Source organism: Heterodontus francisci, chromosome 10, assembly GCF_036365525.1.
Source record: "Heterodontus francisci isolate sHetFra1 chromosome 10, sHetFra1.hap1, whole genome shotgun sequence".
Taxonomy (NCBI): domain Eukaryota; kingdom Metazoa; phylum Chordata; class Chondrichthyes; order Heterodontiformes; family Heterodontidae; genus Heterodontus; species Heterodontus francisci.
In genome coordinates, this window is record NC_090380.1 from 70932132 (window position 1) to 71076310 (window position 144179).

The following is a 144179-nucleotide window of genomic DNA, read 5'->3' on the forward strand; positions in this document are numbered from 1 at the left end:
TGATACAGTCGTGACGGAGTTACAATCTTGACCGTTGTGGTATTACTTTACGGGGCGTATCTAAAATGGCTGTCCATGACCAGACAGGATGTGATGTACAGACCCATGTGATCTCTAGGTAGTTGTTGGAAGCAACTCCAAAGATAAGACGTTTTACCCTACCTTCCTAGTCTTGCTGTATATAAGCTAGCATCTTCAATAAAAGAACCCACCTCTTAGATTCACCAATCTTGATTGTGTGGTTGGTGTGTTTGTGTCAGCAAAGAGAAACACAACATTGACAATCATCATATTCAGTCTTTTCATACTTCGGTCATTCATGAAATAAAAATTGTGTTTGTCGAAGATATTTGTAGCTCAGTTACCAGCTATTTACAAGCACACTGTCTCCCCATCTCTGACTGAGAGGGAGGCATATATGCCACTTATCTTCATGGCATCCTCCACTGCATCTGCAAGCTGCACAGCTTGTGGTGGGCCAGCTCCAGTCCTCTCCCTTGCAGTTGCACATTCTTCTCTTAAAAGGGCTACAAACAGACCCGTGAGCAGGTGTAGGTCATGTATTCACCTGATGGATGCAGTGCATTTGGTGAGGGTGACTATCAGACAGATGACTAACATTCCACAAGGATTTAGGTCGATTCAGTGGATGGATACATGGGGAGGTGAGGAAGTGGATAGAAAATGAAGGATGGATGATGCTCAAACTTAAGTTGGTGTGACGAGTGATGTAATGTAGTACGCTTGGCAAGACAGGATGGGATGGGGGGGGGGGGGTGCTTCACGGTGGTTGTACTCCATATGAATCAGCAAATGTACTCACTTTTCCTGATCTAGTTAGGTGATTAAACCACTTCCTGCACAGCATCCAAGACCCGGGCACAATGCTGCCTTTGCTCATCTCTCAGCTACCTCCAACTACCGGTGACAGCAGCAAGTTTCCTGATCCCATTGCTGGGGAAAAGTAAGACCCTCCTACTCCTGACTGTATCCAGCAGTAATTCAAGGGAAGCATCATTAAATTTAGGTGCTGGCCTTTCTCTTTTTGAATCTATCCTAAAAACCTCCTTGCTTCTCTAAATTCCATTTCTGCATTGGCCCTTTAAATCGAGGACTTCCTATCCTGTCATGCGGGTGTGCATCAGGCCCGCAGCACAGCTTGGTGAGGCAAAACACAGTAAGAAAAATTTAATGATTCTATGAAGTTGAAATTGGAGAATTTGACCCTGTAACTGGTTTTCACACATATGATTTCACCCTTACCCCTACACTCCCACCCCCTGCTCAGAACCTGCCTTTGCATTAATAGCGAGTGTCTGGAGTTTGAAGTGTGGAAGGAGCCTTGAACAAAGGCTAGCATCAAAAACTTACATTTATATAGTGCCTTTAACATGATAAAACATCCCATGGTGCTTCACAGCTGTGAGGTGAGAATGCTGCGAGTGTCTGATGTGAAGGAATAAGGAAGTTGTGGATGTGCCCTTCTGCTGGGGGGAGTGAAGGATATAATGGAGGGAAAGAAATTGTTGAGTGTGCTGGGGGAGGGCAGTTAAGGAATATTGCATGTATTACTGAGAAAAATTGAGAAACGAAGAGCTGTACTCACCCTTGCTACTCTTGAGAGGTCATTGAATTGCATCCTGCACTACAGCCAGGTTCCAGGGGTGATGCTTGTGGAGCTGACAATCTTGGTAATGTCCATCTAAGCCTGGTGGACTTTGTGTTTTGGGATCATCCTCCTATGAGTTGAAAAGACAACTTCCCTCCCTGCCCTGTTCCCTTCCAGCAGCACCTCCAAGAAGGTTTCAGAGGAACTGGGAACTTGCCTGTGGCTTGCCTTATCTTGAAGTTCGTTCTTCTGCAGCACACCACAGCAAAATCCGGCAAAAGGCAAGGTAATCAGGCTTTAAGATGTGTATTCCCAATTTAAATAAACATCTGGCTGACTCTGGAACTTATACTCTGGACATGAGTGGATGTTTCAGTGTGTCAGCAAATCAGGTGGGAAATCTGCCTAACAGCTAAAATAGCCCAGTACTGTTTTCTGGGACAGTGAGCGAGTTTCAAACTCAGCCGTCTACCCAAACATCCTGAACCAGTCCAGAGTTAAATGTTACAACCAGGCGAGAAAGGTGTCTAGGGGTCCCTTCTCAGCCTTCACCTGGGCTTACTGTAACAGGGTTTGATTTTAAACACACCATGTTTTGAGCTCCCCCTTGGTGAATCCTTGTTCACCACTTTCCAATTATAAATCAAAGAAACCAGCACAAACAGGCTTTCTTAGGTTTAAAGAAGAAAAGTGAAATTTATTAAACTTAAACTAAAAACTCTAATTCGGTTAATGCCTACAGATACATGCCGCGCCCCACTCTAACATGCATACGCGATACACACATGCCAATAGAGACAGAAAAAAGCAGAAGAAAAATAACGTGGAACAGTTTGAGGCAATATCTGAAGAGTTTTTTTGTTACTGGTCTTCGAGCTCACTGTCAAGCCCTTGTTTGTAGGTAGATCTTGCTTCTCGTTGGGGCCCTGTATTCTTCTTAAACCTTGTTCACTGGAGGAGACTTTTCTCTCTTGGGGTTCATGTGTCTTCAATGGGCCTTGGAGTTCCATGAGAAAGAGATGGGAGCAGCCACGAGGTATTTTCAGTCCAGGAGCAAACAGCTGTCTGAGTTCAAATTCTCTGTGGCGAGTTTAAAAAAACCTGCAACAGCCAGTTAGTCATGTGATTAGCTGGCCTAATAAGTCCTGGCCCTTGTGGATTGTCTTGTCCTAGCAAACCTTGGAATGTCTACTCTACACACAATTCCTAGTGATCAAAGGTCCGTTGTGGGTTAAGTTGAAGCAGGGAACAGCCCCTTTGTCCTTTCAAGTACAGTCTGTCAATATGTAAAAATGTCTTTCCAGCCAGTCCGGCAGCCCTTGTAACAGGCCTTCTCTTCTTCCCAGCAACAATTTGAAATTTAATGTCCATGTGGAGAAATTAATATGCCTCATTCTCAGCAGGTTGGGGCCTGCATGACATAAAATAGAACTCACTGAAGTGAAAGGAGTTAAATATGTAAGAGCCGTTGGCCTAGAATTTTCAAAAATATCCTATATTTTGGCAGCAAATTAAGGAGCAAATGAGTTTGAAAAGGCACTGGACCACACACTGCAAATGAACTGATGGAAAATCACATGGAAAAATTATACAAGACTGGTTAATGCAGCCCTATGCACCCCAAGCATTAATAAATTCATTGTGGTTCATTGCTGTCCTCCACTTCAGTGTGTGTGGCTCCACAGAGCGGCATAATCTGAAATGGGCAGATAGTCAACTGAAAACAGATGTGATCACAAAGCAACATTTGGAATAATTGACCTCGTGTCAAACAAAAACAAGATCAGCACTGAACACAAATGGCATGAGAAAAATAAAATCATATTAAACAATGAAATGGCCACAGGAGAATCTATGACATTATATAACATATATAGAAACACAAATAACAGTGGTTCCACCCAAACCATACCACTTGACAATAAACAAAAATTGCGAGGAGATTTCCTCAGCGCACTTAGGGCACATTCTAAACAGTTAATTCTTTTCTTGTCTTTTTAGTACAGTCGCAAAAAGGCATTAATTTTACTCTATGTGCTTTCTGAGAGTTCAGATGCATTAAATTAACCACAACTGAGGAATATCAGAATTCACCTGCATTAATACTGCTGAATCACAAGTTAAATATCCAGATAGGCATGTACCTGTTATAATGTATGGTGGTCATTGTAGCTGCAGAGTTGTGACAATTTGGGAGTTTCAAAAGTAATTGTGGAGATTGTGACAAGCCTACTTCATTGACGAGACACAACAGATAATTGTAAATGGCATGAGGAAGGGATGAAATGCCCTCTTCAGGGTGGGAGGATGCAGCAGTCATGAGTTTCAATCAAGTGGAGGTGAAGGCAGTGTCTTCCCTGCTGCACTTAGAAGGAAGTGCACAAGAAAGGGTCTAATTTGAAACAAAAAACTGCTAAGATAAGCAAAGAGGATTTTTTTAATGTGCACTTGGGATACATGGCTCCATTTATTACTCATCCCTACTTGCAATGAGGTGGTGATGATGGGCTTTCTCTTTGAACTGCTTCAGTCCTTGTCGTGACAGTGTTACCATGATGATGAAGAAAATGCAAGGCGGGCTGCCAATTCGCTATCACTCATTGTACACTATCACACAAAGTCAAAATCTATTCCAATGAGTTTAAAATGGTGATTGACTTCTAATGCGTGTTCTAGTCCAACCTGGAGTCTACACTTGCAGGTCGATTTTAACCCTACCCACCTGGTGGACATGTTAAAAATATACAGATTACCTACCCACCCGGAATTTGACCCTTTCCCACCAACTCCAATATTAAAATAGCAAGGTTCTGCAGGTAGATGAGGTGCTTGCCTAAAGCAGGAAGAGGCCTCATTACTTTATGTAAATCAAGATCCTATTACATCAATAGGACCGAATGACATTTTAATCAGAGCGGAGAAGCCACGCTGAAGCAGAATGGCAGTGAATGGGAAGGACCAAAAGGGCTCGCAGCTAAATCAAAATATTTCCATTGTGGGCCGGAAGGAGCAGGAGTGCTCTTCCAGGCCCCACAAGGATAGTGGCAGCCTTTTGTGCCCAGGATTCCTTCCCCTTCCCTTGTATGACTATCCCTAATGGCCACTTACCAGGAAGCAGGTGGAAGGCAAAGAGCCACATGATCTTCCCCCACTGATAGCAGCTCTATGCCCTCTTCCCACTCGGAATGGGTGCAGCTGTTAAAATAACTTCAGTTAATGGTAAGTGGGAAATAACTCATTGGAGCAGTTTCCCATCGTATACCTGCCTCGAATTACAATCCACCTCTTCCTGGGCTGAATTTAGTGTAGCCGTTTGGAGTGGGAATGGTGGTGTGGGGGGTGCGGGGGAGGTGGAGAATTGCCTTGGAAGCGTCCGCCCAGAAATCCGGTGTTGTGACATCGGTTCTGCATTTAGTCAGGGGCGGGAAAGCACCAAGGCGGCATCGCCACCGCAATGTGGCGGGAATGTAATTTAAATTGTAGAGCACCTACTTTTAATACATTTGCATATAATTCAGCTGTATTCAATGGGGCGCCTGGGATTAAGTGGACGGCGGGCAGCCCTCACATGCCTTCAGATTCCTGACCGTTAAAAGCTGGCGGCACTGAGGCAAGGCCTCAATGCTGTGATAGCTAGGCAGTCATGTCCAGCACTGCATAGGGGAAGAGTGGGGTGGGGAGGCCATTATCGGCCTCCAGTGCTCTGCGCTCTGCAAGGTGTGTCAGGGTCTTGGGTGCTCTGCAAGGGAGGGTTGGTGTCTCGGGTGCTCTGTAAGGGGATTTGGAGTCTCAGGTGGGATTGATGGCTGAGCTGGTCTCAGGTGGTCTGCAAGTGGGGGGGGTGCGGTCTTGAACTTGGGTTATCGGGTGACCAAACTGTTAGGTGAGATGTTTGGTTGCCCAATACTGCTGGACGAGGGGGTCGGCTATCAGCAAGGGTGGGCACTGAGGGCCATCTTTGGAGTCTGCTGGGAGAAGTCGTAACCTGTCATTTTGGATCCCCATGGTGTGTTGCAGCACCTCCGATGGAGGGAGGGACAAGAGGCAGCTGTGCCTGCCTGTGAGAGCAGCAGCAGCCGGCCATGCCAAGAAGGGCCCACTCACGCCAGAGATTGTACCGGGCTCGAATCAGCTACCTCCATATGTCTGAGTGACATTGTCAGTGAAGTCTACGGCTCTCCAGGGAGGCTGTCACCAACTTATATGCCCTGCTGCAGGACAAGTTGACCTATAGGATTTGGAGGTCACCCTATGCCAGTGGCTCTGAAAATCACAGCGACACTAAACTTTTACGCGTCCAGATCATTCCAAGGATCCACCGGTGACATGTGTGGGGTCTCCTAGGTAGCAGCCCACCGCTGCATCAAGGTAATCAATGTCCTGTTCAAGAGAACCATTGACTATGTGCACTACTGGACCGACCCTGACAATCAGCCCGAGAGGGCCATTGCTGGATTCCCCTAGGTGCAAGGTGTGATAGATCACACATATGTGGTCACCAATGCTCCAAAAGACAAGCCAGCCTCCTTCATCAACAGGAAGGGCTTCCATTCAGTCAAGGTTCAACTAGTCTACAACCACCGAAAGCGTTTCCTACAGATGCGTGCCCACTTCCCGGGAATCAGCCACACCAATGTACTTCGACAGTCCCAGGTGCCACAGCTTTTCAGGTCCCCCAATCGACTTCAGGGATGGATTCTCAGGGACAAGGGCTACCCATTGAAGATTTGACTACTCACGCCTATGAGACAACCTTGCACTGCAGCAGAGTAGAGGTACAGCACTTGCTACGGCTCCACCCAAGCGACCATCGAGCAGCCCATTGGGCTGCTGAAGATGAGATCCTGCTGCCTGGATCGATCCGGTGGAGCCCTGCAGTAGACCCCAGCGAGGGTTACGTGCATCGTTGTGGTCTGCTGTACTAACACTGCAGAGGGGAGAGGCCTTGCATGACGATGACATGACTGAGCGACACTCCTCCACTGATGAGGAGGATGCAGAGGGGAGGAGGGAGATGAGCAGGCAGCACTGGATGTTGTACCCCTTGCACCGGAGGCAAGGCAGATTGAGTGACGGGCCAAGGAGGCAAGAGACAATCTTGTATTTACTCACTTCCATCCACCATGATGAGCACTCAGAGAAAAAAAACACTCACTTCAATGCATGCAGTCTGTCGCCTTCTTTCTATTTGTGTTCCGTGCCTAGAACCCAGCTAGTGCTTATGGGAGATCATATACAAATGAGGGCTGTGCCTACATTGGCATTCCACTAAGGAGAAAGGGGGAAGTCAGCAGCTCATAGTTAATGCCTGATAGAATAATCACTTTTACACAATGAAGGTATTTGCTTGAACAAAAGAACTTTATCTGATGCAGCACATGTCAAATTCCAAACACCCGTGAACCCCCAAGTGTCTCTAGGTGCTTTTCTTTATACATTTACGAGTGCTTCTATGAGGTGTAACTTCTGCTTTAGCAGCTGAACTGGAGGCTGGCTGCTGATCAGGCTTCCCCTTGGCTTGGGATGACTTTGGCTGCCATCCTCTGGCTGCCTGAGGCCTGGAGAGCCCCGGCTGCCTGAGGGTTTCCTGCACTGGTGCAGGACTTTCCTAAGGCATCATGGCTGCTGGAGCTGGGCTTACTGGTGGAGGATCTGAGAAGGAGCTGTCCACACTCAGAGTGCCCTGAGGGGAGCCTCCCCGCTGTGGAGGTCAGCCTCTCTTCTTCCCTTTCAAGGCTCACTTGAACTTCCCTGCTCACTGGAGAAGGACGAGGAGCAGGAGAAGACTGTAACCTCTCAATGGGCAGAGACTTCAGTCTCTCTATCTGATATGGAGCGGCCACCCTGGGTCCCTGACAATCCTAATGCCTCTTCCTCTGCTGTGGAGAGAGACTGAAGATCTGGGATGTCTCCACCAGTCTGGCCTGTCTCCCTCCCTCTTGTCCTGCAAGTGAAAGAAGGAGACAGTCATATTTCGCAGAGAGATCAGCATGACAGTTCTGTTAGTGGTAGCCCCTTGTCCCCTATTGGGGTATCCTATATAGCTCATGCTCCGGTCCACTCATAGGGGAGTTAATAAGGGAGTTGTGAAAGAAGGTGGCTGAGATACAGCCATTCATCTGTCAGGATGAGGTGATGCCTAATCCCCGCTGCTAACACCATTGTCATGCCCACCTCTCCATGACCAACTTCCTCCTGCGTAGGCACTTGCCATCCCTAAAATGGAGAGAGGTACGGAGCATTCACCTTGGCTGAATGAAGGAGGTCATTGACCCTCTGTGGCAGTATACCCATGTCCAGAGGGAGGGTGACCCCATGGCTGCTGACCTCCTCTGCGATCTCCATCCAGGTTTCCTTGGTCAGGTGGGAGGACCTCTTCTTGCCATTGCTGGGGAAGAGGATCTCATGCCTTTCCCTTGCAGCCTGGAGGAGTAGATGGTGGGAGGCATCAATAAACCATGGGGCCACCCTGTGTCTCGCCCCTGCCATCCTGCAAGGTCTGGCTTGGGGGGGAAGGGGTGTGGGGTCCAGAGTCACTGCAACATGGGTCTCGGTTGTGAAGAGTTAGCAGCAAATGAGTGCAAGGAAGCAAAGCAAGCAGAGCTGGAAGGCCTTTAAATATGGTACCAACACCTGCTCTGGAGTCATTTGATGCTGTATTCGACGTCACGCACCTCGCCCCCGCCACATGACTGGCCAGACCCTGGATCCTCATTAAACAAGTGGCTGCCTGCCACATAAACACGTTGGGTCGGCCACTCAAGTGACTAGTGGAAATGGTGTGCATTTCCCCAGGTTCGCCACTGGGACCCGCAACGGGCTCACTAAAATTACCCTCCTGTGTGCACTACCATGGACGATCTGATAGCAATAACAAATGACAAAGCGAGAGTACATCAGGGTTTTCTTATGGGAGAAATTGTTTTCGGATTTGGCTAAATACCTCCCCCATGGTAAATCTCCAACTTATGTGCATCTTTTCCATTATTGGTATAATTAAGATACAATTATTTAGTTATTTGTTGCTTGATCAATTAGGAGTGAATGATGAATAACAGCGAAATAGTTAGTTGTCAGTGATATCCACAGTCAGTCAGGGTGAGATATATCTCTGCTTATCCCTGGCAGATTCAAAGATGTCTGGTCCCTCGGATGTGGTTATGACACAAATAGCAGCTTTTAAGGCTATAGAGGGCAGGAGAGTAACACTGATAACAAGCAATTTCCTAAAACCTACCCTGGCTGCAGTTCACTTGTTCTTCCATCGGCTGTCAATCACTTCTATATATGTGACACAGACAGAGCTCTAATTAAATGGAAAGTACTGTACAAAAGAATTGCATCAATCCAATATTTATTGTTATATTACAAATGGTTTAACCGGGGAAATCAACTTGTGATTTACATCCGATAGCCAGCGATACTTTGAAGATGATTGACTGGGATTGCTGAAAAAACAAAACCTGATATGGTATGACCAGAATGGATATTTTGTGCAATAGAACTAAAAAAATTCTAATTGAAGTAGACTGCAGCATTTTCTCATAGCAACCTTAACACTATACAACTAAATACCATTGAAATTTGCCACCATATAACACAAATATTCTTGTTTTGTTATTTTTGAGTGACACAACATTCAATCTACAATTTTAAATGTTCTTTCAATTATATGGATGTGTCACAGTCCCATACTTCATAAAATAAAGTTTATCATGAATGAAAAGGTTCGTAGGAGTGATACATATATATTCAGACGACTACTCAAAATCTTAACCCAGTAATGTTAACATTAGCATTAAATGTCATCATATATGATAGAAATATAATTAAGTTATACTTACACAAAGTTAAAACAAAAGACTGGATTAAATAGAAAAAACCACATCTGAATATATCATTAAATTAATGATACAACAACAGTGTATGCACTGCCTGTCTTTAGTCTCAATATAATGCTCTTAGTGATAAATATTTATCTGACATAAAACCAATCATCAGTTACATTAATATGCACTTAAAATCAGTTAGCCAACACGCTGATCATTTAAAGTGTCAGTAAGGGTCACTGCAATAGTTTCCCTTGTTCTTGTTGATTTATTATTTCCACTGGTGCCTCCAACTTCTCTCAATGGCATTGCCCTCTTTCTATCCTTACCTCCACACTGACACTGAAATTGAAAATTTTAAGAAGACAATACAAATAATACAAAACAATGACAATAAAGCTGGTGCTCTCTGTTAAAACCACTGTTGCTGTTTTAAGAAATCAACATGGAAATTAATTTACCTCTTACCCTGAAAATATTTTGCATATACTTACTATCAGTCATTAGAATACAAAAACATAGTAGTGTAGAAACATTTATCTAATGAGACTATCGTTTTTCATTGTATGATATAGCACACAATTAATCTAATGATTAATTCACTGCAAATCACCTACATAACACAAAAATTCCATTAACTTTCCTGCTAGTAGCAATATGTTTAATGCATATTGTTGGTCCTGTATTAAGCAACTTTCCTAACAGTTTACTTAAATGCAACATCACAAAATGAAACTGTGCACCACAGTTTAACATACTTTAATTTCACCTCTGGGACAAAGGGCATTTCCAATTCAGACTGATGGAATGAAAATTTCCTCTCTGGCCTTGAAATTATACAATGCAAAGAGTAATGCGCAAATGCTTAATGCATCCATATACAATTCTTCTGTCCTCTATTTTAACAGAGGCTTTCCCACATTAATCTCCATACAGCATAATTTAAAGGCCTTTTCTATCTGTGAGCATCCTATATGAAATAAATTTGGGCACCTGCAAACCAACTCCCTAGTGGGTATTGACTCACAGAACTAAAATGACATTAATTGACAATCTCATCCAATGAAGATGCAAGAATGGCCAGTGTGGAAATTGGAATAAAAGGTGTTGCATTAAGAGTGTTCTTCTGAAACTTGAACCAAAGTATAATGAGAGAACTTCCCAGTCTATAAACAGAGAGGCATTTGGAGAGATTATTAATTAAGCTTGAGAAGCAGTCCATCAAGCATTCTCTACCATGCCATCAAGCACTATAGAGTGATTCCACAGTGGTGCACGTGGGGAGTGGTGCCTCATTAACAGCAAACATAGGGCTGGTCTTTATTCAGCCAGCAGGTCAGGGATTGGAAGCCTGGGGGTCTTAAAATTTGGAGGAGATACACTCGCCCAGAAACCTAACATTGGGATGCCGGTTCTGGATTTTGTCAGCAGCGTGAAAGGTCCAAGACGGCATTGCTGCTATGATGCAGCAGGACTGCAATTTGAATTGCTGAGCAAGTACTTAATATGCATTGGCATGGACCTCACTCCAATTTTATGAAAGATTTTTGAATTTAATTCATGGCACACGGAGACCACATGTCTTCTGATCCCTGCTCGGTTAGAGGTATGGTACTGAGGCAAGACCTCAGTGCCACCCATGGAAAGTAGATATGGGGAGCATTGGATGAATGCAGGAGGGAGGGGGTGGAGGGGGGGGTGGTCGGTGCCCATTGCTTGACAGTGGTGCAGCCCTCAAAGCAAGGGTGGGCGCAGAGGGGTTGCAGCCCTCAGGGCAAGGGTGGGCACAGAGGGCTTGCAGCCTTCATGATGAGGATGACTTAATCTCTGGTGGTGGGCTCTCTGAAAGGGTGGGTGCTGAGGGGCATTTGCCCATGTTCAGAGGGGAGTGGCAAGGGGAAGATTCCAAAGGCAAGGTCCTCTTTACAGGGATAATGCACAGGAGGGGGAGAGATCAGCTGGAATGGGTCTCATAGTATAAATAAGAGTAAATAATATAATGATAGAAATTATATAAATATGATATAAATATAAATAATATAAGTGATAGTATAAATACAGAGGTCTGGGTGTAGCTTGTAAATGGGGGTGCAGATTGTCAGCAGAGTGTGCAGATACGAGTTTAGTGAGTGGGGAGTTCAATAAAGGTGGGGAGGAGGTGCTCCTTTTTTTCTACTTTTTCACTTCCAGTATTTGGTTCTTACTTTGGTGCAATGGAAGGAGCTGGTTGGTTGGGAAGATCGATAAATAAAAAGAGCAAAAACTTTAAAATAAATTCATAAAACACATACTTGTGTAATTAAGAAACTTATAACTCTGAGTTATAGATAGTACTAGCATTTAATAGGCACAGTAAATTGTAGTATACGAAGGAATTATTCTAAGTTAATTAACTAAGTAATGTAAGTAACAATGGCAGGACAGGTGTTATGTTGCAGTTGTGGAAAGTGGGATCTCCTGGATGCCAATGTGATCCAGGACAAACGCATCTGCAGAAGGTGTAAGCAGCTAGAGGAATTCTGGATCAGGGTTATTGATCAGAATATTTCGTGCAGGGGCTCAATTAAATGAAAGGAGTGGAGCGGCCAGTCCCAATGACAAACAGGGCGGCCGCACCATCCCCAGCAACAACGTCCGGCACCATCGCGCAGGCGCCACCGCCATTTTTAAAAGGCTTCAAGCCCTTAGCAAAAATTTACGTTTTTAAAGGTATATGAACTTTCATCTGCTTATAAAAATATTTTTTTTAATTGCTCTATATTCAGATAACATACTTTATTCCCAACCCGAACTTTCCCCTCCAACCTTCTCACATTTGCCCTTCATCCCCTCCCCACCATCCCCACAGCCAACAAAAAGTGTTTTACCTGCTCTCCTCCCCCTCCCGCCCTGATAATTTTACTCCTCCCCCCTCCCCACTAGTGTCTCATCTCGGAACTCGGACGGCCACTGGGACCAGGTAAGTTAATTTGCATTTTGTTTTAATTAATTTAAATATGTCCGCACCGAGGCTTCACCACTGCAGGTAAAATGCGGCGGGGCCTTCTCGGTGTTGGGGGTCGTGGCGGGCCGCTCCCGCAAGTATTTTATGGACCCCCCCTGCCTCGACCCCCAACGTCGAGGGGCTGGTAAAATTCAGCCATTGGTGTTTGAAGTATGCAGGCTGTAAAATTTGTATCCAAGCAACAGAAAGATTTACGACTGTCTTGCGACTTGGTCACTGTTGAAAGATTTTAGTTGCAGTTTTGGCAGAGTGAAACAGATCAAGGAGCTGTGAGCAGCTAAAAGCCAGTTGTTGTTGGAGACCTGGGTTTGCAGACCAGTAAAAGAACTCTCTCCGAAAGGAATGCTAGTCTCTTTTATAAAAAAAGGAATCTTACTTTTGAGTTGGGGCTGTGCTCTGCCTGGAGAGAAGAAAAAGACTCCTGGAGAGGAAAAGACCCAGAGAAAGAGAAGTTGCTGCTCTCTGAGGAGAAAGGTTCCTTTGCTGAGATGAAGCCTGCATTGTTAAAGGTAGCAAAATTCCTATTGTGTCCAGTCTCTCGAAAATCTCTGCCTCATGAGTGAGCCCTGTTGCCTTTTGTTTTTGAGAGATCCTGAAATCTCAAGAAAGTTTCTACTGTTAAGACTGCTACTTTAAAATTTAAGTAGACCTGTTGCTACAATCTTTTGCTGAAAGATCTGTGTGATGCCTGCTGCAGATGAATTGCCTTGAAGGCCTACCCATCACAGACTGTTTATCAAACTTGCCTGCAGAGACATTGAGTGACATCTGACTATTTGACTCTGGGACACCTCACTGTTCTGGAAAGTCCTACCAGAAGTTACCCAGTTATTTTATTACTCCTCAGAAACAGTTCTAATTTCAAACATCATTTTAAAACCAGTTAACCATTTTTTTTTTGAATGTATGTGTGTGCATGAGGGTTAGGAAGAATAAGGAGTTGTAAAAATCTTTTCATCCACTTAGATTTATCTCATTATCATTTAAAACTTGGCTTATTAGTAAATAATTAATTTTGTTGTTGTTTAAAGAAACCTGGTTTGGCGTGCTTAATTCTGGGGATAAATAAAGTGTTTAATTTGGCTAATTTCTGGTTGGTGGGAAACTTTATGAATATGCTGTGACCTGTGGAGTAGTGGGACTGAATTAACAGTGCATTACTCCCGCCTTGGTCGTAATACTAGTGATGTCCTGGATCTTTGATGATTGGTCTCAAACAATCACAACCATCTTTCCGTGTGTCACGTATGTCTTCAGCCACTGGAAAGCAGATCCTCATTGTTCTCAGTTTTGCTAGGGGTCCTTGATGTCATGCTCAGTTGAATGCTGCCATAATTCTGAGGGCAGTTACTCTATTCTCTCCTATTATTCAACTTTTGGGTTCAGCTGTGGATCAAGGCTGTGACAAGTTTCAAGCTGGTAGGACCCAAATTGAACATCAGCAAGAAAGTTGTTGGCAAGTACATGTTCCTTAATGGCACTATTGATGACTTCTTCCATCACTTTTCTGATAATTGGGCAGTAATTGTCTGGATTAGGTTTGTCCTGCATTGGAGTTTACTTGGGCAATTTTCAACATGGTGAGTAGGTGCTAATGTCACAGTTACACTGAAATAGCTTGGATAAGAGAATGGTTAGCTCTGGTGCACAGGTCCTCAGTGCTACAGTCTATAGAGATGCTTAGGCTTTCCTTCTGGACATCTCTTCCCATTTGAGATGCAAAAAGGAAAAGAAGAAGGGTCAGAGGAGGCATGGAAGGTGGATGCATATATAACTTAGGCATCTAGTGCACCCTATTAATACTACTGTTGTATACATACCAAGACAATCACTGCTGGTGATATCCCAAGAAACCTACATGTGGAGACAAGTACTCCCGAAGGAATTTGTGACAGAACCTGCAGCCAGACCTAAAAAACACTCCCCAGACAAGAACTGTTCTGCCAGTTGTTGTCATGGTAACCTCTACCTTGCATTCTTCTGCTCCTGAATCTTTCCAAGTAACAGCAGTTGTATCAAGATGATTTGTATGCCCAGGCCAGTGAATTCATCAATTCCACCATAGAAAATAGACAGCAACACAAAAGAACCCAGTCCTGTCTGTCTGGATTTCCCAAAGTGCAGGCATTATTGATAGTATGCATGCGGCCATATGAGCCCCTACTCCTTTAGGAACAGAAAGAGGATACTCTTTATGAATTTGCAGCTGGTCTGTGACCATGGGTACCAAATCATGCACATTAATACCTGATCTCTGAGAAAATATACTACAGCTCACAGCCTTACCTCAAGACCCATGAGTAATTCAACATGGTGGCTCCTCATCAGACCCCTTTCCTATTCTGAGTGGCGTGAAACAGGGCTGTGTTCTCGCACCCACACTTTTTGGGATTTTCTTCTCCCTACTGCTCTCACATGCGTTCAAGTCCTCGGAAGAAGGAATTTTCCTCCACACAAGATCAGGGGGCAGGTTGTTCAACCTTGCCCGTCTCAGAGCGAAGTCCAAAGTACGGAAAATCCTCATCAGGGAACTCCTCTTTGCTGGCGATGCTGCTTTAACGTCTCACACTGAAGAGTGCCTGCAGAGTCTCATCGACAGGTTTGCGGCTGCCTGCAATGAATTTGGCCTAACCATCAGCCTCAAGAAAACGAACATCATGGGGCAGGACGTCAGAAATGCTCCATCCATCAATATTGGCGACCACGCTCTGGAAGTGGTTCAAGAGTTCACCTACCTAGGCTCAACTATCACCACTAACCTGTCTCTCGATGCAGATATCAACAAGCGCATGGGAAAGGCTTCCACTGCTATGTCCAGACTGGCCAAGAGAGTGTGGGAAAATGGCGCACTGACACGGAACACAAAAGTCCGAGCTCGCCACTGGTATCAGACCCACTGGCCGTCCATGTCTCCGCTTTAAAGACATCTGCAAACGCGACATGAAATCCTGTGACATTGATCACAAGTCATGGGAGTCAGTTGCCAGCATTCGCCAGAGCTGGCGGGCAGCCATAAAGGCGGTGCTAAAGTGTGGCGAGTCGAAGAGACTTAGCAGCTGGCAGGAAAAAAGACAGAGGCGCAATGGGAGAGCCAACTGTGTAACAGCCCCGACAAACAAATTTTTCTGCAGCACCTGTGGAAGAGCCTGTCACTCTAGAATTGGCCTTTATAGCCACTCCAGGCACTGCTCCACATACCACTGACCACCTCCAGGCGCTTACCCATTGTCTCTCGAGATAAGGAGGCCAAAGAGAAAGAGAATATCTGATCTCTGAGAAAATAAACCACAGCTCACAGCCTTACCTCAAGACCCATGAGTACAATGGCATTTTTCCACACTTATCTTGCTCTGTCCTGTTTCACATGAAGTACCATGACACACTTGAGTACCAGTTAAATCAAATTTTATTTACCCTGTGTGTGGTGCAGATTTTCAGTGTGTTTTAGCCCAATAGTTTCCCTCTGTGACAGTGTGATGTCTACTGCTTAATTGTGTTTTCATTCTAATGGTTTCCCCATTGGGAGGAGAAAGCGAGATGGATGGCTTCTGGGTTTCATTGAATGCCTTCATGGATTTGCTAGATCAGTATTTGGATACACAATGACAGATGCCATTGGCATTCATGTGATGGTTGCTTAAGCCTGCATTCTAGCTGACAGATGTGATGTCATTTGAATGGGATAGCTGGATGTTACAGATGTGATGATACCCCAATAAACATCTTGCTCATCCATACCAGCTTCTGCCATTCCCCTGCAGCGAGGCATTCCTTCAGCATGGCCAAGGATCTGCATAGGAGCAAACTGCTGGGCCACAATAAGGTTTTTGCTGCTTCAATTCCACCTGCCCCTGGTCTTCCTCATTTATACCTTATGCTTCACCAAATGCTCCCCATGTAAGTCAGTAACTGACCCCCATGGGCTGAAGAAAAGTATTGTGTAGCTTTTAACATACAAATTAGGAGCAGGAGTAGGCCACTCGGCCCCTCGAGCCTGCTCCACCATTCAATACGATCATGGCTGATCTGATTGTAACCTCAACTCCACATTCCTGCCTACACCCGATAACCTTTCATCCCTTTGCTTATCAAGAATCTATCAACCTTAAAAATATTCAAAGACTTTGCCTCCACTACCTTTTGAGGAAGAGAGTTCCAAAGATTCATGACCCTCTGAGAGAAAACATTTCATAGAGTGATACAGCACTGAAACAGGCCCTTTGACCCACTGAGTCTGTGCTGACCATCAACCACCCATTTATACTAATCCTACATTAATCCCATATTCCCTACCACATCCCTACCTTCCCTCAATTCTCCTGCCACCTACCTACACTAGGGGCAATTTACCATGGTCAATTTACCTATCAACCTGCAAGTCTTTGGCTGTAGGAGGAAACCGGAGCACCCGGCAGAAACCCACACAGTCACAGGGAGAACTTGCAAACACCACACAGGCAGTACCCAGAACTAAACCCGGATCACTGGAGCTGTGAGGCTGCAGTGCTAACCACTGTACCACTGTGCCATCCCAGATGAGGATTTCTCCTCATCTCTGTCTGAAATGGGTGACCCCTTATTTTTAAACAGAAACCCCTAATTCTAGATTCCCCCACAAGAGGAAACATCCTTTCCACATCCACCCTGTCAAGACCCCTCAGAATCTTATATGTTTCAATCAAGTCACCTCTTACTGTTTGAAACTCCAGCAGTTACAAGCCTAGCCTGTCCAACCTTTCCAAATAAGATAATCTGCCCTTTCCAGGTACTAGTCCAGTAATCCTTCTCTGAACTGCTTCCATTGCATTTACATCCTTCCTTAAATATGGAGACCAATACTGTACACGGCACTCCAGATGTGGTCTCACCAATGCCCTGTATAACTGAAGCAAAACCTCCCTACTTTTGCATTCATTTCCCCTCGCAATAAATTATAACATTCTATTAACTTTCCTAATTTCGTGCTGTACCTCCATACTAACCTTTTGTGATTCATGCACTAGGACACCCAGATCCCTCTGCATCACAGAGCTCTGCTATCTCTCACCATTTAGATAATATGCTTCTTTTTTATTCTTCCTGCCAAAATGGACAATTTCACATTTTCCCACATTATACTCCATTTGCTAGATCTTTGCCCACTCAATTAACCGATCTATATCTTTTTGTAGCCTCCTTATGTCCTCTTCACAACTTAATTCCCTACCTATCTTTGTGCCATCAAGTCATTTATATAAATTGTAAAAAGTTGAGGCCCCAGCACTGATCCTTGTGGCACACCACTCATTGCATCTTGCCAACCAGAAAATGACCCATTTACGCCTACTCTCCATTTCCTGTTAGCTAGCCAATCTTCTATCCATGCCAAAATGTTATCCCCCACACCATGAGCTTTTATTTTCTGCAATAACCTTTGATGTGGCACCCTTTCAAATGCCTTCTGGAAATCTAAGAACAATACATCTACCAGTTCCCCTTTATCCACAGCACATGATACCTCTTCAAAGAACTCCAATAAATCGGTTAAACATGATTTCCCTTTCACAAAATCATTTTTACTCTGCCCGATTACCTAGAATTTTTCTAAGTGCCCTGCTATAATGTCTTTAATAATAGCATCTAACATTGTCCCTATGACAGATGTTAAGCTAACTCGCCTGTAGTGTCCTGCTTTCTGTCTCCCTCCCTTTTTGAATAAAGGAGGCCCCAAATCTTGGGAATTTTGGAAAATTAAAACCGACGCATCAACTATCTCACTAGCCACTTGTTTTAAGACCCAAGGATGAAGTCCATCAGGACCCAGGACATGTCAGCCCTCAGCTCCAACTATTTGCTCAGTACCACTTCCTTATTGATTGCAATTTTCTTGAGTTCCTCCCTCCCTTCCATTTCCTGATTTACAGCTATTTCTGAGATGTTACTTCTATCCTCTATGGTGAAGATCGATGCAAAATACCTGTTCAATCCAACTGCCATCTCCTTATTTCCCTTCATTAATTCCCAAGACTCACTTTCTATCGGACCAACTCCCACATTTGTTAACTCTTTTCTTTATTAATTATCGATAGAAACTTTTACTACCTGTTTTTACATTTCTCGCCAGTTTTCTCTCGTACTCTAATTTTTCCCTCCTTATTAATCTTCTGGTCGTTCTTTGCTACTTTTTATATTCTACATAGAACATAAAACAGTACAGCACAGTACAGGCCCTTTGGCCCACGATGTTGTGCTGAAACTTTAACCTACTCAAGATCTAAGTAACTACCTACCCTTCATTATACTATCATCCATGTACCTATCCAAGAGTCGCTTAAATGCCCCTAATGTATCTGCTTCTACTACCACCGCTGGCAGCGCATTCCACGCACCCACCACTCTCTGTGTAAAGAACCTACCTCTGACATCTCCCCTAAACCTTCCTCCAATCACCTTAAAATTATGCCCCCTGGTGATAGCCCTTCCCAACCTGGGAAAAAGTCTCTGACTATCCACTCTATCTATGCCTTTCATCATCTTGTACCCCTCTATCAAGTCACCTCTCATCCTTCTTCACTCCAATGAGACAAGCCTTAGCTCCCTCAACCTTTCTTCATAAGACATGCCCTCCAGTCCAGGCAGCATCCTGGTAAATCTCCTCTGCACCCTCTCTAAAGCTTCCACATCCTTCCTATAATGAGGCGACCAGAACTGAACACAATATTCCAAGTGTGGTCGAACCAGAGCCTTATAGAGCTGCAGCATAACCTCGCGGCTCTTAAACTCAATCCCCCTGATAATGAAAGCCAACACACCATACGCCTTCTTAACAACCCTATCAACTTGGGTGGCAACTTTGAGCGATCTATGGACATGGACCCCAAGATCCCTCTGTTCCTCCACACTACCAAGAATCCTGTCTTTAAGCCGGTATTCCGCATTCAAATTCGACCTTCCAAAATGAATCACTTCACACTTTTCCAGGTTGAACTCCATCTGCCACTTCTAAGCCCAGCTCTGCATCCTGTCAATGTCCCGTTGCAACCAACAACAGTCTTCCACACTATCCACAACTCCAGTAACCTTCGTGTCATCGGCAAACTTGCTAACCCAGCCTTCCACTTCCTCATCCAAGTCATTTATAAAAATCACAAAGAGCAGAGGTCCCAGAACAGATCCTTGTGGAACACCTCTGGTCACCGAGCTCCATGCTGAATACTTTCCATCTACTACCACCCTCTGACTTCTATGGGCCAGCCAATTTTGTATCCAGACAGCCAACTTTCCCTGTATCCCATGCCTCCTTACTTTCTGAATGAGCCTACCATGGGGAACCTTATCAAACGCCTTGCTAAAATCCATATACACCACATCCACTGCTCTTCCTTCATCAATGTGTTTTGTCACATCTTCAAAGAATTCAGTAAGGCTTGTGAGGCATGACCTGCCCCTCACAAAGCCATGCTGACTGTCTCTAATCAAACCATGCTTTTCCAAGTAATCATAAATCATGTCTCTCCGAATCCTCTCCAATAATTTGCCCACTACCGACGTCAGACTGACTGGTCTATAATTCCCAGGGTTATCCCTATTCCCTTTCTTGAACAAGTGAACAACATTTGCCACCCTCCAATCATCTGGTACTACTCCAGTGGACAGTGAAGATGCAAAGATCATCGCCAAAGGCATGGCAATCTCTTCCCTCGCTTCCCGTAATATCCTTGGGTATATCCTGTCTGGCCCCGGGGACTTATCTGTCCTCATATCATTCAAAATTTCCAGCACATCCTCCCTCTTAACCTCAACCTGTTCAAGCATATCAGCCTGTTCCACGCTGTCCTCACAAACGACCAGGTTCCTCTCACTAGTGAATACTGAAGCAAAGTATTCATTTAGGACCTCCCCTACCTCCTCCGACTCCAGGCACAAGTTCCCTCCACTATCCCTGATCGGCCCTACCCTCACTCTGGCCATCCTCTTGTTCCTCACATAAGTGTAGAACGCCTTGGGATTTTCCTTAATCCTACCCGCCAAGACTTTTTCATGTCCCCTTCTAGCTCTCCTAAGTCCATTCTTCAGTTCCTTCCTGGCTACCTTGTAACCCTCTAGAGCCCTGTCTGATCCTTGCTTCCTCAACCTTAAGTAAGCTTCCTTCTTCCTCTTGACGAGCTGTTCCACATCTCTTGTCATCCAAGGTTCCTTCACCCTACCATCCCTTCCTTGCCTCATCGGGACAAACCTATTGAGCAGTCGCAGCAAGTGCTCCCTAAACAACCTCCACATTTCTGTCGTGCATTTCCCTGAGAACATTTGTTCCCAATTTATGCTCCCCAGTTCCTGCCTAATAGCATTGTAATTCCCCCTCCCCCAGTTAAATATTTTCCCATCCCGTCTGCTCCTGTCCCTCTCCATGACTATGGTAAAGGTCAGGGAGTTGTGATCACTATCACCGAAATGCTCTCCCACCGAGAGATCTGCCAACTGGTCTGGTTCGTTGCCAAGCACCAAGTCCAACATAGTCTCCCCCCTAATCGGCCTATCTACATATTGAGTCAGAAAACCTTCCTGGACACACCTGACAAAAACTGCTCCATCCAAACTATTTGCACTAAGGAGGTTCCAATCAATAGTAGGGAAGTTGAAGTCACCCATGACAACAACCCTGTTACTTCTGCACCTTTCCAAAATCTGCCTCCCAATCTGTTCCTCCGTATCTCTGCTGCTATTGGGGGGTCTATAGAAAACTCCCAACAAAGTGACTGCTCCTTTCCTGTTTCTGACTTCCACCCATAATGACTCAGTGGACAAACCCTCTTCGACGACCTCCCTTTCTGCAGCTGTGATACTATCCCTGATTAGCAATGCCACTCCCCCACCTCTTTTACCTCCCTCCCTATTCCTTTTGAAACATCTAAACCCCGGAACATCCAACATCCATTCCTGCCCTTGTGATAGCCACGTCTCCGTAATGGCCACAACATCGTAGCTCCAAGTACTGATCCATGCTCTAAGTTCATCACCCTTATTCCTGACACTTCTTGCGTTAAAATAGACACACTTCAACCCATCATACTGGCTGCAACTTTGCCCTGTCAACTGTCTAACCTTCCTCACAGACTCTCTGCACTCTGTATCTGCCTGTTCAACAGCTACTCCATCCACTGATCCGTGGCTCCGGTTCCCATCCCCCTGCCAAACAAGCTTAAACCCTCCCGAAGAGCTCTAGCAAACCTCCCGCCCAGGATATTGGTGCCCCTCCAGTTCAGATGCAACCCGTCCTTCTTGTACAGGTCCCACCTTCCCCAGAAGGTTTCCCAATGATCCACATATCTGAATCCCTCCCTCCTACACCAGTTCTGTAGCCACGTGTTCAGCTGCACTCGCTCCCTGTTTCTAGCCTCACTAGCACGTGGCACCGGTAACAATCCTGAGATTACTACTCTGCTCGTCCTGCCTGTCAGTTTCCAACCTAACTTCCTATATTCGCTTTTCAGGTCCTCATGCCTTTTCCTAGCTATGTCATTGGTACCGATATGTACCACGACCTCTGGCTGCTCTCCCTCCCCCTTTAGAATCCTTTAGACTCGATCCGAGACATCCCTGACCCTGGCACCCGGGAGGCAACATACCATCCGGGAGTCTCGTTCGCGACCACAGAATCTCCTGTCTGTTCCTCTAACCATTGAATCTCCTATCACTATCACTCTCCTATTCTCCCCCCTTCCCTTCTGAGCCACTGAGCCAGGCTAAGTGCCAGAGACCTGGCCACTGTGGCTTTCCTCTGGTAGGTCGTCCCCCACAACCGTATCCAAAACGGTATACGTATTATTGAGGGGAACGGCCACAGGAGATCACTGCACTGTGCGCCTATTCCCTTTCCCTCCCCTGACGGTCACCCAGCTACCTTTATCCTGTAACTTAGGTGTCACTACTTCCCTATAGCTGCTCTCTATCACCCCCTCAGCCTCCTGAATGATCCGAAGTTCATCCAGCTCCAGTTCCCTAACGCGGTCTGCGAGGAGCTGGAGTTAGGTGCACTTCTCACAGGTGAAGTCAGCAGGGACACAAGTGGTGACCCTCACCTCCCACATCCTGCAAGAGGAGCATGCAACTGCCTTAGCTTCCATCCCCTCCACACTAAATGGACAACAGAGATTTTTTTTAAAAAAGGAAAACCTTACCAAACCCTCCACACAAGAGTCCTTTTTTTTTTCGTTAGAGGAGGAGGATGGGTGGGAGACACTACACTTGTAGTGTTTCGGGTTTAGCCACTGCCCAAATATATAGGTTTACTTACCCAGCAGTCCCCTGGTCCGCCGACACAAAAGGAAATTTACTTTAAGCTGAAACTCACCTTCCCAGCTGATACCTCGCTCGCACTATCGCTGCTTCAGAAAAAGCTGCTGTCCAATCTTCTGACCTGCCACCCATTTTGCGCAATTATATGCTTCTTCTTTAAGTTTGATACTATCTTTAACTTTTTTAGTTAACCACGGATGTGGGTCCTCCCCTTGGAATTTTTCTTTCTCATTGGAATGTACCTATTCTGTGTATTCTGAAATATCCCCTTAAATGTCTATCACTGCATCTCTATTGACCTATCCCTTAATCTAATTTGCTTGTTCACTTTAGCTAGCTCTGCTTTCATGCCTTCATAATTGTAAAATTCAATCATATTATGATCACTGCTGCCTAGGGGCACCTTCACTATGAGGTCATTAATTAATCCTATCTCGTTGCACAATACCAGGTCTAGTATAGCCTACTCTCTCGTTGGCTCTAGAACGTGCTGTTCTAAGAAACTGTCCCAAAAACATTCTATGAACTCCTCATCTAGGCTATCTTTGCCCATTTGATTTTTCCAGTCTATATGTAGATTAAAATCCCCCATGATTATTGCCATACCTTTCTGATGAGTACCCATTATTTCTTCCTTTACACCCCGTCCTACCGTGCTGTTACTGTTAGGGTGCCTGTACACCACTCCCACACGTGACTTCTTACCTTTATCATTTTCTCATCTCGACCCAAACTACTTCTACATCCTGGTTTCCTGAACTTAGGTCATCCCTCTCTGTTGTGCTAATACCATCGTTAATTAACAGAGCCACCCCGCCACCTTTTCCTAGCTTCCTGTCCTTCCTAAATGTCACGTACCCTTCAATATTCAGGTCCCAATCTATGTCATCTTGCAGCCATGTCTCTGTAATGGCTATCAGATTGTATTTATTTATTTCTATTTGCGCTATCAGTTCATCTGTTTTGTTTCGAATGCTACGTGCATTCAGATACAGAACCTTTAGTTTTTTTTATTTTTGTAACCTCTAGCCTTATCTGCTGATTAACTCTTAAACTTGTACTCACTATCCCCTCCTGTCACGGTCTGTTTATCTTTTTCCATATTAATACCTTTCTCTGTTGCCTTGTCTCTACTCATTTATTTACCACATCTTCCCAAATTTGATCCCTTGCCCCCACTATTTAGTTTAAAACCCTCTCTACTTCCCTAGTTATGCAGCTCGCTAGAACACTGGTCCCAACACAGCTCAGGTGTAGACCGTCCCAACGGTACAGCCCCCACTTTCTCCAGTACTGGTGCCAGTGCCCCACAAACCGGAACCCACTTCTACCACACCAGTCTTTGAGCCACGCATTCATTTCTCTAATCTTATTTGCCCTACTCCAATTTGCACATGGCTCAGGTAATAATCCTGAGATTACTACCTTTGAGGTTCTGCTTCTTAATTTGGTGCCTAGCTCATCATACTGACTATGCAGAACCTCTTTCCTTGTCCTGCCTATGTTGTTGGTACCTACATGGACCACAACGACTGGATCCTCCCTTTCCCACTGTAAGTTCCTCTCCAGCCCTGAGGAGATGTCCCGAACCCTGGCACCGTCAGGCAGCACAGCCTTCTGGACTCTTGCTCTTTGCTGCAGAGAACAGTGTCAATCCCCCTCATTATACTGTCCCCTACTACCACTACTTTCCTTTTTGCTCCCCCCGCTTGAACGGCTTCCTGTACCATGGTGCCATGGTCAGTCTGCTCATCCACACTACAGGCCTCGCTCTTGTACATACAAACTGTAGGAGTTTTTTAGGAGTGGGCGGTCAATGGTGCTGTGAGGTACAAGGTTGAATTATCACATTGGCCTCTGTCACCTTCTTCTCTTGGGTACATAGAGGAGCAGAAAAAGAAAGTTTTAAAATACTGGCACGAATATGATCCTCGACAGAGAGTTTATAGGCCAAGATAATTCACTGTGCTATTCTGCAATACTACCACATGTACTTGTGTATGATGTGTTGAATGAGTGAACAAGTAAGGAATAAAGAATGAGAAATAAAAGATGATACTAGCTATGAACTTTGGGAAGACCTCCAAACTCCCCCATCTCTACACTCTTTCTTCTCTGCACATTGTTCTGTTTCTGTGTTGTACACAAGTATAGGGAGAGAATCCATGCAAATGTCATCAGTAATGACAAATCTCCAACTGACTTGTGCTCAGATAATTTTTCATTTGCTCGTAAATTGAGAGAATTAGTATGTCGAATGAAGAATGCAGCACAGTTCAATTTACAATACTATGTCAGCAGCTGTTCACATCAGAACACAAGAATGTCAGCCTTTCCAGCCTATAAATGTTGATTAGTATTTTGGAAAGTATTGATAACATGTGACATCCCATTACCAGCTCCTCCACTCACAAATTCTCTTTGGGAATCCAAAGACTCCTAGTAAATAATCTTTCACATCTGTATTTCACCAACTCATAGACAGTTTTGCCATCATACAGAGATGCCAGAGAACGTTAGCAATGTTATGAAAAATTGTAAAACTCAATTTCTTCACTTTCCTCAAGTTCAGCAGCAATATCAAAACTCACTCATTGTAATTTGCTCATCAGCCCTTATTCTACACATATGTTCCTTTCTTCATCTGCTATTATTTCTGTTGTGATCAACATCAATCTGTTCAAAGCTCTTTACATGCGGATGGTTCAAACATTTGAAATTTCTGGTCATTAGCAGCTTTCCAGTTTTTAGATAGAGATGACATGGTGGGACAGGATTTTCTGGTTCTGTGTTTGGGTGTATTGGATTCCTTGGATCCAAGTGGGGTGGAGTACATGCCTACAAAGAAAGCACCCAACTTTCCTCTACTGTTGTGCCCAGGTGACCCAATGCACACAAGATCAGGAAAAGCTATTTTGGATTCTGGACATCATTAACAATATAAAAGAATACCAAAACATTATTTTATCAAAAATGACTATCTGTTTTCTCACCTTACATGCATTTCTTCAGTTTAAAAAACATTTTTCAACTTCCTTTGATTTAAAACATACAAAGGCTGAAATTGTCAGCCATTCTAGTGGAGTCCTGCAGTAACTCTGGTGGGAATCCAATGGAATCACTGAAAATGTTGCCAGTACCCAGATTCACTGGGTCTCAGCCTTGGACTCGAAGTCTTATGGGACCTAGTAACAGATGGAACCTTTGTAAGCCCTTTACTTGGGCATCTGTGCAGTAAAGAGGTAAGATCTGTGTGTGGGTTTTCCTGCATTCCCAGCCTAAAGAGACTGATATGCCAAGGGATAAGAGGTGTACTGGCTTTCTTTCCAACACAACTGTGCCTCATAATGAGTACTTTGTATCAGAATTTACTATGGAAGAGGATGCTGACAAAATATCAGTAGAAGCAGAGATGGTAAAATGGGATGAAAATTGATAGGCAGGATGTATTGGAAAGGCTGGCTATGCTTAGAGTGGATATGTTGCCTGGTCCAGATGGCTTTCATCCCAGATTGTTAAAAGGAAGTAGGAGTGGAACAGCTGAAGGGCTTGCCATAATCTTCCAATCATCCCTAGATATGGGGGAGGTGCCAGAGGATTGGAGAGTGGCAAATGTGACACACTTATTCAAGGAAGGGTGTAAGGACATTCCTAGCAACAACAGGCCCGTCAGTTTAACATCAGCTGTGGGTAAGGTTTTAGAAACAATAATCAGGGAAAATATCAACAGGCACTTGGAGGGGTTTGAGTTAGTTAAAGATAGCCATCATGAATTCGTGAAAGGCAGATCATGCTTGACTAATCTAATTGAGTTTTTTTGATGAAGTAACAGAGAAGATTGATGAAGGAAGAGCAGTGGATGTGGTGTATATGGATTTTAGCAAGGTGTTTAATAAGGTTCCCCATGGTAGGCTCATTCAGAAAGTAAGGAGGCATGGGATACAGGGAAATTTGGCTGTCTGGATACAGAATTGGCTGGCCCATAGAAGACAGAGGGTGGTAGTAGATGGAAAGTATTCAGCCTGGAGCTCGATGACCAGTGGTGTTCCGCAGGGATCCGTTCTGGGACCTCTGCTCTTTGTGATTTTTATAAACGACTTGGATGAGGAAGTGGAAGGCTGGGTTAGTAAGTTTGCCGATGACACAAAGGTTGCTGGAGTTGTGGATAGTGTGGAGGGCTGTTATAGATTGCAATGGGACATTGACAGGATACAGAGCTGGGCTGAGAAGTGGTATTAGAATTAGAATTAGAACATTACAGCGCAGTACAGGCCCTTCGGCCCTCGATGTTGCGCCGACCTGTGAAACCATCTGACCTACACTATTCCATTTTCATCCATATGTCTATCCAATGACCACTTAAATGCCCTTAAAGATGGCGAGTCTACTACTGTTGCAGGCAGGGCGTTCCATGCTCCTACTACTCTCTGAGTAAAGAAACTACCTCTAACATCTGTCCTATATCTATCTCCCCTCAACTTAAAGCTATGTCCCCTCGTGTTTGCCATCACCATCCGAGGAAAAAGACTCTCACTATCCACCCTATCTAACCCTCTGATTATCTTATATGTCTCTATTAAGTCACCTCTCCTCCTCCTTTTCTCCAACGAAAACAACCTCAAGTCCCTCAGCCTTTTCTCGTAAGACCTTCCCTCCATACCAGGCAACATCCTAGTAAATCTCCTCTGCACCCTTTCCAAAGCTTCCACATCCTTCCTATAATGCGGTGACCAGAACTGCACGCAATACTCCAGGTGCGGTCTCACCAGAGTTTTGTACAGCTGCAGCATGGCCTCGTGGCTCCGAAACTCGATCCCCCTACTAATAAAAGCTAACACACCATATGCCTTCTTAACAGCCCTATTAACCTGGGTAGCAACTTTCAGGGATTTATGTACCTGGACACCAAGATCTCTCTGTTCATCAACACTACCAAGAATCTTCCCATTAGCCCAGTACTCTGCATTCCTGTTACTCCTTCCAAAGTGAATCACCTCACATTTTTCCGCATTAAACTCCATTTGCCATCTCTCAGCCCAGCTCTGCAACCTATCTATGTCCCTCTGTACCCTACAACATCCTTCGGCACTATCCACAACTCCACCGACCTTCGTGTCATCCGCAAATTTACTAACCCACCCTTCTACACCCTCTTCCAGGCCATTTATAAAAATGACAAACAGCAGTGGCCCCAAAACAGATCCTTGCAGTACACCATTAGTAACTAAACTCCAGGATGAACATTTGCCATCAACAACCACCCTCTGTCTTCTTTCAGCTAGCCAATTTCTGATCCAAAGCTCTAAATCACCTTCAACCCCATACTTCCGTATTTTCTGCAATAGCCTACCATGGGGAACCTTATCAAACGCCTTACTGAAATCCATATACACCACATCCACTGCTTTACCCTCATCCACCTGTTTGATCACCTTCTCAAAAAACTCAATAAGGTTTGTGAGGCACGACCTACCCTTCACAAAACCGTGCTGACTATCGCTAATGAACTTATTCTTTTCAAGATGATTATAAATCCTGTCTCTTATAACCTTTTCCAACATTTTACCCACAACCGAAGTAAGGCTCACAGGTCTATAATTACCAGGGCTGTCTCTACTCCCCTTCTTGAACAAGGGGACAACATTTGCTATCCTCCAGTCTTCCGGCACTATTCCTGTCGACAATGACGACATAAAGATCAAGGACAAAGGCTCTGCAATCTCCTCCCTGGCTTCCCAGAGAATCCTAGGATAAATCCCATCTGGCCCAGGGGACTTATCTATTTTCACACTTTCCAAAATTGATAACACCTCCTCCTTGTGAACCTCAATCCCATCTAGCCTAGTAGTCTGAATCTCAGTATTCTCCTCGACAACATTTTCTTTCTCTACTGTAAATACTGATGAAAAATATTCATTTAACGCTTCCCCTATCTCCTCTGATTCCACACACAACTTCCCACTACTATCCTTGATTGGCCCTAATCTAACTCTAGTCATTCTTTTATTCCTGATATACCTATAGAAAGCCTTAGGGTTTTCCTTGATCCTATCCGCCAATGACTTCTCGTGTTCTCTCCTTGCTCTTCTTAGCTCTCCCTTTAGATCCTTCCTGGCTAGCTTGTAACTCTCAAGCGCCCTAACTGAGCCTTCACATCTCATCCTAACATAAGCCTTCTTCTTCCTTTTGACAAGCGCTTCAACTTCTTTAGTAAACCACGGCTCCCTCGCTCGACAACTTCCTCCCTGCCTGACAGATGGAGTTCAACCTGGAAAAGTGTGAAGTGATTCATTTTGGAAGGTCGAATTTGAATGCGGAATACCGGCTTAAAGACAGGATTCTTGGTAGTGTGGAGGAACAGAGGGATCTTGGGGTCCATGTCCATAGATCGCTCAAAGTTGCCACCCAAGTTGATAGGGTTGTTAAGAAGGCGTATGGTGTGTTGGCTTTCATTAACTGGGGGATTGAGTTTAAGAGCCGCGAGGTCATGCTGCAGCTCTATAAAGCCCTGGTTATACCACACTTGGAATATTGTGTTCAGTTCCGATCGCCTCATTATAGGAAGGATGTGGAAGCTTTAGAGAGGGTGCAGAGGAGATTTACCAGGATGCTGCCTGGACTGGAGGGCATGTCTTATGAAGAACGGTTGAGGGAGCTAGGGCTTTTCTCATTGGAGCGAAGAAGGATGAGAGGTGACTTGATAGAGGTGTACAAGATGATGAGAGGCATAGATAGAGTGAATAGCCAGAGACTTTTTCACAGGGCAGAAAGGGCTATCACCAGGGGGCATAATTTTAAGGTGATTGGAGGAAGGTTTAGGGGAGATGTCAGAGGTAGGTTCTTTACACAGAGAGTGGTGGGTGCGTGGAATGCACTGCCAGCGGTGGTAGTAGAAGCAGATACATTAGGGGCATTTAAGCGACTCTTGGATAGGTACATGGATGATAGTAGAATGAAGGGTATGTAGGTAGTTTGATCTTAGAGTAGGTTAAAGGGTCGGCACGACATCGTGGGCCGAAGGGCCTGTACTGTGCTGTATTGTTCTATGTTCTATGTTCTAAAGTACAGGTTAACAAAATTGAGGCTCATGGAATAGGAGTGTCAGTGTCATCTTGGATTTTTAAAAATTGGCTTAAGGACAGAAAACTGTGAGTCATATTAAATGATAGTTTTTCAGACTGGGGGATTGGAGACAGTCATGTTCCCCAAGGGTAAGTGCTAGGACCACTGCTTTTTTGATATCTATAAGTAACTTGGATACTGGAATACAGAGTAAAATTACAAAATTTGCCACTGATACCAAATTTAGAGGTGTGGCAGACAGTGAGGATGACACCAATTAACTGCAACAGGACATAGATATGCTAGCAGAATGGGCAGACAAATGGCAGATGGAATTTAATACAGAGAAGTGTGAGGTGATGCATTTTGGCAGTAGGGATAGGGAGAGACAGTATAGACTTAATGGCGCAGTTCTAAAGAGTATGCAGAACAGAGGGACCTGCAGTGCATGTGCATAGATCTTTGAAAATGGCAAGACATATTGAGAGAATAATTAGCAAAGCATATGGGATCTTGGGCATCATAAATAGAGGCATTGAGTACAAAAGTAGGGAAGTTATGCTGACCCTTTATAAAGGTCTGATCAGGCCACAATTAGAGTATTGTGTCCAGTTCTGGTCACCATACTTTAGGAAGGATATGAGGGCCCTTGAGAGGATGCAGAAGAGATTTACCAGAATGACTCCAGGGATGACAGATCTGAGCTAAAAGGCTAGGTTGGAGAAGCTGGGGCTGTTCTCCTTGGAGCAAAGGAGATTGAGGGGACATTTGAGAGAGATGTACAAGATTAGGGCAGGTTTAGATAAGGTAGACAAGGAAAAGCTGTTCTCGTTAGCTGATTGTACAAGAACTAGGGGAGACAGATTTAAGGTTTTGGGCAAGAGATGCAGGGAGTGTGAAGAAGAACTTCTTTTTACGCAGCAAGTGATAATGACCTGGAACTCGTTGACTATGAGGGTGGTGGAAGCAGAGATGATGAAAGATTTCAAAAGGAAATTGGATGGGCACTTGAGGGAAATAAACTTTCAGGGCTATGGTGATAGGGTGAGGGAATGGGACTGACTGGATTGCTCTACAGTTAGTCAATATGAATTTGATGGGTCGAGTTATCTCCTTCTGTGCCATAATGACTCCATGGGCTGAATCTTTGAGGTTGGGAACAGAGTTGGATGGGGCCTGAAAATACCGATGCTCTCCAGTTTCCCGACCCTGTTACCAGCCTTGGCCATTTTTGCAGAGGCAATTTTAGAGCCAGCAGGGCTACCCACCCCGAGGAGACGGTTAGCCACTTAGGCTCATTAAGAGCCTTGTTAAAGATAAGTAAAGGAGGCTGACTGGGATTTTCCAGTATGCCTCCTGCTTCCCAATGTGACAGGGGCAGTTTAACTGCCTCGAGGCGGGCACCCAGTGTCAGGCCCAGGGGCCAGCACTCTAGACAGACCTACACGCCCTCCCTGCTTGCCTGGGTGTGGGTGCAGCCAAAGAATGCCCTTTCAATGAATTCCATCCTTCCCCCTGCCCTACAACAGTGGTAGTCTGACTGCTTTTTCTGTTTTTTTATTTAAACCTTGAAAGAAGTTGGTGGGAGGGCACCTGCATGTTGAAGCACCCCCTCAGTTACTTACCCACCACTGCAGGCTGCTGCTGCTCTCAAGCTTGAAGGCATCTGATTCACCCTCCAGCTTCAAGATCCTGCGCACTGCCCTTAATTGGATAGGGAAGTTGTCTCCATGTCAATTAATGGGGAGCGTCCATGAAAATCCCAGGCTAGTGACTGTTGCCCCTGGGGGGGAGCGGTGATGGGTTCGGGGCCTGAAAACAGTCCCAACTCATTTTCTGGGCCCCTGTGCTAAAATCCAACCCTGTGACTCATCATGGATGAGAAGACCCATCTGTGAATGGGGCCTGAATCCCCAAAAATGAGGGTCAGTTTGTTTTTGAAAAGAGAACATGGCAAGTACCTTGCAAAATCTGGCAGCAACTGTGGAGGTGTCTACATCTATGCAGTCATGCATGACTGCCCAACTGAACCATTCCAGAGTCATCTGCAGTGGAGTCTCCAGTTACCAGGGACCTGAGCCCAGGTATTTTTTTTTTATTGCTTTGGCTGGGGCTTAGCACCTTGAGATAAATATACAGCAGTCTCTATTCTCCAGAGTTAACATGCTAGATCAGTATATTGATAGTGTCATAACTGAGGGCATCAATGACCTCCTCCCACACAGATCACTGGACATTCTGAAGAATTGTCCAGTAGCAGGTACATAGTAGGAGTTAGCACTATTGATGGTATTGTCTCTTAGGTGTACAAAAATGGGCTTATGAGGACATTTTGAGGGTTTAAGCATCGCAAGAGATAAATGACTTTAAACGTTTTGTTAGAACTGCATGGTTTTTGGACTCTCAGGATTGGATGAAGTATGATCACAAGTGGCCTTGTTACTGCAAAAACTGATTATTATTGATAGAAGAGAGAGGAAAAGTGCAGGATGATGTTCAGAGTTGTCTAAAGACTTATCTTCTACCTCTCTCTTTCTGCAGGAATACACTGAAAACTTCCTGATATTTATTGAAATATAATCAAACATAAATTCCCTTTTTTTCAGTATTAATCTTTGCTCGATCGCAGTTTCATATTTAGGTTGGTAGTGTATAGTTTTATAGGTTTATTACTTTACTTTTCCTATTCATCTGTTAGAATTAGGGAGAAGTATGTTAAAAATTTTGGTTTTATTTGCAGTTAGAACTCTTGTGTCTTCAAGATCCTGAGTTGCATCATCAACCCTGAAACCGAAAACAAGACAGAAAGAGTTTGTGCTAAGTCTAAAACAGAGATAAGGGAGGACAAAGGCCTGTGTCTGACCACAGAACTTGCTGTGCCTATGATTGGATGGATTTCTCTACAGTTCCAATTTTTGGGGCATAGCTTAAGAGGTTTGAGTCATTCTCAGGGCAGAAGGACCAGGAGGACACCAGCCTGAAATGCCATAGCATACAAGGGTACGGGCCAAGTGCTGGAAAATGGGATTCGAATAGATAGGTGCTTGATGGCCGGCACAGACACGATGGGCCGAAGGGCCTGTTTCTGTGCTGTATAACTCTATGACTCTATGACATATACATGTACAGGTATAGACATGCATGTGAGTAGAAGGAATGAGGAAGGCCACACCTTCTACCCAAAGGATTATCATGGACTAATGTAATTCTTGTTCTTTGTAGAATGCTGCTCAAATACTGTAATGTATTAAGTCTCACTTATGCTTAAATAAAATTATAACAGTCACTAACTAACATAGAGTTAACTTCAAACCATTGAAAATACAATACAGTCCACAGGAACTTCAAATTTTTTAAACAGGGTGATGCCAGATTCATCCCATATAGCTTCCCCATTCAAGTGATGCACCTGCAGAATCTTTAGGTGTGGCACCAAGAACATTAAGTGCATCAACAATAGTTGAAGTACAACTCATGATGCAGCACAAGTGGTTATTGAATCACTTTTAGCCCACAAGTCACACATAGAACCCCAATACCCAGCCACCATACTTCCTCCCACTGCTGTGGAGTCAGTTTGATGGAGCATTTGCTTAGACCATGATTAGAAGACATACACCATACATGTCACAAAGGGTAAGCGATGGAGTGAGGTACACTAAAGCACACATGCCTCTCACAGTAATACAGAGAGAATAATATAGAATTACCTTATTTCAAGTGTGCCAAGAGTTCACTTGGGATAGGGTGGAATAAAATATCAGCAGCAGAGAAATCAATTGGTAACGATGGTAGTTTTGGTAGGGCAGAGGGCAATGGAGGGAATAGTGTATTAGTCAACCTTATTATGTATTTGTGAACAGGACTTTGTGTGAAATGAGCATTTAAGTGAAGGTGTCATTGATTACCGTATATATTGGTATAAAAGTCAAACCTTTGAGACCAATTTTTTAGGCTAAAATTTGGGGAGTCGAATTTTACACGAGAAATATTTTCGTGAGGTTGAAATGCATCCTCATTTTGAGTTCACAAAACATGAAACAAAAGCCCAATTGATATCAAAGAGTGAGGGGTGCATGTTGGTTGGGGGAGGGAAGTGAATGGGAGTGGTAAGAGTGGGTATGTGACTATTGACAAGACGGAACTCACAACAGTTGGCCTACTCCCCCCTCCCTCCCTCAACGCCATCTCCCTCCTCCTCTCTCTACCGACATCCATGGGATTGTTGCCAGCCATTTTTTTTCCTCGTTTTTATTATTGACCCATTCTGCAACTTTATTATCTAATTGCAGCCACTTGTTAGGCACATTTATTCCGTGGCATCTTCGTGTGTGGAAAGGTGGCTCCAATCTCTGACATTTTTCTCTAATACTTTGAATTCTCTTTTTGCCTCACAATTATTCGTCTTCTCTGCAAACACAACCAGTTTCAGTTTAAATTGCATTGTATATTTGTTGTTCTTCCTTGACACCATGTTAACAAAATGTGGTGGTCCTAGCTGAACGTTTGGGTATTTATACCAGTGCATAATTTGAATGTTCTGTCTGCGTTCTGAAAGTGTAGGCCTACTGTTCCTCAAAAACTAAGGTCAACTTTTACATGAGATATATGAAAAATTAAAGATTTTTTGCCAAAAGTTATGGGTCAGCTTTTACACAAGATTGACTTTTACTTGAGTATATAGTGTTTCTTCCCATCTGCAAATATGGTACATGCATGTCTTCAGCTTGGCCTCCTCTTTCACCTGCTCCATGTTAATACCTCTTTATATGGTGAAGTTGTGCAATATGCAACAGAGTACAATGCTCTTTGAGACTATAATAGAAAGAGCTCCCTGATCAATCCAAGAATCAGAACTTTAGTTTCAACATTTCAATGGCATATCCCACCATGATCTTAGTGGGTGTTTATGTCTCATTGTTTAGCTTTTGTAAATTGCTGTCTTAACTCGGTCATGAACCAGGAAGAAGAGCATATCCTTGCTCTACCAGGGACCATCCATCCAATCTTCTTAGTGCATTAATTAACATTTGACATGATACATTACTGGATCATGAAGGTGGCATGCCTGCAATGATGTGTGTAATTTTGTGCGCATGGTCACAGATTAGCTGCATGTAATAGACTCCTATTCATGAAAGCTATAGGTTTGGCAGTAGGAGTTTGCATGGCTGCATGCATGTCATTTGGATAATGTGCAGTGCTGTCTCATGTTGCTGACTGCCTTCCATAGGGAAAGTGGTGAAGGAGTCTGGTAAAGCAAGCATGTCACCTGTTTTATGAAGTGGTGCACTTCTGATTGATATACTTGGCAGATATACACTACTATTGCTTAAAAACATTCAGAGGCATAAAAATGCATGGCTATTGTCACTTTGACAATTATCAGCAGGGCTGTCCCTGTCATGGAACTCGTCTGAGGCTGTGGCTCAAAGAGATAGCATCTATTCCGTGACTGCTCATTAGTAAAATAGAAATATAGGAACAGGAATAGGCCAGTCAAACCCTTAAGCCTGCTCTGCCATTCAATTAGATCATGGCTGATCTGTATCTTAACTCCATCTACCCGCCTTGTTTCTGTAACTCTTCATACCCTTGCCTATCAAAACCCCATCAATCTTAGTTTTGAAATTTTTATGTATCTAGTGAAAGCATATCTCATCAGACATGTAGGTTTGCCATGTTTTGCTCTGCAGACATCAATTGTGCAGATGGTGAGGATAGGTAAGTACTCACTGCTTAAATAGAAACACAAAACAGAAAAATATTGCTACTGTTAATCAGAATTCAGAGGTCCTGAAGGTGAGAATTAGTTTAAATAACCAGGTGTCAAGTTAGGCTATTTTCAAACAAAAAATATGATAATTTAGCCCCAAGTTTCAGGGGATCTTTGAGAAAGATATTGTATGTAAAAGGTTAGTGCATATTTTTTTGTTCTTAAATGTACAGCTAATTCTATAATATGAATACATACATTTTGTTATTTTGTAGAGACAAAATAAATAAATCCATATATGCTCATTTTTCTTTTTATGTGCAAACTCAAGCTTTCAGTACAGCTTGCTTACAGGTAACATTGCTTTACTGAATAGAAAAAATATGTTGATGTTTGCTCCACACATTCAGCAGTTCAAATGTCTATCCAAAGTCCAAACATTTTCTCTCGCATCTCCAAAAACAGAGGCGAGTGACACTAGCTCCACCTACAGAGTAAATTACTAAATAACACCCTTGTGATGTTCAGCTCAGGAAACATTTCAACAAAACAACACTGCAAAGGGTGAAATTAGACCTACTGACCATATTTGAAAGGGTGATCAACCTCTGCACCTAGCTTGATCCTGAGCTAAGATACTAAACTCCTATCCTAAACAACACCAAAACAATTTATTTCAACATTAGCAATTGTGCTCAAGTCCACCCTTACCTCATCCTCATCGACTCTGAAATCATCATCTACAAATCCATTAGCTCTATTTCCTTCAGTCAGGCTCTCCTTGCTGGCCTTCCAGGTTGCACACTATATAAACTCCAAATTCTCCAAACTTCTGCCATCTGCATTCTACCCTGTCCATTAAATGTCAGCCCTAAGGTCACAGGTTAATGCTACACTCTGGCACATAAGCGCATAATTTAAACTGATATTGTAGTGCATACTGAGTAAATGCTGCATTGTCAGAGATTCCATTTTTTAGATGAAAGATAAATCTTACATCCTATCTACTTACTCAGATGGATGCAAAAAATCCCATGGTACTATGTGGAAAAATGCAGGGAGTTTTCCTGGAGTGCTGGTTAACATTTCTCCTTTAGTCAACATCATTGGCTATTGCAATTGCTTATGTAAGACAAGTGACTACATCTCAAAAGGCAATCAATTGGTTGTGAATCACTTTGAGACTTCCTGAAGATATGATAAATGAAACCATATAAATGTAAGTTTTCTTTCTTTTCCATCATGCACTAAATCCTGCTCAACTGTAATTCTGATTTTGGTTTATATCGATTAAGCCCCCCATTATTCATCTCTACCAATTTGGATTTCCACCTGTTTGCCAGCACTCACGTAAATGTTTGGGAGGGGGTTTTGGGAGGCATCATTATCATGCACCTCCAGATGCCACAAGGAAAATTGAGGCACTACAGGCTTTGAAACAACAAGCGATTTTAATTTCATGAGGCAGATGAATGAATGTTACTCATTTCAGCAATGATGCTTATATTTCCCTACATTTCGTGATACATAATACAATAAAGCCATCACATGCATTCTGTTTAAACACAGACTTTAAATAGAAGTCCATTTACTGTAATCTCCAGTATACTTAATTGGCTCAAATGGCACAGAAGTTAAAACCAAATGAAACCCAATCTAAATGACAGCAAAATGATGAGAGTAGGGATGAAGGATAAACATTGGAACTATAAACCAATGGTGTTAAACCACAGGATAGAGCCCGGGTATAAGATCTGGATGTGTTGGTGGTTAGATTGTTGGAACCATAAGCATTTACTGAGACAGTGGTAAATAAGGAAAATGGGATCACAGGCTGCATAGCACATAGAATGCAACACAAATTACAGGATTTGAACATATATATGATTCATCCAATCTGAAATACTGGCTGGGATTTTACCACCATGGTGTAAGTCCCGATGTTGGGACCAATTGTGGGTCCTGAGCCTGCACAGGTGGGCAGCAGGAATGCGACAGCAATCTTCCTGGCAGTGGCCTCCTAATTGGGCGCTGCTGGCCACCCCCCACCCAGTCCAATTGAGGACAGCGGGCTGGCTCACCAAGCTGCTAGCCCAATCAGAGGGCCGGCAGCTCTGCAGTCTCAACAGCGCCATCGAGAGAGGTGGCCGGTGCTGAGGTTGCAAGGAGAACATTTTGAAGCACCCTCGCAGGGGAGTTGGAAATTTTCGTTCTCTGCTGGGGCCAGGCAGGCAGGCCCCAGAGATTGGAGGGGTAATCTCACCAGCATTGGCATCAGGGCCACCGGGGCTCCCTCTTTAGGCCACAAGTCTCCGAATGCGATAGCCACTGCAACGCCCCCCCGCCCCCCCAGGAAGCTGCTGGGAGGCTGCCTCCCACTGTGGCGGGGGCCACTCTGCAGCCAGCAAAATGATAAAATAGCCCACCGCTAGGATTGTGTCGGGGAGCGCACCCGATGCAACTACCCAGCATTTTACCACCTAATCCCTGCCTCCTAGCCCACCATCCGTGGGCTGGTAAAATCTCGCCCACTATGTGCAGTTCTCGTCACCATATTACAGGAAATATCATGACAGTGGAAAAGATGCAACAAAGGACTATCTGTCCGATACCTGGCATCAGACACCTGAGCTATAAGGAGGGACTACAGAAACAATATTTGTTTATGTAGTAGAAGAGAAAATTGAGAAGGTATTCAAGATCTTTAAGGATATTAACAAGTTGAACCATGGAAAACTGTTTACCATACCTCTGAAAATAAGGGGGCATAAGATGAAGCTCAGAAGAGGAAAGATATTTTTTATTTGTTCTCAAGATGTAAGCAAGGATGCATTTATTGCCCCTCCCTGGTTCACCTGAAAAGGTGATGAAAGTTATTCTTAAACTGTTGCAGTCCTTGTGCTAATGGTGATCCCACATTGATGTTAGGTAGGTAATTCCAGGAATTTGGTCCAGATTTTCCGGAAGGCCTGCCAAATTTAGTGCCAATCAGGCACTTAAGTGGACAGCGGCGGGCCATCCATAGGATTTAGGACTCCATTGCCAGAAGTCCCACCCTTGGAGAGCTTCTGGCCAATCAGAGGGCGGTGGCTGCTGCTGGAGATGACCGTCCTGGAGGCCGAGGATTGTCGCTGGATCCAGGCCTCAGGGAGGGAGGGGTCTCACGTGGTTGCATGGGAGGGGGATCGGCCCTCCCACTCTTCCCGATGTCGAGCCCCTCGTTCAGGCTATAGTGGCAAGAGGCCCTTAATTGGGGGTTAATTACCCAGTTAAGCGCCTCAGTTGGCAGCGGGCCAGGATTGCCGTTCCCAAGCCTTATTGCCGCAGACCAAATTTCAGTGGAGGCAGGATTTTTATGCTCTCCCTATCTCCAAACTCGCCCTGGCGAGTGTTATACACTTGGCTCTAGCCAGAGAGGTTCTTATACTGTATTGTTTAAACATTAATCTTTATTGAATAGCAACTATATACCACAATAGCCTGTGTGTCTCCTTCAAAAGCCACGCTATAACTGTTCTTGACTCTCGCACATGATCTCTTATCTCATCCTGGTGTGCGGTAATCTTTACATTTACATGAAGGGGATACTGTGTACCCCTGCCTCCATAAACAATGGCCGCTCTGCGCCATTGTTTATTTCTGTGAGTGAAGAAGCAATGGCACTCCAGTCACCCCAAGTAATGGGAGGGTGTCAGAAATGGCAAGCATGTAAAAGTTATCTGGCTGGTGGGACAATCAATGCAGCTATTACAATCTGAACGTGGTCTTGCTATGCCACTCTGAGTGGAAGCTAAGATAGTCATGCCATGCCATGCCACATGGATGATGCATGAAAGCATCTGATGCACCAGTCAACATCAATGCCTGCTCTGTTAGGAACCTTCAAAAAAGTGAAGGAACCGAATTTAATGGCAACTTGGAGATGGGGATGGTTCACCCTATAGTAATTGATCCGCTTCTTCTGAGGATCCATATAGAAACATAGAAAAATAGAAGCAGGAGTAAGCCATTCAGCCCTTCGAGCCTGCACTGCCATTCAATACGATCATGGCTGATCATCCAAACTCAGTACCCTGTTCATGCTTTCTCCCCGTATCCCTTGACCCCTTTAGCTCTAAGAACTACATCTAACTCTTTCTTGAATATATTTAATGATTTGGCCTCAACTGTTTTCTGTGGTAGAGAATTCCACAGGTACACCACTTTCTAGGTGAAGAATTCCCTCCTCATCTCAGTCCAAAATGGCTTACCCCTTATCCTTAAACTGTGACCCCTGGTCCTGGACTCCCCCGCCATCGGGAACATGCGCCGCAGGCAAAACGAGCAGGCAGGTGCAGCCCACATAGAGGCCCCCGGTTGTGAGCAGCAGCAGCCCCCAAGGAGAGCTCACCACTATAGAACACCACACACCTACAAGTCCCGTATGACATACCTGCAGATGCGTGAGAGCCAGTGTCAGAGGTGACTGCAGATGTCGAGAGAGGCGGTGACACATCTCTGTGCCCTGCTGTATGATGACCTGCAGCCGATGGGCTTCAGTGGACATCCTATGCCCGTGGCCCTCAAAGTGACAGTGGCTCTTAACTTCTACACCTCTGCATCATTTCAGGGGCCCACCAGAGACCAGGGTCACATAGTCAGCAGTACACCACTGAATCAGGGAGGTCACCGATGCCTTGTACCAGAGGGCCGGTGACTACGTCCGCTTCACGACGGACCCTGGGAGCCAGGCCCAGAGGGCCACTGGTTTCGGCTCCATCGCAAGATTTCCACAGGTGCAAGGGATCATAAACTACACGCATGTGGCCATCAAGGCTCCCACCGGGCGACCAGCTGCATACCTAAACCGAAAGGGCTTCCACTCGCTCAATGTACAGTTAGTTGTGATCACCGTAAACGCTTTTGAAAATCTGTGCCTGCTTTTCAGGCAGCTGCCATGATGCCTTCAACCTGTGCCAGTCCCAGCTGGCGATGCTGGGCACCACACTATAGGAAGGATGTGATTGCACTGGAGAAGGTGCAGAGGAGATTCACCAGGATGTTGCCTGGGCAGGAGCATTTCAGCAATGAAAAGAGACTCAAAAGGCTAGGGTTGTTTTCCTTAGAACAGAGAAGGATGAGGGGGGACATGATTGAGGTATACAAAATTATGAGGGGCATTGATAGGTTAGATAGGAAGAAACTTTTTCCCTTAACGGAGGGGCCAATAGCCAGGGGGCATAGATTTAAGGTAAGGGGAAGGAGGTTTAGAGGGGATTTAAAGAAAAAAAAATTCACCCAGAGGGTGGTTGGAATCTGGAATGCACTGCCTGGAGGGGTGGTAGAGGCAGGAACTCTCACAACATTTAAGAAGTATTTAGATGAGCACTTGAAATGCCACAGCATACAAGGCTATGGGCCAAGTGCTGGAAAATGGGATTAGAATAGTTAGGTGTTTGATGGCCGGCACATACACGATTGGCCGAATGGCCTGTTTCTGTGCTGTATAACTCTGACTCGATGATGCTGTACATTGAACTGGCTCAGATAGAGATGTGGGTTCTTGGAGACAAGGACTACCCCTTGCAGACATGGCTCCTGACACCAGTGAGACACCCCACCGCTGCTGCAGAGAAGAGATACAATGCCAGCCACGGAGCAACAACAGCCACCATTGAACAGGCCATTGGCATGCTGAAACTGCACTTCCGCAGCTGCATAGATCAGGTGGTGCCAGAAAGGATAGCTCGTATAGTTGATATTTGCTGTGCTCTGCACAACAACGCACACAATAGGTGGGAGGCCTTGCAGGATGAGGACAGATGTGAGCAGGGCTCCTCATCGGACGAAGAGGACACTGAGGACTTACAGCAGGAAAGGCGCATGGGAGGACAGAGAGCATACAAGCGCTGCATGCAAGGCGAGCAGTGAGCCATATCTGTGCTAGCAGCCTGACTTGAGGAAGCAGGTGCTGGGGCACTTTAAATAGGGCCCCAGCACCTGCGCCTCAGCTGAGCCAACACCAATCACGGCGCTGTATGTGCCACCCTCCCGCCATGTTATTTGGGGGTGGGGCTGCGCGTTGCATCAATGCTACTGAGCCGCCGCGCTGAATATTGCGGCAGCTCCACAACAGGCAGTCCGCGTGGGTGAACCACCATCTTCAAAGCACGCCGCCAATAAAATTCAGCCCCTGATTTCTATGAGCAAAGTAGATTTTAAATTCCATACGTACTGTGCCAGAATGAAAGTCAATGCCAAACGAAATGCTTCAATTTTGTTAGTGACTTTCTTCCTATCCAATCCTGACTGGCAAGCTCACCTGACAAAACCTTTAAGCTGTCAGCTCTCTGCAAATCCAAAATTTCAATTCCCAACCCCAACTGGCCCATATATAGTAATAAAGAGTATTGAATCACAGAATTGTTACAGCACCTGAGGCCATTTGGCCCATCGTGTCTGCACCGGCTTTCCAAATGAGCAATTCACTCAGTGCCATTCCCCTGCCTTCTCCTCATAACCCTGCACTTTCTTCCTTTACAGCTAATTATCTAATTCCCTTTTGAATGCCTCGATTGAACCTGCCTCCACCAGTCTCTGGCAGTGCATTCCAGATCCAAACCACTTGCTGCGTGAAAAAGTTTTCCCTTATGTCGCCATGCTTCTTTTGCCACTTACCTCAAATCTTTGGCCTCTTTTTCTTTATCTTTTCACGAGCGGGAACAGTTTCTCCCTATCTGCTCTGTCCAGACATCTCATGATTTTGAATAACTCTATCAAATCTGCTCTCAACCTTTCTCCAAGGAAAACAGTCCCAACTTCTCCAATCTATCTTCTGTTACGACTGAGGTGGGAGGAGTGCACTGCCATTTCTAGTTCCACTTCTCCACAGGTCACAACATATATTTAAATGTTTAACAGGTACTGATTCGGTCAATCATATACTCTACTCTTTATCCCAGAATAAAATACACCAACCAGGTTTCTTTAATAAAGAACAAAATTATCCTTTTATTACCAAAACAAGACTTATATAGCAATGAAGCAAACAATTAACACACAGATTGAAAAATGAAAGTTCCCTTTTTAAATTAGCCCTTCACACAATCACACTCACTCTGAAAAAAATACAGAAATTCTCTCTCTGCAGATGTTTGTTATAAAAAAAAACAAAAATAGAATACTTTGGCCAAATACTTGTTAATTCTTGAAGAGAAAAAATATGGAAAGATGTCGGTTGTCCTTTTTTCTGTCTGGCTTCCAAATTATGCATCGACAGCTGTCACTGGGATCTTCCTAGAACAGTTCTTTTCAGGCAACATTGAGGATCATTTGGCAGGCCTTTCAGGAGAAATGCAGCAACAGTTTCAGTCTGTTTCTTACACTTGTTTCTCAGGGCTTCTAAAAGAGCTCGAAAAGCTGGCAGGCTTTTCAAAGAGATGGAACAAGCTGAGTTGGGGTTTGCTCCCTTGGCAAGTTTTCTCCAACAGTTTTTTTTAACACTGTCCACAGCAAAACCAAAAACAATCGCTCCAAAAGCGAAACTCGAAACAGCAGGTCAAAAACCTCTGACCCTCATAAATCTTGCCATGTCGTTTCTCTGTAAACATCTCCTCTTCGTCCAAGGTTTCTGGTTTTTATTTATCTTAAATCACATGATTTTCTTAGACGCATCTCATCCAGTTTTGGTGCCTTATCAACTTTTAAGTACAGACAGCCTATCTAATACCTCCTCCTTATCAATTTTAAATCCTTCTAATGTATTAATTACCTCCTCTTTCACCATGGCCCGGGAAGCATCTTCTTCTTTGGTAAAGACCGATGCAAAGTATTCATCTTATACCTCAGCTATGCCTCCATGTGTAAATCCCCTTTTTGGTCCCTAATCGGCCTCAGCCTTCCTTTACCACCCTTTTACATATGCCTATAGAAAATTTTGGGATTCCCTTTTATGTTAGCTGCCAGTCTCTTTTCATACTCTATCTTTGCTCCTTTTATTTGCTTTTTCACTTCCCCTTTGAACCTTCTATATCCGGCTTGGTTCTCCATTGTATTATCCACCTGAGATGTGTCATAAGCACGTTTCTAATCTCTATCTCTTTCGTCATCCAGGGTGCTCAGGATTTGTTTGCCCTACCTTACCCTTTTGTGGAAATATACCTTGACTGTATCCAAACTATCTCCTCTTTGAAAGTAGCCCAGTGTTCAGGTACTGTTTTTCCTGAAAACCTTTGATTCCAATTTATCTGACTCAGAGCCAGTCTTAACCCACTGAAATAAAAACAAGAAATGCTGGAACCACTCAGCAGGTCTGGCAGCATCTGTGGAAAGAGAAGCAGAGTTAACGTTTCGGGTCAGTGACCCTTCTTGCACTAGATGGCGCATCTTGATTGGAACTGTGCCCTTGACAGTTTAAAAATTAAACAATTAAGACATTTCAATATTTATGGGCGAGGAGGGGTGTATACCCAAAGAGTGACCTGAACATTTCATACTGTTTTAAGCTGGAGACGGGATAGAAACTCATTTCAAGCAGGGATTTCAATGAACAAATTCTGCAAGATTTCAGAGATGAAAGCTGCCCTGGCCGACAAAACCAAACAGCCACGCTGCACAGGAAACCGGGTCAAGCAAGGCGCATGCGCGTCAAGGGGGCAGCAGGGCTGGGAGGCGCCTTCGTACATGCGCACTGCTAGTTCAACTGTGCAATTGGGCGCGGCGTGTCGAACGTGTGGGTGACGTGTCTGGTGCGCCGCAGGGGGATCTGTTCCCATGGTGATGAGCGCAGCATGTCTCCGCCCACTATTTCTTCTCCTTTGGTTTCGGGGGGGGGGGTTATTGCTGGTCACACCTGTACAGCTGACCACCGCCATGGGGGTGGACGAAGCTTACAAATCAATGGGCGAGATTGGTAGATACCAGGTTTACCTCGTCGTCTTATTAAATCTGTTGCAGGTGAGTGGTCTAGTTTTGCTTTCAACAGTCGAGTCTGAAGGAACTTTGCTGCTGTCAGTTGGCAGTCATGTTTCAGGAGAGGAGAAATCTGTGCCAATTTTGAGCTGTACGTGAATTGGCTTTTTGAGAGATAAAACGATGCTACTGCAGATGGATTTGTAAGATCAGGTTTTCCATCGTTAGATGAGGCAAGGAAGGAGAGTGATTGGTACAAGTTTAACTTACATTTATTAGCTATTTTATACAGAGTTCAACATTGCGCCAAGGGTGAATTTATGATTTTAGTCCTGTTGGTGAAAGTTCATAAAACTTTAATATGAAAAGTGGGGAAAATTGGAACTCACTGTTTAAATTCAGAATTCTGGTTTACGTTCTTAGAAAATGCTGAGGCGCCTCCCTAGTACAGGCAAACTCTAAACATATGTGCTGAAGAATTTAAACGCCTGGAAAGGGGGGGAGGGGGGGGGGAAGATTGCTTCTTGGACGAGATACTAATTTGACTGAATAAATTAAAAGTTCTGCATAGGGTGGAAGATTGGAGGCTGGCAAGGAGACCGTTGGGATGATTGGCAGGGATATTGCAGTAGGAATAATGGCAAAACTGTCAGCAACTTCTGGAGCCTGCACATGCATAGCTAAATGTGGAAATCCAGAAGTTGCTGATACTGATTCTACACTTCTCTATAGGATGTGCTGCTGAAATACCCTCAGGCTCCAATCAATTAGAAATCACTAAACTGATGAGAACTTGCCTTTTTATGCTATTAGTCTTGCTGTAAAATTCCCTGAAAGGATTACACTTTTTTGAATGAGGTGTAACTGGGATATGAATGACTTGCTAAGTTCAGAATTACTACTGAAACACCTTTCTGGCCCTGAACAATTAGCTTACTATTTTATTTCTTCATTATGATCTGCATAATTTGAAAAAATGGTTTTACAGTTTTTGATATTTCACTTTCTGCCTTAATCACGTGTACGTCCCAATCATTTATTTTGCTCTCTGTACTAAAGGAAGTGGCCCTGGAAATGGTGGTCATCTTCCAAAATTCTATAGCAGTTCTGGAGCAGTTCCTACAGATTGGAGGGTGGCAAATGTAACTCCACTATGTAAAAAAGGAGGGAGAGAAAAAACAGGGAATTACAGACCAGTTAGCCTTACATCAGTAGTGGGGAAAATGCTAAATAAAAGAATGTGATAGCAGAACACCTGGAAAGCATAAACGGGATTGGACAAAGTCAGCAGGGGTTTATGAAAGGGAAATCGTGATTAACAAATCTACTGGATTTTTTTGAGGATGTAACTAGGTAGAATAGAGAAGAGAAAACCAGTGGATGTGGTGCATTTGGATTTTCAGAAGGCTTTTGATAAGGTCCCACATAAAAGGTTAGTGTGCAAAATTAAAGCACATGGGATTGGGGGTAAGGTACATGGATTGAGAATTGGTTGACAGACAGGAAACAGAGAGTAGGAATAAACGGGTCTTTTTCTGGGTGGCAGGCATTGACTAGTGGGTACCGCAGGGATCAGTGCTTGGGCACCAGCTATTCACAATATATGTTAATGACTTGGGTGAGGGAACTAAATGTAACATTTCCAAGTTTGCAGTTGACACAAAGCTGGGGGGTGGGGGTGGAATGTGAACTGTGAGGAGGATGCAAAGAGGCTCCAATGTGATTTGGACTAGTTGGGTGAGTAGGCAGATGCAGTTTAATGTGGATAAATGTGAGGTTATCCACTTTGGTTGTAAAAACAGAAAGGCAGATTATTATCTGAATGGTGATAGATTGGGAAAGGGGGAGGTGCAACAAGACCTGGGTGTCCTTGTACATTAGTCGCTGAAAGCAAGCATTCAAATGCAGCAAGCATTTGGGAAGGTGAATGGTGTGTTCACCTTCATTGCAAGAGGATTTGAGTACAGGAGCAAGGATGTCTTACTGCAGTTATACAGGGCCTTGGTGAGACCACATCTGGAGTATTGTGTGCAGTTTTGGTCTCCTTATCTGAGGAAGGATGTTCTTTCCATGGAGGGAGTGCAAAGAAGATTTACTAGGCTGATTCCTGGGATGGCAGGATTGACGCATGAGGAGAGATTGGGTCGACTAGGCCTATATTCACTAGAGTTTAGAAGAATGACAAGGGATCTCATAGAAACCCATAAAATTCTAACAGGAGTAGACAGGCTAGATGCAGGGAGGATGTTCCCGATGGCTGGGGAGTCCAGAACCAGGGGTCACAGTCTCAGGATACTGGGTATGGCATTTAGAACCAAGATGAGGAGAAATTTCTTCACTCAGAGGGTGGTGAACCTGTGGAATTCTCTACTGCACAAGGCAATGGAGGCCAAGTCATTAAATATATTCAAGAAGGAGATGGATGTATTTCTTAATGCCAAAGGGATCAAGGGATATGGAGAGAAAGTGGGAACAGGGTACTGAATTAGACGATCAGCCATGATCTTTTTTGAATGGTGGAGCAGGCCCTGCATCTATTTTCAATGTTTCTATGTAAAATTTAATTAAAAGTGAAGGATAATGAGTACATTTTACTTGGGTTGCTGTCCGTGAGAATACTTCAGTGTGATTGGCTGCTTACACTGCTTGATGATATTACTGTTGCTGGAATCCTAAAGATACACTTGACATGGTATCAGATTAAACTAACATTGGAAAAGGGGGAATCCATGTTACAGTGATTGCTAGATCTTTGTGGCCAACTTTCCTTGAGGTCAGCAGTGAGGGCTATCACAAATGACACTTGACAGGAGCACGATAAGGCAATTATTTTTGGAAAATCAGTGGATCTGCAATTTACCCCTCAGGACTTTATTGTATTCCCTGAACAATACCTGAGTTTGCTCATCAGTGTTATACAAATATTAATGGCATCAGGTGATAAGAATCAGAGAGAGATAAAAAGCAAATTGTTTTAAAGTTAAAAGCAATTTTCTTACCCTACTTGTCGAAGGTTAAAAATCCTGCTATAACTGCAGGTGTGGTTGGTAAAGGGTACATGCGGCTAATAGAGAGATTCGTGAGAAGTTGAAATCTGTTTAAACAAAAGTGTCAGAGATGCCGCCATGTCCTATTCTAAGCCTTCCATTGACATATGACTTTAACAAGGTAGCTGCCATGGACCTAAAGGTATGGGACAAAGCCAGAAATATTTTCATTCTACATTTTATAAACTTCGCAAGTGGATTTAACTTTTCTACAATAATCGATAGTAATGACAAAAGGGTAATTCTTGACAAAATCATGGAGAAATGGATAGGAACTGGAGTTTGGAGCACCAGCTAAGTTTATGACTGCTAACAGGGGAATTTGCCAATCATGTGTCCAGAGATGTGATCATGTTTTGAATCACGGTCATGAATGCTGCAGTTGAAAGTCCTTTCAGCAATGGATTCTGAAAGGAATCATCAGGTTACCGATGAAATATTGCATATATAATTTTAGCTGATAACCAGACTGCAAGTTGACAACCACCTTGGCATGGGTGATTCATGCAAAAAGATTCACTCCAGATGGTTGGAGACTATAGACCCTATCAATTAGTCTTGGGCAGAATCCAGATTACATTCTGTGCTGTGCGATAGTCCTCCTGCTCTAGAAGGTACTACAGTCAGTTCCATTTTTTTCCCTGCACATTTGAATGCTTTACACACTGGGAAATGGGCTTTCATCGAGGCTGAGGTCCCAAAGAATATTTGGAGATATTTGAGGCATCAGCTAAGACCATCGGAGACAGAATTTAATTCAGGAGGTTTGGTGTATTATAAAAGAGAGGGAATGGAAAGCCCCTAGTAAGATAATAGGTTATGATAGTAAGACAGTACTTATCAAACACCCTACTGAGCCAGCAGCGCTTGAGATGGCTTGGCCATGTGAGCCACATGGAAGATGGTAGGATCCCCAGGGACACATTGTGCAGTGAGCTCGTCACTGGTATCAGACCCACCGGCCGTCCATGACTCCGCTTTAAAGACGTCTGCAAACGCGACATGAAGTCCTGTGACATTGATCACAAGTCGTGGGAGTCAGTTGCCAGTGATCGCCAGAGCTGACGGACAGCCATAAAAGCAGGGCTAAAGAGTGGTGAGTCGAAGAGACTTAGTGTTGGAAGGAAAAAAGACAGAAACGCAAGGGGAGATCCAACTGTGTAACAGCCCCGACAACCAATTTTATCTGCAGCACCTGTGGAAGAGTCTGTCACTCTAGAATTGGCCTTTATAGCCACTCCAGGCGCTGCTTCACAAACCACTGACCACCTCCAGGCGCTTACCCATTGTCTCTCGAGACAAGGAGGCCAAAGAAGACTTATCACACGTGGCAATCAAATTGTTGAGGTTCGTTCCTCATGATTGATCTGTATTAATTACAAAATCTTGGACTCTGAGCAGCTGATAGAAGTAAACGATGCACCTATACCTCAAATGCTCAAGTGTTTTGTGATTGTCCTGAGGAACAGAGTACAGTAAATCCAGGGCTGGATAGTGGTAATGTGAGTGATCATGACACACAGGACAGAGCTTTGCATCCAAAGGCCGATTGTCCAGAATGCGTACTGGAGTGATGTATATTCCAGTGCGGTCTACTGGCAGGTTTAAACGTTGGTTGAATTTTCAGGATGATGGCTAAGAAGCGAGGCCCATGGACTGGCAGAATGGAGTGAAAGAGTGGAGAGCAACAAGGTGCAGTGGAAGTACTGATGATGGATTTAGAAGTGACTCTTGCATCAAAAAACAATCATGTACTGAAGAAAGATCCTCCGATTAGTGTAAGAGGGAAATCTTGCAATGGTCGTCCTGACAGACATAAAAATACAAGTAGAGGCCATAGTTTGAATAGATTACATGGTGAAATAAAGGCCACAGAAGTGTCCCAGAACAGACTTAGAAGCAGAGGTCCTCATGATCATGAAGCTTTAGTGGCTGAAAATAAACTTGCAGAAAAATTGAGAGAGGCAAAACAAAGGGAATTATTTAGTTGGAGAAAGTTTGGAGTTTATTCTGAGGAGTAGATAAGGGGAAATCAGCTTTTCACACAGGAGGATTTGTATTGATAAAGCCCTCGCAGGTGGGACTTGTAGGCTAAAGTGAGGCTACGTATTAGGGATTTTGAAGAGCGACTGGGTGATATAAATATTAGACTCTCCCACAACTGGAAAAGTATCTGGAAAATCATTTTGGGTTATTTGGCTATAAATTCATTGAATCAGTTGACATAAAAGCTGCATTTCTGCAGGGTGATACTTTTCAGAGAAGTGTTTCTGAAACTATCCAAAGAGGCCACAGATGCAGATGGAAAACTATGAGGACTAAAAAAAAAATGTGCCTATGGCCTGAATGATGTTTTCAGGATGTGGTATTTTTCGGTGAGATCTGTTTTGTTCAAAATAGGTTATGTGCAACTAAAAGCAAAACCCGCAGTGTTTCATTGGCATCGTAAAGGAAAATGGTCGGGCATCTTCATGATGCATGTTGATGATTTCTTCAGGCATGCTACTGTGGAATTTGAGAAATGTATCATTAAGATTAGAGTAGAATTTAAAATTGGGTATCAGGCTTTTGGGTTTTTCAATATATTGGTTTAGATATTAAGCAGAGTAGGTCGAGAATAACTTTAAGTCTACAACCCTGCTTAGAGAGTGTTATTCCAATCCCAGTTAATCATGCTCGGTCAGCACAGAAAGATGATCTTGTATCTAAAGAAGAGACTGACCAATCAAGCTTTGCAATTGCTCAATCATAGAATGGTTATAGCACAGAAGGAGGCCATTTGGCCTGTTGCGTCCCTTCTAGCTAAGAGCTACTCAGCTAGTCCAACTCCCCTGTATTCCTGCAAATCTTTTCTCCTAAATTATTCAATTCCCTCTTGAAAGTGCACTCTCAGGCAGTGCATTCCAGATCCTAATTACATTCTGCATAAAAAAAGTTTTCCCTCATGTTGCCTCTGATTCCTTTGCCAATCACCTTAAATTGGTGTCCCCTGGTTCTTGACCCTTCTGCCAATGGGACCAGTTTCTCCCTATCTACTCTGTCCAGACCCCTCATGATTTTGAACACCTCTACCAAATCTCCTCTCAACCTCCTCTTTAAAGAGAAGAGTTCTAGTTTTGCTAATCTATTCATGTAACTGAAGTCTCTCATCCCCAGAGCCATTGTCGTAAATCTTTTCTGCACCCTTTCCAATGCCTTCACGTCCTTTGTAAAGTGTGTTGCCCAGAATTGGACACAATACTCCAGTTGAGGCTGAAGCAGTGTGTTCTAAAGGTTTACCATAACTTCCTTGCTTTTGTACTCTATGCCTCAACTTAGAAAGCCCAGCATCCTGTATGCTTTATTAACTACTCTCTAAGCGTGCCTTGCTGCCTTCAACAATTTGTGCACATGTACCCCCAGATCCCTCTGCTCCTCCACCCCCTCTGGAATCGTATCCTTTATTTTATATTACCTTTCCTTATTCTTCCTACCAAAATGTCTTACTTCACAATTCGCTGCATTAAATTTCATTTGCCACTTGTCTGTCCATTCCACCGGCCTGTCCAGTTGAGTTGGTTGGGCACTCAGACTAGAATAGATGCTAGTTTTTTGTAGTGGAGTTAAGTGCTATGGTGAAACATCCTAAAATAGAGAATGTTTTCATGGCAAAAAAATTTAAAAATCTGGAGAAATACATACTGACGTTTCCATCCTTAGGTGACCCAAATGACATGAAATTGGTCATTTTTAGTGATGCTTCACATGATAATCTTCCTGATTGGTATTCAAGTGCAATAAAAATAAAGTGCTGGAAATACTCAACAGGTCAGGCAGCATGTGTGGAGAGCGAAACAGAGTTAATGTTTCAGGTCTGTGCCCTTTCATAAGTTCTGATGAAAGGTCACAGACCTGAAACGTTAACTCTCTGCTTCTCTCTCCACAGATTCTGCCTGATCTGCTGAATATTTCCAGACCTTTCTGTTTTATTTCTGATTTCCAGCATCTGCAGTATTTTGCTTTTATTTTGGGTGTTCAAGTGCAGCTAGTTTCATAATATTTCTTGAGTAAAAATGGAAAATGTTGTCCTCAGCTTGCAAAACTAAGAAAATAAAAAAGATTAAAAGTACTTTAGCTGCTGAAACACTGGTTTTTGTGAGGCAGTAGATGTGGGATTCCTAATTGAGATCTGTACAAGGGACATATCGAAGATAGTATACCCATTGAATGTTATGTAGATAATCATTCATTGTGGAATAATGTACACTACTAAAAGTGTGAGTGACATAAGGTTACAGATTGACCTTGCTGACTTGAAACAAATGCTGAAGAGAAGGGAAATCTCAAATTTAAATAGGTGGGTGCAAGTCATCAACTGTCTGTTTACAAAAAGAACTGATTGTACGAAAAGATTGTTAGGGATCCTAGAGGAGGGGCATCTGGCGATGTAATGCTTTGTACAGAATATCGAGGTTTTTGATTTATTTTTGTTTGTGCGTAATAATTTTATCTATTTAGAGAGAGGAGTGAATCTGTTGATTGTATCTTAATTGTTTAATTTTATGCAGGTAGTGGGCATTCACTTGAGCCCCTATAAATAGACACAGACTAAATCTGTGGTTATAATAAAAGCAAAATACTGCAGATGCTGGGAATCTGAAATAAAAACAAGACCTGGTGGAAATACTCAGGTCTGGCAGCATCTGTGGAGAGAAAAACAGAGTTAACGTTTCAGCTCAGTGACCCTTCATCAGAACTTCATCAGAATGAGTTCTGATGAAGGGTCACTGACCTGAAACATTAACTTTGCTTCTGTCTCCACAGTTGCTGCCAGACCTGCTGAGTATTTCCAGCATTTCTTGTTTTTATTATCTAAATCTGTGATTGTTGGGTTAGAAGGTGTATGCTTGTAATGTGTAAAACTAAATAAATATTAAAGTGTCTAACGATTGGCTCCAGTTCTAACCTACACCTACTGGCTACCTGGAATAGGACATCAGTAGCTAGAGAATGGAGTTTGTCATGAGGGCAGAAGACAATTTGCTGCAGTCATTCTAATGTTTAAAAAGAGGAAATTGCACTGGATGTTAGAACAGAGGAAGTGGAGGTGTCAAGAAAGTTGTTAGAGCTGCATGTCATCAGAGTACATGTTGAATCTGACGTTAAAACTTCAGATATGCTGCCAAGGGGCAGCATGCAGATGAGACATAGGAGGAAATCAAAGATCGATCCTTGAGGTAATGGTATGGTGGCAAGGAGACAACATTGTTGGCGATTTTTTGGCTGTGAATGGGTAGGCAAGAGTAGAACCAGACAAAAGGAATGCCACTCAGCTGGACAACAAAGGAGGGGTGTTGAAGAAAAATGATGTGTTGAGCCGTGTAAAAGGCTGCATAGAGGTTGAGACAGATGAGGAGCAATAGTGCACCATGGTCACAGTCACAGAGGAAATAACTTGTGATTTTGATTCGAACCACTTCAGTGTTGTGGCAGGAAAAGTTTCCATACAACCATTGAAAATTTACAGCACAGAAGGAGGCCATTCATAAAATTATGAGAAAAAGTATAGAAACTCCTCCATGGATAAATTTTTGAATTACTTAAAGCTTGTCCTTTTTGTCCTGCATCCTACTTGCATTACAGTGATCAACATTTATGGTCAGTAATTTTTGACATGGTCAGTAATTTAGACCCAGCCTGAATATAGTTCATTGCTTTGATTATTAGACAATCAAAGCCTATCCAAAATAACTTCTCCGAATATAGGCATTATGACTTTGTTGAGTAAATGTAAATCTTCAGAAAATAGGTGTAATGTCTTGCACAACTGACCTCTTGCCTAAATGATGGCCTTGTATGAGTTAAGTGTGTGTTCATTGATGCAGATCACTGACATTGGCCATACTCACTCACTGTCCAATGATTCCTTTCTTACTTTCTTTAGGTTTTTGTTGCTGCCCAGGCTGTCTTCATGACTATAGTTGGAGCAACAACACCTTATCACTGGGATTTTGGAAAAGTTTCACCTGATCAGAGTAAGAACACCACAGCCAATCAAAACCAGCAGTTTAAACACTGGCTTCATTTGGTAAATAAGACTGAGATTCAAAAGCATGTACATTTTGACTCGGGATCCTCATCTGTTGTCAGAGAGGTAGGTGAGAATTCGAATAAATGGCCACCTTATTTTAGATTTATTGACTTAACATGAATTTATGATGAAAACTTCAGGGGGCAGAACTTTATTGGGCACCGTGCTCTGTTGCGGCGCCCTTTGAACTTGGCGGGGCACCCACATTTGCTGGCCGCTGCCGAGCCCCTGCCATATTAATCGCGGGGGCTCATTTCCATAGAGGCCGTGCATCGCCCTCCCCATGTTATGTGGGGTGAGGCAGGACATTCGGCGCAGTGAGAGAGTTTTTGACAGCTGTGCAGCAGGTGTTGGGGCCCTATTTTAAGCACCCCAGCACCTGCTTCCTGACAGCTATCAAAGAATACTCACCTGAGTGCTGAAGAGTGGGGCTGCTGTCATTCTGGCAGCAAAGCAGAAAGTGCTGCAGAAATCCAGCAGGTTAGGCAGCATCTGTGGAGAGAGAAGCAGAATTAACTTGTCCAAGTTCACAGACCTGAAAGTTAATTCTGCTTCTTTCTCCACAGATGCTGAGCAACCCCAGCACTTTCCGCTTTGCCGCCACATACCTACCCTGCTGAGTCCCAGTGTCCTGTGAAGTTGCGATCCTCTTCTCCCACTCAAGTGTAACATTCCTTCTTGTAGGCCTGCTGCACCTGGGTGAATAATCGTAAATTTGCACATTCCAGGACATGAGACCTAAATAGAGCATAAAAGGTATTAGAGGTTTACAGAGAACACACTGACACAAATGGGAATGCATGGGTGTCAGAGCAATGCAAATACGTCTTTCACTAAACGTTCCTCACCAGCATGTGTGTCCTTTTCTCTGTGCAAATGATGTGTGTCAGCATGTAGTCCCTTTGCATCGTTGGCCCTTCAGGAGAGCCAGCGTATGCAATAACATCATTGCCATGCCACCATTACGCATGAGCATCTCCACGGATGCAGTGACGTGGACATTGGCTCAGTCAGCTGCAGCCTGTAATGCTTTACACAAGAATGCTGCAGATGTGGACTGATGCACAGCAGGTGAGCGAGGGTGATGTGTGACTTGCAGAGCTCATGTTGGTTCCTATGGAGTAGACAGCCTTTGTCTGATAAGCCACTTCCGTACATCCCTAGCTCACTGCTAGCCCTGCATGCAGAGCCTGGGTGCCATCTGCCTCCCATGCGTTTTTCATGTTGTTGATCCTCAGCGTCCTCATAGTCTGAGGCGGAATCCTGTTGCCGTCTCTCCTCATCATGCCAAGACTGGCTCCTATTGGGTGCGTAGTTGTGCAGAGCAGCAAAGAAAGGAGCTGGTCTTTTCGGCCCGTAGTACGAGGCATCACCCTATCCATACAGGCATTGGAGGTGTTCTTTCAGCATGCTGATCTCCTGCTCAATGGTGGCTAATGTAGCTCAGTGGCTGGCGTCATATCTCTCCTCTTCAGCAGTGGTGGAGTCTCTCACTGGTGTCGGAGCCATGTCTGCAAAGGATAGCCCTTATCTCCAAGAAACCACCCTTCTATCTGAGCCGGGACTGACGCAAGACCCATGTGTCATAGCAGCTGTCTGAGAAGCGTTCACACATTCACAGCAAGCATCTGCAGTGATCACATACCAGCTTCACCTAGATTGAGAGGGCTCCTTTAATGATGGTGTCTGCCGGTGGTAGCCTGACGGGAGGCCTGATGGTCACATGAGTGCAGTCTATGAACACTACAACCTATGGTTCTCCAGCAATGGTGCCAGAACCAATGGCCCTCTGGGCCTGGCTGTGAGAGTCCGTTCTGAAGCAGACATACTCACTGGCCCTCCGGTGCAGGGCATTGGTGACCGGCCTGATGCAGCAGTGCACTGCTGACTGTGTGATCCCATAAAGGTCTCTGGTGGGCCCCTAAAAAGATGCAGAGGCGTCAGGCTTGAGAACTGCTGCCTCTATGAGGAACAAAGGCATGGGATGTCCACCAGAGCCCATGGGCTGCAGGTCATCCTTGAGCAGGGTACAGAGACGTGACACCACCCTTTCTACATGCGCAATCGCCTCTGACACTGGTGCTCTGACATCCGATGGCATGTCATGTGGGGCCTGTAGATGCACAGCAAACATAATGGCGAGCTCCCCATGGGGGCTGCTTCTCACGACCGTGGGCCTCTACGTGGATCGCACCTGCCTCTTGATATTGCCTCTGGCGCATACAGATCCTCAGGAGCAGAGGATCACACAATATAGGATGAGCCATACCTATTTCCATGATAAGTGAAGTTGAACCCTTCATGTATTCGAAGGTTCCTAACAGGGCAGGGATTGGTGTTGACTGGTACATCAGCTGCTTTCCTGGGTCAACTATGTGGCATGCTACGGCATTGCCCATCTTGGCCAACATTCTGAGTGGCACAGCATGACCACATCAAGATCCTACCAGCTGAATTGATTGCTCCCTTGATCCATATAACCTTAATGCTCTTGCCCTTTCTGGAACCCTTCCCACACACACGGTGCCCAGTGTACTTTTGCTCACTCATAAACACGAACAAACACAGAGCGTACACTGTTAACGGAGGGATAGCACACAGTACCTCCCTTCATGCCAGCAGAGCTTTCCCACCAGTAATCCCATACCCCTTCCCTTTAAGAATGCAGAGTCAGGCCCCTGTGTATCCCCCCCTCCCTCCACCCTTCCAGTATGCAGAGTGAGACCTGAAAGAAACTTACCTTCTGCCTCTGGACCCGCTGGCTTTTCCAATCGTGAACAGGACGGCACGTGACGGCTGCCCGTTCATCGAACAATCAGGAAGTGTCAATGGAGAGATGGCGGGCTGCATAATCAGCAATGGTAAGTACCGTTTCCCACATGCTAATTTTGGTGCCGCTGCTGTGTGGTGGAGGGGGGCCGCAACAAGGTCCCGCTGCCGCCAGTAATATGCGGCAAGTCCTTCTCGACGTCGCAGATCACGGCAGGCCTCTCCCCGCAGCATTTTACCGGTCCCCGCGCCGCAACCTGCGGCGGCGAGGGGCTGGTAAAATTCAGCCCAGGGTGTGCGAAAATATGTCTTGGCTGCTTTTGGTTGTATTGAGATGACAAAAGTCTGTGGAACAGAATTTGAGTTGTCTATTCTAGTCAAAATAGTGACCATGACCAGGAACTTGAACTCTTCTGGCCCGAGTGTTTACTCATTTGGAATGAATTAAACTACAGTTTGAACTCTTCCTTATTGACATATTTGCTATAATTTGACAGTGGTTCCTCATTGGAGATGCTTCATACAAAGTCATTATGGCCAGTTCAGTATATTTCTTTGGTGTCTTGATTGGTGTAATCACGTTTGGGCAACTTTCTGATCGATTTGGAAGGAAGAAAGTTTACTTGACAGGTATGGTGATTAAACATTACAGAAACTACTGTTTCTTTTTGAATTTATCAATATTACAGTAAACTAAAATGTTACACATTCAAAATGAATTGAGTTCATGGTGAGGACACAAGAATAAAAATGGATAATGCAGAAGTAGAAATTCTATCAAGATCATTTGACAGAGACCATACATGAAGATTAGGAAATACCTTTTATATAAAGTATTTTTAAAGAATAAATACAGTAAAACCAAGCTAATGTGGGGTTTAATTAGAACAATTGCATTAAAAGAGTTGTGTATCATTGTGTACAACATAGACACTAGTAGTATAGATAATTGCTTTTTCTTTAATGTGCTGCAGATATTTATATACAATTTTTACCTTTGAAAGAAGATGAGCATAGTTGGTACAGGTTTGTGCAGCTAATCACTATCAAATGGCACAATCTATTGATCAGATACATACATTTTTCATGTCCTTAAGGCAGCCCATTGATGCTGTTGCAAAGCTGGAGTATTAGAGAGGAATATCTGCATTCCTTGCCCAAGTGCGAAGCACCCTTCGCCACCCTTGCTGCCTCGGAACAACTTCTCAAAGTGCATGTGGGTACTTTTGTGACTCTCCCCCTCCCGTTTTGTTGGCAATTCTATTTAGTAGCACCACAAATGAAGTGTAAATGTGATCCATTTGATAATTACAGAAGCCAACAGAAACATTTCCAAAGAATATTCAGAATTTTTTGAAAATGTTAGAAGACCAAATAGTTGCCTTTACCCTGAAATCTGTAAATTGTTATCCCTCCTGTGAAAATAAATAGTTGTGCTCTAACTGAGCTGATTTATTATTGGCCTAGGTCTTCTTCTTGATATAATTTTTGGCATTGTAAGTGGACTCACTCCCACCTATGAGATCTTTGTGATATCCCGTTTCGGTGTTGGCCTGATGAATGGAGGAATGGCATTGGTGTCCTATGTTCTACTCCAGGAGTATGTGGCTGTTTCTTATTGGGCACTGACTGGTAAGATATAAATATTGTCCTTTTAAAAACCTTTCATGGATTAGAAGGGCATGTGTGTGCACCTATTTCATTGACAGGAAAGTAGGAGCAGGGTAGTGAGTGGTCCATAGTTCGCAATGTCCCTATGCTAGTAATTAAACTGGCTGTTACAAGGTGTAGGTTAATAAGAGCAAAGCAGATAAAGAAGGCCAGTCTATTACCATCCTGCTTGATTAGTTTCCCCTCCTGGAAGTCGTCCTCAAATCATAAAATTACATAGTAATGTACAGCACAGAAACAGACCATTCAGCTCAACTGGTCCATGTTTGTGTTTATGTTCCACATGAGCCTCCTTCAATCCCTCTCCCACTACCCCTATCAAGATAACCTTCTATTCCTTTCTTTCTCATGTGTTTTTCCAGCTTTCCCTTAAATGCATCTTTGCTATTCACTTCAACTACTCCTAGTGGTAGACAGTATCACTCTCTGTATAAAGAAGGTTCCCCTGAATTCCCTATTGAATTTATTAGTGACTATTTTTTATTTAATGGCCCTTAGTTTTGGTCTCACCCAAAGGTGGAAGCATCTTCTCTATGCCTACCCTATCAGGTCACTCCTCAGCCTTCTCTTTTCTAGAGACAAGAGCCCTGTGCCCATTTGATGATATGGGGGAAGATATCCACCCAGATTCGTCATCTAGCAGACCTGGGAAACTGGATTTTTTTTTTTACTATTTTTCTTTTTTCCTCTTTGCTAACCCACCTACTCGACCCTAGTCAAGTTGTCTCTGCTGTACGCTTTTATGTTTAATACATAAAACCCAACTCTGCCATCTCAGCTTAGGTTTGAAAAGAAATATTGTGAATAATGATGAGTGACTGCTCTTGAGTCTAATTCTACTATCTTTGCTCAAGGCGCAAGTAGACAGAATTTGAGGAATAAAATAGAATGCTGGGTCTGAAGAAGTTGCTCTTAACTGAGGGTAACATTGTCATAATTGGGTACTTATAAGACAAAGCAGTGATTTAAAAAAAAAATTAAATCTTGTCAAATTTATGTGTCATTTAAAAAAAAAAATACTTTTTGTCTTCCTAGGGTCAATGCAGAGTCTTTCATTTGCTGTTGGAATTTCTCTCTATGCACTGCTTGGATACTTTATTCGATCCTGGCGGACTTTGGCCATTGTGATCAATATTGAAGGCATGCTCATTCTGTTTCCATCTTTGTAAGTTGGAGATTCAGCACGTACAAGAGAAAAATGTGAATTAGACAACAGTAATTTTCCGGTTCAAGAGGGAGATTTTGACCTGTGAACTCTTGCCTGTTGCAGAGCAAGTAGAGCATTGGAAATAGAATCCTTTTTTTTTCTTTATACTAATAGAGGAAAATTTCTGATTGTTTTTAAAATTTACTATATTATAAAATAATTTCTTGAAAGTAACTTATAAAAATTCCACACTATTTCAAAGTACTGGGGAAAGTATGCATGTTTAACTAACCCTTTTTTTTTTTCCTTTGTGCTTCATGCACCTGCCAGCACTTTTGAGAAATTTCTAAAGCTAAAGTTGACTTGTAAATGGCCTAAAGCAAATTAATTTCATTTGTTAAAATTCAATGCATACATTTAGTTCCAATTGAAGGCTTAGCAGTTTCTATTTTATGTAGGTTAGTCATATTTGACATTGGTTTTACGTTAGAGGGGATACAGAAGAGATTTGGAAGGATGTTGTGTGGAGGGGAGTATTTTAGTTATGAGGAAAGAATTGATAGGCTAGGGTTATTTTCTTTGGAACAGAGGAGGCTGAGGGGAGACCTAATTGAAGTTTATAAAATTATGAGGGGTCTAGGTAGAGTAATAGGAAGGCCCTATTCCCCTTGGTTAAGGGGTCCATAACTAAGGAGCATAGTTAAGGTAAGAGGTAGGAGGTTTAGGGGGGGATTCGAGGGGAAACATTTTCATCAAGAGAGTGGTGGGGATCTGGAACTCACTGCCTGAAAAGGTGGTAGAGGCAGAAACACTCATCACATTTAAAATTACTTGGATATGCACTTGAAGTGCCATAAACTGACAAGGCTACGGACCAAGAGCTGGAAAGTGAGATTAGGCTGGATGGTTCCTTGTCGGCCGGCACAAATACAATGGGCTGAATGGCCTCCTTCCAATCTGCAAATTTCTGATTCTATTCTATTTTGGAGCAGGTTCTCTTTGTTTTTGTTTTTCTCCTCTTATTCACCACTTCCAAATAATGTAGCTCACCTCCCATGCAATTTAATGGAATGCAGTCTTGCCCAAGGCTTTTGCAGTTGGCCCAATTATCTATGTAGTGCCTTTGCAATATCTGCATACTACTTATTAAAATCCAATTTGAAAGGTTGGCTCTAGTTTCATCATGTGGTTGTATTCCCACAAATTTGGAAGTACAGCCAACTTGCCTCTGTCACCCAAGCCTTACTGCATGTTGTTAGCTATAATGCATGTTGTCTGTTTCTTAGCCTTCATAATAGCTATTTTAATATTTTAAGAATGCATGGGCCTTCTACATTGGGTGATAAATTATAAAACTTGTTCACTACCTCACCATGTAACCTGTTCATTTCTTTTTTTTCTTCTCCCTTCATAGCCTTTCATCACTGTTGGTTGAAGAGGTATTTCTATAATTTTTATCAGAATTTATTATATCGTAATGCTTTCAGGCCAGAGAAAGCCTTTGGTCCATCTAGCACACTTGCCTACAGAACTCCCTTGGTGCATTTCTAATACTCCTGAATCCCATTTGTTGACCAGAACCTGTGTAGTACCTTCCTGAATCTGTCTTTTTCCACTGCCATGCTAGTAATCTGTTCCACAAAATTACCATCCTTTCAGTTTCGGAAAAAAAGTTCTTCCTGTATTTCCTATTTTGTTATGCTTAGTTTTGTAAATCTATCCCCCAAATACTTAAGTTCTGTATACGCCAGGAAATCATATTTGAATCCAATATGATCGAATCTGTCATGATTTAAAACACTTCCTTACGATCCCTTCTTGGTCTACTCTTTTGAAGAGAGAAAAGATCCAGGTAGTCAGTCTTTCATCAAACATCATTTTCTTAAGTTCCGTGATCAACTGTGTACCTGCTTTCCATACCCCCTCCAATAATTGAATATCTTTTTTGAAACAGGCAAATCAAAACTGCCGCAGTATTCCAATGTGGTCTCACTAGGGCCAAATATAGTTTTCAAATGTCTTCTCTGGATTTATATATCATACCCTTTAATACGTATCCCAACTTTCTGTTTGTTCCCATCTGCTTAAAAAAGCATTGTGTTGATGATTTTAGTGACCTGTCCACTAATACCCCAAGATTCCTTTTCTGCTCCAATTCCTCAAGTGTAATCCCATTTAGCACGATTCATGTTAACTTTCCATGTGCCAAGTCCTGTAATTTATCTTACTTGTTGTTTGCGGAATCTAGCTGCCACAGTTGCCTTTTCACAACTGCGCTTTAAAAGTAATTTATTTTGTGCAAAACTTTCTTAAACTGAGCTATTGTGTAACCTTGCTGTAGTACCATTACCTGTAACATATAGCGCCAGCTTTGGATCAACTGCATGATCCAACTGCAGCTAAACCATTTCTTCTGCTTACTGGTGACCAGTATCCTCCCTCACTATCACAATTATGTTCCTGTTTAACAAGTAAAGCTACATTCACACCCACCCCACCATACATTTTGTGATCTATCCTATCCTTTCAAAAAAAACCCTTGTCCGTTTATTTTCATTAAATCAAACCTGGGAGGGAAAAAAAAAGAAAAACTGAAATCAGACTGATGTCACAATCAACAGAAAGCTGGCCGGGGTGAGGATAAGCTTTTAATTTAATCAAAATTAATCAAATATAAAGTAAGACTTGATCGATTCATTAGTATAAAAACAAAAGTGGATTTTATAATTTATCATGTAGAGAGCGAGCAGCGAGGAGTTTAAGCTAGCAGCAGCAGCAGGGAGGGAGGGTATTGGTTCAAATTAGGAGCTGGGAAATTAAAAATATTCAATCGGGGTAGTATAACAGTAAATGTTGTAATAAGACTATATGCACAGGACAGGACTAGAGGCACTAATTAAAGTTGATATTTAAACAGGGCACTAATTAGATTGTTAAAGGGTTTTTTATAAGATCTTGGATGGACAACTGCAACTTGTTGCTTGCAATTCCTGCACCATGTGGGATCTTCAAGACACTGCATGTTTTGGGCAACCATGTGTGTAGGATGCGTCTCCAGTGCTTCAGCTCAAGCTCAGGATCTCCGAGCTTGAGGAGCAGCTGGAATCACTGTGGAGCATCAGTGCAGGACAGTTTCCTGAATCGTACATTCTGGGAGGTGGTCACCCCACAGGCAGTAGGAGTTCAGGATAGTAAGTGGGTGGCCGTCCAAAGAGTGAGAAGAGACAGGAAGTGCAGGTGTCTTCGGGGTGTGTGCCACTCTCAAACTGTATTCAGCTTTGGAGACTGCTGGGAGTGATGACACCTTGAACGAGTGCAATCCAAACCATGGCACCAGTGGACATGGGACGGTACAGGACATCACGGAGAGGGTGCAGGATATTCTGCAGGGGAAAGGGAGTGAGCCAGAAGTTGGTTGTACACATTGGTACCAGCGATATAGAAAGGGCAGGTATTGAGGTCCTATGGTCAGATTTTCAGGAGCTAGGGTGGAAGTAAGAGTAGGACCTCAAAGTTAGTACGTGCTAGTGACAGTAGAAATCGGAAGATAAGGAGGATCAATGTGTGGCTTGAAGCATGATGCAGGAGAGAGGACTTCAGATTCTTGGGGCATCGGGACCAGTTCCGGGGTAGAAGACACCTATTCAAAAGGGATGGGTTGCACCTCAACAAGACTGGGAACATTGTCCTCGCGGAGAGTTTCACTAGTGTACTTGGGGAGCGTTTAAACTAAATTGACAGGGAGATGGGCACCAGCATATAGAAGTAGAAAAGAGGAACAAAGTGCACAATGTAAGTGTGTTATACAGTACTAGGGAAGGGAGCAGTTCAGTATTAAATGGGCGCAGACTGAGAAGGGCTATGAGGAATACTAGGACAGGATTACAATGCACGTGTGTGAACGCGCAAAGTGTGGTGAATAAGGTTAGTGACCTACAAGCACAAATAGCAGTATGGAAATATGATGTAGTGGCAATAATGGAAACTTATCTTAAAAATGACGAGGACTGGGCACTTAATATACAAGGTTATAAGGTTATCAGAAAAGATAGAGAAGGGGAAAAGGGAGGTGGGGTGGCAGTACTACTTAGTGAAGACATTGTAGTGTTGGAAAGGGAGGATGTCCTTGAGGGGGCAGGGACAGAATCTATTTGGTTAGAGTTGCAAAGCAAGGTATGATTGCACTACTAGAGGTATTCTATAGGTCTCCAAATAGTGAAAGAGACTTAGAGGAGGAAATCCACAGGGAAATCAGAGGTGTGCAAGAACTATAGAGTGGTGTTATGGGGGACTTTAATTACCCAAACATTGATTGAGATAATGTTAGAGTAAAAGGTAAAGAGGGCAAGGAATTTCTGAAATGTGTTCAGGAGAAGTTCCTTGATCAATACTTTCTCAGCCCAACTAGAAAGGAGGTATTGCTGGATCTGAAGCTGGGAAATGAGGTGGGCCAAGTGAACCAAGTGTCTGTTGGGGAGCAGTTGGATAAGAGTGATCATCATGTCATAAGGTTTAAACTAGTAATGCAGAAAAGCAAGGAACAAGATAAGATAGAACACCTAGGTTGGAAGAGGGCTAATTTCAATGTGATAAGAAGGGATCAGGCAACTACAGACCAGTTAGTTTAACATCAGTGGTGGGTATGGATTTAGAAACAATAATCGGGGAAAAAAGTCAACAGACATCTGGAATTAATTTAGGATAGCTAGCACAGATATGTGAAAGGCAGATCATGCTTGACTAATCTAATTGAATTTTTTGATGTAATAGAAGAGGTTGATGAGGGGAATGCGGTGGATGTTATCTATATGGATTTTAAGAAAGTGTTTTTTATGGTACCACATAAAAGTCTAGATAACGAAGTTGCGGCTCATGGAATATGAGTGTCAGTGTCTAATTGGATAAAAAAGTTGGCTTAAGGACAGAAAACAGTGAGTCGTAGTAAATGCTTGTTTTCCAAACTTGGATATGTGGCAAAAAGTGAGGATGATATGAACTACTTGCAACAGGACATGGATAGACTAGCAGAATTGGCAGATAGGTGGCAGATGGAATTAAATATTGACAAATGTGAGGTGATGAATTTTGGCAGAAGGGATAGAGAGAGGCAATATATACTTTATGGCACAGTTCTAAAGAGTGTGTAGGAACAGAGGGACCCTGGGGGTGCGTGTGCATTGATCTTTGAAGGTGGCGAGACAGATTGAGAGAGTGGTTAGTAAAGCATATGGAGGCCAGAATGTTGCATTGTGGCAGCAGCCCCGCCCACCGGCTGAAAAGTCAGGAGTGAGCCTGCTGCTGCTGGGCCAGGACGCTGCGCAGCGATTTTGCATGTCCCAGGCCCTTAATTGGTCCTGAGTGGATCTTCTGCTCCTCGAAGGCAGGAAGTCCTGCCTCCAAGAGCTGCCAGCCAATCGATGGGCTGGCAGCTCCTCAGTCCCAGTAGCAACACTGGGAGTGGTGGCTACTGTTGGGACTTCACCTAGGTAGAAGAGGACCATGGACGTGGCACCAAAAGAGGTGTGGGTTTTGGGCCTCCCCAGGGACAATCCGCTGGGCCCCGGAGGGGTGGGGGGAGGCAGTGGAGTCGATTAGGAGGGTGGGGGGAGGTACTTCAGTGGGGGTGGCTTGTGCCATGAGGGGTCCCTCCATGGGGCACAGGGTGCCCATTGAGAATGCACCCCGGCCTCCCCAGCCTGCAGGGAGGCTGCCAGGTTTTACTAGGTGACCTGCCCAGGTGACGAAATGCCTGGCTGCTGCTGGTATCTTAATTGGCCACTTAAAAGCCTCAATTGGCCTGGGGTGCGCAGGCTGTTTTCAACGTCCCCCGCTGCTGATAAAATGGTAAAGGTGATGGGAACGGCACCCCCCCCCACCTCCCACTCTATTTCATGCCCCCACCCTGCCTGTAATCCACTCCCGGGGGGTGGTGGGGTGTGAAATTCCAACACAGATCTTAGGCTTCATAAATAGAGGCATTGAGTAGAAAAGCAGGGAAGTTATGCTCAAAACAATTAAAATATTTCTTATACGCATATATTACAGCATAAAGAACTGAAAAGTCTTTTACAAACAAACCTGTTTACATGGCACAATGCCAATTTTGTCAAGAACACCACCAAAACTTATGGCTATAATCAACAAGTAGGTAGAATGGCCTGCTCCTGTTCCTACACTTCAACCAAAGTTTGGCGATACCAGTTATATCTAAATTTACAATTGAAACATATAGCCTTAATTCCAGCATTTTATTTCTAATAATACCGTCAGCATAACAGCAATTCCAGAAATTATGTACTTTATAAAGCTCTGGTTAGGCCCCAACTGGAGTATTGAGTCCAGTTCTGGTCACCACACTTTAGGAGGGTCCTTGAGAGGGTGCAGAGTAGATTTACTAGAATGGCTCCAGGGATGGGGTAATTTTAGTTAGGTTAAGTTGGAAAAGCTGGGGTTGTTCTCCGAACAAAGGAGATTGGGGGGAGATTTAATAGAAGTGTGCAAGATTGTGACAAGTTTTGATAAGTTAGACAAGGAAAAACTGTTCCCATTAACTCGTGGTACAAAGACTAGGTTCTGGGCAAGAGATGCAGGGGGAATATGAGCAAGAACTTTTTTATGCAAGCGGGTGGTAATGATCTGGAACCCGTTACCCACAAGGGTGGTGGAAGCAGAGACAATTAATGACTTCAAAAGCAAATTGAATGGACACTTGTAGCAAACAGACATGCAGGGCTACAGGGATCAAGCGAGGGAGTGGGACTGACTGGATAGCTCTGTGGAGAGCTGGCGTGGACTCAATGGGCCTAATGGCCTCCTGCTGTGCCGTAAATGACACTATAGGTCTATCAGTATTATCCAACCATGCTAATATAGATCAGCCATGATCTAATTCAATGACAGAATAGGCTCGAGGGGCTGAATGGCCTGCTCCTGTTCCTACATTTCATCCAAAGTTCGGCGATACCTGTTATATCTAAATTTACAATTGAAACATATAGCCTTAATTCCAGCATTTTATTTCTAATACTAATACCGTCAGCATAACAGCAATTCCAGAAATTCTGTACTTATCACCCTGAGTAGATGCCTTAATCACTGTAATTAAAATACAATGGGTTGCACTACTACCATCAATTGCCCTGTAATTTCCAATCACAGCGCATCCTTACTTCACATTTTTAATTCCATGTGGTCAGGTAATTGTTAAAACTAGTGCTCTTGCTCTTCCTTTGTGATGAACCTCCCCACTCCATGAGCTGTAACATTCTAAAGACCAAAACCTTCCTTCTCTATACTTAAATTATCTGATTGTGTTTTTAAGAGAACAGAATTCTTACTCATAATATTATCAATTAGTACATGCTGCAGGAAAAAGTAAAGTAGCTGTAATTTACTGAAGAAAGTATCAAAATCTACCAAATATTTCAAGTCTTCAACTTCATAATGAACTTTAATAATTTCTCCTTCCAAGGATGCAATTTTTACAGATTTAAGACCAGTAAAATGAGTTTGACATATGCTGAATAAGCCTTCGTACAATCAGAAGGGTTTCTCTTCAACCCCTGGGCTTGCTATATTAACAGATATTGGGCATAAGAAAGTACAATTTAATTCTACAAAGAAAGGCTTTGTCTATGGGAGTGGTGTTTGGCACTAAGCATGAAGGAAAGACCGAAGTAAAAACCTAAAACTAACGCAAGCCCTTAGAGGCTGAAAAAAGTGTTGATCGCATTATGTACTGACTGCATGCTTGTGGGAAACCTACTTGTTGATTATAGCCATATGTTTTGGTGGTGTTCTTGACAAAATTGGCATTGTGCCATGTAAACAGGATTGTTTGTCAAAGACTTTTCAGTTCTTCATGCTGTAAAAAAAAAAATGCATCCAAGAAATATTTTAATTTTTTTGATGCATTTATTGTTGCCAAGGAATAATTGGCAACATATTGCAGGAAAATTCTGTATACAGGTATATTACTGGAAGACTTTTTACTGGAAGACTTTCCTTCATCACAAGCATTTATTTCAGTAGGATTTTATTTGTATTTTCGCTGACGGTTTGTTGCACCATTTGTATTTCGCTCAATATTTAGTACCCTACCTGGTTGAAATGGATACATAATAGGGATGTGTGTGCATGTATTTCAGCTGTTACTCAGTTTTATTTTTACAAAGAATGTATTGTGACTGCCCTTTTTAGATTTATCCCAGAATCTCCACATTGGCTGTATGCTCAAGGGCGGTGGAGTGAAGCAAAGAATATCCTTGAGAACTTTGCTAAGAAGAATGGTCAGCAGAAGTGTACAGTGACCCTGAAGCCACAAGCTGTCCAAAATGGTGAATCAGCTAGTATCTTAGACCTTTTCCGGCATCGTGTTCTCTTGAGGCGGACATTGATAATGATGTATGTGTGGTACGTCTCAGAAACTATTTTGGTACACCGCTTTACTCTTTATAGTTGTGCACGGAGTAAATGTGCTTTTAATGTAAAGCCACATCGAAGATTCTCCGCTCTGTCTTGATTGTCTAGATCTAGGACACCTTACCTTTTCTGGACTTGCCTTCGGTGAAGGTTTTAGAGATGGTCATAGTTGCTTTATCTTTTTACCAGGAGTTCAGAACATGTTGCAAGAGTGAAGATTCATCTTTTTCTCTGCATTGGGAATCAATCAAATTCTCTTGAATTTTTCAACAGCGACAATATATACTGCATTTGAAAAATGAACTTGACTAAATCATTCCCTAATTTTATTCTGTCTTACCTTAGGTTCTTTTTTAAGGACCACTAGTTAGGCTGGAGAAGAACCCAGAAAACTGAACACAGCATGCCCTGCCAAATTTCAGAACAGGAACATGCATTCGGCCATTGATTAGTATATACAAAGGAGTCTGCCGCTACTTGCAGGAGGCAACCAGGGACACATGTATATTGCCTGAGCCAATATGGCGTCAGATATAATTCAGGGGCTGTTCGGGTGCAGAACAAAGCCCAGCAAGATTGGTATTTTTTGCCACTGTTCTGTGTCCAAAAAATGGTCCAATTTTGTCCCCATTGTATCTGTAAAGATGCTACAGTGAAGCAGGTATCCGTTTGGATTTGACTCTGGCAAGCAGAATCTTTGACAAATCTGCTCTGGTGCTGGCAGCAATGGATCTCCTATGGAAGTCTCCCCACCTGCTCCTAAACTGTACTACTTTAGCATTCTACTATAATGTGTAGAAGATGCTCAATGAGACTTAAACACATTGTCTAGGCTGACAAAATGGAAATCTTGGAGGTGCCATCTTTTGGAGGAGATGTTAAAAAGTGGCCCCCTCAGGAGGCTATAAAAGATCGCATGGCACTATTGCAAACAGAGCAGGGGAGGTTTCTCGACATTTATCCATCAACCTACATCATTAAAACAGATTATCTCCAGTGATCTTTATGGAAATTGACTGCTGTATTTCCCTATGTTACAACAGTGCCTTCAAAAAGTACTTCATTGGCTGTAAAATGCTTTGGAATGTCCTGAGGTCATGAAAGGTGCTATATAAATGCAAGTCCTCCCTCCTTTCCTTCTGCCATCCCTTCGTTCCTCCTTTCCTTGTTTCACATCTCTAACTCAAGTGTGGTGCCCCTTCCCTCCTGTAAGTAAAAAAAAAACTCTCCGCTCTCTTTTACATAAGCAATGAACCTTCTGCATTCTCTGTACTGCTTCATAAGCACAACGTTTTACGTTCCATACATCATTTTCTTCCTCAGTCTATTTTTGTAGCCTGTACTATATTATTGCTTTTTTGCAAGCCTTTATTCTTTTATCTCTCCTAAAATTCTTCTCTGGATCATCTTTTCGCCTGTTTTTTGCGCTTATTCTTCACAGCACCAGTAATTAAACTATACTGAGGCAAACAGAGAAAGAAGGAACTTTCATTTATCTAGCACGTTTCATGACCTCAGGACATCCCAAAGCACTTTATAGTCAATGAGATCAACTCCATTTAACACATTCATATCCTATTATTTCATTATTACAAAGCACTGTAATGAACAAGTTTTAATTTTAAAACAAAAACAAGAAATGCTGGAATCACTCAGCAGGTCTGGCAGCATCTGTGGAAAGAGAAGCAGAGTTAACGTTTCGGGTCAGTGACCCTTCTTCGGAACTGACAAATATTAGAAAAGTCACAGATTATAAGCAAGTGAGGTGGGGGTGGGGCAAGAGATAACAAAGGAGAAGGTGCAGATTGGACCAGGCCACATAGCTGACCAAAAGGTCACGGAGCAAAGGCAAACAATATGTTAATGGTGTGTTGAAAGACAAAGCATTAGTACAGATTAGGTGTGAATACACTGAATATTGAACAGCAGCAAGTGCACTTGCTGCTGTTCAATATTCAGTGTATTCACACCTAATCTGTACCAATGCTTTGTCTTTCAACACACCATTAACATATTGTTTGCCTTTGCTCCGTGACCTTTTGGTCAGCTATGTGGCCTGGTCCAATCTGCACCTTCTCCTTTGTTATCTCTTGTCCCACCCCCACCTCACTTGCTTATAATCTGTGACTTTTCTAATATTTGTCAGTTCCGAAGAAGGGTCACTGACCCGAAACGTTAACTCTGCTTCTCTTTCCACAGATGCTGCCAGACCTGCTGAGTGATTCCAGCATTTCTTGTTTTTGTTTCAGATTTCCAGCATCCGCAGTATTTTGCTTTTATTTAAGTTTTAATTTTAAGTGGCCAGTGAACAGATCTGAGTATTTTGCATTCCTGTTATAATGTTCCTGCTATTAAAAAAGCATTGTATCCTCTGATTCATTATGAGCAATTCTAGGGCAATAGGAGGAGTCAGGTATTAGAATTTTTTATAGTACAAGTAGACTTGGTCTCCTGATTTGCTGATGACACAAAGATAGACAGCATTGTAAAGCTGGAAGCTTAACATTACAAAAATATTGATAGGTTAAGTAAATGGGCAAAACTGTAGCAAATAGATTTCAATGTAGGCAAATGTGAGGTCATCCACTTTGGACCTAAAAAGGATAGAACAGAGTACTTTCTAAATGTGAAAAGCTAGGCCCAAGAGACTTGGGGATCCATGTACAAAGACCATTAAAATGTCATGAACGAATACAGAAAACAATCACAAAGACAAATGGAATGCTAGCCTTTATATCTAGAGAACTAGAATTCAACAGGGTCGAAGGCATGCTCCAGCTATACAAAACCCTGGTTAGATCACACCTGGAGTACTGTGAGCAGTTCTTGTAACCATACAAGGATATAGTGGCCTTGGAGGGAGTGCAGCATAGATATACCAGAATGATACCTGGACTCCATGGTTTAAATTACGAGGACAGATTACACAAACTATGGTGATTATTCCCTGGAATTTAGAAGGTTGAGGGGTGATTTGATTAAAGTTTTCAAGATGTTAAGGGGAACAGATAGGGTAGATAGAGAGAAACTGGTTGGGGAGCGTAGAACTAGGAAGCATAGTCTAAAAATTAGAGCCAGACCTTTCAGTGTGAAATTAAGAAACACTTCAACACACAAAGGGTGGTAGAAATTTGGAACTCTCTTCTGCAAATGGCAATTAATACTTGATTAGTTGTCAATTTTAAATCTGAGATTGATGGATTTTTGTGAACTAAAGGTATTAAAGGATATGGGACAAAGGCAGGTCCATGGAGTTAGGTCACAGATCAACCATGATCTCACTGAATGGTGGGACAGGTTCAAGGGGCTAAAAGGTCTACTCCAGTTCCTATGTACACGACTCAGTGCTCAAAGTCAGCCAAACCTTTTTTTAATGGTTTCATATTTTTCTCTTTATCGTAGAATCAGACTGGTCTTCTGCACTTTCAGGCCAAGCGTTCCTGCGTCAGCTCTTTTAAAGAGTCATCTAAATTGTCCCACTTCACAATCTCCACAGCCCTACTTTTTTTTTTCTTTTGAAGTATGTACCCAATAGCCTTTTGAAAGATACTACTGAATTTACTTCCACCTTTTCAAGCAATGCATTCCAGATCATCATAACTGGCAATGTTTTTAAAAACAAACACCCCTTTTGCCAATTATCTTAAATCTGTGTACTCTGTTATCGACAATCCTGCCAGTGGAACATTTTCTCCGCATGTACTCTATCAAAACTCTGCTTAATTTTGAACATGTCTATTAAACCATTTACCTTCTCTGCTGTAAGAAGGAATATGATTTTTAAAAACTGGATGCAGTACTATAGATATATAGATGTCTGTTATTTGCATAGACCTATAGACTAATAATTTGCTTGTACAAGATATTTGCCTGCACAACTGGCCTGTGGCATGATTCAGCTCTTTGTTTCAGCATGTAAATTGCTGCATGTAAAGCTTTTTGTGGGTTTGGCTGATATAACATTTTACAATGGATAGTGCAAAACATTCCCTGCCACTTATTTATCCCAGGCAGCCGTTTATGTTGGGAAAGTAGCACTGCCCTAATATAAAATAAAAACAAGAAATGCTAGAAATACTCAGCAGGTCTGGCAGCATCTGTGGAGAGAGCAGCAGAGTTAGCATTTCAGGTCAGTGACCCTTCTTCAGAAGTGACAAATATCAGAAATGTAAAAGATGTTAAGCAAGTAAAGTGGGGGGTGGTGGTTATTGGCGGCGGGAGGAAGCAAGAGATAACAAAAGAGAAGGTGTTGATAGGACAAGGTCACAGAATAACTGATCAGAAGGTCATGGAGCAAAGGCAAACGGTGTGCTGAAAGACAAAGCGTTAGTATAAGAGAGGGTGTGAATAGACTGTAAAACACAAAGCACTCCAAGCACAAACATTAAAAAAAAATGTAAAAACAGAAACAGTGGGTAGGCATTGTAGAAACAAACTAAACACACTAAAAACCTAAAATAAAATAACCAAATAAAAAAGAAAAAATAACTAAACATAAAAAGGGGGCCCGTTATGCTCTGAAATTATTGAACTCAATGTTCAGTCTGGCAGGCTGTAGAGTGCTTAATTGGTAAATGAGATGCTGTTCCTCGAGCTTGCATTGATGCTCGCTGGAACACTGCAGCAATCCCAGGACAGAGATGTGAGCATGAGAGCAGGGGGCGTGTTGAAATGGCCAGCAACCGGAAGCTCGGGGTCATGCTTACGGACTGAGCGAAGGTGTTCTGCAAAGCGGTCACCCAATCTGTGTTTGGTCTCCCCAATATAGAGGAGACCACATTGTGAGCAGGGGATACTGTATACTAAATTGAAAGAAGTACAAGTAAATCGCTGCTTCGCCTGAAAGGAGTGTTTGGGGCCTTGGATGGGAGGAGAGAGGAGGTAAATGAGCAGGTATTACATCTCCTGCGATTGCAGGGGAAGGTGCCATGGGAAGGGGGTGAGGTGTTGGGGGGGGTAATGGAGGAATGGACCAGGTGTCGCGGAGAGAACAATCCCTTCGGAATGCTGACGGGAAGGGAGGGGTAGATGCGTTTGGTAGTGGCATCACGCTGGATGTGGCAGAAGTGGCAGAGGATGCTTTTTTTGGATCTGGAGGCTGGTGGGGTGGAAAGTGAGGACAAGGGGAACCCTGTCGCGGTTTTGGGAGGGAGGGGAAGGGGTGTGGGTAGAGGTGCGGGAAATGGGCCGCACATGGTTGAGGGCCCTGTCAACCACGGTGGGGGGGGGGAAATCCTAGGTTGAGGAAAAAGGAAGACATATCAGAAACACTTTCATGGAAGGCAGCATCATCAGAGCAGATGTGCTGAAGGCGGAGAAACTGGGAGAATGGAATGGAGTCCTTCTAGGAGGCAGTTGTGAAGAAGTGTGGTCGAGGTGGCTGTGGGAGTCGGTGGGCTTGTAATGAATATTAGTAGACAGCCTATCTCCAGAGATAGAGACAGAGAAGTCAAGGAAAGGAAGGGAAATGTCGGAGTTGGACCATGTGAAGGTGAGAGAAGGGTGGAAATTAGAAGCAAAGTTGATAAAGTTTTCTAGTTCCGGGTGGGAGCAGGAAACAGCACCGATACAGTCATCAATGTACCGGAACAGGAATTGGAGGAGGGGGTCTGAGTAGGACTGGAACAAGAAATGTTCGACTTATCCCACAAAAAGACAGGCATAACTTCCTTGCGAATTACAAGGTTCTGCTTAAACTGTATTAAGCGAGTCAGCTATTTTGGACAGTTCAATCTTCTGTTGCTGTGTAATTACCTATCGAACATTACTTATATATTGAGAAGCCGTTTCCCTATCCAAAAAACTATCAGTAATATGTATGCATTCTAATGAAATGTGAGGGCATTGGGAATATGGCAACTCATGGTGCTGTTTGTTCCAGATCTGAGGTCACCTTGTGTCTGCCCTGTCACAGTCTAACTGCCTCTTAAGCAGTCCAAGGCTTTATTCTCCGCAAAGTTGACAGATTCATTGCTGAACTGACTGCTGGCACAAGGCCTCCTCATCACTGTTTAGATAATTTATTTTGCAGGAAAGCTAGGATAAGCAACTGCTTGTCAGTGGTATTTGCTGTTATGCTACAGGGTTTTTATGGAGTCCAAAGGACTTATTGTCCACTGCATAAAGTGGACAAACTGCGTTAGTATGAATGCAGTTACTATATATTTTTATACATAACTTCTTCATCCAGTGAGTGGTAAGAATGTGGAACTAGCCAGTACAGGGAGTGGTTGAAGCAAATAATATAGATGAATTTAAGGGGAAGCTAGGTAGGCATGTGAGGGAGAAGGGAATAGATGATTATGCTGATAGATTTAGATGAGGAAAGATGGGAGGAGGCTCAAGTGGAGCATTAACGCCAGCATGGACTGGTTGACCAAATGGTCTGCTTCTGTGCTGTATATACTATGTGATGTGTTGTAATGTGTGGGGACTGTACAGACAACATGTATTCAGACATCTGCAATTTGCAACTAGGAGGCTTGAGAATGGTTTGATGTATTTTATTTTCTTATACCACCACTCTTTTTCTGATCCTAGAATATTTTGTTCAACACAGCTAAGATCAGAAATTCAGCACATATAAAATTGTAGGCATGATTCCTTGCACTACTGGTATTTTGAGATCACCGTTTTTTTTCTAGTTTCTAATCATGTAATAGGATTTTTCTGTAATATTATGTTTGGGCTCTTACTCTTGTCAATCTTTTTATTCCATTATTGGATTATTAAAATTCTTAAGAAATTTATTAGGCTACCCAACAAAACATTACACTTTATTTAAGTCATTTTTGAATACAAACAAAATGGTTTTAGCTTTGGAAAGAAAACCAGGAACATTTGGCTTGAATTTCTAAAATAATCTTGTAAATTTTTGCTTTCTTTCCTTCTCCATTAGGTTAGTATGCAGTCTTGTGTACTATGGTCTGACTCTAAATGCTGGTGACATGGGAGGTAATCGATATCTAAACATAGCACTTTCTGGATTGGCTGAGTTGCCTTCATATCCTATCTGTTTCTTTCTGATGAATCGCACTTGGTGAGTTGACAAAACCCTTGTCCTGTCTGTAGCCATATATCTTCACAAAATCTTTCACTTCCTTAATTATTTGCAGCTCATCTCACTTTCTAAAATGATTTCCGGTTTTGTGTTGGCATTCATTGATATATTTTGCCAGTCTTTCAGCAATGGAACTGACTGTAACGTTGATGATGTTGACCATTTCTAGTGAATGTCCACTTTATGAATGGCTCTGTGGCCCATGCTGACATCCAGATTAGATTGGGAGGCTGATTTTTTTTTGGCCGGCGCAGACACGATGGGCTGAATGGCCTCTTTCTGTGCCGTAACTTTTCTATGGTTCTTTGGTTTTAACCATTTGCAGTACTTAGTCATTCCTTCAGTCATTTCACACTATTGTCCAGACAGCAGGCTCTTTCAGTTCCTAATGGTACAACTTATTGAACATTTGCTTAAACTAATGATTGCTTAGTTCAGGAATTTAACCCCTAAACTGAGTTTTGCTCCGTTGGCAGCACTGTCTCCCCTTTTGAGTCAGAAGATTGTGGATTAACCCCCTACTCCTAAATTTAACATCTAAGGTAGGCTGATGCTTAATTGTAGTATGGAGGTGTGCTGTCTTTTGGATGAAGTGTTAAGTCAAGGCCCCATCTGTCTGGATCTAGTAGTTCAGGTGGATGCTGAAAATCCCATACTGCAAATTAAACAAGTTCATAGAGTTTTCCTGACCTTCAGTCTTCCCTCACCCAACCTAATCAAAAATGGATTTACTGGTTCTGCGGTTTTTGAGATCCTGACAAAAGCACAAAATGGGTGCTCCCTAATTATATAGTTCAAAGTAATTCATTGGTTATGCAATGCTTATAGTTTTCTGCTGTGTGATATGATATAAAAATTATTCATCTTTTCAATCTAGTCCTGATACCCTAATTTTGTAAACTTTGTTTAACCACATATGCTAATAGATCATTTGTGACTTAATCTAGTTTTGTGATGCTTTCGATGCGTTCTTATGAAACTATTAACTTGTAAATTGAAAATATGAGCAACAGTAAATTCCTATTTTGTATTGTTGCAGCATTCCGGATTTTTGAAACTTTAACAGTCCAATATTAATGGGAATAACAGTATATTGATTTTTTTGTTTAGTCCTCTTGTGATATTTAGTGAGTTTCTTCATTTGTGTGTCTGTCAGTAAAGAAGAAGCAGTTAATAGAATAAGCTACGAGTGCTTTCATGGAGAAATAACTATTGATACTCAGGAAATATATTGTGATATGGCCCAAAGATTTCTGAACTGCTGTTTTGTTGTCACTCTTCCATTAGGTCAGGTCGCAAACGGACGCTAGCAGGATCCCTTCTTGTGGGAGGTACAGCCTGTCTTGTCGTCATTTTGCTGCCAGAGAAGAAAGGCAAGATAACCGTATTATTAAAATAAATTGCATGTTTATCACTGAGTTGAAGGTCACAGCAATGTTTCATCCCTGTACCTGTGCAATCAAACACTTTTTTTTGTCACTTTATTGTTCTTCAACGTGATGGATATCAGTGCTAGAAAATTAGTCATATTGATGCTAGTGTCTGGCTCTAACATTTCAAGCATGCAAACTGTTTGTGTTTGTACATTGATGGTCAGTACCTCAAGCTCACAGTTCACTTAATTGTACTGCATGTTGAAAATCTGCAGAGCATTCGTCAAACTCGGAGCCCAAATTCAGTGGAATTGTCTGTCACTCGTCACTCAATGAATGTGTACACTGGGAAAGATATAAAGTTAACAAGACTACTGGTTGGTTAACTTTGACCTAACACCGTGATGTAGCATCACCATGACTGGAGTCACAAGTAAATTATTGACTTCAATGATTTGGATGTGGGGACCAAATTTAGTATTTCCAAGTTTGCAGATGACCCAAAACTAGGTGGGAATATGTGCTGTGAAGAAGATGCAAAGCAGCTTCAAGGGGATTTGGACAGACTTAGTGAGTGGGCAAGAACATGGCAGATGGAATATAATGTGGAAAAATGTAATGTTATCCACTTTGGTAGGAGGAATAGATGTGCAGCGTATTTCTTAAATGGTAAGAGATTAGAAAGTTTAGATGTACAAAGGGACCTGGGTGTCCTTGACAATAATCACTGAAAGCTAACCTGCAGGTGCAGCAAGCAATTAAGAAGGCTAATGGTAGGTTAGCCTTTATCATAAGAGGATTTGAGTACAGGAGTAGTGAAGTCTTGCTTCAATTGTATAGAACCTTGGTTAGACCGCACCTGGAGTACTGTGTGTCGTTTTGGTCCTCTTACCTTAGGAGGGATATTATTGCCATAGAGGGAGTGCAACGAAGGTTCACCAGACTTGTTCCCGGGATGGTGGGACTATCCTACGAAAAGTGATTGGGGAAACTGGGCCTGGATTCTTGAGTTTTGAAGAATGAGAGGTGATCTCATTGAAAGCTACAAAATACTTAAAGGGATAGATAGGGTATATGCAGCTCAGATGTTTGCCCTGATTGGGGAATCGAGAACCAGGAGACACGATTTCAACATATGGGGGAAGCCACTTAGGACAGAGATGAGAAGAAATTTCTTTCTCAGAATTCTTTGGAATTCTCTACCCCGGAGGGCTGGGGAAGCTCAGTCATTGAGTATGTTTAAGCAGAGATTGACCGATTTCTAAATAAGGGGATATGAGGATAGTGTGGGGAAAAAGGCATTGAAGTGGAAGATCAACCATGATCGTATTGAATGGCGGGGCAGGCTCGATGGACTGAATGGTCTACTCCTGCTCCTATGTTCCTATGGCTGCCAAGACTCTGCATGATTTCCCACTTTAATGAAATCTGGAGTAGAAACTTGTGGATGTAGCATTGTGTGGGATTATTACACAAGGAGGCCTTCAACAGTGGACCAGGTAGTTATTTAGTTTAGTTTAGTTTAGAGATACAGCACTGAAACAGACCCTTCGGCCCACCGAGTCTGTGCTGACCATGAACCACCTATTTATACTAATCCTACACTAATCCCATATTCCTACCACATCCCCACCTGTCCCTATATTTCCTACCACCTACCTATACTAGGGGCAATTTATAATGGCCAATTTACCTACCAACCTGCAAGTCTTTTGGCTTGTGGGAGGAAACCGGAGCACCCGGAGAAAACCCACACAGACACAGGGAGAACTTGCAAACTCCACACAGGCAGTACCCAGAATTGAACCCGGGTTGCTGGAGCTGTGAGGCTGCGGTGCTAACCACTGCGCCACTGTGCCGCCCTATATTGAGCTAGAAATTAATTTTAAATGTTGTAGTTGAGAAAGCAAATATGCATGTATCTGCAGAAATTGTAGTGTGCAACCAGTATATTATGTGCCATTGATTGCCTTATGATCTTTTAGCTTACCAGAAATGTTCATATGATTAGAAATTAAGCCAATGCAATTATTTCTTAGTTCTTCATCTTTGATTTTATACTCAGCAACAAGCTAACTGTGCAAAGTAACTCAGTGGCATTGCACTTGATGTTCCGAGATCGATGCATACTACATGCATGTTAACCGTGATACGCACAGAATTAAACAGCTCACAGAATATCATTACTTCAGATTAAAGCTTAGTTAGGTAGTCCGTTCTCCTCCAGATCATATTCTAGATTGAGCAGTAGAAGACCTAAAGAATTGGGAATTAATGTCGATCAGGCAGAAAGGGTAAAAGCCTGCTCGGGTATAAAATTGAAACCTGGCTCAACCTGACCACAGCCAACCCACACCGGAGTCTGTTAATTTTTATTTGCACCCGGGTAGGTGGTGACATAGTGGTATTATCACTGGACTAGTAACCCAGAGACCCAGGGTATTTCTCTGGGGACATGGGTTCAAATCCCACCACAGCAGAAGGTGGAATTTGAATTTAATTAATAAATCTGGAATTAAAAGCTAGTCTAATGATGGCCATGAAACCATTGTCGATTGTTGTAAAAACCCATCTGGTTCACTAATGTCCTTTAGGGAAGGAAATCTGCTGTCCTTACCTGGTCTGGCCTACATGTGACTCCAGACCCACAGCAATGTGGTTGACTCTTACATGCCCTCTGAAATGGCCTAGCAAGCCACTCAGTACAAGGGCAATTAGGGATGGACAATAAATGCTGGCCTAGCCAGCGATGCCCACATCCCATGAATGAATTTAAAAAAAACAGAATATCGCAATAATTGTAATGATATCAAACATGTTATTGTGCTCTACCTTGTCCAAATGGTAATACTTGTGATCCTGTTCATCTGTTCCGGCAGCGGGCTATTCCTGCAGTTCAAGCTGTGGGCAATCATGGGTGAGCCTGATTCCGTGAGTTCCCGGAGGCAGCACTGTCCAGCCCGACCCGACCCGAACCCGAATGCTGGACTGTGTAGTCGGGTTCGGGTTGGACAGCCAGGCTTTAAGAAAGGGTATAAGATCACATACTGGCAGCAGCGTTTTGGATGAACTTATAAGGGTGAAAGCCAGGCTCAATTGACCCTGGAAGTGACAAAAGCATGAATGAGGGTTTCAGAAGCAGATGGGCTGAGGTAGGGATGGAGGCAGTTAATACTGTGGATATAGGGAGATGGTTGAAATCTCAACTTGGGATCAAACAGGATGCCATGGTTGTAAATGGAAGGTTCAGCCTAAGACGGTGGCTGTGCAGAGGCATCGAGTCAGCGGTCAGGGTGTTGATTTTGTGGTGGGGGCCTAAGATAATGGCTTTGGTCTTCACAATGTTTAGCTGCAGAAAGTTGGGACTCGTCCAACACTGGATGTTGGACGAGTAGTCTGACAGCACAGAGAGTCAAGAGGGGTGGTGAAGAGGTAGATCTGCGTGTTATTAGCTGGATGCTAGCGCCATATCTGCAGATAATGTCACCAAGGACAGCATGTATATAAGGAAAAGGAGTAGAAAAGCCATTGCTGGTAATGCGCTGGCTATGATTTGATAGTAATCCAAAAATATAATCGACCCAGGCCTACAGACCTCCACAGACAGGACCATTGGACCACAGATAGGAGTCATCATTCCCTAGGAAGCACTTGATTTTCAATAAACTTAAACAGAGATATAGTTAACACAGCATTAACTGCTTTTATTGGCACATTTCTCCCCATATGCATTAGAATGTTTCTCTGTGAACAGGGGGAGGGGAAAAGGTGGTGGAAGATTTTTAATGTCCAGACTTAAAATTCAGCCCACAAGCTTAAAATTGTGTTTTGAGTGCTGGTCATACCATCGGGCGCTGAGTCAGACACAAGGCATTTCGGGGTTGGAGCAGCTGGCCGCATGCGATTCAGTGGCGGTTGGCCAATTAAGACTAATAAGCTGTGAACTCCAACCAGTTACGTGTTCAGAGGCGGGCCTGGAGGTGGGGAGCACGGTGTCAGGTGATGCCTCGGCAGAGTCTGGCGCGTTCTTAAAGGACTGCCAGCCCTGAATTGAACTCTGCATTGGGAAGGCCGAGAAGAGGACCAAGTGATTCAGATGATTGGAGATGGTGAGAGGAGAGACCCCTTACCTGATATAAAAGCAAAATACTGCAGATGATGGAAATCGGAAATAAAAACAAGAAATGCTGGAAATACTCAGCAGGTCTGGCAGCATTTGTGGAGAGAGAAGCAGAGTTAACGTTTCAGGTCAGTGACCCTTCATCAAAACTGTCAAATATTAGAAATGTAATAGGTTTTAAGCAAATACAGCAGGGGTGAGGCAAGAGATAACAAGAGGTGTTGATAGGACAAGGCCACAGAAAATAACTGACCAGAATGTCATAGAGCAAAGGCAAACGGTATGTTAATTGTGTGGTGAAAGCTAAAGTGTTAGTGCAGAGAGGGTGTTAATTGACAGAAAAATGAACAGCCCCGGCCCAAAGTGCAAACATGAAAAAAACAGTGGGTAGGCACAGTCGAAACAAACTAAAATAAAAAAGGAAAAAATACCTAAAAAATAAAAAGTGGGGCCCATCATGCTCTGAAATTATTGTACTCAATGTTCAGTCCGGCAGGCTGTAATGTGTCTAATCGGTAAATGAGATGCTGTTCGTCGAGCTTGTGTTGATGTTCACTGGAACACTGCAGCAATCCCAGGACAGAAATGTGGGCATGAGAGCAGTGGGTTGGGTGGGGTGGGGGGTGTTGTTGAAATGACTAGCAACTGGAAGCTCGGGGTCATGCTTTCAGACTGAGGGAGGTGTTCCGCAAAGCGGTCACCCAATCTGCGTTTGGTCTCCCCAATGTAGAGGAGACCATATTGTGAGCAGCGAATACAGTATACTAAATTGAAAGAATTACAAGTAAATCGCTGCTTCGCCTGAAAGGAGTGTTTGGGGCCTTAGAGAGAGAGGAGGTAAATGGGCAGGTATTACACCTCCTGCAATTGAATGGGTTGGTGCCATGTTTGTTTTATTTTATTTTAGTTTGCTTAGTTTGTTTCTACTGTGCTTACCCACTGTTTTATTCACGTTTGTGCTTTGGGCGAGGCTGTTCATTTTTCTGTCAATTAACACCCTCTCTGCACTAACGCTTTGTCTTTCACCACACCATTAACACACCGTTTGCCTTTGCTCCATGACATTCTGGTAAGTTATTCTCTTTGACCTTATCCTATCAACACCTCTTTTGTTATCTCTTGCCCCACCCCCGCTTTATTTGCTTAAAACCTATTACATTTCTAATACTTGCCAGTTCTGATGAAGGGTCACTGATCTGAAGCATTAACTCTGCTTCTCTCTCCACAGATGCTGTCAGACTTGCTGAGTTTTTCCAGCATTTCTTGCTTTTATTACCCCTTTCCTGATGCCTCCCTCCAGCTGCTACTACAGACTGTAAGGGAGAGGCGGGATATCTTATTCCCAAGGGCTGGGAGGAGGAGACCGGTGAGCCAAATAAATCAGACCTGGCTGCAGATTGCTGAGGAGGTCAGAAGCTGTGTTGCAACCCCATGCACATGGACACAGTGCCGCAAGCATCTCAGTGACCTCATCTGGGCTGTGAAAGTGAGTATCATTTAATCCCTTCATCCTTTTGGGCCTTGCATCTTTCGAAGTAGGACGTTGCAATGGGACGAGATCGATCTACAGCCCCAGCCGTTGGCAAAGGGACAAGAGATGTAACATGTTTGGCAGCGGCCTGTTACGGTGGCCCTGGAAGCAGGTCCCCTGTCATATTTGAATTTTGCGAGATCCCTGGGAAGGAAATACATGCAGGGGGTGTCTGTGTGCCCCCATTAGCGGCAACTAGTCTGCTACCAGCCTATGTGTTGGGATTGATGTCACTTGGGGTCCAACATCTCCCTTCCCTCTGTCTGCAGGAGAAGGTAGCACATAATCATTCTTCTTCTTTGGCCTCCTTGTCTCGAGAGACAATGGGTAAGCACCTGGAGGTGGTCAGTGGTTTGTGAAGCAGCGTCTGGAGTGGCTATAAAGGCCAATTCTAGAGCGACAGGCTCTTCCACAGGTGCTGCAGATAAAATTGGTTGTTGGGGCTGTTACACAGTTGGCTCTCCCCTTGCGCTTCTGTCTTTTTTCCTGCCAACTGCTAAGTCTCTTCGACTCGCCATGCTTTAGCCCCGCCTTTATGGCTGCCCGCCAGCTCTGGCGATCACTGGCAACTGACTCCCACAACTTGTGATCAGTGTCACAGGACTTCATGTCGCGTTTGCAGACGTCTTTAAAGTGGAGACATGGACGGCCGGTTGGTCTGATACCAGTGGCGAGCTTGCTGTACAATGTGTCCTTGGGGAACCTGCCATCTTCCATGCGGCTCACATGGCCAAGCCATCTCAAGTGGCGCTGATGCAGTAGGGTGTATATGCTGGGGATGTTGGTTGCCTCGAGGACTTCTGTGTTGGAGATACGGTCCTGCCACCTGATGCCAAGGATTCTCCAGAGGCAGCGAAGATGGAATGAATTGAGACACCGCTTTTGGCTGACATACGTTGTCCAGGCCTCGCTGCCGTAGAGCAAGGTACTGAGGACACAGGCTTGATACACTCGGACTTTTGTGTTCCGTGTCAGTGCGCCATTTTCCCACACTCTTGGCCAGTCTGGACATAGCAGTGGAAGCCTTTCCCATGCGCTTGTTGATTTCTGCATCGAGAGACAGGTTACTGGTGATAGTTGAGCCTAGGTAGATGAACTCTTGAACCACTTCCAGAGCATGGACACCGATATTGATGGATGGAGCATTTCTGACGTCCTGTCCCATGATGTTCGTTTTCTTGAGGCTGATGGTTAGGCCAAATTCATTGCAGGCAGCTGCAAACCTGTCGATGAGTCTCTGCAGACACTCTTCAGTGTGAGATGTTAATGCAGCATCGTCAGCAAAGAGGAGTTCCCTGATGAGGACTTTCCGGACTTTGGTCTTCGCTCTTAGATGGGCAAGGTTGAACAACCTGCCACCTGATCTTGTGTGCAAGAAAATTCCTTTTTCTGAAGACTTGAACACATGTGAGAGCAGCAGGGAGAAGAAGATCCCAAACAGTGTAGGTGCGAGAACACAGCCCCATTTCACGCCACTCAGGCCATTCATAGAGAGCGGACAAAGACCGGAGGTGGGCTGCCATTGCTGCATGTTCTTATGGCGATAGAGGAGCAGGCCATGGAGCTAGCTGGACCACTGGATGGAATGAGCAATGTGGACAGAGAGATGGGGCACCTTCCCAAGATAGTAAGTCGGGTCTATGTGGGGCATAATGCGGTATCGGCAACGATGGAGCCATGCTGCTCACCAGGCATCAGGTGCACACAGGGGTTTGCATTGTAAGGATGTCTGCATTAGAGGGATGGCAGGCCCTTGACCTTTACATGTCGTCGTTCTGTCACGCAGGTCAAGCTGTGCCAAATCGGACACCAGTGGAAAATGCTGCGGATCCTGCCACCCCTTGGGGGGAGGGAAGAGCCTCAGAGGGCCTGTCGTCAGCTCATTATCCTCCACCAGCGCAGATACATGCACCTCAGTGGGTTTGTGTGCATGTTTACATCTGAGCACATCACATGCGTGCCCGAGCAGCTAACGGAGGCAGTGGCAGCCCAGGCCTCTGACAGTTGGAGGGCTGTGGGAGGCCAGGCCAATGCTGACCAACAAGGGAACTGCTGAAGCTGCAGTGAGAGGTACAGCAACATTTGGCAGAGATGCCAGAGACTATGCGAGCCCAAGCGTGGTTGACTGAGTCCATCCAAGCCTTGACAGCGACATTGTCTCTGACTGGTGCATGTGTAGCCTCCTCCATTGAGATTTTGGCAGATCTGATGGAGAGCCACATCCAGCAGAGCACTCATTGTTTGCTGGATATTCGTGCAGATCTGCATACCCTCGTCCTTACCATGGGTGCAAGGCAGGAGTGGCAAGGCGAGAGGGGAACAGGGGATCTCAAATCACCACCATGTCCTCTGTCCCCTCAGGTCAACAGGGAGGCAGAAGTCTGCTTCAATAGGGAGGATAAGTATATGCCTCCTGCAGCAGGGAGCTCCTCTCAGGGTGATCCTGGTGTGGACAGTAGCTCCTCTGCTCCTCTGTCAGTCTCATCAGATCATCCAATATCTCAGCTGAAAGAGGGCAGTTCTGCTGTTTTCAGGAGTCCCATAACATGTCAGGGCTGTCCAGGTCCGAGGCATTTCAAGGATGACTGCCAAGGTCATCTGTAGTCGCAGGGCACTAAGGTTAGCAGGCAGCTTTCAACTCAGCTGACTGCACAGGGGCAGCATCACGTAGGAGTTCACGTAAGTGAATTAAAAAATACACTTAGACAAATGCTCACCCATGAAAACTCAGTGATTCTATCATCACACAGTCCGTCTCAATTATGAATGTAAATAAATCTTTACTGCTCGGCATGAACTGCCTTTTTCCTCCATCAAGGGCTTGACCCTTCACTGCATCCCAACCGCTATCTAGTAAAAAGCTGGAGGCAATCGCTGATACTGTGAGGGTTCAACTCTAGAGCGTCACCAGATCAGCTATGCGTGAATGTTCAATAGGACAATACATAGTTAAGGAAGGAATGGTGAAAGATGGCTGCATAAAGGAAGGTCTTTATTGGATAAGGTACAAGGACCATAAAGGATCAAATGAATTGCAAATGTATAAGGGTATCCTGAGCCTCCCTTGCATATGTCTGATGTCCAATGTGATATTGCCCCTGGGGTTCTTTATCTGGCCTAGCTTGCCCACGTCCTCATCGTCTGAAGAGACAGTCTGCTCCTCACTTTCTTCATTGCTCATCAGTTCCTCCCTCTGCAGAACAAGGTTGTGCGGTGCACAGCTGACCACACGATACAGGAGACCCGCAGCGGGGCATATTGAAGGGCTCTCCTGGACCGATCGAGGCACCTGAGTCTCAGCTTCAGCAGACTAATGGCCTGCTGAATGCTATTGCGTTGTCCTGTGGCAGGTGTTGTACCTTCCCTCTGCATCCATGCGCGGTTACTCGCAGGTGTCAGCAGCCATGTCCTCAGTGGGTAGTCCTAGTCTCCAGTGATCCATCCCTGAAGGCTGGAGGGAAAGTGGAAAAGTTCAGGAACCTGACACTGCCTCAAAATATAAGCATCATGGCAACTTCCTGTGAAGTGTGCGCAGTCCTGCAGGATCCATTTACAGTGGTCGTAGACCAGTTGTACATTGAAGGAGTGAAAGCCCTTCCTGTTGATGGAGGCCACTGATTGGTGTTCCAGTGCCTTGATGGTCACATGCGTGCAATCGATGACCCCATGCACCTGGGGGAATCCAGTGATGGCCCATAACCAATGTCCCTCTACTTGTGAGTTGGGATCTGTGCAGAAGCGCACATAATCTCTGGCCCTCCTCAAACAGGGCATTGGTGACCTCCTCAATGCACTGATGTGCCGCAGACTGTGAGATTCCATAACTATCCCCTGCGGATCCCTAGAATGATCCGATGGTGTAGAAGTTCAGCTGCACGATGACCTTCAGGGCCACTGGTATTGCATTGCTACCCAGTCCCCTGGGGCACAGTTCATTTATGCATCATGGCATATAGGTCAGTGACGGTCTCTCTGGAGAGTCATAGTCTTCGCTGGCACTGCCTCTCTGACATCTGCAGGTAGTTGAGCCTCAACCTGTACACTTTCTGGAGGGTAACTCCTTTTGTGCCAGCCCCCTCCTTCTGTCTCTGTCTCTCTCTCTCCTCTTCGTCCTTCTGCCACATCCAGAGGCTGCTGAGGTCCCTCTTTTGGGCTCATAGTCCATTGTGGTTCTGCTGAAGGTGCCTGGCCCTCCTTCTCACTCAGGTGCACTTCAACTGGGTGAATGAGGCCCATGATAAATGGCCTCTCCCAGAAAGGCAGTCTTACCCTGCCAGTATCCCCCTCTTACCCACACTTGTGACCCTTGCTCAGGTGTCACTTGCCCATTGCCGTCTTGAATTGGCCTCCCTGCAGCACAGCCAACCTTTCCCTCACTCCTGACGCACTGAGCTCAGCCTTCCCTTTGTGGTCCTTCCGATAGACTCCCCTTCCTGGTAGGCATGATCTGCCGTCTTGATGCCTCCTCCTTTTAGGAGGTAAGACTCAGAAGCCCTGAGAGACCTGTGTGCCATTAATGAAATTGCATCGAACACACAAAATCGCTTTCAATTGACCATTTAACTAGCTTAATTACCTGACCTCCATGTTTGCCGCCATGGACAAAATCAGGATGGCACGTCACGACGTCAAACTTCCTGTCTAACGTGTTCAGTCCTGATTTATGTCCTTTCCCCGAACCCCCGCCCCCCTCCCCCCACCCACCACAAGCCTCCAGATCTGTCCACAATTGTTCACTTAAAATTCAGCCCTGTGTCAGTAGTCCTGCTCATTTGGATTAAGTCAAATAATGTGGTTACATCTACATTTATTTTTGTCATGAATGTTGAATCATGTCTTTCACAATAGTTGCTGCAAAAACAAGTTCACTCCTTATAACTCTGTATTTCCGCGGTCACCTATATATCCCATGTACCTGTTATGGGAAAGACTGAAAAGCCAAGATTTATATTATATTTTATTTTTTTGAATTGAATTTTGTGCTGATCGATATGCATTAGAACATTTGCACTTTTGGCACCCAGTTTCAGTTACAGCTCCCTTGGGCCTGATTCGGTAAAATGTAACACACCTGCCCTTCCCTTTTGTAATTGCCTCCCTCATTTGCTGTGACTCACCAGTCTTACTTCCCCAGTCTAAGTTTTAAACCATTTCTTTGATCATGCATTTGGTTCCTGCACCTCCCCCCACTCTCCACCACCACTCTAACCCTCTCTCATTTTTTTTCTCCTTTTTTCAAATTCCTGCTCTGCTTTGTAGTGCTTAGTTGAGCTATTCTCCCTACACGTGAGGAGTGTGATAGGAATCTATGTTGTTCCGGATTAGATTTAAATCTAGGCTGCAGAAAGAACAATGTTTGTAGCCTACTCTAGGTGGACAGGTATGGAGGCTTGTGTGTGTGCGGGGTGGGGCTGGTGGGGACATAAATCAGGACGGAACACATTAGGAAGTTTGACGTTGTGACATGCCGTCCTGATTTTGTCTATGGCGGCAAACATGTAGGGCAGAGGTCCGACAGCGACGTGGCGGGCAGGTAATTAAGCTAGTTAAATTAGACAGCTTATGATCCTGGCATAATAGTACTTGTGACTTTACTGCCAATGTATTATTTAGATGAATCCATTTAGCTGTTCTTCTAATCAACCAGTACAAAAACAAAGCAATAAGGATTTAAATAAAGTAATATGTGGCTCTAACTTTTAATTCATGGCTCTGACTAAATTACTTTTGTGTTGCTGATTTTGAACTTATTTGTTAAACTGATGCAAACAAAATTTAATGCTGTTTGTATTAACCCACCACTGTCTTTGTTTAAAGTATAATTTATGGTGCTTACATTTCAGACCAGAACCTGTTTTGGATTATTTGATATTGTAGGTATTGTATTGGAACCCATGGGATGTGTTTTATTTTTTATTTGTAATCCCAATTTCATCCCTATTATCTCTCACAGGAGCCGCTTGCCACCATTCATCCTCCTTCAAGCAAGAGGGCAGGATGGTCTTGGATGCAGACTATTCCACAACCACCATCAAAGCCACTCTGATCAGCAGATGGGAGGTATGATTGTAATGGGGGCGAGCCAGCTATACCCGTTTCTTTCTTCCCTCTGCTGAAAGATAAACTACCCACTGGAGTGAGTTGGTTCAGTCTGGTTGCAATTCCAAGAACTGTGGAAACTCACCTCACACTTTGATGGCTGAACTCCACTGGCAGCTATGCCTCAGAATCAAACCTGTAAACCTCTGATCAAGGAGCTCTTACTCTGGCACCAATACTACTGGGCCACAATGTATGGATGAATTAGTTGTTGTATTTGAGTGCTACAGTATTGTTCCTTTGATTTTGTAACTTCTGTGAGCATAGCAATTGCTTTTTTGCTCTTACCTTATTTTGAAAGAAACCATGTTGTTTCATGATGGTTGCCTTGCTCATGTTCTTTCCAAGATAAAGTGATGCTTCCTTGTGACAGAGCAACAAAAGATGCACTTGCATTTTGTGTGATTAAAGTCTGCTAGTTTCCCCTTCTAAAACTGAGTGTACCATGATGAAATTAACTTTATAATTTTTACCCTTTTTTGTACGCCCCAAATAAATAACTGCTCATTCAAGGGAGAATAGTAATTTGATTGTCATTCAAATTTGAGCCTTCTGATTGAAAAATTCAACACATCCATAGAACAACCTGACTTTATAAGCTCTTATGACTTTAGTATAATAGTTCTATAGCATTTTAATACTTGATGGGTGCAAAATTTGGATCTGTAGCAAGCCAGTTACCCTGCTGGGGGAGTGCGCTGTGATGACAGCTACTTTTGATGTGGCCTACATGGCGTACCATCTTGAGAAGGGTGCTCAGGCAGGCATGCCTGTGAGTGCTGGAAGCGGCTGAATCAGTGTTGTCCTGACGTCACATTGGCTGATTTGACACTCATTTTCCACATTTGGACCATGTAGGTCCACTCAACAAATTCCACATCATTCACCAAAGATTAAGCATTCAGTTGCAGGAGGGCTCAGCGCTAGTCATTTAAAGGGCCAGGCACCCAACTTGCAGGTAAGGTAATTTTGAATAACTTCTGCTGTTGCAAAGTGTCTGAAAGTACTCTGGAGAGTTTTGGAGGTGTTGAGGTGAGATCCTAGATTTGGCAGGGTCTGCGTCTTTAAAAGGAAGGAAGAGGAGTAGGTGACCTGTCCATACAAAGGCAGCAACAACTATGGGCTGGCTCTGCAGTATGACAGGGAAATGGAGCAGAGACTGCAGAGGGGACAAGCTCTGCACTCTGCCCCCTGCTAACCTGGAGCCAGACTCCTCCATGCTCCTAGTGACAAGAGGCTGTCTGGCTGGGCAGTCCAAGAATTCAACATCTCAGAATCTCTGTGTGTACCCATCAGCGTCCTCCTGTATGCAACACCATTGAGGTCCTCATTTGAGTTCCCTGTAGCAGAACTCATCTGTGACCTTGCCCTCTGATGAGCTGATACACAAACTATCCGTTACCCCTGGCTTGGCTGTAGCCCACTCAGGTCCTATGACTCACTCACCACATGCTAATCCCAACTCTGTACTAGCCTTTAGGTATGTGCAGTGCCAGTATCAAACTGGTGGCTGTGAGTGTCAGATCAAATGATTGGACCTTTTCATCCGTACTGTGCTGTTGCTCTATCTCCTTCTGAGGCTGCTGTGGCCAGACAGGTGGCAGTTTTGGGGTATCTGAAAGCTGAAAATCAGAGGGGAAGGTTGAGTTGAGGGAAGCAGATGGAGTGGAAAGCAGAGGTCCATATTCACACCATCTGCAGTTTGTTGATCATGCCAGATAGCAAAATGAGTGTGAATTGGGATTTGAGAAGCAGCATATGGCAGGAACATCCTCAATGTTTTCAGCAATGCCGGATACCATGGGCTCTCTTGCAGCTGGCCTCAAAATGTGGAGAATTATTTGTTCTGCAGGGCTCTGGAGATGCAGCTGTGCCTGTGCCCACCAGCTCTGCTCTGCTTCCTTCTGTTGTGTGCCACCTTGTCCTGCAAGGGCAAGGGCAGATTGCCAGTGATTGTGTTGCACTGTGTTTGGGTGATGTGCCTGCCATTAGTTTATTATTCCTTTCATAGGATGTGGGCGTCGCTGGCCATGCCAGCATTTATTGCCCATGACAAGGTGGTGGTGAGCTACCTTCTTGAACCGCTGCAATCCATGTGGAGTAGGTTCACCCACAATGCTATTAGGAAGGGAGTTCCAGGATTTTGACCCAGCAACAGTGATGGAACGGCGATATAGTTCCAAGTCAGGACGGTGTGTGGCTTGGAGGGGAACTTGCAGGTGGTGGTGTTTCCATGCGTCTGCTACCATTGTCCTTTTAGGTGGTAGAGGTCAGGGGCTAGCGAGTTGCTGCCTGAGTAGCCTTGGTGCGTTGCTGTAGTGCATCTTGTAGATGGTACACACTGCTGCCACTATGCGTCGGTTTGTGAATGGGGTGCCAATCAAGTGGGCTGCTTTGTTCTGGATGGTGTTGAGCTTCTTGAGTGTTGTTGGAGCTATACCCATCCAGGCAAGTGGAGAATATTCCAACACACTCCTGACTTGTGCCTTGTAGATGGTGAACAGGCTTTGGGGAGTCAGGTGTAAGTTACTCACTGCCGGATTCCTAGCCTCTGACCTGCTCTTGCAGCCACGGTATTTATATGGCTACTCCAGTTCAGTTTCTGGTCAATGGTGACCCCCAGGATGTTGATAGTGGGGGATTTGGCTATCGTAATGCCGCTGAATGTCAAGGGGAGATGGTTAGGTTCTCTCTTGTTCGAGATGTTCATTGCCTGGCTCTTGTGTGGCGCGAATGTTACTTTCCACTTATCAGCCCAAGCCTGGATATTGTCGAGGTCTTGCTGCATTTCTACACAGACTGCTTCAGTATCTGAGAAGTCACGAATGGTATGGAACATTGTGCAATCATCAGCGAACATCCCCACTGAATAGCTGAAGGTATGTGGAGGCAGTGAGAGGTGGGGGTGAGGCTGGCAGCATTGGTAGGTACATGAGGGCGAGGTGCAGTATCGGGATGTTATACATGAGTTCTGAGTGCCAGGGACTGGTGCTGGGTGAGTGATGAGGCTGTGTTGCATTGAGCAGTGTGAGAGGCTGGTGGAGCAATGGGTAGCAGATGTCGTGAAGATGCATTCACTGACCTTGACTGCCCACGTGGGGTCAGTAGACTTCCCGTGGCTCTGCCGCCAGGTTTTCGGGTTCATTTGCGAGGAATTGATCTACCTGGCCACCTGCTCCCAATCCCTTCTGAGGGTTGTTCTTGAGGGCCTCCTGGCTCCCAGGAACCATGGCATCTCTCCTTCTGTCCACGTCTACCAGTAAGCCCTCTACGACTGCATTCGAGATTCTGAAGATCCCCCTCTGTCCTGGCTTCACATTTTCCTCCTTTAGAATTGCAGTAGTAGTATTCAGCATCAGTCTCCTGTAATTCAGTGGAGCTTTCCTTTGAGGGACTGACTGCCTTTAAGAACAGAAGACAGGCTGCACCATGTGTTATTAATACACGCTGCTGCGCACCCTGTTGAGTGCGGAAGCAGCCAGCAGCGTGGCAAATGCTCAGCCCTGTGCTACAGTAGGTTAAAAGAGGTAGCAGCACTAAATTTGCATGCTGCCTACTACTGCTGTAACTGCTGCAGTTGGGTCGTGATTTGCAACATCCCTACCAAAAAAATTATGCAAACCAATTTTTAGCCCTAGGCGTTTTCAAAATGTGTAGATTTTCCTAGAATTAGGTGAAAAATGGGGTTTGCTGAAATTGTGAATCATACAAATATTTAGAATATTTCCCAATTAATAGTATTCACACAGTACAAACATGTGATTAGTTTGCAGTACTCAGCACCTAAGCAGTTGCTATTTATTTCACTTCTGGGTACATTCTGCTGTTTTCCCCCTTTTTGTGTTTTCTTGATTCAGTGAAAGATGGCATTTGCTTAAAGGGCTTTTACTTTGAGGTATTTAACTTCCTAGGTTTTTTGTTTTATGTTCTTTTTTTCTTCCTCCCCTTGAAATTACTGATTTGTGTTGGAGTGTAGTTTCATGGATGCCTCTACCCATATGGCCAACTCTCATGTTTGAATCAGACAATGATCCCAGGCCATTCAACTTTGGACTCCATTACAGCTGAGCCTGATCCTGGCCTTACCCATTGTTAACACGTGCATGTGCACACACTTCAGCATAAATCATTGAATGTCCTTGAAGGTTTCTTTTCAGGAGAATCTTCCCTTTTCTTTTATAAATCTAATTTCATGTATCTAAATTGTTGATGCTTATTATTAAATTGTATGTGACTATATCGGTTGCATTTTTGCTGTGAGAATTTTATACAAAATATTTTCCTTTAGTTCAGATTGGATATACTTTTCACTCTTTCAGGTGTTGGAATATATTCATTTGTCAACAGCCAATCTTTTTCTATTCTGGGTAAACTATCAATAAGTGCTGCATTTAACGTAGTCTACGTCTACACCTCTGAGCTTTATCCCACCTCTGTCAGGTAAGTCTGTGATAGGTGAAGCCTTGAGAGTGACTGCTGGGGTCTGTTTCTGATATCCCATTTACAATCCCAGTCATGTCCTGATTTTCTCAGTAGTTGAGATTTGCTCCAATGCATTTTTATTTCAATTTGTTCTTATGATGAGCATGATACTGGCAATCCCAAATTTATTTCCCAGAGCATTAAGAATCAATCATGTAGTGAGAGACTGGAATCAGATGTCAGCTAGACTAGGTAGGGGTGGCTGGTTCCCTTCCCTGAAGAATATTAATGTAATAATTGGCTTTTATGATGATCCGTTAGATCTCATGGTCATCTTCTGGTGCTAGCCCACAAATTACCAGATTTGTTGAACTAATTTTTATTCTGTGAGGCAGTTACAGTGCAGAAGGAGGCCATTTAGCCCATCGTGTCTGCACTGGCTCTTTGAAAGAGCAATTGCCTCAGTTCCATTCCCCTGTCTTCTCCCCATAACCCTGCACATTCTTTCTTTTCACTGTAACTGTCTAATTCCCTTTTGAATGCTTCAATTGAACCAGCTTCCACCACACTCTCAGGCAAAACATTCCAGACCATAACCACTTGCTGTGTGAAAAAGTTTTTCCTCATGTGACTTTTGCTTCTCTTACCAAATACTTTAAATCTGTGCTCTCTCATTCTTGATCCTTTCATGAGTGGGAACAGTTTCTCTCCATCTACTCTGTCCAGACCCCTTATGATTTTGAATACCTCTATCAAATCACCTCTCAGGCTTCTCTTCAAGGAAACAGTCCTAACTTCTCCAATCTATCTTCATAAACTGAAATCCCTCACCCCTGGAACTATTCTCGTGAATATTTTCTGTACTGTCTCCAATGCCCTCACGTCTTTCCTAATGTGCGACACATTCATTATGTTAGATATGCCATATAAATGCATGATGATATTGCCATACAGCCTTGGCGAAATAACTAAAATTAGAGGTCCTTTGCAGTTTTCTCCCCTATATCTTGATCTTGGATTGCCCCCATTTTTGCACAGTTATGGGTCAGTCCATATTACTTTTTTTGTGTCTCTCTCCAATAGGAATACTTTCAAAAATCAAACTGTCCCAAGTCTTAATTTAAATCTTTTTGTATGATATTTGAATATTTTTGTTTTAAATAGTGACAAATCAGGGAGAATTGCTTTGAAGCTGTTGCTTGATTTCTGTTAGATTTGAGCTTAATGTCTGTTGATTCTGTCATTAACTTAGCCCTTTAGGAAATAAGTCTAGATTTCCATTCATTTTCAGCAATTTTCTGAGGATTCAGAATATAAAAGTAGAACTACACCCGTTCAAACTTTAAGGTGCCAAGAATTCTGAGATACTTGTTTACTAATGGTGTGCTAGTCTCTCTTGAGGTTATCTAGAGAATGGGAAGTGTATGCTGAGCCATTCTACACATAGATTCGTAATTTTATATTTCAGTATTTTTAATAATCGGTTCTTCCTTCTTTGTTTTCCTACAGGAATGTTGGGATGGGCATTTGTTCCATGTCTTCTAGATTGGGAGGAGTCCTTGCACCCATCCTTCCATCACTGGTTAGTGTGCAGTCCCCTTGTCTCTCATTAATTCACCCCCAGCCACCCATCTTCCTTTCCTCCCCCCTAACCCTGCCCTTGGGTGGTGCTAATATTTGGTATTTGACTTTGTTTACCCTTTATTTGATTATATACCCTTATCCCTTTGCTTTGCAGTAAAACTATTAAATCAGTAATGAAGATTTATTGTTATTAATGAAATATGAGAAGTGTGCAGAGACATTTATTAATGTTAAAAGTGTAAGTGCAAGTTGTTGTTGGCTCTCCTGAATGACAGAACTCTCCTATGTTTGTATTTATAGTTTTGACATGCATTTTGGGCAGCACAGTAGCGAGTAGGATAATATTCTCTGGTGACAGACTACTAAAAACATACCAAGTGACCATTTTCAATAGTGAGAAAACCATTATTTTTCAAACTTGATCTTCTGTCTAAATTAAATTACTGCTAGAAACTAGATGTTGAAATAGTATCCTGTGTATCAAATATACAGAGCATTAGAGCCTGCAGATTCCTTTTTAAGCCAGTAACTATACTGGGCATCATGAAGCTAGTTATTTTACAACAATACAATCCACTGTTTTGGTGCATTAAAAGTCATTTTGGCTTCACTAAACTAGTAGATGAAAATGGAATCTGCTGGGGATATATTTCTGCATCAAAATATTTTCTAGTTACTACTTTTCTACTTTTATAATGTGTGATCTTAAAAAAAAAATTCTGAAAATGACTAGAAATCTAGAGCTACCTCCCTTTAAGCCCATTGCAATGGTTAGAATTCAGTTTCTGTCTACAGCCATTCTCAAATCGCTAAAATAAAAGCAAAATACTGCAGATGCTGGAAATCTGAAATAAAAACAAGAAATGCTGGAAATACTCAGCAGGTCTGGCAGCATCTGTGGAGAGAGAAGCAGAAACCGGGGTTGACGGGGCCCTCAACCGTGTCCGGCCCATTTCCTGCACCTCTACCCTCACTCCTTCCCCTCCCTCCCAGAACCGTGACAGGGTTCCCCTTGTCCTCACTTTCCACCCCATCAGCCTCCATATCCAAAGGATCATCCTCCGCCATTTCCACCACCTCCAGCATGATTCTCCTGCCAAACGCATCTTCCCCTCCCTTCCCCTGTCAGCATTCCGAAGGGATCGTTCCCTCCATGACACCCTGGTCCACTGCTCCATTACCCCCACCACCTCGTCCCCTTCCCATGGAACCTTCCCCTGCAATCGCAGGAGGTGTAATACCTGCCCATTTACCTCCTCTCTCCTCACTATCCCAGGCTCCAAACACTCCTTTCAGGTGAAGCAGCGATTTACTTGTACTTCTTTCAATGTAGTATACTGTATTCGCTGCTCACAATGTGGCCTCTACGTTAGGGAGACGAAACACAGACTGGGTGACCGCTTTGCGGAACACCTCTGCTCAGTCTGCAAGCAGGACCCCGAGCTTCTGAAATAAAAACAAGAAATGCTGGAACCACTCAGCGGGTCTGGCAGCATATGTGGAAAGAGAAGCAGAGTTAACGTTTCGGGTCAGTGACCCTTCTTCCCGAGCTTCTGGTTGCTTGCCATTTCAACACTCCCTCTTCTCATGCTCACATCTCTGTCCTGGGATTGCTGCAGTGTTCCAGTGAACATCAACGCAAGCTCGAGGAACACAGTTCAATAATTTCAGAGTATGACGGGCCCCCCATTTTACTTTTATTTTCAGTTATGTTTTTCTTTTTCCTTTTTTTTAAATATATTTTTTGTGTGTTTATTTTATTTTATTTCATCTTAATTTGTTCAGTTTGCTTACCCACTTTTTTTTTCATGTTTGTACTTGCGGCTGTTCAATTTTAAGTCTGTTAACACCCTATCTGTGCTAATGCTTTGTCTTTCAACACACCATCAACATATTATTTGCCTTTGTTCCATGACCTTCTGGTCAGCTATTCTGTGACCTTGTCCTATTTACACCACCTCCTTTGTTATCTCTTGCCCCACCCCCGCTTTACTTGCTTATAACCTTTTACATTTCTAATATTTGCTTGATCTGAATAAGGGTCACTGACCTAAAACGTTAACTCTGCTTCTCTCTCCACAGATGCTGCCAGACCTGCTGAGTATTTCCAGCATTTCTTGTTTTTCTCTCCTTAAATCTCTGCCTCACTTCTAAGGAAAGTTTGCATTTAACTTCACTCACCATTCTTTTAGTGACTTTTAAATTGTGATCCTTTTTCACTTACTGTTGTTGTGGTGGTGGTGTACCCCTAATTTCTAAATTACATCTTGGTCTGTCTCCCTACTTCCCTGGCAACTTCCCCTTTGAGCATCTCACCAAGTTCCACCCTTCATGCATCGCATTTAAAATCCTTGCACTGTACTGCCTACCCAAATATCAGTCCAAGTTTCCCACTGAGATATCTTCACTGTCTGCACCGAGCGACTTCTCATCCTCGGTGATTTCAACCTCCATCTCAACTCTTCATTTTCTCTCTCCTCGGAGTTCACTGCCCTCCTTTCCTGCCTAACACTCTCCCTCCATACAAATCTTCCTACCCACATACACAGCCACTTCCGAGATCTTGTCACCACACGTGGCCTTGCTACTCCCATTGTAACTGATCTTTAACCATCTCTGATTACCTTCCTTGTATTGCTTGCCACCCATATTCCCCTTCCTCCTCTCAAAGTCACTTCATTCTTGGAAGAAAATCTTCCTCAAGTCACTTACCACTGCACTTACAAATTCCCAACAATCTAGCCTTTACAATTCATCATATATCTGTAGCCACCAATTTAGTAAATCACAGCCTCTTCGCTATCTTTGATGCCCTGTCTCCATTAGAACTACTAGTCTCTCATTCCCTAATTATTCCTCCTGATATGTCCACTCCCTTAAGATGCAGATTTGAACATCTTTGAACAATTGTTTGTCCATCTGGCTGGACTGCTTAAAACATTATCGAGTTATGCTCTCCATTGCTTAAACTGCTCAATACTCTAAGATCATCAGGAATGCAAAGATGTACCTGGCTTCTCTTCGCCACAAACCATTTTCTTAAACCATCCTCTCCACCGCCACCACATTCACTTCTGACAATAAGTGCAAGGAGCTCATGGACTTTTTTGTCACATCCTCCTTGACCTATTTGCAGCCTTTGACACAGTTGACCACAGCATCTTCCCCCAACGCCTCTCCTCCATCATTCAGCTGGGTGGAACTGCCCTTGCTTCGTTCCATTCTTATCCATCAAATCGCAGCCAGAGTATCACCTGCAATGTCTTCTGCCCCACTCTCACACTGTTAATTCTGAGGTTTCCCAAGGATTTATCCTTGGTCCCCTTTCTCATCTACCTGCTACCCCTCAGTGAGAGGATCTGAAAACACAGTTTCTCCGTCTCTGTTGTATCTGTTCTGATTGATGCTACCTTCCAAACCAGCGTTGATGTGTCTTCCTTGTTGCTTGACCTCGGGTGTTGTTTACCACCCCCTTCCCCCCGCCCCCCCCCCCCCTGCAACTGCCATGGTTTACAGGGTCCTTGACTGTGTCCATCTATTTCCACTTCTGCTCTCTCCCCTTTCCCACCGTTCCCCCACCAAGAATCACAATAAGTTCCCCATGTTCTCACTTTTCACCCACCAGCCTCCACATTCACATTTTCTACCACCTCCAGCGTGATGCCACAAACCAAGCACATCTTCCCCTCCACTTCTATTTCAGCAATCTGAGGGACCATTCCCTCTGAGACGCCCTAGTCCACTCCTCAATCATCACCAACGCGCCCTTCCCTTCCCATGGCATCTTTCCATGCAAGTGCAGGAGATGCAACACCTTCCCTTTTACTGTCTCTCTTTTCACAATCCAGGACCCCGAACACTCCTTTCAGGCGAAACAACAATTTGCTTGTACTTCTTTCAATTTGGTGTACTGTATTTGCTGCTCACGGTGCCATTGCCTCTACACTGGGGAGAGCAAATGCAGATTGGATGACACCTCAATTCTGTCCATAAGTATGACCCTGAGCTTCTAGTTGCTTTTCATTTTAATTCCCTACCTGACTCCCATTCAGACCTTTCTATCCTTGACCTCCTACATTGTTCCAAGGAATTTCAACAAAAGCTCGAGGGAAAAGCACCTCATCTTTCAATTAGGCAGTTTACAGTCTTTGGATAAAAATTGAGCCCAATACTATCAGATCATAATCTCTGCCTTTTTTGATTTAGATGGCAACTGTTGCTGATGATTCTGCTATTCCCATTTACACCTTCTCTAAACCTATCTTTTTGTTTCTGTAATTTCTTGGGATGTGAGCATTGTTTGCAATGCCAGTATTTATTGCCCATCCCTAATTGCCCTTAAGCAGATGGCAGTGAGCTGCCCACAACTAAGTGGCTTGCTAGGCAATTTCAGAAAGCAGTTGAGTTTGGGTCTAGAGTCTCCTGTAGGCCAGACCAGGTAAGGACAGCATACTTCCTCCCCTGAATGGCATTAGTGACCAGACAAGTTTTTGGTAGTTCCATGGTCATTATTAACAAAAGTAGCATTTTATTCCAGATTTATTAATTAATTTAATTTAAATTCCCCCAGCTGACATGGTGGGATTTGATCACATGTCTCTGGAGCATTAGTACAGGCCTCTGGATTGCTGGTCAAGTAAGATTACCACTATGCCACTGTCCCATGACCATATCCTTTTGCCTTGCACCATCATCACTTTTGCCAGTCTCCCCTGCCTTGTATCCTATCACAGGCCTTCCCTTTTGTTGCCCAGGAGAATGAGGAGCTCATTAAAGTGTTTCATTCATTGAAATAAGCATTAACATAATGCCATAAACATTATTATGTACACCCAAGGGAATCCCCACGTGCAACTAAAGTATTTCTCATCCACTTCCTATTGCTGTTGCACTGTGAAACCCCTGTGGCTTCAGTAGAACTGGAGGCTGCTCTTTCCACTGCTCTGACATACGAAGTGCCTGAGGCGGATGTCCTCTGGGATTTGGAAACTGTGATTTGGAAACAAAATTCCACCTGTAAACTCTTTTTTTTTCTTGTTATAGATGCTTCCAGGCCTGCTGAGTATTTCTGACGTTTTCTGTTTTAATTTGATTTCTAGCATCTTCAGTATTTTTCTTTTGTACGCTGAGAAGTCACATATAGTACCATTTGCAACATCCTCAATAAAATGAAAAAGTATAGTTTGAACAGAATTGACTTCAGAAACTTAGAAAACCTTTTGCCGGTGGTTGAGTGTATGCCATGTAGTACATGTCATGCCATCATCTGAAAAACACGGGTGATATTGCCCTTTCTGTTATGAACAAGTCTACATGAAAACACTGGCCGGGAGTTCACAGTCAGTGGTGAAGCAGCAGCACTTGCAGGTGTCAATTTAGGCTTCAAAAACTCCATTGGCACCAAATAGAGCAGGAGCTGTCACCTGCCCACAGCTAGAATAAAATATCAGCATGTGAATCCAGCACCACCTTTGCATGCGTTTTCCATCAGTAATGCAGGAAATCATCTCATGAGAAGTCTGTGTGCTCCATGAGTCACAATGCCACCACCTTTATAATGCTGTGTTTTTGCCAGTGTTGGGGCTACCTTTGATGGCAGCACTATAATGCTGCAGCAATGGAAGATTCAATAATTTGCATAGCTTTAATTGTCGATTGCATTAGTTTACTTATTTTATTGTGATGATCAGAAGTGCAGTGTGGTTTCTGCAAGTTAAATTTATTTGATCCATAGAGTTTTTAAAAATTGCAGATTTTAAAATATAAATTTTCTTTTTGTTTAGCCTGGTTAAGCACAATCTGAGTTTACCCTTCAGTTTTCAGTGCTTTCATAGTAAGCATTCAGTTTTTTTTTTAAAGGCTTTTGTTTCACAATTTTGTACAACTTAATGGCCTGGAATTTGTGGTAATATTAAAGTCGAGGCTGTCAGTGTTGCCCTTATTACTGTAAAATCTGACAGCAACTTCACAGCAATGTGAAGTTAAATGTGGAAATCCGGAAGCTGCTCTCTGAGATACCCTGCTCCTCCACAGGCTGCATTGTTGCAGTCTTTGCATATGAAATCATTTAGGAATCATTGACTGGTCATGAACTTCAACTATTTACAGTGATTTCAGTGTGAATTGTATTTCTTGCTCTTTACTTTCTGCTTTGCTATCTGAGAATTCTTAAATCTGATTGGCTGGTTAACCTGCCTGCTACATACCCGGTTGCTCTATTAGCAGATCCCCTGTAGGAGGCACCAAATTGAAACTGAACTCTGGAAAAGCAGAAACCTACATTGTCAAACCTGCTAAATCTTTGTGGGCTTTTTTTTCCAAGTTCATGATGAACACTAACTGAAAAATCTGGGCTAATATATTTCATCTTGTTTTGAGTAATTAAGGTGTTGCAAATATTTTCAGTACTTGATTAAGATTATTTTGTACTTTTCATGTTCCTAAACAACAGTGGATGGAAAGCTTGTAAAGGCACTTATTTATTTATCTTGTAGAACTGATTTGTCTCCTTGTTCAATTTGAGGCACTATATAGTTTTACTAATAGATCATAGTACACTTGTCAGGCTCCTAAATATAACAGTTACAGGAAAATGACTTGTAAGGAGAAAATGTTCATTTTGTATTCAATAAGTATTGTCTTTACATTCAATGGTAAGGGTGAAATCAAGTTGTTCTGGGAGCAACTTTTTTGAGATGTCATATGGGTGTGAGTATAAATGCTATGAGCAACACTTACGTTATGGGTAACTGGTCTCTGAAATTGTCGCTCTGAAGATTTCCCCAGCATTGTCAAATCTTAGCATATTCTTGAGATAACATTAGAAGTGCCAGTGCTGATTTAAATCAAAAATATTTCAAACTGTGGCCACCTTTGGTGGCCAATTATATTGTCAGCTAAGTTAATTTGCTAGGAGAAAACCAAAGATCCAGCCAGTGATCCACTTAGACTCCCTGTTGTACTCATATGCTTACAGGAGTGTATTCGATTGAGACGGGACAAGGGATATGCTGACATGTGATTGTAACTGATAATGTTTGCCTTGAATTCATAACTGGCACAAAACCAAGGAAAGCATTCAGATGATGTTGTGATCCTGCACTGATGGAAAATATGATGCATTGATAGTATCTTTGTTGCTTCCTATCCTGACTTGGAACTATATCGCTGTTCCCTCACTGTCACTGGGTCAAAAACCAGGAACTCCCATCCTAACAGCACTGTGGATGTACCTACACCAGATGGACTGCAGCGGTTCAGAAAGCAGCTCACCACCACCTTCTCGAGGGCAATTAGGGATGGGCAAAAAATGTTGGCCTAGCCAGCGACGCTCACATCCCATGAAAGAATTTTTTAAAACTCATAAAAGCACTTAAATGACAGGAACCTTGTTCCTTTATAAAGCCAAGCAACAAAAGCACAGGCTCAAGAGAAGTGAGGAGACTTCTTTCTTGTTAAGCTTTAAACATTGTATTTGTGAAAAGAGTCAAACAATAGCAGCCTTGGATCAGAGGCTCAATTCTAGTATTTGAGTAGAGGTAGGTGAGGAGAGAAGTGTCATGAAAGAATTTCACTGGGAATGCTTGGAACACATGCTCTAATTTATACTTAACTTAGTGGGATAATATGAATCGAAATTGCGAATTATCCAAAGATTATTTCTATACAAAGCTTATTGATTTGGATGAAATGTGCCTCTTCCAAATGCTTTGAATTATTAGTGTTACAGTTTTAACCACAGGATGTTAATGAATATACAATAGAAAGCCCTATCCTAGGCATTTAATAGTTACTGCCTTAAACAGCTAATTAATCAGTGGGATATAAGTAAACACAGGTTCAGTTGTGTCCATTGTTGCTGTGATGGGGGTTCTTTATGAATTCTAATCATAGAAAGTTTAAGGCACAAAAAGGGGCCACTTGGCCCATTGTGTCTGTGCTGGCCAAAAAATGATCCACCTATTCTAATCCCACCTTCCAGCATTTGGTCCGTAGCCCTGCACTTGAGGTGCATATCCAGACTCCTTTTGAATGAGTTGAGGGCCACTGCCTCAACTACCCTTTCAGGCAGTGAGTTCCAGACCCCCACCACCCTCTAGGTGAAAAAGTTTTTCCTCATCTCCCCTCTAAGTTTTCTACAAATCACTTTAAATTTATGCCCCTTTGTCACTGACCTCTCTGCTAAGGTGAATAGACCCTTCACCTCCACTCTATCCAGGCCCTTCAAAATTTGGTACATTTCAATCAGATCTCCCCTCCACCTTCTCTGTTCCAAGGAGAACAATCCCAGCCTATCCAATCTTTCCTCATAGCTGCATTTTTCCAGTCCTGGCAACATCCTCGTAAATCTCCTCTGTACTCTCTCTAGTGCAATTACATCCTTTCTGTAATGAGGTGACCAGAACTGCACACAGTACTCAAGTTGTGGCCTAACCAATGAGTTGTACAGTTCCAGCATAACCTTCCTGCTCTTATATTCTATACCTAGGATAATAAAGGAAAGGATTCCATATGCCTTCTTAACCACCTTATCAACCTGTCCTGCTATCTTCAGGGATCTGTGGACATTCACTCCAAGGTCCCTCACTCCCTCTACACTCCTCAGTATTTTCCCATTAATCTTATATTCCTTTGCCTTGTTTGACCTCCCCAAATGCATCACCTCACATTTCTCCAGGTTGAATTCCATTTGCCACTTTTCTGTCCATCTGACCAGATCATCAATATCTTCCTGCAGCCTACAGCTATCCTCCTTGCTATCTACCACACGGCTAATCTTTGTGTCATCTGCAGACTTCTTGATCATCCCCTCTACATTTACGTCCAAATAGTTAATGTATACCACAAAAAGCAGGGGATCCAGTACTGAGCCCTGCAGAACACCACTGGAAACAGCCCTCCAGTCGCTAAAACACTCGTCAGCAATTACTCTTTCCTACCACTGAGCCAATTTTTTATCCACCTTGTTGCATTTCCCTGGATCCCATGGGATTTTTTTTTTTTAACCAGACTGCCCATGTGGGACTGTGTCAAAAGCCTTTCTAAAATCCATGTAGACCACATCAACTGCACTACCCTCATCTATCTTCCTTCTAACTTCAAAAAATTTGATCAAGTTTGTCAAACAAGATCTTCTCTTAACGAATCCATGCTGACTATCCTTGATTAACCTGTGCCTTTCTAAGTGACAATTTATTCTGTGTCTCAGAATAGATTCCAATAATTTGCCCACTACCGAGGTTAGACTGACTGGCCTGTAGTTATTCAGTCTATCCTTCGCTCCCTTTTTAAACAGAGGTGCAACATTAGCAGTTCTCCAATCCTCCGGCACCACACCTGTATCCAGTGAGGACTGGAAAATGATGGTCAGACCTTCTGTTATTTCCTCTCTTGCTTCTTTTAACAGCCTAGGATACATTTCATCTGGCCCTGATGATTTATCAACTTTCAAGGATGCTAATACAAATAATGCTTCCGAATATTGAATAAAAAATGAAAAATTAATCTTCGAATGGAGCACTGAGTAGTTGAAAAAAATTTAATCTGTACACTTCATTAATACCTCTGTACATGTCAGAATTTAAATTTCCTGTCAATTGCATGTATCAGCTTTGTCATTTTTGGTGAAGTCTTTATCTTGGGTCAAATTTGCGATGGTAGAATGTACAGCACAAAGCAGACCATTCAGCCCATTAAGTTTATGCCAGTGTTTCTTCCCACAAGTTACCTGGTATAATCCCACTCTCCTATTCACTCCCTATATTCTTTCTATTATTCCTCTTTTTCAAGCAACTATCTAATTACCTTTTGTAAACAATGGTTTGAGGCAGAAAATTTCAAATTCTAACAAACCTCTGTATAAAAATTTTTCTAAGCTCCCCTTTCATTCTATGTTTGACCATATTAAAATTGTGCCCTCTTGGTACTGTCTTTCTGCAAAAATCCACTTACTTTATTTTAATTGTATTGATGCAGTTGTCAGGAACATTTGCAGCTAATTGACATTGAGGGAAAATGTTTCATATTTCCTTTGACAGGTTTAGGATCCATTCTGTTTCAAATTTTATCAATTACACCTTTTCATTCGGCTTCTCTTGTTTGACTTTAAATATATAGAAAGAATACTGTGATGACTTTTAAATTCGAGAATGGAAACTGTCTTTCATGAGATCACCAGCTATGAACAGGCTCAAGCTGTCTGAGGCAAAGCTAGGCCAGTTTGTTTGAACTGTTAATTAGATACCTGCACCTATGAGGAGACCATCTTTCTATGAAAGAGCAGATTACATTGTCAACAGTTGGATTTCTTGAGTAATTTAGATGGTAGGTGACAGTAGTCAGTAACATCTTCTGCTTTTTGTCTTCCTTCTAATCTTAATTGACCATTTTGTATCCAGAGGAAGATCAAAGTGAGAGTAAATATGACTGCTGCTGCTGTTTGCTTTACTTCATATGCTTCAACTGTTTAGATGTATTGTGCTTTGAGCTCATATTTAGCACATCAGGGAAAGAAAAATTGAGAAAAGGGAGGAAAAATTTGTTTGTGTAGCGTGGCACTACATAGACTATGTAGATACCCTAGGGGGGCAGACAGCATGCCAAACCACTATGTGCGCAACCCACATGGGTCTCACCATGGATATCATTGAGGAAACCCATGTTGGCTGCGCAGAGAGCACTATCTTCCACTGGGGAATCTGCATAGCCTGCATAGCGCTGCTTTGAAGCGGTGTCACACGAACAAATTTTTTTCCTGTAGGAATTTAAGAATGTTGAAATGATTCATTATGTTGGACTCCAAAAACTGATTATGTACCTAAAAGGTAAGTATTAAATTGTAATCTTGCATTGAATTTACAGCACTATGCTTCGGAGCCAGCGCCTCACAACTTGAGCCGTTGCTCGAAAATTCCCTTCGTGCCATTCCATTCTGTGCAGATCGGTTTTCTGTACAAGCTGCTCCTGTGCACACTCCACTTCTTGACCCTCGTCTAACATCAGGACACAAAATGGTGTACCATCTTGCCATCGGAGAAGGCAGAGGTCCCCAGTGGAGGACTCATTGTGGGAGTCGTCCCTTTTGCCATTGGGGATTTTGCATAAAGAGTGTTGCACAAGGCAGACCCGTGCAACAAATATTTGTTAGTTCATAGACTCTCTGGAAGCCTGCAATTTCTGTGGCCTGGAGGAGTCTCTGTTTTCATGACTACAAGGAGAGTATGAGGTTATAGCCCGTTTCACTACTTGAAGGGGTTGCCTATCAATCTTTTGGCCAAAGATCCTGATCTTTGGTCTCCCAGTGCAGAGGGGAGTAGGCAGATTGGAGGACCTCCTTTTGGGACTGTTTCTGGGCCTGGCCATCATTGGGCCCAGGCACTGGGTAGTTGAGGGGGTCATTTGGCCTGACTGTCTGACTCTTCCACGGTTACATCCGCGCCCGGGTGACCCTGGAAATAGAGCATGCAGTGTCTGCTGGTGTGCTTGAGGTTTTCCATGACTGGTGGGCACCAGAGGGACTGGAGTGCTTCATCAATAATAGGAACAGAATTTCAATTTGATGTGCTAAGTTCCCTCAATTTTTTTGTTAATTTTTTTGTGGTACCCCCTAAGGGGCACTTATCATCTCTTTAATAAATAAATAGCTGTAAGTGGTTGAACATAAAAGAGACAGAATTTACAGCACAAAAGTGGGCCATTTGGCCCAACTGGTCTATGCCGGTGTTTATGCTGCACTCGAGTCTCATCCCCCTACTTCATCTAACTCTTCCAGCATATTTTTCTATTCCTTTCTCCCTCACACACTTTATCTAGCTTCCTGTTAAATGCATCTATGCTATTCACTTCAACTACTCCTTGTACTACTTGCGCATTCCACATCCTTATCACTGTCTGGCTAAGGAAATTATCTGAATAAGTGTACTACATACAATAAATTAGTAGTTTAGCCTCACTGCATGGTTGTCAGCATGATTTTTTTTTCAATGAGAGATCAGAAGTATACAGTGATATCCTATAATACTTCCAGTGCAAACCCCACAGTATGAAGATTCAATGTTCATCTTACAGTCAGTTATCTGAAAAACTTTATGTATAAAATGGAGATGTCAAGTTTTGGTTTGTAAAATGTGTGGGCTTGCCTATGGAAAGTGAACTTTATGGAAAACTTTAATAAATAGTAATTGGAAATAGCCAAACTTGAGACACTATTATTTAAACATGGGCAATATTAAGTGCATTCCCTAAACTGTACTCATTCTTTGACTCTTAAGGACTTATTTTTAAGTTCTTGAAAATGTAATTAAATAAATGGTTTCAGGATAACCATGTAATTACTTCAAGAATGATGCATTCTGGAATTCTTGGCCACATCTATTTGCAGTTTTTGTTGTAATGGAGTTAAATTATCTTCGAATTCAATGTATTAACTTAAACTTAGTTTAATATTCCCACAGGACAACATTGGCTAACTTTCTGTGGTGAACATTAAACTATTTTTAGTGCAAGTAAAATTGGAATTCTTGTGTTCTCCAGAGATAGTTTCATCTATTATATTGCCTAGTGTAATTCATCTTTGACAGCCTCTTTTTAAAGGTTCCTGATAGCTGAGTAAGTAAATGTGTTGCATGATATAGTATTGAAGCAGATAGTCCATGAAGGTCTTGGTCTTTACTGAGTCAGCTGATCTCAATTGTAATGATAGTGTAGTGCTGTAATTGACCAAAGTGCCCCTTTGAAAAATCAGCTAAGAATCTGCTGTCAATTGTTAGCAAGTAACCCCAACTCCAGCACACTGGAAAATGTGCTTACAAGGAGACAGGATCAGGCTCAAATACTGTCAACTCCCTGTTATCGTCTCCTCCCCCTGCCACCCTCCTGATATGTAGACTGCTGACTGACTGGGATCAGACATGGAGAATAGTCACTTGATCAGGATACCAGGGAGCTCCTGATTTTCCATGGAACTGCACCCCAGCAGTAGACAGAACTTCCTCCTGAACCCTTAATCCCAAGTAAAACTTCAAAATGTAATTCACATTGATCAGTACATTGACCATGTAAAGCGTGGGTTTTCTCCGGGTGCTCCGGTTTCCTCCCACAAGCCAAAAGACTTGCAGGTTGATAGGTAAATTGGCCATTATAAATTGTCACTAGTATAGGTAGGTGGTAGGGAAATATAGGGACAGGTGGGGATGTTTGGTAGGAATATGGGATTAGTGTAGGATTAGTATAAATGGGTGGTTGATGTTCGGCACAGACTCGGTGGGCCGAAGGGCCTGTTTCAGTGCTGTATCTCTAATCTAAAAAAAAAAAGATGTCGTACCATGTGGTGAAAGTAAGATTTTGCATCTTGCACACAGGCTGGCAGAGGAAAACTACAGTTGTTAAGATATTTTGTATGGGGAATGTATTTATTTCCTATACTTTTATATAGTTACTATGTTTAGCTTCTATAAGTAACACTGGTGCCATTTATATCATCTTAGTGCAGTGTCATTCATATATGATCTAATTTTCTTTACTCCCCTTAACAGAAATCCATTCAGTGGCCATTACATTTTGTGGTGTTTGGAGCCACCGGACTGCTAGCAGGAGTGCTTAGTTTGTTCCTACCAGAAACGCTGAATAAGCCTCTTTCAGACAAAATCTCTGACCTGCATAGTGTCGAATATCGCCAGCTTGGAGAAGAAGTAGTGTCTCTCTGCTCACAGAAAAATAAAATGGTACATAATCTATGTGAAGAAAGATGCATTACTTTGCTAATTGTTATCTGTTCAGCTCATGTCAAACTAAATCTGATAGAAACTCCACTTGAGTGATTTAGGCAGTGTGTTAAATATCACTTTACAGAAAGCCTGTTGTGAAATCACTTTGTTGCTGCAGCAATGAACATCTGTGTAACAAAAGTGGGAGAAAGTCTGCGGCAGTATTTTCTGTTAGAAGTATCTATGGGTAAATAAATCTAATTTTCCTTATGCCAAAATAATGTTGATCGTTGCAGCCTCACAACCATCTTCAACTTTATTCATTTCAATAGGGATCAGCATTTTGGACCAGCCTGAAAAACATTCTCTGTTTTGGAGTCACCTGTCATAGTATTTAACTAGCAGTGTTTTTTTCTATTACATATTGAATCAGTACAGGGATTGTTGGTATCTGAGAGCTCCAGGTCATGTTCCAGATATGTCATTCTCCTTTTGAATTGAGCTACACTGGTCACCGATTACTGACAGGAATACTTTGAACAGAAATGCAGTTATCCCCAATGAATTTACATTTCCCATTAAAAGTTAAGGGAACAATGTCAATCATGCAAACTAAAATTAGTTTCCCCTCTTTGGCTGATATATAAATTGTAATGACTGTTCAAGTATAGAGTGGGAAAGTGAAAGACTTCACAAGTTTTACATACATTTCAGCTTCTGCCCTTTGTGCATTCAGACACTTTGGTAATTTAAACACTAATGTCTGATGTGACACATTTGATGTGGATGTACTGAAGTTCTTTCAACATTGTGTTCCTGTGATAAAATTAACTATTACACAACTAGATAACTGAGAGTGAATGAGCGAACAAGTTTGAAAACTTAAACGTTAAATCTCTACATATCCTCAGCCAATGAAACATTGCATTTATATGTATGTTCAATTATGCTGCCCTGTAATCAGCTTTAGGTGATTGTTCCAAAGGCTGAACCCATCTTCTGACATGTTTGCAGTTTAAAAGTGTAAAGCACCATCTTCAGTGTTGAGTAACCCACATTGGCATAATCTGTGTGAAGGATGAATGCTGATTGTCTACTATGACAATCCAATATAACAATCCGACTACCTTTATATTTATAATGTAATGATTACATTTTAGTGATTCCAAAACAGTAACTTCAGCTTGCTGTTCAGATCAGGTCATATTCACAATACACATTTCCTTGTAATCACTTTTGGTTTTCTTATAATTGGTCACCTTGATTATGCTGTACTCTAAATACCTACAGCTTGTGAAATGCAGGTAATTGGTAACACTTTACCAAAGGCTGAACCCATCTTCTTGCATGTTTTCAGTTTAAAAGTGTAAAGCACCGTCTTCAGTGTTGAGTTGGTCCATTTAAAAAAAAACCCCATAAATAATAGACTTTTCCAAACATTTTGGAAATTCTTGTCCACAAACAACCAAAGAGTGTGGCCCAGCTAATGAGATGCTTCTGAGATTCCGTTGCTCTAAGTTTATTGCAACAAAACTGCGGCCTCTATCACTGAGTGGAACGTTATTGACACCGATCTAATTGAACCAAGTAGTTGGTGATCAAATGCTAACACATATAATTGTAATGAAAGCACTTGAAACCTATTGTTGAAACTGTGATTTCTACAATGGGGCAACAATGACTGACTTAGTTAAAATTTAGAAAATGGAGGGAGAGAATATAAGCAAGTAAACAGAAAAAAAGTTCAAGTTGAACAAAAGGATGAATAAGAAGGAACGATAAACAAAATAAAACATTTTGTAACTTTGGGAGAAAGAAATTATGTATAACTTTGAATGCATCTTTATTACCTGTGGGGGGGTGGGAAACATAGATTACCATTGTGGGTGGGTGCAAGTGTACATAAACATTTAGCATTGGTTTACATATTATCTACAGACCAGAGCACACCACACCACCTCCTATAATCCACTCTCCTCTATGCACTAATCAGCTGTGTTTAAAGCAATGCCTAGAAAAGTGGCATCTTGATAGTGATTTAAGGCAAGGACAGTGAAAGTCACCTATGCTCACATGAGTGCAACTTCTCTTTTATTTATCTACAGGCAAGTGATGTGAATTATGCAGAGGACAATAATAGTGAGAATGAAGAGGATTGTGATTCTGATGAAGAAACCACATTGATCAAATGACACTCGAAGAATATTTTGCAAGTCAATGAGAATGCAATAGCAGCACTTTATTTACATTTGTTCCAGTTTATAGGTATCCATAAATATCCAGCTTGTTTCTTGAAATGTGCAGTTGTAACTGATTTCAGGGGCACTACTACATTTAGGATATTTGCAAGGTATGACTTGTCAGTGATACAGATGTTTCCAATAGTGCAATATTTCAGGGTTGTCTATTCTTTCATTTTACAAGTGACTTTTATAGCAAAAGTTAGGTTTATTTTAATGGTGCTGCTGTATCTGATTATTCTGAACCTTGTTTTATTGGGTATTTTGGCAAAATCTTAATGCATTTGTTGATATCCAGCCTCTTTCCTCTGCATGTCAGCTTGGTTTGATTGGTGTTCATCTCTGACATAGATTGTTGGTTTCAGCCCCACTTCAGAACTTGAGCACATAATCAAGACTGGCAATTGATCTGAGATGTGGTCCTTTTGGAGGAAACATTTAAGTAAGATCTTCTCTGGTTTTTGGGTTACAGGCAAATGTTAAAGCCACTATAGGACTAATGAGCAGGGAGTTCTTCCGTATCCTGGCCGACACTCCTATTGGTCCTCAACTGACACTGCTGAAAACCAATTCACTGATCATTCATCTCATTAGTAAAATCTTGCTATACACAAAATACACAAATGTATTTACCTGCATCACAATAGTCACTGTACTACAAATTATCATGTGAAATGCTTTGAAGATGCCTTTAAAATGCGATCCTCTACTATATAAAAGTTTTTACTTTTGCGCTCAATTTCTTTAAAGTTCTCCAAGGCAAACTTCTATCTAATTTTTGGGGGGTTTTGTATTTGTTCTAGAAAATATGCGAAGCTGGCAAGGATGTATTTATTGCTTAACCACGGTTTTATGAGAAGATGGTGTTGGATCTTCTCTTGGAAAAATATTTTTTGTGCTGATTAAGTTGAGAAATTGGTGCTGAAAATGGAACACCTACACACTTATTTTCCAAAATTAGCATCAAATAATTAGATTAGGTATACCATGGTCCAGTGCTTAGTAAAAGTCCTTCAGCTCTGCCCCAACCCCAAAAGAGAACTTGCATTATATCACAATAAAATTTTTACTTCACTCAATAGTCAACATTATGATTTACTCAGTTAAATTGTTAGTCAAGTGCCAAATTATGCTGATTAGTTCTGTGCTCCAGGTCCAAGCCCATAAGGGAACTAGGTTAAGATCACCCAAACCAGTTCCATGAAGGGAATAACACTGACAAGAAGAGAACATTTTTATTAACCCATGTTGAATTCAACCAGGTAACAGCAATGAAAAGATAATTTCTTTGAACCACCTTGTCTCGCTGAGCACATTTGTGGTTTACAGGCTTGAAAATAACTTGACTTTTGAATGCTGAACCTAAATGGCATTTTTGCAGAGTTCAATTATCCTAATCTAGTGAATTATAAATTTAAGGCAGAAGTTGCCAAACATTTTTGCTATATTCCCCTTTGATGATTCATGACTCATTCTAAAGTGATATTTTTGTATTGAACAAGAGGATTTCTTTTGGTTAACATAGCATTGGTTAAAAAAGGGAGCTACATTCCTAGCAAACAGGCTCATCCTACTCACTACCACAATGGGAATCATCATGTTTGTTTTTGTTCATTTTTTCAGCAACACACTACTGAATAAATCTGAACATAAAAGAACACTTGTGACTATCCTTGGTCTCTGAGTAGGATGAGCTTGTTTGTTAGCACGCAATTTGTAGAATCTCAATTTAGTTTTGGAGTTTGAACTGCAAATCAGTCTCTACATTCAAGTGATTTCTATACTTGTTTTGATGTAAATAAGAGAAACTCACTTCCCACAAGTTGAGGCAAAGTGAACAAGTATTTCAACGACTGATTTGAAAAACGCTGGGAACTCTTTTCAAAAAAATTGAAATCTAAAATTGATCAAGAGGCATGGTTTTAAATTATCACTTAGAACAGAGTTACCAGAAACATTGATTAAATTCTCTTTTAGTTTCACCATAATTTTGGCCTTTGCTACAAAGTCCTCTGAAAGCAGATTATGAACCCAGGCAAAATCCTACAATTCATTTACCTCTCTTTTGGAAAAAATATTCTGAATTTTGTGCAAAAGCCAAGACAAATAATCCAGAATTACATCTTTAAATACTATGACCAACATTTGATTGTCCATAATAGAAGATAATGTCAGGGACATAGTGGCATTACATAACTACACCATAGCAGCTTTTTTGGGCAAAGTTCTACAGTCCTATGTGCAAAATAAAAGTATCATTCTTACCTTGCAAAGAAAGATCAACTTTGTTGAGCTTGTCAGATATGTTGGCCAATCACCCAGTAAAATCTGGAAGTGGTAACTGAAGGGACTCAAAACTGCTCCTCCCTGTGTTTGTAGATTCTTGCCAAAGCTTTACCTTGTGACTGTCCAAATCAGAACTTACTGGTGCACTGGGGGTTGATGTACTGAAGCGCCTTTTCTGGTGCAGTGCACCCTTCCTGTGTATGCCAATGACACTGATCCCTGTAATTTTAAACAGGGTCTAGACCCTATGTGGCTAGACTTAGCTCTGCCAGTCTTCTGTCAGTGAAATAGCTGCAGAACAATGTTTATACTTTATTGTGTGTTCAGTTTACAGTGGACTAGAACTGCTTAGGTATGAGTGAGTTCAAAAACAATTTCTAGAATATTCATGGACCTCATTCGTATAGCAAGTGCAGACGATATTCTTAATGGGAATACCAAAGTGCCTACCCAATTGTTCCCTTTTATTATTTGTATTATGTGTACCAATTTCAATTAGAGGTAAATTTTTTGTAAGTTTTTGTACTCGTTAACTTTTATTTTGGAATTGGAGCTAGATTTTGAAGTTATAAAGCTTTGTACAATTTATTGCGTATGTATATACATATATATTCACTAATCCAGATCATACTGAAAATAAATATTCTACACTTACTCTTAAATTTTTGTTTGCCTTGTTTCCTGTGAATATTTTTTATTAAAATTCATGGAATGAACCTACTAAAAAATTGCCATACACCTTGCTTAAATCGATTCTGTAGTATCGAAAGAATATGTGCATCTGGCAGAATCTTCAGGCAGCCATTGACTTGGTATATACTGTACATAATTGTGGAATACATTAAATCCATTTGGTGATGGTTATGTTCAATTTTAGTCATGCAACATGGGCAAGAGCAATACTGTCTGCATTTGGTAAAGGTTTCCCTTAAAATCAAGTAATCAGCACAGATTATGATAGCCTGTGCAGGACTGAACAGAGTTATCATTCATTATTTTAAGTACAGTCAACTGGACTAGCAGCTGCCTTTATAATTCTTTCTGGATACCAGTTCTCCACAATTACAGGGTTTCATCTGTCCAAATCTGCAGAGTGGGCCAATTGCTTGGCATCAGGGCAACAAAATATATCGGCAAATAAGACTCCCTTGGGGCTTAGCAGGTTATGTTCTTTACTGTCCTGATTCAATGCATGTTGGTTATCTATGTATAGACAATATTATGTTTTTGTTCTTTGAGACTTTGGAATATAAATAATCGTTTGGTAGTACAGCTCTTGAGTATTGCTGAAAATAGAGAGAACATGAATTGGCCAAATGACTGGGCGAATTGTTACAACCTGCTTTGAGCAAGTTCTCCACATACAACGTGAAGGATTCCTTCACATTTGTGAAGACCATACAGCACTTGCATATCAATAGCAATGTCGTGTCCATATGCTCATTTGATTTAGCTAGCCTATTCACCAATGTACCACCTCTCAAGGAAGCCATAGATATTTGCACTGCAGCACTATATCATGGCAATCTAGACCTGCCACATTACATGAATCAGTATTTATTGAACTCGGCAACTCACGCAGTTGAGTACAGTTTTAATGATACCATGTATGCCCAAATAGATGGTGTTGCCATTGGATTCCCCTCTAGGCCCAGCTTTTGCAAACATCTTTGTTGGGTTCCATGGGAAACGTGTCTTTGAGGGAATGACACCTAATCTCCTACCTCTTGCATATTTCCAATATGTCGATGATACGTTTGCTATATTTGAATCTGCAGCTGCATGTAATCATTTCTTTACATATCTTTAATGGGTTCCATCCTGCACTCAAATTCACCTATGAAATGGAGCAGTCAAATGACCTCCCTTTCCTTGACGTATTAGTTGAGAAATCTGCTAAGGGTCTACTGCAAACCTACCTTTGCTGGTCAATACATGCATTGGTATTCTTATAGTTCCACGCGCGATAAGATTGGCCTTATCGGCAACCTCATAAATGGGGCCCAAGCCATTTGATCACCATACAAGCTTGATGCTGAAATGGGGTGAATCAAAGACTTCCTGCATGACCATGGCTACCCTGGTAAGATCATTCCTCGCTGTACATTGCGTAAACTTATGAACGGGCCTAAGGCTGTCATTTTCAACCCTGAAAAGTGCTCAGTCTACCTCAAGTTACCCTGGGTAATGTATCCGAAAAATTTGAGCAACAGGTGAAGCTAGCTGTTTCATGCTGCTACTATGCAGTAGCAACATGTGTGGTGTTCGCCACTAACGGGATGTTGCCGTTGAGCCAAAAAGACATCCTGTCTATCACAAATGAGCATTATGTATGAATTTCAATGCCAGTGTGATGTTAGGTATATAGGTCGTATGTCCCAAAGACTGGCGGGTTGTATCAAACAACGTCCCTTCTGCTGTTCGCAATGGGCAAGGTACAGGCCATACTCAACAAGCCCGTGCTTGCAAAGCTCAAAACACAGTGTCCAACATTAGCTGTGATTCTGCGATTGGACAACATTTGCTAAATAATCGTCAGTGTGTTAAGAATTACACTGACAACCAATTAAGATAGTAGGGTTCGCAGTGTGGTGCATTTGCGTGTACTGGAAACTACATATATTAATACACAGGGCACTGTTCTTTGCAGACAGAAAGAATATGTACAAACAGTGTGCCTGTTCCAGCTAAACAAAGTAAGTGACAGCCATTCACTTGTTCATCCCGCAGGGCAATGCCTTGACCAGTCAGAGTCAAGATGCTTGGTTTAAATTTCAAACAAAGCTTGGCATTTAACTGTCAGTCACCATAAACTGGTGCATTCTCCATGGCAACGCCTCTATCAATCAGACTTCACTTGCCAACCAATCAGAACTCTCTTCTCATACAGTATAAAGTCATTGTTTTCCCCTTACATTGGTATTCTTGCAGAATGTCCTGATGAGTGCAAGATGAAAAGCTTCGACAACATGTCTCTATTTTCAGCAATACATTGGAATATCTTGCTTCAGACTGATCAACTAATAAATGCCACTCATATAGTGGGCCTACAAATGCACAGGCCACTGATTCTGGCAGTCATGCCAAAATTGCTAGTGCTAGAGTATGTGGGTCAAAAGGAGGTCACTCAATTTAAATATTCCTGAGAGGCACCTGTGCCAACAGAGGTGCCTCTCAGACATCTGCCAGCCACAGAAGTCTGCAAAATATGGTAATGGTGGTCAGGCTGGGGAGGATGTCTGCGAGTGTCCTGCCTCAGAAACTTCCTGACTCTGCCCCACCCCCACCCCCCCCACCCCACCCATGCTTGCCAAGGGGACATTTTATTTTTGTTAACAATTTTGGAATTCCTGCCTTTCCTGGCATCCAGATTACAAGTCAAACCTGCACCATAGCTGTCCCTTCTCAGTCTGGGCGTACTGGCCATCAATCCTCTCACCAATCCCGCCCAAACGTAGGCCAAGCAAAACATCCAGATGAAATTAGAACCGAGTCCTGCCCAAGTTTACAGCTCTTCTATTGCACTCTGCAGTGGGAGTGTGTTAAAAAGGGTTAAGGATTTTCATCCCTGAAATTTGAAGCAATTCTGGTCTCAGAAGCAGGTATATAGTTGTGTACTCCACCTGAGATGGTCTCATTCAATATGAATGTTAGAACCTAGCCAAGAAATGACAGGTTTTTCAAATAATGTTCAGTGAACTGTACGATCTTTGAGGAAGCGATTTTCATTCTATCTGTCTAATCTGAATAAATATTCAATTTCAGTAGTGAAAGAAATGTATCACAACATGCCATTCCACACCACTTAGTTTCTTCTCTTTCCCACTCCCCTACCCTGCAGTGCTGATTTGAATCAGCTCTGTTGCTGCTGAAATTTGTTGGAGGTTGAAAGGATAAATTCTAATTTAGTGTGCTTCTTATCTCAGCACTTTTACTTTGAATATTGATCTGTGATGACACAGTTCCTTTTAAGATTATCGTAGGTGTTCTTGAATGGTTTAATTAACTTCTGTTACCACCTTGCTATCAACCATCAGTTTTGTTACAGCCAAGCCGGGAGGAGTGCACTGTCTTTCTCTAGTTCCACTTCTCTACAGGCCACAGCATAGATTTAAACATATACCCAGTTACCAATGTGGCCAATTATATACCCAATCTATTTTAGTTTCAGAATAAAATCCACCAACCAGGTTTCTTTATTAAACAACAAAAATATTAATTTATTATAAAACAAGTCTTAGTCAATAAAGATATAAAGCTTAACACTGTTTGAAATATGACAGTAAATATATACATTCCCTTCTAAATACCCAACACATAGACTGGTTAAAGGAAAAATAAAGATGCTTTGGCCAAAGTACTTGTTACTTCTTGAAGAAAAGGGATAAGATATGTTATGTTCCAGCTGGCATACAGTCTGGCATCCGGGTACACGTAGACGGGTCACTGGGATCTTTTCAGAAGCAGTTCGTTCAGGAGATGTCGAGAGGAAGTCTTCCAGAAGCTTCACAGGAGAAATGCGGCATCAGGCATTACAGCGATCACACACTAGATTTTTTTGCAGTGTTTCTCAGAGTTGGAGAAAAGATGAGCTGGGTGTTTCTTTCAGCAGGCTACAAACTCAACTGACTTAAAACAGTATTCAAAAATGAAACCCACTCTATGTTGTGACCTGTGGAGAAGTGGAACTAAAGAAAGACAGTGCACTCCTTGAAACCCACCATAAATCTTGACGTCATTTTTCTTGTAAGCAACTCCCATAGTCAGAAGGCACCTGTTGTTTACTTAGCTGAAAACATGTGACATCCAGTAAATGTTGTTTTAAACAGAATCATTCCAGTGACCCTTTAAAAAAAAGTACAGCGTCTATGGAATCACTTCAGTCCTCCAATAAATCCATCTCCACAATTGTAAAACAGAAGTCCTCGAAAAATATTAAAACATGGAAGCACTTTTCTTTTGTGGTTAGAATTTGAAGATGTTGGATCCGATGCAGGGTTTATAGTCTTGAAAAATTCAGATGATGCAAGCCCTCTACTTTCTGTTTCAAAAAGGGCTTGGTCTGTTTAGTTATGCTCATTTATGTTTTTTTCATTTTTGTTCACCTTTTTCACTCACTAATTAGATAATTTCATTAGTGCATCCAGCAGACTGCTCATTTTTATTTAACCATCGACTTCTGTTCTGTAATAAGTATTGGTAACTAATGCATTCTATACTTCCACTAACATATTGATTGTTTGTCATGTCTGCAGGGATGAAGGTTATGGATTTGAAAGAGCCACAATGTATTAATAGCTGTGTCCAATACCACAGTTGCTGAGCCATTAAAAGCTCTGTAGAATACCAGTTTCTTTTCAACAGACCTTTCAATTCCGTTCCACTTAATTCGCTGCTTAACAGGCAGTTCTGGAGATTGCTAGAAAAACTAGAAGGTGAAGTGGAAACCTATTAACACAAAATATGGTAGACAGACAAATTCCAGCAAGATAGTTACTATGCGAAGAGTAAAACTAAAGAATGACATATTTTATGTCGCTTATCGTAGGGGAAATTTTAAACCCAAAAAGAAGGCAGGTTTGAATTGGCAGGCAGGTTAAAGTGTTTAAAAATCTGAATCCTCAGCCTGCCCACTTCCAGTTTTAAGAGTTGGGATGGGGAGGCAGGAAATCAACCCACTCCCAGGAGGCAATTTGGCAATTTAACTATTATCATGAGGCTGTGTGTCTTCAATTTATCCATCATTTCAAATTTAATTCTGGCCAGCTGGGTTTCCCAGGCCTCCAACTAAAGGGAGGTGAGGCCTGCTGGATCCAAGAGGTAATTGCCTTTCCACTTGCCTGCTGGATCCAGTTTACCCATGTCGCCAACTTCCCACAATCAGAACCCCCAAAACCTTCCAACATCCCCCTCCCCCGGAGGCCTCTGATCTTCCTCCCGAGACCTCTGATCCCTGCAGCCTAAAATCTCCAACCCTTCCACCCTCCCCACCCCCTCACTGCTCCCTCATCCTGGGTTATGGCTTGGACCTACTTGGTCCTGCGGCATCTTCTCCAGTGTTCCCTGCCCAATTGGAACCCAAGCCTATTAAGCAAACTGACTTCTGGGAGGTAAACTTGCCAGTGGTGTCACATGCAGGCTGTGGAGCATGTAGGAAACCCTGGCTGCCAGGTTTCCTGCATGCTCCCAGATCTTAAGAGTTAAAATTTCACCTCTTATTTACTTACTTTTAGATTTGCAAAGATGTGGCTTTAACAGTACCTATTAGCAAAAGAATGGATGGAGGGCACTAAAGCACAGATGTTTCTGGTAAAATGTAAAATTGGGTTGCCAGTCTACTACCTTCAATACTGGTGAAGGTCTGGTTCAAGTTGCTTGCTGAGAAATTGGGCCTGTTGGTGCCTATTTTTGGGTGCTATGAATGTCTTAGAATTCCAAAACGGCATCCATGCTGTGTGCTGTCTTGTGAGCAGAATGTTGTCAGATGCCATATTGGTGGGTGAGGACATTAGCACAGGTTCAGTGAATATTTGCTGGAAGTATGTAGAGCAGGCAGATCATAATGCTGACTTGATGACAGCAGTGAAATTTTGAAGCTCAAAGCTCCAGCTAATGCCCTCTCTTAACCTTGTACAGCTGAACACGGACTCCCCAGTAGTAAATTTAAAGGGATTATCAATGATTTACAGGTTAGTTGCTGATTGATTGATTGGTTTCTTCTGGCTGCTACAATTCTACAAGTATTTGGTGTTTTCCATAGTTGTTTCAAGTTCCAAAGGTCTACAGGAAGTGCTGTGGAAGGCGCTGAAAGGTTTCTTGCTGTTTTCAAAGCTTCTGTACAAACCAGTTGCTCCCAGTCTTGGGTGCACTAGTAGGTACTCCCCTTGGAATACAGCATGATTTGGAGAATGAACGGAGTCCATGAAGAGCGGGAAGATGAGGAGGGGGAGAAGAGCTTTCAGCAGAAAGGCATATCCACACAGAATGTTCATGGAGCAATTCTCCTCCTTGAACCTCAGCGAGAAACATATACACTTCAATAAGGATGTCCTCATTGAAATCTGTAACCTGCAGCCACAACTGCAATCACAGAGTAGGACAAGGACTGCCTGTTTGTACCTTTTTGCCGAGGTAAATATATAGATTAAATAAATTAACTCCTGTCCAATGTGAATCAGCAGCCGAGTAAGCCATGCACCGGTGAATTTTTCAAATACTGTATGCTTCTTAATGATCTGGACTGGGTAATTAGAAATCTAAATGTTCGATGTACATACAGTTTTGTAAATGCAGATGAGGAAAAGCAACCAACAGCTAGAGCTCAATGTAGTTCTTGCTCAAGGCCCCATCTGTTTTATGTGCAGTTGATTCACAGAATTACTGTCAAATTTTATTCATTTCGTAAGAGTTGCCTTGAAGACACGAATGAATGTACGTGTATGCCCTCCACCTAAATGAACAGGTTTATGCATACACATGTATACCTAAGAATGTGGCAACAATTTAACTGTTACCCTGTTACGTGCTTCGTTATGGTTAAACGTCACTACTCACACAAGTTAATCTTTAACTTGCAGGACCTGCATCCCAAAACAGAACAATTCTGATATTCAAGTCTCAATCATTACAGAAGGCATGACTGAATTTATTTACTTGATTATATTATATTAAATGTAACAAATTCCAATGACAGACAAGAGCCAGGATTTGTCTTGGCAACGGAGACTCTCGACCACCTACAAAAGTGCCAGCGAAAGCCCCGTGTCACCACCTCTGGGGAAGGCCCGCCAAATCAAGTGCCAATTAAGCACTTAAGTGGACAGCAAAGGGATCAAGGACCCCAGTGGCGAAAGTCATGCCTGCTGAGAGCTGTCAGCCAATCAGAGGCCAGCAGCTTTTTTTTCCCAAAAATATACTTTATTCATAAAAATCTGTAAAAAATACATTACAACACAGTTCAAAACAGCACCAGGTTGACATTCCAAAAAGTGCAAAAGAAATCAGTTTTCTTCAATACAGGAGTGAATTGCCTCACAACCCTTCCATTCCATTTTTCATGCCACGTACATTTTACAGCAAACCCATATTTGGTGTATACAGCCCGAGGGGTTTCCCATGGGTCCAGCCCCTCAGTTCACTATGGCGGGAGGACCTTACACAGTGGCCTTTCCCCATTGAGCCTTTGCAGCGGCTGCCCCAAGCTTTAGTGCGTCCCTCAGCACACAGTCCTGGACCTTGGAATGTGCCAGTCTGTAACACTCAGTCTTGGACAACTCTTTGCACTGGAAGACCAGCAAGTTTTGGGCAGACCAAAGAGCCTCTTTCACCGAATTGATGGTCGTCCAGCAGCAATTGATGTTTATCTCGGTGTGCGTCCCTGGGAACAGCCCATAGAGCACAGACTCCTGTGATACAGAGCTGCTTGGGATGAACCTCGACAAAAACCACTGCATCTCGTTCCAAACTGCTTTGCAAAGATACATTCCAGAAGGAGGTGGGCAACTGTCTCTTCCCCACCTCGAGGGCAGCGCGCAGAGTGGGCGAGACTCCGGGGGTGCAGGAAGGATCTGACAGGGAGGGCAGCAGCTTTTTAATTGAGCAGCGCCACCACGGAGGCAGTGGTTTCTGCCAGTACTGGACTCAACCAAGGCCCCCACAAGTCAGTCACAGCGGGAGGCGTTTCGCGGTGTGGGGGTCATGGGGGAGGGGATTGTAGGGGGGGTCAGCAGCAAGGGTAGGGGGGTGGCTCTCAGCGGGCCCCCCTTCCTGATGCTGGGTCCCTTGTTCAGGCGCGAAGTGCCTTTTAATGAGGTCCGCCCAGAAGATAGCAAGCAACGCCCATGGGTTTGCTTGGTGTGTTCCCCATGTGGCAACAGGGCCACCTGCCGCAGGGCTAGTTCCGGTGGCAGTGGGGTGAGACCCTAAATTGGGCTTTAATTTCTCATTTATGGGCCTCAATTGGCAGTGGAGCGGGAAGGTGGCAGGGTTCAACCCCCACCCTCCTGCCACCATCCTGCCCTATTTATATGCTCTCTCTCCCCCTTCCCACACCAAACCCAACGCCTGGGAGAGCATAAAATTTCCCCCTGAGTATTTGAGCAGTGCCATTTCCAATAAATCACAATGATTGTCAATAGTTGTGTAGTGGATTGTAATCCTAACTCCTTTTTGGGGCTATCCTGGATCAGGCATACTTCTCAGTTGATCACTCTCAAGGTTGAGAAAGACAGATCCCAAAAACGCTTGAATGGGTCTGAAGGACTGATTTAACTCTCCCTAAAGGAAATGAACCAGCTGAACACAATCCAAGAGCATAAGAAATTGGAGCAGGACGAGATCATATGGCCCATCGAGCCAGCTCTGCCATTCAATATGATCATGGCAGATCTGAGAATATTCCCATCCTCCGGGTAGTCTTTTAAACAAGTTTCAGCCAAATTATAATAACCTGGCTATTATAAGGGTCCAGGGATCTCTCCTCAGTCATGCACCTCCTTCTCACCAAATAGTGGACAGAGACAGGTTCACAAGTTAGCGATACAGAAGGCTATGTGAGACAGTATAATTTCTAAATCATATAAAAGTTTATTAAAGGACCAAACATGCAATTCACAGTTCGTGAGACAGTCAATTGCAACGTAATCGTTCTAGGAAAAGAAAGTACAATCTTGTTTCTAGTAGAGAATCCAATTTTTAAATCTAAATATTGTTACAGTAAAATATTTAAGTAGGATAGCCATCAATTATTCAAGTAACATTTAATCAAATCCCCAAGTAGAAAACTCTAGCATTTAGCAAGTTACCTCTGTCCCAGTTAAGGAGAGAACTATCATCACCTCACTCCAATAGATGTACCTTGACCTTGAAAGATGTTGGAGCGTGTCCAACGAATCCAAAAATCCAATGTGTGCTTCTAATATTTATATTGTTTTCCAAGTTGCATAACTAATTTCTTATGTATGGGGGTGTTACCTCAACTACCAGTAAGTTTGTCCCCCTTTATTCCCCAAATAAGGCTGTATAACTGTTAATTTCTAGTTACGATCCACCCTCTTTGATTCCTAAGAAAGTCTGTATAACTATTAATTTGTAGGTAAAGTCTGTCCCTCTTCGATTTCTAAGAAAGGTTGGCTGTGAGTATGATGATGGTCAATGTTTCATTAGTCATCTAACTTTTTACTTCATGGGATGTGGGTGTCCCTGCAAGAAACTGTGTTTCAAGATTGTAATTCAGTTTTTGGATTTGGTTAATTTTGTCAAAAATTCAGTTGACTGATTTGGGGCTGTCAGCATAAAACCATCTACCAACTATTACACTGGGGCAGCTTTTGTGACAGTTTGCAAAACTATGTTATAAATGTTTTTACTGTGTGATGAGGTTCATGACTTCTGGGAGCAAATTCTCCTGATCAGAAGCTGCCTTTATGGTTTTAAGATGAGGCAAGCTTTTTCATCGAGGCTTTTGGTATTACAGAAATGAACTATTTCAACCTTTTAGGAAGATGAACCTTCTTTAAAAAAAAAATCCCTCATTCATAGGAAAATGATTATTTTAACCTTATAACGTCCCCCCCCCCCACCCCCAATTATGCACAGATTCCTTCACAGATGATGCTATAAATTATTAATGTGAAAATTTGGAGTGGGTGCACACACACACACACACACACACACACACTATTGCAGCTCAGTATAGCACATTAATTTATAAACCATTAATTACTGAAACACGTTAGTTCATCCAAATTCAGCCTTTTATTGTAGGTAAGGCTATGTGGCCAGTAATTTAAAGTCAAATGAGATCGCTGGTATTTCAATTTTAGTGACAGTGGAAATACTTCACAATATGTTCAAAGTACTGAAAGCAAAAAATCATTCACAAATGCATTTTGTCAATTCTCTGCTTCTGCTTTTTTGTTTCTATCTTTGTGTATAAAATAATATAGCAGCAAAACAAAACAGGAAGAAGTATTACAAACAACCCTGATGAAAGATTTGCGATGTATAATATTTACACCAGCTCACAAAATGTAAACCATAATTTTTTGTTAAGTGTTTTGGAATTTCCATGAACTGTATGGAAATATTCACAGCAGAACAACTAAAAGTGGTTTAACCACAAAGAAATTCCTGAAACCTATATAAAAACTAGTTTCAAAACATAGGCAGAAGTTGTTCTGGGAATCTAAATTAGTGGTAAATAAATATCTCACAAATCTACAAAGATTAGAAAACACTAAAATGACAGTACTTGAAAATATTCCACAGAGATGGATTTCATCCAAAAGCAATCTATACAAAATTAATTCATCTCAATCCCAGTGGAGTTAGTAGGCAGTAAAGCTGGAATAAGTGCCCCAGGTTAGAAAGAGGAAAAATTGGCCAGCATTTTCATCCCTAATCACTATCTAGTCCTCTTCTTAGACAGTCCCTCAGGAACGAGGATGACTTTCTTCCACTCCAGGGTTGTGGGTCCTTAGGTAACTGAATAGTCCAGTTCTGAATCTACACACTCAGCCACAGCTGGGACAGGTGGTTACAGAGTCATAGTCATAGAGTCATACAGCACAGAAACAGGCCCTTCGGCCCATCGTATCTGTGCCAGCCATCAAGCACCTACCTATTCTAATCCCATTTTCCAACACTTGGCCCGTAGCCTTGAATGCTATGGCATTTCAAGTGCTCATCTAAATAGTTCTTAAATGTTGTGATGGTTCCTGCCTCTACCACCTCTCCAGGCAGTGTGTTCCAGATTCCAACCATGCCCGAAATTCCGAACGCTCCTTCCACTGTTTGCATTTGGTCGCTGCCCAGGCATGTCGACATTGTTCGAACTGGCTGGCACTGTTACAGATGCTTCTTCTCCATATTGGACAGTCTCGGGTAAGAGATTCCCACGAATCGGTGGAGATGTCACATTTTTTCAGGGAGGCTTTAAGGATATCCTTGTAGTGTTTCCTCGGCCCTCCTGGTAGCCTCTTGCCGTGACGGAGCTCGGAGTAGAACATTTGTTTTGGGTGTCTTGTGTCAAGCATGCGGACGATGTGGCCCACCCAGCATAACTGACTAGCCATGACCAGTATCTCGATACTGGAAATGTTGGCCTGAGAGAGGACACTGATATTGGAGTGCTTGTCCTGCCACTGAATTTGCAGGATTTTACGGAGGCTGGTGACATCTCTCCAGGGCTTTGAGATGTCTGCTGTACAGTGTCTATGTTTCCGACGCATACACGAGGGCAGGTAACACTGCGGCTCTGTAAACCATGAGCTTGGTGCCAGTTTTGAGGTTTTTGTCATCAAACACTCTTTTCCTCAGATGACTGAAGGCTGCGCTGGCACACTGGAGGCAATGCTGAGTTTCATCGTCGATGTCTGTCCTTGCTGAGAGGAGGCTCCCAAGGTATGGGAAGTGATCAACATTGTCCAGTGGTTCACCGTGGATCTTGATAGTTGGGGGGCAGTGTTGTGCTGCGGAAGCAGGCTGGTAGAGGACCTTTGTCTTCTGGATATTTAGCTTAAGGCCCATTCTTTCATACGCCTCCGTGAATGCATCAACTAGGGTTTGAAGCTCGGCCTCTGAGTGTGCGCATATGCAAGCATCATCAGCAAACTGCAGCTCAATGACAGAGGTTGGAGTGGCCTTGGTTCTGCACTGGAGGCGATGTAGGTTAAATAGTTTGCCGCTCACCCTGTAGAGTAGATCTACTCTGGCAGGGAGCTTCAAGGAGATGAGGTGGAGTGTTGCGGCGAGCAAGATGGAAAAGAGCTTTGGTGCGATGACACAGCCTTGCTTGACTCCAGTTTGCACTTGGATTGGGTCAGTGGCAGATTCGTTGTCAAGGATTACAGCTTGCATGTCATCGTGCAGCAGGCAGAGGATGGTGACAAATTTCTCTGGGTAATGCGTGCTTGAGCTGCAACGATTATGCAAGAATACAGGATTGAGCTTGGCTATTATACTTCCCATGGTAAAATAACCTCCTGACATTCACTGTCTTGGCTTTCACGTGAATAGTGGCTATTTGGACAAAGTATCGGAGGATACTTAGTAACCCAACTAGAAATTAATGCCTTCAGGAGGGGATGATGATGATTAGCAGAGAAAAAAATCTTTGAAAAAGGTACAGCAGTTCTATCAATTGAAAACCCTGATAACTCACAGTGTGAATCTTTTACTTTTTAAAGATGAACGCAGTATCAGATTCAACTATGATTCTTCACCCTATCTTCCCCCAATTCTATAGCTTGCTAATTCTCTTGTGCAGGCACACACCTGATTTTTTAGAATCCTGGCATCTTTGCACTATATACTGGCATGGATTGCTGCCTTGAGGATAGGGTGGGACAGTAATCAACTCTTGTTACAGCACCATTCTTGAAAAGGGTGCAGTTGTCAGAATGAAACTGTTTAACAAACCTTTCGTTCAGTTGTTTAAACACGATCCAATTAACATAAATCATGGTGAAGCACATTTCAGCCATTTGTTGGTGATGCCATTATGAAAAATATAACGCACAATTCTTATGACTCTTCTCCTCTCCAAAGAAAAAATATCAACTATGATTTTTCAAATGGCAGTACTCTTATAATGGTGCAGTTTATATCAGTAGCTAAAATAAATGTCAATATAGGTTCTGTCAGTTGGCTGAAGTGCCAAGTAAACAGCATCACTAAGCATCAATTTTTCCTCCCCTCTAGCCCAAACATGTTTTGTGTGAGGTTATTCTTTATTTAACAAGCGTATTCTGCTAAATTGCTACCATCTGGTCATGCACAATAGCTAACATTGCAAGCTCGACAATAACATAACCTTATTAGACTGTTTGCTAACTTTATTTTCTTGCTCAGAATTTAAACAATAAATGACAGCCAAGCTTTAAAAATCACATTATCTGGGTGAACAATGTGCCGGTTTACACTGCACAGAAAGGACCATTGGTTGAATGTCATTCCAACCTTGTATGTTGTGCAGGAAATCCCATTGGGTAACATTTCTAATCTATGTGGTACTAAATAGGCCATGGGCAGAGTTCCAAACTTCTAGACAGGGTGCTGCAGATCACAGCTGTCCCTCTCTAACTCCCAAATGAAATGTACAATATACGATTAGGAGTGAGAGAGACACTGACTACAGCAATCTGTCAATAGTGCTGCCATGGATTTGTGCCACTTACTGGCTGGAAGATTTAACTTTTGGATCAGCTCTACAGACTGAAGTTTCTGTCAATTATTATACAATATTCTAGAATAGTATGATGTTGAATATTATAATATTCACGCAAAAGTGATTTTGACAGGGTATAAAAGACAAGAAACTTCCGTTTTTGGCTTTGGGGGAACATGATGGTGCAATTTCAGTTCAAAGTAATACCTTTTTAATAAAAAACAGTTTAGGAGCAATCTCCTTTTAGGCTGGTCCAAAATTTGCAACACTACATGGAACCCTTAAAAAGACTTAACATTTAAGGTTGGGTGAAGTTTCTGACCTGTGCCTAACTAGCATCAGACATAAACTCTGCCAGTAAGAAACCACCAAGAGAATGAGAGCAAACGCCTTTTTGCTCTTAGATATTGAAGAAAGCAACCAGCAATTAAATAAGTGAATAGTGGCAGAGTACACAGAAATACTCTGCCAGCACCAAGTTATTTAACGACTGACAGTTTCAGGTCAATGTCCAGGAGTGGAACAGATGCTGTTCTCCTCTGACTCAATAGAGCCATTTGATAATAGAACTAGTGGTTGGTGTCAGCTGAAAGTATATCTGGGCCTTTTCTGACTTGAAAATCAAATCTCCTCAGGGTGTGATGCAGTGTTGCTCATAATGAATTCTCCTGAATGGTAGGAGATTACTCATAAATTATATAGCTGAGACGTTAAATAGGGATCGCCTTTGCACTGAGAAAATTTCCCTTAGGGTATTATTATCCTTTCAAACTATAAAAGTCAAACAGGATGAATGATTTGCAGCTTGAATACGTCATAGCAATTTTCCATTCTGCTACAAGGCAAATGGCTTTTCCAGGTTTTTTGAATTAGAAGGAGGTGACTAGGTTTTAAGTACAAAATGTCATTCTGCCATCAAGTGTCTCAAGTCTGTTGGTATCTGCTTAGTCTAAGGTTTAAACCTGTACACCATATAGAAAAGATGGCTGGTTGATTTTTGGATTTTGGATATTCTGTAGAAGGGGTTAGTAACTGATATTTCCACACAATGCCTGGACACTACATAAATAGAAGTTGATGGATGTTTCTACTTTAAACATTGTCTAAAAATTGCCATTAGCTGATTTATCTTTCTTCATGCAACTCCTAGAAACAGATCATCTGCCTGCACTCTCTTGCAAGCAGAGGTGCAGCCGAATTCAAAGCTGCACAAGAAAATAACAAAGGGACAGCACAAAGGATTTATGTGAATATATGGCGCAATATAAAAAGTGTGTTACTAGATAAGCTGCTCATCTGCCTAGGAAATGTGCACTTTTCTGTGAGTTTAAGATATATCTTGGCAGATGTTTTAAACTGCTAATGGCTGCATTAATGGAAACAGTAGGATTTCCTGCTTCCATGATACACAAAGATGTGGCTTATTGAGTTAGACTGGTTATGTGTAAATGGCACAAAGTTATGAACAAGAGGTTGATGACTGATAAGAATTTCTCAATCCAAAGGCTTTGTTATTATTCAAGATACATTTCTCCACCATTAACCCATTATCAGTTTTGCTTTTGATATTAAAGTTTAACATTTGTACTTGATTGTATTAGCTGAATTAATTTGTTATTGCTAGTTTCATTAAATTGCAAATAAATATTTAAGTTGCTTTATCCTGTAAAATGGTTGTATTAATATTCTGGCTGTTCTAAAAATACTGCAGTGTTATACAAAACTGTGTTTAATCCAGTAAATAAATTACTGTAAAATGAATAATTGTTAATCCTCAAAGTCAAGCAGCTCTACAAGAGCAGATTACTGGAAAGATACAGCATATGGACAGTCGAGGGTTAAGCCAGTTATGGGAACCGTTGTGAAACTGCAAAAAAAACCAGTTCTATAAAATACCCAAATTGTAGTACTCTGCATGAGGAATCTGGAAACTAATTACTGTGATATAGTTATTTGGGGTAATACCACATTGTGTATTGAACATACTAACACATTCATGGCTCCACATTGTGCTCCAAAACTGGCTGTGCCCCTAGCCAAGCTGTTCCAGTACAGCTACAACACTGGCATCTACTCGGCAATGTGGTAAATTGCCCAGGTATGTCCTGTATACAAAAAGCAGGACAAATCCAACCCGGCCAGTTACCACTCCATCAGTCTACTCTTGATCATCAGCAAAGGGATGGAGGGGTTGTCGACAGTGCTATCAAGTGGCACTTGCTCAGCAATAACCTGCTCACCGATGCTCCGTTTGGGTTCCGCCAGGGCCACTTATTACAGCCTTTGTCCAAACATGGACAAAAGAGCTGAACTTCAGATGTGAGGTGAAAGTGACTGCCCTTGACATCAAGGTAGCATTTGACTGAGTATGGCATCAAGGAGCCCTGGCAAAACTGGAGTCAATGGGAATCAGGAGGAAAACTCTCCATTGGTTGGAGTCATACTTAGCACAAAGGAAGATGGTTGTGGTTGTTGGAGGTCAATCATCTCAATCCTGGGACATCACTGCAGGAGTTCCTCAGGGTCGTGTCCTAGGCCCAACCATCTTCAGCTGCTTCATCAATGACCTTCCCTCAATCTTAAGGTCAGAAGTTGGGATGTTCACTGATGATTGCACAATGTTCAACACCATTCGTGACTCCTCAGATACTGAAGAAGCCTGTGTCCACATGCAGCAAGACCTGGACAACATCCAGGCTTGGGCTGATAAGTGGCAAGTAACATTCGTGCCACACAAGTGCCAGGCAATGACCATCTCAAACAAGAGAGAATCTAACCATCTCCCCATAATATTCAATGGCATTACCATCACTGAATCCCCCACTATCAACACCCTTTGACCAGAAACTGAACTGGAGCAGTCACATAAACACTGTGGCTACAAGAGCAAGTCAGAGGCTGGGAATTCTGTGGCAAGTAACTCACCTGCTGACTCCCCAATGCCTGTCCACCATCCACAAGGTACAAGTCAGGAGTGTGATGGAATACTCTCCACTTGTCTGAATGAGTTCAGCTCCAACAACACTCAAGAAGCTTGACACCATCCAGGACAAAGCAACCTGCTTGATTGGCAGCCGATTCACCAACTTCAACATTCATTCCCTTCACCACCGATGCATAGTGGCAGCAGTGTATACTATCTACAAGATGCACTGCAGCAACTCATCAAGGCTCCTTTAACAGCACCTTCCAAACCCACGACCTCTACCACGTAGAAGGACAAGGGCAGCAGTAACTACCTTCTCAAGAATAATAGGGATGGGCAATAAATGCTGGCCTAGCCAGCAACACCCACATCCCACAAACAAATACAAAAAATATTGCACAGTTACATTTCTCCCTCGTTATTTTGATTCTCTTCAAAAACATGTCTCTTTCATTTACTGAGGCATGTTAACTGAGCTGACAAATGATTATAATTTTACCCAAATGACTAAACTGCTTTCCTTATTGATGAACAATAGTTTATGCTTCAAATATTGATTGATTTTTATAGGGTTATTATTTGTTTTAATCTATTATAATTAAGGTGTTCGTTTTCTATTTACTTATAAATAAGTTGTAGACTTGCACTGTAGCTAGAAGTAATAAAATGGTCAGGATATAGATGACATTTAGCAAGAAAAGGCTTTGAAAGCAAGGAGGATTCTTTTGTTAGCCAGGAATGATGGTTGAGGGGTCAATTGTGTTACAGATAAGAGGCTGGCATATATCATTCAAAAATGATCAATAGATCAGGTAGAAAAACTGAAAAATCAACTCGCATCAAGTCCCATTCACCCATCACCCCTGTGCTCTCTGACCTACATTGACTGTGGTGAAGCAAAAAAGACATGCATTTATATAGCACCTTTCACAACCACCAGGTGTCTCAAAGTGTTTTACGGCCAATGAACTACTTTTTCAAGTGTTGTTCCCTAATGCAGGGAATGCAGCCAAGTTTCACACAGAAAACTCACACAAACAGCGATGTGATGATGACCAGATAATCTATGATGTTGATTGAGGGATAAATATTGGACAGGAAACCAGGAATAACTCCCCTGCTCTTCTTTGATATAGTGCCATCGGATCTTCTACATCCACCTGCATGGGGAGACAGGGCCTCGGATTAACATCTCATCTGAAAGACAGCAGCTCTGACAGTGCAGTACTCCCTCAGTACTGCACTGGAGTGTTAGCCTAGATTTATTGTGCTCAAATCTCGGAATGGGACTTAAACCCATAATATCTGACTCAGAGACAAGAGTGCTATCAACTGAGCCACAGCAATGGCTCAATTTTATAATTCTCATCCCTGTTTTCAATTCCTTCCACAACCTCACCCCTGCCTATTTCTGTAATCTCCTTAGAAAACAACCCTCTGAGATACCTGTGCTCCTGAAATTGTTGACTCCTAAGTATCCCTGGTTTATTTACTGTATCACTGGTGGCCGTGCCTTCAGTAGCCAGGGCCCTAAGTTCTGGAATTCTCTCCCTAAGCCTCTACAACTCTCTACCACTCTTTCCTCCTTTAAGACACTCCTGAAAAGCTACATCTTTGACCAAGTTTTTAGTCATCTGCCTTAATATCTCCTTACCTGTTGCCGTGTTAAATTTTGTTTGAAAATGCTCCTGTGAAGCATCCTGGCAAGTTCCACTACATTAAAGGTGTTCTATGCATGCAAGTTGTTGTTCTTGCAAACTGAAAAACAACTCTTATCACCCCATAACAAATCATTAAGATTACAAGGATGGGTAGGAATGACTAAAGCCCAATAAAGATCATAAGATTTCCTTTACAATTTGTAGACAGAGGCAAGAACTAAAGGATCGACAATGGTTCAGTCTCTACTCAGAGTGAAAGCGGGTAAAATCATTTATTTCTCTATATGACTATTGCTTCCAACATTGAGTGCGTCAAGGCTTGATCAAACTCTATAAAGATTAATTGCGGACCAAAAAAATAGTGTCAAGTCAAAGGACCTTACAAAGTGGCTGCTGTAGGACTTGACAAGCAATAAACTGACTCAAGGGAGATTGAATGCCTACAATGGAGAAGGAGCTAAAGCCCCAATCCATAAAGGCAGGAAACTGTTTCAGTGGGTATGTGGAGCTTTCCCTCCAGCCAAATGAGTAACCATGGTAACTGTCAAAGAAGATCTTCAAAAGAACCTAACTGGCATATCCAGTGGTGAGCTGTTTGTCACTGTAAAAACCAAAACAAACAAGTCATATATGACAACAATGACCCACATGAAGAGGTTGGTGAGTAGAAAAAAAGTTACATTAAAAGCAGTGAGACATTTGCTAATGCACAGCTCACATTTCTATTGAAAGCAGTGAAAAGTGGGTAGCAAAACTATTATATGAAGAAAGAGGAAATCCAGAAATATCCATCTGTGATTAAGGAAACTGAAGAACTCATTCCCTTGCTGGAGAGAGAGGAGCTGTTTAAAACAATGAGACACCATATAGATGGTCCGGTAGAGAATAAAGAGCTCCCTGTAGAGAAAGGGAAGAAGCTGTTGTGGCACCCAGCTCATTTCTGTATGGAGAGATCTACAAATGATCTAGTCATGGGAAAATTTTCACTGGAGAATCAGGAGAATCAGCCTAGAGTTGGGTAAAACCCTGTTGGAACAAGATGGGTCAGATACAGTCAACGGCTGTTACTACTGCTGAGGATTTTAAAAACTGCTTGTGCAGGAGGATGCAGAGTCATTATTAGTATCAGTAGAGTTAATATCAGGCCTTTCACAGCAGTCAAATATTGTAAAACAATTCCATAAAAAGGCCTGGTTTCGGCACTTGAGGTGTAAGAAAAGGGTCAGGAAAAAGAGAAAGAAGCTAAATGTCCACAGCAAATCTTTAAATTGCTGTGAGAAAGTAATATGACAAAAGCTTTCAGCATTCTCTGTTTTGATTTGAAAAGGAAAAAGTTTCTGGATTTTGTTTTCAGTGTGAAAGTTTGCTGCTGGCTACATGATCTCGAAAGTTAACAGTGATGTTATCAATTGTTTCGCAGAAACTGCTGCTGGTTTCTGTTTTTGGTTTTGAACTGGTTTTCTGTGAATTAGGAGCAGGAGTAGGCCACTCGACCCCTCAAGCCTGCTCTGCCATTCAATAAGATCATGGCTGATCTGATTGTAACCTTGACTCCACATTCCCACCTACCCCCAATAACAGTTCACCCCCTTGCTGATCAAGAATCTATCCATCTCTGCCTTAAAAATATTTAAAGACTCTGCTTCCACTGCCTTTTCAGGAACAGAGTTCCAAAGACTCATGACTCTCTGAGAGAAAAATTTTCACCTCATCTCTGTCTTAAATGGGTGGCCCCTTATTTTTAAACAGTTCTAGTTCTAGATTCTCCCACAAGGGGAAACAACCTTTCCATATCCATCCTATCAAGATCCCTCAGGATCTTATATGTTTCAATCAAGTCACCTCTTACTCTTCTAAACTCCAGCAGATACAAGCTTAGCCTGTCCTACCTTTCCTCATAAGACAACCCGCCCATTCTAGGTATTAGTCTCGTAAACCTTCTGTGAACTGCTTCCAATGTACTTAAATCCTTCCTTAAATAAGGAGACCAATACTGTACGCAGTATTCCAGATGTGGTCTCACCAATGCCTTGTAATAATTGAAGCATAACTTCTCTATCTTTGTATTCAATTCCTCTCGCAATAAATGATAACATTCTATTAGTTTTCCTAATTCCTTGTTAAACCTGCATATTGACCTTTTGCGATTCATGAACTAGGATACCCAGATCCCTCTGCATCTCAGAGCTCTGCAATCTCTCACCATTTAGATAATATGATTCTTTTTTATTCTTCCTGCCAAAATGGACAATTTCACATTTTTCCACATTGTACTCTATTTGCCAGATCTTTGCCCACTCACTTAATCTATCTATATTCCTTTGTAGCCTCCTTATGTCCTCTTCACAACTTTCCTACCTATCTTTGTGTCATCAGCAAATTTAGCAACCTTACCTTCGATCCCTTCATCCATGTCATTTATATAAATTGTAAAAAGTTGAGGCCCCAGCACTGATCCCTGTGGCATACCACTCGTTACATCTTGCCAACCAGAAAATGACCCATTTATGCCAAGAATTTCCCACGAAAGAGGGATCTCCATCCCCCAAGCCCACAGGCAGGGCATCTCATTTTACAAGGTGCCCACCCCGCATGGCAGAGGCACACCCCGCCGCTGGTAAGAACCCAGCGGCGGCAGGAAGAGGCCCTTAATTTCCTGTTAATAGGCCACTAAAGGGCCTCAATTGGCCCCTGGACGGGAAGGCCGTTGTTGGCCTATCCCGCTCCGGGAAGATCCTATGGGCCCCCTCGCCTCCGACCCTGCCCTGGGGGGCCCATAAAATCCTGCCCTTTATGTGGCTAGTGCAGTTAAATTTCTGGACAATGGTAACTCCCAGGATGTTGATGGTGGGGGATTCAATGACGATAATGCCATTGATTGTCAAGGGGAGATGGTTGGAGTCTCTCTTGTTGGAGGTGGTCATTGCCTGGGACTTGCGTGGTGTCTATGTTACTTGCCACTTACCACTCCAAGCCTGAATGTTGTCCAGGTCTTGCTGCTTGCAGACATGGATCATTATCTGAGGAGTTGCAAATGAAATTGAACACTGTGTAATCATCGGGGAACATCTCCACTTCTCACCTTATGATTGAAGGGAAGTTCAGTGATGAAACAGCAGAAGATGTTTGAGCCTAGGACACTAACCTGAGGAATCTCTGCAGCAATATTCTGGGGCTGAGGTGATTGGCTTCCAATAACCACAATCATCTGCTAAGTATGACTCCAGTCTGTGGAGAGTTTTCTACCTCATTTCCATTGAACTACAAGGGCTCCTTGATGCCACATTCAGTCAAACATTGCCTTGATGTCAAGGGCAGTCACTCTCACCTCACCTCATGAGTTCAGCTTTTTTGACTATGCTTGGACCAAGGCTGTAGTTCATTGATACTGATGAATTATTTATTTAAATGTTTGCTATTGCATAGTGTTACAACCAAGGCAGAAGGCGTGCACTGTTTATTCTAGTTCCACTTCTCCACGGGTCACAACATATATGTAAATTTTTTCCCATTTAGCGATATGGTCAATCGTAGACTCTATTTTTATTCCAGAATAAAACACACCAACCAGGTTTCTTTAATAAACAACAAAATTATCAGTTTATTATAAAACAAGTCTTAACCAATAATGAAGTAAAACATAAACACACAGATTGAAATATTATCTTAGCCCCTCTCACACACACACCGGTTAACCAGAAAAATGAAGGGATTTTTGTTTTTAGAGCTCATTCTTGAAGAAACAGCAGACGAAATATGTTGTTTTCCAAAACTGGCATACAGTCTGGCCTCTGAGTACACGTAGATGGGTCACTAGGATCTTTTAGAAAAATTCTTTTCAGGTGGCGTTGAGAATTAATTTAGCAGGCTTTTCTTCAAAGACAGGAGACGAGATGAGCTGACGCAGTGGACTTCTCAGGGTCTTTTAAAGAGGTGCTGGAAAGCTGAGCTGGGTTGTTGCCTTCTCTCCTTCCTTGGGAATTCTCTTTTCTCCTTGGAAGTTCTCTCCTCTTTTATACAGTTCAACCCTAACTCAAAACAATTCAAAGGAGGTCAACCTTTTGACCTCCATCAATCTTGACCTGTCACTTCTTTGTAAATAACCTCGCCAGGTGTCCAAAGTTCTCTAATAAAAGCAAAAGAAACATTATCTCTGCTTCTCTCTCCACAGATGCTGCCAGAACTGCTCAGTATTTCCAGCATTTCTTGTTTTTATTTTAGTCCAAAGTTCTCTGTTGTTCATTGAGCTGGAAGTCAGTTGGTTTCGCAGAAAGACTTGTTGTTGTTGATGAAAGTCAGGTGGTTTCTTGGAAAGGCTTGTCTTCCTCACAGAACCTCTCAATGCCCCTTTTAAAAAGCATTTCCAGGGATTGTTTTTCAAAGTCAACTGGCCTTTACATGACCCCCTTGACAACTCCAAAGTTTAACATTTCTTCAATCTTTCAAAAATGAATCTTCAAAAAATATATTTAACAAAACACAAAGACATTTTGTAACAATAGCTACTATCATATCTTTTAATCTAGTTTCCAAATTTACTTCTGCCAACTTGCCCTGCATACCTCCATAATTGGCTGTTTAAATTGAAGACCCTAGTTTCCAATTTAACCATTTCACTCTCAAACTTAAAAGGCTAGGCTAGGGGAGGGGCCTTCATGTGGTGAATTACCAGACATAATTGTGGAGGTCTAGGGCAGGGGAATAGGACGCCGCAGGTGCCAGCTCACCAGAGGACAAGATCACATACCAGTTCTGCTGCAGACGACTTAAATGCAAACTTCAAGAGCCCAGGCTACCGAAGAAGGCTGATGGGCATATGCCAAGAAATGGTAGGTGCTCTTGGCAGACTGGCAGCGAGCTTGCACTTAATAGCTTAGAGCATGGAGGAGTCTAGCTCCAAGTTGTGTTGGAGCATTGTGCAGAGCATGGAAACCATTTTGTCTCACATGGATTGAGTGGTCAGCTCCATAAACATGACAGTGTGCCCACCATGATAGAACCTCTGCTTCATCCAGGGAGAAGACTTGGAGTGCGGAGTTCCCGAGCGGTAAGTATAAAAACCTTACCTCGGGGATTCGCGGCCTACATCCAGGGAGAAGACTCGGAGGGCAGAGCTCCGGAGCAGTAAGTATAAAAAACTTACCTCTGGTTAAAAAAAAACTGAAAAAGTGACATCACAGGAAAGCTGTGACCTGATTGGCTGGTAGGGAATCTGCACTGAACTTGAAAATAAAACATTGATAAAAATTGATTAAAACCCTAATTAACTAATTAATAAGTAGAGTAACTAAACCAGAGGGAGGAGATTACTGTATTTAGTTAGCATTTAATATTTATAGTAGAAATCTAGCACTAGGGACCATATAGTTAATTGTAACATAATTTAGTAAGGATTTAATAAGTATTTATTTATTTTAAATTAATTTATTAATTAGTGCTAGAAGTGTCAGTTAGAGGGGTAAAGTGCTTCACCTGTGAGATGTGGGAGGTTCGTGACACTTCCAGCGTTCCGGACGACTACATCTGCAGGAAGTGTACCCAGTTGCAGCTCCTCACAGACCGCATGGATCGGTTGGAGCAGCAACTGGATGCACTTAGGAGCATGCAGGTGGCAGAGAGCGTCATAGACAGGAGTTTTAGAGAAGTGATTACACCCAAGGTGCAGGCAGATAGATGGGTGACTGCTAGAAGGGGCAGGCAGTCAGTGCAGGAATCCCCTGTGGCTATCCCCCTCTCTAACAGGTATACCATTTTGGATACTGTTGGGGGGGGATGGCCTATCAGGGGAAAACAGCAGCAGCCAGAGCAGTGGCACCATGGCTGGCACTGTTCAGCAGGGAGGGACAAAGCGCAGAAGAGCAATAGTTATAGGGGACTCCATTGTCAGGGGCACAGATAGGCACTTCTGTGGACGTGAAAGAGACTCCAGGATGGTATGTTGCCTCCCTGGTGCCAGGGTCAAGGATGTCTCTGAACGGACAGGGGGCATTCTGAAGGGGGAGGGTGAACAGCCAGAGGTTGTGGTACACATCGGTACCAACGACATAGGCAGGAAGAGTGACGAGCTCCTGCAGGGGGTGTTCAGGGAGTTAGGTAGAAAGTTAAAAGACAGGACCTCTAGGGTTGTAATCTCGGGATTACTCCCTGTGCCACGTGCCAGTGAGGCTAGAAATAGGAAGATAGTGCAGCTAAACACGTGGCTGAACAGCTGGTGTAGGAGGGAGGGTTTCAGATATCTGGATATTTGGGATCTCTTCAGGGACAGGTGGAACCTGCACAAGAAGGACGGGTTGCATCTAAACTGGGGGGCACAAATATCCTGGCTGCGAGGTTTGCTAGCGTCACTCGGGAGGGTTTAAACTAGTGTGGCAGGGGGGTGGGAACCAGAGCAGTAGGACAGCAGGTGAAATAAATAAGGGGGAACTAGTAAATAAGGTCAGTAAGACTAAGAGGAATAGCAGGCAGGGAGATGTTGCTGAGCACAGCGGGACTGGTGGTCTGAAGTGCATTTGTTTCAATGCGAGAAGTATAACAGGTAAGGCAGATGAACTTGGAGCTTGGATTAGTACTTGGAACTGTGATGTTGTTGTTATTACAGAGACTTGGTTGAGGGAAGGACAGGATTGGCAGCTAAATGTTCTGGGATTTAGAAACTTCAGGCTAGATAGAGGGGGATGTAAAAGGGGTGGAGGAGTTGCATTACTGATTAAGGAGAATATCACAGCTGTACTGCTGGAGGACACCTCAGAGGGGTCATGCAGCGAGGCAATATGGGTGGAGCTCAGGAATAGGAAGAGTGCAGTCACGATGTTGGGGGTTTACTACAGGCCTCCCAACAGCCAGCGGGAGGTAGAGGAGCAGATAGGTAGACAGATTTTGGAAAGATGTAAAGGTAACATGGTTGTAGTGGTGGGTAATTTTAACTTCCCCAATATTGACTGGGACTCACTTAGTGCTAGGGGCTTGGATGAGGCAGAATTTGTAAGGAGCATCCAGGAGGGCTTCTTGAAACAATATGTAGATAGTCCAACTAGGGATGGGGCCGTACTGGACCTGGTATTGGGGAATGAGCCCGGCCAGGTGGTCTAAGTCTCAGTAGGGGAGCATTTCGGGAACAGTGACCATAATTCCGTAAGTTTTAAGGTACTTATCGATAAGGATAAGAGTAGTCCTCGGGTGAAGGTGCTAAATTGGGGGAAGGCTAATTGTAACAATATTAGGCAGGAACTGAAGAATTTAGATTGGGGGCGGCTGTTTGAGGGTAAATCAACATCTGACATGTGGGAGTCTTTCAAACGTCAGTTGATTAGAATCCAGGACCAGCATGTTCCTGTGAGGAAGAAGGATAAGTTTGGCAAGTTTTGGGAACCTTGGATGTTCCGCAGGGATCAGTGCTGGGACCTTTGCTGTTTGTAGTATATATAAATGATTTGGAGGAAAATGTAGCTGGTCTGATTAGTAAGTTTGCGGACGACACAAAGGTTGGTGGAGTTGCGGATAGTGATGAGGACTGTCAGAGGATACAGCAGGATATAGATCGGTTGGAGACTTTGTGCGGAGAAATGGCAGATGGAGTTTAATCCGGACAAATGTGAGATAATGCATTTTGGAAGATCTAATGCAGGTGGGAAGGATACAGTAAATGGCAGAACCCTTGGGAGTATTGACAGGCAGAGAGATCTGGGCGTACAGGTCCACAGGTCACTGAAAGTGGCAACACAGGTCAATAAGGTAGTCAAGAAGGCATTCGGTATGCTTGCCTTCATCGGTCGGGGCATAGAGTATAAAAATTGGCAAGTCATGCTGCAGCTGTACAGAACTTTAGTTAGGCCACACTTGGAATATTGCGTGCAATTCTGGTCGCCACACTACCAGAAGGACGTGGAGGCTTTGGAGAGGGTACAGAAGAGGTTTACCAGGATGTTGCCTGGTCTGGAGGGCATTAGCAATGAGGAGATGTTGGATAAACTCGGATTGTTTTCACTGGAACGACGGAGGTGGAGGGGCAACATGATAGAGGTTTACAAAGTTATGAGCGGCATGGACAGAGTGGATAGTCAGAAGCTTTTCCCAGGGTGGAGGAGTCAGTTACTAGGGGACATAGGTTTAAGGTGCGAGGGGCAAAGTTTAGAGGGGATGTGTGAGGCAAGTTCTTTACACAGAGGGTGGTGAGTGCCTTAAACTTGCTGCCGGGGGAGGTGGTGGAAGCAGATACGATAGCGATGTTTAAGAGGCATCTTGACAAATACATGAGTAGGATGGGAATAGAGGGATACGGTCCCCGGAAGTGCAGAAGGTTTTAGTTTAGGCAGGCATTGAGATCGGCGCATGCTTGGAGGGCCGAATGGCCTGTTCCTGCGCTGTACTGTTCTTTGTTCTTTGTACAAACTCTCACAGCTTCCAGAACAGCTCACACTCTTGCCATGGAAAGTCAGACTGATGTCATCTTGGCTCCGAGGACCAGTGTTGACAGGTATTTCTAGAGCATTACATCCATCTTGCAGTCTGTAATTGTGCAGAGCAGTAGGAATGTTGAAGAGCAGTTGGAGGTGAGTCGTCATGGCTCAATGGGAGAGACAGCTCTATCCTCTCTCAGGGTGACAGCATGTATGTGCCATTGACCTGGGCCTTGTTGGAATAAGGGTGACATAAAGAACTGGTGCAGGATGCATTCGTCATGATTGCTGCCAGAAACGTGGCACAGAGCTGCATGATCTGCTGCTTCTGGTTGCAAACAAACTGGACACTCAGAGAGTGGAATTCCTTTCAATTGGGGAAAATCGCTGGTTAATGATAGAGAGCACGCAAGGCAATGTGGGTGCAGCATATGGCATCTTGGACTCTGGGGAGCCTGCAATGTGGGCAAAGCCGAGTGTTCACTGTTTCAGGTGTTCCTCCTGGTGCAGAGCGCCTCGGTGACCTCATTGATACAGTAAATTGAGAGATGTAGCTGACATCACCTGCTGCAGCCTGAAATGACCCTGGTGGTGTAAAAGCTAAGGGCCAGACTGATCTGGGCAGAATCACAGATCTGTAACAGCGCAAGAGGCCATTCGGCCCATCAGCCAAAGGAAGTGCTGTCCAAGATCTGGTTTAGAGCTCCAGTTGTAGCTGTGGCAGGTGACATAGCTCAGTGATCGGCTCCTTTGTGAAGCACAGGTACTGATACATTCCTCTTCAATGAAGTTGAGCTGCCTGAATACCCACTCTGGGTATGGCCTCCTGCACAGTGCCCTTTTCTTCCTCTCCTCCCAGCTTATCCTGCTCTCTCCTGTCTTCTCCACTGCTCCACCTCTCCCAGCCCCAAAGACAGACCTACCAGGCCAAACATAACTGCTTGCAAATCTGTCAAAAACAGACGGCACCAGCAAACAGCAGTTTCCAGAGGTGAGAATTCGAGTTGTGGAATACAGAAAATATCAAAAAAAAAAGATGGCCCGGAAGTTAACCAGCAGCCTAAGAGAACAAGGCAGAAACTAATCTGTGTGGGGTGGGTGAGCCCTTTTAATAGCACTCCTCCAGATTTCTTGATCCCTTTTAATACCATAATTTGCTGAGCAAGTTTATCATGTGGCAAGTCAGGTGCTGGGTCAGATCAATTTCACAAAAGGGTCTTACAACTAAATGCTTCCAGAACAGGCCTTGGATACCTATTAAACAGCCCAATCTAATACAGCGAGTAGCACATGTCCAGCAAGGAATATCGAATTTTTAGGCCACTGCATCCTACCATCATTGCTATGCCCTATAGTCTCCAGGATTATTAACAAAGCACTCAGCAAAGCTCACTTACTACGACAGTGTACCATATACAATATATCATATACGTTGTATACTGTGAATGTAACATTTCAATGTGTCATAACTGAAGAACATATACAGCTAGTTAATGTGTATTGTTTGTGTATTTATTCTCTGGAGTTCAGAAGAATGAGAGGTGATCTAATTGAGACATACAAGATTCTGAAAGGGCTTGATAGGGTAGAAACTGAGAGATTGTTTCCACTGGTCTGTATGGGATCGGAATTCCTCCCCCCCTAACTGGACTTTAAAACTGGACTTTGTGGAATATGGGGAAGAAACCCCAACCCTCGCGGACACTAGTACTGTGAATAAGAGCCAAACCACACACAAAGCACACAGAGGCAGGCTGCATTCCGATGAGTCCATTTTCAAACATCACAACAGAACTGATACTGTTAAAGGATTGGAATTTGGGACATTGTCATAACAGTGACACAGCATAACTGCCATCATGTTCAGTGATTTGGAAGGCCATTGTTACAACTAACTGGCCCCAGAGCACAGCATTCAATCCTGTCAAGACAGGAGGGAAACCTCTTTCATGGATATTAGCTTTGGAGCCTGGATTACCTCATCTTGGTGGAGTTCATTGTTCTCGGTCAGGGAAATCACATCAGCACTAAATGGATCTGTCTAGACCAGGCAGGTAACAGAGGAAAGAGATTAAAAGGTGCTAAGTGCTGACCATCCAGCAGGATGGTTCAGGAGATGTGCTCATGATATTTCAATAAGGATCATCATAAAAGGGACAAGATCGAAGGGTTTGGCACTGCAATTATATGAAGAAGGACAAGGACTGGTCATCTCAGGTCCAGGCCTACAATCAACATTGGTAATGACCAGCCATGTGGGTGATTGTAAGTTTTTCAGTCAAATCTTGAAGGGGTTTGTTCTGTGGGTGCTGCAGTCGAGAAGGAGGGTCAGGAACGGTCAACCTGGCTCGTGGACCTACAATTCGCACCAGAAGGACAACTGCTTGGAGGGATTGTAAGTGATCAGCCAAATCCAAGGGGTATTTGGGGCTAAGAGTTTTAAAATAATTTTAAGTGTAGCAACCAAATCCTGGGAGGGTTTGGGTTTCGAATTGAGTGAATTTGGGGTTTTGCCTGTGGTTTTTAAAAGGTTTATTTTATAAGTCGTGGTAACTTGTGTTTGGGTGAGCGCCGAGGTTAAATCGTGGAGGGATTTAAATTGGACTAACCAATCAAGTGTCGTGTGGTGTCCTTTAGATTAGTTATAGGTCTTTGTAACAGGGTTTTAGGAGGGGTGTTTTTTTTAAGTAAAGAAATTTGTAGTTCAGTCCAACCCTGTGTCCATGCAATTTATCCCCTATAAAATGCTGAAGTCAAGAATCATCAGTAAGGGGGGAAACGGACCTCTTACATCTGGAAATCTAGAACGCGGGGACACAGTCTCAGGATAAGGAGCCAATCATTCAGGACTGAGATGAGGAGAAATTACTTCACTCAAAGGGTTGTGAATCTTTGGAATTCTCTACCCCAGAAAGTTGTTCCATCATTGAATACATTTAAGGCTGAGATTGATTTTTGGCCTCGCAGGGAATCAAGGGATATGGAGAGCAGGCAGGAAAGTGGAATTGAAGCCCAAGATCAGCCATGATTGTATTGAATGGCGGAGCAGGCTCGATGGGCCATATGGTCTACTTCTGCTCCTATTTCTTGTGCTCTTGTGTTGTTGTGTTTGAGTAACTTGGCGTAAATGATAGAAGTGTATTAAACTGGCACCGCAGAGCCACGAGGGCTATTTGACTATATACACCATTATAACAGAGGCAAATCATGTTCATACTTGGTGTCCACATGCATGCATTTAAATCAGGGATTACTAACTAGTACAAAAACAAGAAATGCTGGATTCACTCAGCAGGTCTGGCAGCATCTGTGGAAAGAGAAGCAGAGTTAACGTTTCGGGTCAGTGACCCTTCTTCGGAAGGGTCCGAAGTTCCCTTCCGAAGAAGGGTCACTGACCCGAAACGTTAACTCTGCTTCTCTTTCCACAGATGCTGCCAGACCTGCTGAGTGAATCCAGCATTTCTTGTTTCTGTTTCAGATTTCCAGCATCCGCAGTATTTTGCTTTTATTACTAACTAGTAGTCAGCTGGGAGCCTGGCATGAAGAAAGTGAGGCCATTTATGTAGCATCTCAACCAACATTGCCTCTCCTATTGAGATCTCTTAACCAGGGATTGAACCTTGCACCTTCTTGACCTCTTTGGCTTAATCACAACAAATATTTTATTTACCCACTGAGTCACGAAAGTTAAACAGGGTTTGTGCAAAAATACCTGAAATTGGCATTAGTTAAATTATTTCCAAAAATTAAAGTAACATTATTGCTATAATTTCTGCTTTAGATCACACATTTTGCACATGTAAATGATACTGTCCTACTCCAATTCCTTCTTTAAATTTCCTTTCTTTAATGTCCAAATTAGAAATTGGATGATATTTCTTTCTTGTGGCTTATACCCACAGGAAATTAATTCAGGAAAAATAGATTTCATTTAGGATCCTTGGCAAAACATGACAGACAGAAGACCATCATTTCCTCTGTTTCAGCTAGATTTGTACCTCAGTCTTGGAGTTTAAAGCGACTATTTTCTGACATAGCATATGGCACAATCATCTACCAGGGAAAAACAGCCTACATTTCATCTGTTATGCTGGATTGCATTGAGGTTTCAGAAATGAAAAGAACTGTCTTCCCACATAAGGTACCAGTCCCTTTTAGCACTCTTATCCTTGTTGACTTTAGGTGATTGAATTAACTGGAGTTTCACTTTAGTACTGAATCAGTGCAGTTGGCATCCTTTTGACAGGAGTCTCTACCATCCTTGAAATTGAGATCAGTACTATCCACATGACAGAACAAGCTTTTATAAGCTGCACAAATGGATAGATACCGAACTGAAAGTCCTTGGGCTAAAAATTTGATTAGGCCCTTTAGCAAGTGCAGGGATTGCAATGCACAACTCCATGATGCAGAGATGCATGGTGAACTGTGATATGTTGACAATATCACCTGCTCGCACTGGAAGAATCCACTGGCATAGAAATTGAGGGCCACAGTGATCTTCATGGCCAATGGATGAGCCGTTTTTGCCCTGCTGTGCAGCTGCAGGTCAGGTGGTAGGAGGTGGCACAGTTCAATGACAACCTCCTTGGTGTAGCGTAGCCACCTCAGACACTTCTCTTGGTTGAGGCAGAGGTAGAAGTATCAACCCTTGGTGGGTATGGCCTTCTATTAAGAGCACTCCCCCTCCTCCCTTTGAGCACAGCTTCCTCTCTCTGCTGCCTGTGCTCCATAACCCTGTCGTGCTGCAGCCCCTATTAGTGAAAGCAGGCTTTCTGATGAAAGGCCTCAAAACTCCTCTGACCTCCTTGTCAAATTCCAGCAGCACTCCCTTCTGAACCCAAAACCTTTTCCAAACTCCTCCAACAACACTGAACACAGTCCTTCCATTCACTGTGCAGCAGCAAAGGAACGTCAAAAGCAGCTCATCTGGCAGTCCCATGATGATCCCTTTAAATAGCGCTAATATGTGTGGGATGGGTGAGGGTCCCTCATGTAGCTGAATGTATATTTGTTGGGAATGTTTAAGAGAGGGCATTAACAAAACCGAAAAGGTCTAAAATGGCAAGTCAGATACCAAATCAGTGTTCGACCCTCTTTGA

At 43.0% G+C, this 144179-nt stretch overlaps 1 protein-coding gene across 2 annotated transcripts; it reads left to right on the forward strand.

Annotated features, from left to right (window-relative positions):
* Positions 1 to 44256: 44256 nt before the first annotated feature.
* LOC137374515 (solute carrier family 22 member 15-like) lies at positions 44257 to 112547 on the forward strand. Of its 2 annotated transcripts, XM_068040715.1 has the most exons (12): positions 44257 to 44429; positions 53355 to 53564; positions 56768 to 56900; positions 57738 to 57902; positions 58977 to 59106; positions 67288 to 67500; positions 74408 to 74548; positions 75857 to 75942; positions 92012 to 92132; positions 93624 to 93696; positions 107231 to 107419; positions 109507 to 112547. In XM_068040715.1, exons 1-12 carry the CDS (start codon positions 44346 to 44348, stop codon positions 109591 to 109593), a joined length of 1632 nt encoding a protein of 543 aa, XP_067896816.1. In that variant the 5' UTR covers positions 44257 to 44345; the 3' UTR covers positions 109594 to 112547. The 2 variants fall into 2 exon arrangements, with proteins under 2 accessions (XP_067896816.1, XP_067896818.1); XM_068040717.1 differs by lacking the exon at positions 67288 to 67500.
* Positions 112548 to 144179: the final 31632 nt, after the last annotated feature.

What these genes read in the sequence shown, in the direction of transcription:
- LOC137374515 (XM_068040715.1), top strand. Translation starts at nt 44,346, where the DNA reads ATGGGGGTGGACGAAGCTTACAAATCAATGGGCGAGATTGGTAGATAC. An exon ending in GAAGAAAGTTTACTTGACAG is followed by an intron (nt 56,901 to 57,737) that starts GTATGGTGATTA and finishes TTATTGGCCTAG; the next exon opens with GTCTTCTTCTTGATATAATT. An exon ending in GCTCACAGAAAAATAAAATG is followed by an intron (nt 107,420 to 109,506) that starts GTACATAATCTA and finishes ATTTATCTACAG; the next exon opens with GCAAGTGATGTGAATTATGC.